The sequence below is a fragment of the Somniosus microcephalus genome, chromosome 4 (assembly GCF_052327205.1).
Source record: "Somniosus microcephalus isolate GS21.2 chromosome 4, FLI_Smic_1.0, whole genome shotgun sequence".
NCBI classification, from domain to species: Eukaryota; Metazoa; Chordata; class Chondrichthyes; order Squaliformes; family Somniosidae; genus Somniosus; species Somniosus microcephalus.
The window spans coordinates 9,432,395-9,544,718 of record NC_140990.1 but is presented as its reverse complement, the minus strand read 5'-3'; the positions used below and the strand labels follow the sequence as shown (position 1 = coordinate 9,544,718).

Genomic DNA, 112,324 nt, shown 5'->3' with positions numbered 1-112,324 from the left:
CAGACTGATTCCTGGGATGGGGGGATTGTCCTGTGAGGAGAGATTGAGGAGACTGGGCCTATATTCCCAGGAATTTTGAAGAATGAGAGGTGATGTCATTGAAACATCTACAATTCTTCCAGGGCTTGACAGGGTAGATGCTGGGAGACTGTTTCCCCTGGCTGGGGGGTCTAGAACCAGGGGTCACAGTCTCAGAATAAGGGGTCAGCCATTTAGGACTGAGATGAGGAGAAATTTCTTCACTCAGAGGGTGGTGAATCTTTGGAATTCTCTGCCCCAGAGGGCTGTGGAGGCTCAGTCATTGAGTATAATCAAGGCTGAGATCGATAGATTTTTGGACTCATGGGGAATCAAGGGATATGGGGATCGGGCGGGAAGGTGGAGATGAGGTAGAAGATCAGCCATGATCTTATTGAATGGTGGAACAGGCTCAAAGGGCCGAATGGCCTGCTCCTGCTCCTATTTCTTATGTTCTTAAGAAAGCTGTTTGCTATAGCCTGCTGCGCCATGACAAATACACAGAGGATTTCAGTTACGTGGAGAGACTGGAGAAGCTGGGATTGTTCTCCTTGGAGCAGAGAAGGTGCAGCGGAGATTTAATAGAGGTGTTCAAAACATGAAGGGTTTTGATAGAGTAAATAGGAGCATGGGAACAGGAGGAGGTCATTCAGCCCCTCCAGCCTGTTCCGCCATTCAGTGAGATCATGGCCGATCTGTGTCTCAACTCCACCCACATGCCTTGGCTCCATATCCCTTTGCTCCCTTGTCTAGCAAAAATCTATCGCTCTCAGATTTAAAATGATTAATTGAGCTGGCATCGACTGCTTTCTGTGGGAGAGGGTTCCACACTTCTACCACCCTTTGTGTGAAGAAGTGTTTCCCAACTTCTCTCCTGAATGGCCTGGCTCTGATTTTAAGGTGATGTCCGCTTGTCCTCAACTGCCCCACCGGCGGAAAAAGTTTCTCTCTATCTACTCTACCAATTCCTTTCAAAATCCTAAAATCCTCAATCACTCCTTAACCTTCTAGATTCCAGGGAACACAAGCCTAGTTTATGTAACCTCTCCCTCATAATCTAACCCTTGGAGCCCGGGTAACATTCTGGTGAATCTGTGCTGCACTCCTTCCAAGGCCAGTATATCCTTTCTGAGGTGCGGTGCCCAGAACTGTACGCAGTGCTCCAGGGAGTTAATGTGCGTAGGTCCCTGAAGGTGGCGGGACATATTGAGAGAGTGGTTAACAAAGCATGTGGGATCTTGGGCTTCATAAATAGAGGTATTGAGTACAAAAGTAGAGAAGTTATGCTGAACCTTTATAAAGCGCTGGTTAGGCCACAACTGGAGTATTGCGTCCAGTTCTGGTCACCACACTTTAGGAAGGATGTGAGGGCCCTTGAGAGGGTGCAGAGGAGATTTACCAGAATGGTTCTGGGGATGGGGGATCTTAGCTACAAGGACATGTTGGAGAAGCTGGATTTGTTTTCATTAGAGCAAAGGAGGTTGAGGGCTGATTTGATAGAGGTGTACAAGATTATGACGGGTTTGGATAGGCTAGACGGGGAAAGGCTGTTCGCACTAGTTGATGGTACAAGGACTAGGGGACACAGATTTAAGGTTTTGGGCAAGAGATACAGGGGGGATGTGAGGAAAAACTTTTTTACGCAGCGAGTGGTGAGGACCTGGAACTCGCTGCCGATGGAAGTGGTGGAAGCGGAGACACTCAATGTTTTCAAGGGGAGACTGGATAGGCACTTGAGGGAAATAAACTTGCAGGGCTACGGGGATAGAGCGGGGGAATGGGACTGACTGGATTGTATACAGAGAGCCGGCACGGACTCGATGGGCCGAATGGCCTCCTTCTGTGCCGTTATGACTCTGTGACTCTCTGGGGTTTAACCAGGGCTTTGTATAGCTGTAGCTTATAAGGAGAAACTGGTTCCAGTGGCAGGAGGGTCGGTAACCAGAGGACACAGATATAAGGTCATTGACAAAAGAACCAGAGGCGAGGTGAGGAGAATTTTATTGACGCAGTGAGTTGTTGTGATCTGGAATGCGCTGCCTGAAAGGGCGGTGGAAGCAGAGTCAATAATAACGTTCACTGGGGAATTGGATAAATACTTGAAGGGGAAAAACTTTCAGGGCTATGGGGACAGAGCAGGGGGAGTGGGACTAAATGGAGAGCTCTTTCAAAGAGCCGGCACAGGCACGATGGGCTGAATGGCCTCCTTCTGTGCTGTCTGATTCTATGAGCCACTCCTAGAGTGGAGTGGTGCCCGCAGGGATCGCTTGGCAGGAAATTGGGAGGAGGTGGTTCACACGCAGACTGCACCTGATTTCGAGACGCTGTCCTTTTAAAATTGGTCCTCCACAGGCAAGGAGGGACTCGGTCCCTTTAATGAAAATCACATTGAAAAGAAGTGTCCCTGTCCCTTTAAGAGCCCTCCACCCACCATTCCCACCTTTTTCGTAAAGTCTTTGAAATTAATAATAAAAGTTCATGCAGAAAAAATGTGAGTGTGTGTCTGACTGTATTTTAGTGAGTATCTGTGTCTGTGTGTCTGTCTGACTGTATGTGTGTGTGTCTGTGTAGAATAGCATCATAGAATGATACAGCACAGAAGGAGGCCATTCGGCCCATCGTGCCTGTGCCGGCTCTTTGAAAGAGCGATCCAATTAATCCCACTCCCCCTGCTCTTTCCCCAAAGCCCTGTAAATGTTTTCCCTTCAAGTATTTACCTCAATCTCTTTTGAATTATAATATCGAATCTGCTTCCACCGCCCTTTCAGGCAGCGCATTCCAGATCACAACAACTTGGTGTAAAAATCTGTTTCCTCATGTCACCTCTGGTTCTTTTGCCAATCGCCTTAAATCTGGTTTCTGTCCCTTCAGCCATTGGAAACGGTTTCTCCTTATTTACTCTCTCAAAATCCATCCTGATTTTGAACAACTATCAAATCTCCTCTTAATCTTCTTTGCTTAAGGAGAACAAGCCCAGCTTCTCCCGTCTCTCCACGTAACTCAAGTCCCTCATCCCTGGTCCCATTCTCGTAAATTTCTTCTGCACCCTCTCTTAGGCCTTGACATCCTTCCTAAAGTGTGGTGCCCAGCGGAAGCCTAGCCAGTGCTTAGCATAACCTGCTTGCTTTTGTACTCTATTCCTCTATTATTAAAGTCAAGGATCCTGTCTGCCTTTTTTAAACAGGCTTCTCAACTTGTCCTGCCACCTTCTAAGATTTGTGTACAGACACCCCGAGGCCTCTCTGTTCCTGCACCCTCTTTAAAACTGGACCATTTAGTTTATATTGCCTCTCCTCATTCTTCCTACCAAAATGAATCACTTCACACTTCTCTACATTAAATTTAATCTGCCACGTTTCTGCCCATTTCACCAGTCTGGCTACAGCCTCCTGAAGTCTGTTACTATCCTCATTGTTTGCTACATTTCTGAGTTTCGTGTCGTCTGTAAATTTTGAAATTTTGCCCTGGATCCCCAAGTCCAGGTCATTGATATATATCAAAAAAAGCAGTGGTCCGAATCAATGTTCACGTTAAGTTGCGCGGCCACGCAGCGGTCTGGAGGTCCCGCGCAGCCGGCTCACCGCCCTATAAATGGAATAAACGCGCATGTGCGGAAATTTGAATGGGCCGTGCAGCCCGTTAAAGGGGCCACGCACCTCAAAAAAAAGAGGGAACATTGATCCTAATACCGACCCCTGGGGAACATCACTGTTTACCTCCCTCCAGTCTGAAAAGCAACCGTTCACCACTACTCTCTGCTTTCTGTCAATTCAATTCAATTCGCTTTATTGGCATGTGGCATGACAAGGTACTTCTTATGTTGCCAAAGCATCGAAAAACATTCATGGTTGTACACAAAAATACAGATCTATCCATAGTGTATAAACAGATATATCCCTGAGTGTATAAATATACATTCATATAATTTGTATATACTCTTTTCTTATATTTAGTGGTTGTCCCTCTGTTTATGGCAAGCTGTAACATAGTGTGCCGCTAAGGTTACACAATTTCTCTCTTCCCCTAGTAGGTATGGGAGTTTGTGGTCGTCATTCAAATTTCTGAATTCCGGGCATATTTTTGTGAATTTTGGGTAGAAATTCTCCCTTATGTCCTGATATTTTCTACAAGCTGTGAGGAAGTGCATCTCTGTCTCCACCACTCCCTGACTGCAGTGAGAGCATATCCTGTCCTCTCTTGGTAGCCGGGTCTGCCTGTGTCTACCTTTTTCGATCGCCAGGCTATGTTCACTAAGTCTGTACATTGTCACGGTTTTTCTCAGTTTGCTATCCTTTACCATGGTCAGGTAATCAGCCATGTTGTATTGTCTGTTTAGGGCCAAGTAGCAATTGAGTTTGCTTTGGGTTTTTGTTGTTTCTGCCCAATATGACAGATATTTTTCCTTTTGCGGAGAATTGGGAGGGGGGCGAGTGCAAACAGCACCTGATTTCTTGCCAAGCACTCACGGGAGCAGGGGATTTGCTCTCATTTAAATGTCAGTCTCTTAAATATACATTATTATAAAAGGGGAGATGCTGTCCCTTTAAAATCGGTCATCCACGGGGACGCGGTCCCTTTAATGAAAATCTCATAGAAAAAGAGAGCGCCTGTCCCTTTAAGAGAAGCCCCATCACTCGCATATTTCTCTTAATAAAGTGCTTGAAATTAATAATTAAAAACGCAGAAAATTATTTAAAAAATTAATTCAGGGAGAAAAAATATTTTTACTCACATTTGCTCCACAGGGTTTCTTGTTTCTGTTCCATCAATTTAAAAACAAACTGCTTTTTTTATGATCAGCCATGATCGCATTGAATGGCGGAGCAGGCTCGAGGGGCCGAATGGCCTACTCCTGCTCCGATCTTCAATGTTTCTATGTTTAAAACAAGTATCTTCTGTAAAATAAAATTAGTTTGAGCTGTAAAAGGAACATAAAAAATAAACTTTCCCAGGATCACAGATTCTAACCAGGCCAAAATAACAACAGAGAATGCTGGAAAAACTCAGCATCCGTGGAGAAAAATTTACAAAATGGCGGCGGGCCGACCCCAGGTCCCGCCTCCTCCTTCGCCGCGATTGCTTGGAGGACCAAAGCCCCTCGGTCGGTCCTCCAGGCTCCGCCTCCCCTCGCTCATTGGTGGAGAGCTCAGTGTCTGTCGGTGCACGCCGGCGACGTCGTGACGTTGCAGGGTGGGCGGTTGGAGCAGTCGGGAAATTAAATTCATTTAAATTAAATCTCCCGTCAGCCTCCTCTGTCCCAATCAGCCGGCGCAAGTCCCGCCCCTCGGGCTCCCCGATTGGTTGGAGGACCCGCCGCCGGCTCGCTCCTTCAGTCCCGTCCCGCTCACTCCCTATTGGTCGGAAGCTCCCGTCAATCAGGCCCTGGGCCCGGGTCCTATCTTCAATGTACTTTCAGTGATGACTCTTATAAACTGGTTTTACAGGAAATTAGAAGAGGAGGGGAGAGATTTGAAGACACTCGGTCCCTTTGTGACTCTAAAGTTGCAGCTGGCCCCGCGCATGCGCTCCATAGCCCCGCCCTCTCCTGCTCCACAGGCGACCGGCCCACATCGCGCATGCTCAGCACCCCCCACCCTGTGCCCCTGTCAATCATTCTCCCCCTCTGAACAGGCCCCGCCCCCTCCCCCCTACTCCGCATGCGCCGCCGAGCCTCGCTCCCGAAGTTGAGCCGCTACCGCGCCTGCGCAGGGCCTCCGATTCTGGGGAAGGCCCGGGCAACCGCGAGAGTCCGGATCACCGGCGGAAAGTGAGTTTTATCCGGGTTTTTTTATGTTTTGCAGAGAGAAGCGCGGGCGGGGAGATAAATAAAAAGAAAATACAAACCGCAACGTCCCGGCACCGAGTGGAGTGGATTGAGCGGCCACAGCCCCTTGTCTTCTGCAGGGAGCCGGACTGGGGCACGTCATCAACTTAACGGCGGTGACTGACGGGAGCTCCGACCAATAGGGAGAGAGCGGGCGGAGCTAGGGGGACTGAGGTGGCGGCGGGTCCTCCAACCAATCGGTGTGTCCGAGGGGCGGGACTTCCGCCGCCCGCTTCTCCCGCTGCTGAGACAAATGGAATGCAGCAGAGGGCGCTCTTTTCAGTTTGGGGCTCAGGCCTGTTAGTGGAGCAGTGCAGAGGGAACTTTACTCTGCACTGGGCTTTACTCCCTCAGCACTGCACTGGAGGGGCAGCACAGAGTTTTAGACTCGAGTCTCTGGAGTGGGATTTCAACCCACAACCTTCTGACTCAGAGGAGAGAGTGCTGCCGCCGGAGCCACGGCTGACACTCTGTATCTAACCCGTGCTGTACCTGCACTGGGAGTGTTTGATGGGACAGTGTAGAGGGAGCTTTACTCTGTATCTAACCCGTGCTGTACCTGCACTGGGAGTGTTTGATGGGACAGTGTAGAGGGAGCTTTACTCTGTATCTAACCCGTGCTGTACCTGCCCTGGGAGTGTTTGATGGGACAGTGTAGAGGGAGCATTACTCTGTATCTAACCCGTGCTGTACCTGCCCTGGGAGTGTTTGATGGGACAGTGTAGAGGGAGCTTTACTCTGTATCTAATCCGTGCTGTACCTGCCCTGGGAGTGTTTGATACATAAGAACATAAGAAATAGGAGCAGGAGTAGGCCAATCGGCCCCTCGAGCCTGCTCCGCCATTCAATAAGATCATGGCTGATCTGATCCTAACCGCCAATCCACTATCACAGAACCATCTCCTGAATCGAACAGAATTAGACACACGAAATAGGAGCAGGATCAGGCTACACGGCCCCTGGGCCCGCTCCGCTACCCACAGGGCCATGACCGATTCGGACCTAGACTCATGTCCAAATTCCTGCCCGCTCCCCGTAACCCTTAATTCCCTTTACTTCCAGGAAACTGTCTATTTCTGTTTTAAATTTATGTAATGATGTAGCTTCTACAGCTTTTTGGGGCAGCATATTCCATGGACCTACCACCCTCTGAGTGAAGTAGTTCCTCCTCATCTCAGTTTTGAAAGAGCAGCCCCTTATTCTAAGACTATGCCCCCCAGTTCTAGTTTCACCCATCATCGGGAACATCCTCCCCGCGCATCCACCCGATCCAACCCCTTCACAATCTTATATGTTTCAATAAGATCGCCTCTCATTCTTCTGAACTCCAATGAGTAGAGTCCCAATCTACTCAACCTCTCCTCATATGTCCATCCCCTCATCCCCGGGATTAACCGAGTGAACCTTCTTTGTACTGACTCGAGAGCAAGCATGTCCTTTCTTAAGTATGGACACCAAAGCTGTACGCAGTATTCCAGGTGCGGTCTCACCAATACCTTGTACAACTGAAGCAATACCTCCCTATTTTTATATTCTATCCCCCTAGCAATGAAAGCCAACATTCCATTGGCCTTCTTAATCACTTGCTGCACCTGCATACTAACCTTTTGCGTTTTGTGCACCAGGACCCCCAGATCCTTTTGTACTTCAGTACTTTCCAGTTTCTTGCCATTAAGATAATAACTTGCTCTACGATTTTTCCTGCCAAAGTGCATAACCTCACACTTTCCAGTATTGTATTCCATCTGCCAAATCTCTGCCCACTTACTTAGCCTGTCTATGTCCCCTTGCAGGTTTTTTATGTCCTCCTCACTCACTACTTTCCCTCCCGTCTTAGTATCATCTGCAAACTTTGATATGTTACACTCGGTCCCCTCCTCCAAATCGTTAATATAGATTGTAAAGAGTTGGGGACCCAGCACTGACCCCTGCGGAACAACACTAGTTACTGATTGCCAGTCTGAGAATGAACCATTTATCCCAACTCTCTGCCTTCTGTTAGATAGCCAATCCTCTATCCATGCCAGAATATTACCCCCAATCCCGTAATTTTTTATCTTAAGCAATAATCTTTTGTGTGGCACCTTGTCAAATGCCTTTTGGAAGTCTAAATACACTACGTCCACTGGTTCCCCTTTATCCAACCTATATGTTACTTCCTCAAAGAACTCCAGCAAATTTGTCAAACATGACTTCCCCTTCATAAAACCATGCTGACTTTGTCCTATTAAATTATGATTATCCAAATGTCCTGTTACTGACTCCTTAATAATGGACTCCAAAATTTTACCTACCACAGATGTTAGGCTAACCGGTCTATAGTTTCCAGCCTTCTGTCTACTGCCCTTTTTAAATAAGGGTGTTACATTAGCAGTTTTCCAGTCTGCCGGGACCATTGCCAAGTCCAGGGAGTTTTGGAAAATGATTACCAATGCATCCACAATCCCTACCGCCACTTCCCTCAAGACCCTAGGATGTAAGCCATCAGGTCCAGGTGATTTATCCGCCTTGAGTCCCATTATTTTACCGAGTACCACTTCCTTAGTGATTTTGATCGTGTTTAGCTCCTCCCCCACTTTAGCCCCCTGTTTGTCCAGTGTTCGGATATTCTTAGTGTCTTCTACTGTAAAGACTGATACAAAATATTCATTCAGTGTTTTTGCCATCTCCATATTTCCCACCATTAATTTCCCGGTCTCATCCTCTAAGGGACCAACATTTACTTCAGCCACCCTTTTTCTTTTTATATAACTATAAAAACTCTTGCTATCTGTTTTTATATTTTTTGCTAATTTACTTTCATAATCTATCTTCCCTTTCTTAATCAATCTTTTTGTTATTTTTTGCTGTCTTTTAAAGTTTTCCCAATCCTCTATCCTCCCACTAGATTTGGCTACCTTATATGCCCTTGTTTTTAGTCGAATACCATCCTTAATTTCTTTACTTAGCCACGGATGGCTGTCTTTTCTTTTACACCCTTTTCTTCTCAGTGGAATATTTTTTGGAAGTTGTAAAATAACTCCTTAAATGTACACCACTGATCATGTATCGTCTTACCCTTTAATCTATTTTCCCAATCCACTCTACTCAATTCCGCTCTCACACCTTCATAGTCTCCTTTATTCAAGCTTAGCACGCTTGTTTGAGATCCAACCTTCTCACCCTCTAATTGAACATGGAATTCAACCATGTTATGGTCACTCATTCCAAGGGGATCCTTTACTAGGACATTTTTTATTAATCCTGTCTCGTTACACAGGACCAGATCTAAAGTTGCTTGCCCCCTGGTCGGTTCAGTTACATACTGATCTAGAAACCCATCCCTAATACACTCACTGAACTCATCCTCAAGGCAGCCCTGCCCAATTTGATTTGTCGAATTAATATGATAGTTAAAATCCCCCATAATTATAGATGTTCCCTTATTACAAGCCTCAACTATTTCCTGATTGATACTCCGTCCAACAGAGTTGCCACTGTTCGGAGGCCTATAGACTACGCCCACTAGTGTTTTTTTCCCCTTATTATTCCTTACCTCCACCCAAACTGTTTCATTATCCTGATCTTTTGACCCAATATCATTTCTCTGTATTACTGTGATTCCTTCCTTTATTAACATAGCCACCCCACCTCCCCTTCCTTCCTGCCTGTCCTTCCTGATCGTTAAATAACCTGGTATGTTTAATTCCCAGGCATTGTCACCGTGCAGCCATGTTTCTGTAATGGCAACAAGATCATACCCATATGTAGTTATTTGTGCCATTAACTCGTCTATTTTGTTACGAATGCTACGTGCATTCAGATAGAGAACTCTACAACAACAGTGTAGAGGGAGCTTTACTCTGTACCTAACCCGTGCTGCACCTGCCCTGGGAGTGTTTGATGGGACAGTGTAGAGGGAGCTTTACTCTGTATCTAACCCGTGCTATACCTGCCCTGGGAGTGTTTGATGGGACAGTGTAGAGGGAGCTTTACTCTGTATCTAACCCGTGCTGGACCTGCCCTGGGAGTGTTTGATGGGACAGTGCAGAGGGAGCTTTACTCTGTATCTAACCCGTGCTGTACCTGCCCTGGGGGTGTTTGATGGGACAGTGTAGAGGGAGCTTCACTCTGTATCTAACCATGCTGTACCTGCCCTGGGAGTGTTTGATGGGACAGTGTAGAGGGAGCTTTACTCTGTATCTAACCCGTGCTGTCCCTGCCCTGGGAGTGTTTGATGGGACAGTGTTGAGGGAGCTTTACTCTGTATCTAACCCGTGCTGTACCTGCCCTCATGAGCAAATTTGGCTAGGGTAAATAAAATCAGAGAGTTAAATGCGTGGCTCAAAGACTGGTGTGGGAGAAATGGGTTTTGATTCCTGGGACACTGGCACCAGTACTGGGACAGGAGAGAGCTGTTCCGTTGGGACGGACTTCACTTGGCCAGTGCTGGGATTAGAATCCTGGCGAATTGAATAACTAGCGCTGTAGAGAGGGCTTTAAACTAATTAGTGGGGGGAGGTTTCAAGACAGCGAAAAATTAAAATGTCTGCAGAGAAGGCAATAGAGCAAGATAGCAGTGGGGGAATTAAAAACCAGAGCGTGTCAGGAAGGGACAGAATATATAAAGATAAAGGTAAAGTAGTAAAGGGGGTAAAAGCAGGAATAAATTGTCACAAAACATATTTAAAAGTTCTTTATCTGAATGCACACAGCATTCGTAACAAAATAGACGAGTTGACGGTACAAATAATTACACATGGGTATGATCTGGTGGCCATTACGGAGACATGGCTGCAGGGTGACCATGACTGGGAACTAAACATCCAGGGGTATTTGACTATTTGGAAGGACAGACGAGAAGGAAAAGGAGATGGGGTGGCTGTGTTAATAAAGGATGGAATCACTGCAATAGTGGGAAATGATATTGGGTCAAAGGATCAGGATAGTTAAACAGTTTGGGTGGATATAGGAATAATAAGGGGAAAAAGTCACTCGTGGGCATAGTTTATAGGCCTCCTAACAGTTGCAACTTTATTGGTCGGAGTATAAATCAGGAAATAGTTGGGGCTTGTAATAAGGGAACAGCTATAATCATGGGAGATTTTAACTTTCATATTGACTGGACAAATCAAATTGGGCAGGGCAGCCTTGAGGAAGAGTTCATAGAGTGCATTAGGGACGGGCTCCTTGAGCAGTATGTTACTGAACCAACCAGGGGGCAGGCAATCTTAGATGTGGTCCTGTGTAATGAGACAAGATTAATAAAAAATGTCCTAGTAAAGGATCCCCTTGGAATGAGTGACCATAACATGGTTGAATTCCAAATTCAGTTGGAGGGTGAGAGAGTTGATTCTCAAACCAGCGTACTAAGCTTAAATAATGGAGACTATGAAGGTATGAGAGCAGAGTTGACTAAAGTGGACTGGGAAAATAGATTAAGGTGTAAGACGGTACATGAGCAGTGGTGTACATTCAAGGAGATATTTCACAACTTTCAAGAAAAATATATTCCACGAAAAATATATTCCACCGAGGAAAAAGGGGCGTAAAAGAAAAGACAGCCATCCATGGCTAAGTAAAGTAATAAAGGATAGTATCCGACTGAAAACAAGGGCATATAAAGTAGCCAAATCTAGTGGGAGGATAGAAGATTGGGAAGCATTTAAAAGCCAGCAAAGAATAACTAAAAGATTAATTAAGAAAGGGAAGATAGATTATGGAAGTAAACAAGGAAAAAATATAAAAACAGATAGCAAGACTTTCTACAGTTACATAAAAAGAAAAAGGGTGGCTAAAGTGAATGTTGGTCCCTTAGAGGATGAGACCGGGAAATTAATGGTGGAACATGGAGATTGCAAAAACGCTGAACAAATATTTTGTATCAGTCTTTACAGTAGAGGACACTAAAAATATCCCAACACTGGACAAACAGGGGGCTATAGGGGGGGAGGAGCTAAACACAATTAAAATCACTAAGGAGATGGTACTCGGTAAGATCATGGGACTTAAGGCGGATAAATCCCCTGGACCTGATGGCTTACATCCTAGGATCTTAAGAGAGGTAGTGGCTGGAATTGCGGATGCATTGGTGGTAATTTTCCAAAACTCCCTGGATTCAGGCAAGGTCCCAGCAGATTGGAAAACTGCTAATGTAACGCCCTTACTTAAAAAGGGAGGTAGACAAAAGGCTGGAAATATTGACCAGTTAGCCTAACATCTGTGGTTGGTAAAAAGTTGGAGTCCATTATTAAGGAAGCAGTAACAGGACATTTGGATAAGCATAATTTAATCGGACAGAGGTAGCGTGATTTTATGAAGGGGAAGTCATGTTTGACAAATTTGCTCGAATTCTTTGAGGATGTAACAAACAGGGTGGATAAAGGGGAACCAGTGGATGTGGTGTATTTGGACTTCCAAAAGGCATTTGACAAGGTGCCACACAAAAGATTACTGCACAAGATAAAAAATCACGGGATTGGGGGTAATACACTGGCATGGGTGGAAGTTTGGCTAGCTAACAGAAAACAGAGAGTTGGGATAAATGGTTCATTCTCGGGTTGGCAATCAGTAACTAGTGGTGTTCCGCAGGGGTCAGTGCTGGGACCCCAACTCTTTACAATCTATATTAACAATTTGGAGGAGGGGACCGAGTGCAACATATCCAAGTTTGCCAATGATATAAAGATGGGAGGGAAAGCAGTGAGTGAGGAGGACATAAAAAACCTGCAAAAGGACATAGACAGGCCAAGTGAGTGGACAGAAATTTGGCAGATGGAATATAATGTTGGAAAGTGTGAGGTTATGCACTTTGGCAGAAAAAATCAAAGAGCAAGTTATTATCTAAATGGAGAGAAACTGCAAAGTGCTACAGTACAAAGGGATCTGGGGGACCTGGTGCATGAAACACAGAAGGTTAGTATGCAGGTACAGCAGGTGATCAGGAAGGCCAATGGAATCTTGACTTTTATTGCAAGGGGGATGGAGTATAAAAACAGGGAAGTCTTGCTTCAGTTATACAGGGTACTGGTGAGGCCACACCTGGAATATTGCGTACAGTTTTGGTTTCCATATTTAAAAGATATACTTGCTCTCGAGGCAGTTCAGAGAAGGTTCACTCGGTTGATTCCGGAGATGAGGGGGTTGACTTATGAGGAAAGGTTGAGTAGGTTGGGCCTCTACTCATTGGAATTCAGAAGAATGAGAGGCGATCTTATCGAAACATATAAGATTGTGAGGGGGCTTGATCGGGTGGATGCGGGGAGAAAGTTTCCACTGATGGGTGAGACTAGAACTAGGGGGCATAATCATAAAATAAGGGGCTGCCGTTTCAAAACTGAGATGAGGAGAAACTTCTTCACTCAGAGGGTGGTAAATCTATGGAATTTGCTAGCTCAGATAGCTGTGGAAGCTGCGACATTAAATAAATTTAAAATGGAGATAGACAGTTTCCTAACTGATAAAGGAATTAGGGGTTACGGGGAGCGGGCAGGGAAGCGGACGTGAGTCTAGGTTCGGATCAGCCATGATCCTATTGAATGGCGGAGCAGGCCCGAGGGGCCATATGGCCTACTTCTGCTCCTACTTCTTATGTCCTTATGTTCTTTTTCTCTTCACATATCTATAAAAGCTTTTACAGTCAGTTTTTATGTTCCCTGAAAGCTTACTCTCATATTCTTTTTTCCCCTTCATAATTAATCCCTTTGTCCTCCTTTGTTGAATCCTAAACTGCTCCCAATCCTCAGGTTTACTGCTTTTTCTGGCCAATTTATATGCCCTCTCCTTGGATCTTATGCTATCCCTAATTTCCCTTGTAGCCACGGTTGAGTCACCTTTTTTGTTTTATTTTGATGCCAAACTGGGATGAACAAATTCTGTAGTTCATCCATGCGGTCTTTGAATGTTTGCCATTGCCTATCCACTGTCAACCCTTTGAGTGACATTCCCCAATCAATCCTACACAACTCGCTCCTCAGACCATCGTAGTTTCCTTTATTTAAATTTAGGACCCTAGTCTCAGAGTCAACAACTTCATTCTCCATCTTAATGAAGAATTCGATCATATTATGATCACTCCGACCTAACAGGCATCGTACAACAAGATTGCTAATTAATCCTCTCTCATTACATAATACCCAGTCTAAGATGGCCTGATCTCTGGTTAGTTCCTCGACATATTGGTCCAGGAAACCATCCCGTAAACACTCCAGGAATTCCTCCTCCACAGCAGAGGACATGAGAGGGAGGGAGTCCCTTCAAATGTGGAGGAGGTAGGTGTCCCTTTAAATGTGGAGGGGGTGGATGTCCCTTTAAATGTGGCGGCGGTGGGTGTCCCTTTAAATGTGGAGGGGCTGGGTGTCCCTTTAAATGTGGAGTGGTGGGTGTCCCTTTAAATGTGGAGGGGGTGGGTGTCCCTTTAAATGTGGACGGGGTGGGTGTCCCTTTAAATGTGGAGAGGCGGGGCCGCGCATGCTCATTTGGCCCCAACACAAAACGAGGCTGCCAGTGCGCCTGCGCGGGGCCTCCGGGCAGCAGGGGAAGGCCGGGCCCGGGGAAGAGGCGTATTCAGGCCGGGGTAAAGTAAAGTGTTGGAGAATCGATTTAAATCAAGGTGAGTTGGGGGAGCAGAGAGCGAGATTATAAAGTAAAAGACCAGAAAAACCAAACCTGAGAGTCGGGCGGGACCTCCGCGGACGCCGGACGGAGCGGATTGGTCTGCGCGGGGTGGCAGTGTGAGCCGGAGCAATGTGATTCTGACTGACGGGAGCGCTGACCAATAGGAAGAGGGCTGAGCTGGTAGAACTGAACTGGGCACCTGGTTCTCCAACCAATGGCGGCGCGGCAAGGGGGCGGGACCTTCCTCCGCCAGCGCTGAGTCTGGGGCCCGCTTGTGACGTCATCACAGGAAGAGGCCCAATCAGGGAAGGGGCTGCGGCCGCTCAATCCGCTCCGCTCGGTGCCGGGAGGGCGCTGGGACGGTGCGGTTTGTATTTTCTTTTTATTTATCTCCCCGCCCGCGCTTCTCTCCGCTATATAAAAAAAAAACCCTGCTAAAACTCACTTTCCGCTGGTGATCCGGACTCTCGCGGTTGCCCGGGCCGACCCAGAATCCGAAGCCCTGCGCAGGCGCGGTAGCAGCTCAACTTCGGGAGCGGGGCCCGGCGGCGCATGCGGAGGAGGGGGCGGGGCCTTTTCAGAGGGGGAGGATGATTGACAGGGGCCCAGGGGGTGTGCTGAGCATGCGCGGTGCGGGCCGGGCGCCTGTGGAGCAGGAGAGGGCGGGGCCATGGGGCGCATGCGCGGGGTCAGCTGCAACTTTAGAGTCACAAAGGGACCGAGTGTCTTCAAATCTCTCCCCGCCTCTTCTAATTTCCTGTAAAACCAGTTTATAAAAGTCATCACTGAAAGTACATAGAAGATAGAACCCGGGCCCAGGGCCTGATTGACGGAGCTTCCGACCAATAGGGAGCGAGCGGGGCGGGGCTGGAGGAGCGAGCCGGCGGCGGGTCCTCCAACCAATCGGGGAGCCCGAGGGGCGGGACTTGCGCCGGCTGATTGGGACAGAGGAGGCTGACGGGAGATTTAATTTAAATTAATTTAATTTCCCGCCTGCTCCAACCGTCCACCCTGCAACGTCACGGCGTCGCTGGCGTGCACCGACTGACACTGAGCACTCCACCAATGAGCGAGGGGAGGCGGAGCCTGGAGGACCGACCGAGGGGCTTTGGTCCTCCAACCAATCGCGGCGAAGGAGGAGGCGGGACCTGGGATCGGCCCACCGCCATTTTGTAAAGCGGCGTGGTCAGAATCTGTGATCCTGGGAAAGTTTATTTTTAATGTTCCTTTCACATTTTACAGCTCAAACTAATTTTATTTTACAGAAGATACTTGTTTTAAACATATAAACATTGAAGATAGGAGCAGGAGTCGGCCATTCGGCCCTTCGAGCCTGCTCCGCCATTCAATAAGATCATGGCTGATCTGATCCTAACCGCCAATCCACTATCACAGAACCATCTCCTGAATCTAACAGAATTAGACACACGAAATAGGAGTGGGATCAGGCTACACGGCCCCTGGGCCTGCTCCACTACCCACAGGGCCATGACCGATCCGAACCTAGACTCATGTCCAAACTCCTGCCCACTCCCCGTAACCCTTAATTCCCTTTACTTCTAGGAAACTGTCTATTTCTGTTTTTAATTTATGTAATGATGTAGCTTCTACAGCTTTTTGGGGCAGCATATTCCATGGACCTACCACCATCTGAGTGAAGTAGTTCCTCCTCATCTCAGTTTTGAAAGAGCAGCCCCTTATTCTAAGACTATGCCCCCTAGTTCTAGTTTCACCCATCATCGGGAACATCTTCCCCGCATCCACCCGATCCAAACCCTTCACAATCTTATATGTTTCAATAAGATCGCCTCTCATTCTTCTGAACTCCAATGAGTAGAGTCCCAATCTACTCAACCTCTCCTCATATGTCCATCCCCTCATCCCCGGGATTAACCGAGTGAACCTTCTTTGTACTGACTCGAGAGCAAGTATGTCCTTTCTTAAGTATGGACACCAAAACTGTACGCAGTATTCCAGGTGCGGTCTCACCAATACCTTGTACAACTGAAGCAATACCTCCCTATTTTTATATTCTATCCCCCTAGCAATGAAAGCCAACATTCCATTGGCCTTCTTAATCACTTGCTGCACCTGCATACTAACCTTTTGAGTTTCGTTCACCAGGACCCCTAGATCCCTTTGTACTTCAGTACTTTCCAGTTTCTTGCCATTAAGATAATAAGTTGCTCTACGATTTTTCCTGCCAAAGTGCATAACCTCACACTTTCCAGTATTGTATTCCATCTGCCAAATCTCTGCCCACTTACTTAGCCTGTCTATGTCCCCTTGCAGGTTTTTTATGTCCTCACTCACTACTTTCCCTCCCATCTTAGTATCATCTGCAAACTTTGATATGTTACACTCGGTCCCCTCCTCCAAATCGTTAATATAGATTGTGAAGAGTTGGGGACCCAGCACTGACCCCTGCAGAACACCACTAGTTACTGATTGCCAGTCTGAGAATGAACCATTTATCCCAACTCTCTGCCTTCTGTTCGATAGCCAATCCTCTATCCATGCCAGAATATTACCCCCAATCCCGTGATTTTTTATCTTAAGCAATAATCTTTTGTGTGGCACCTTGTCAAATGCCTTTTGGAAGTCTAAATACACTACGTCCACTGGTTCCCCTTTATCCACCCTGTATGTTACTTCCTCAAAGAACTCCAGCAAATTTGTCAAACATGACTTCCCCTTCATAAAACCATGCTGACTTTGTCCTATTAAATTATGATTATCCAAATGTCCTGTTACTGTCTCCTTAATAATGGACTCCAAAATTTTACCTACCACAGATGTTAGGCTAACCGGTCTATAGTTTCCAGCCTTCTGTCTACTGCCCTTTTTAAATAAGGGTGTTACATTAGCAGTTTTCCAGTCTGCCGGGACCTTTGCTGAGTCCAGGGAGTTTTGGAAAATGATTACCAATGCATCCACAATCCCTACCGCCACTTCCCTCAAGACCCTAGGATGTAAGCCATCAGGTCCAGGTGATTTATCCGCCTTGAGTCCCATTATTTTACCGAGTACCACTTCCTTAGTGATTTTGATCGTGTTTAGCTCCTCCCCCCCCCCTTTAGCCCCCTGTTTGTCCAGTGTTGGGATATTCTTAGTGTCTTCTACTGTAAAGACTGATATAAAATATTCATTCAATGTTTTTGCCATCTCCATATTTCCCACCATTAATTTCCTGGTCTCATCCTCTAAGGGACCAACATTTACTTCAGCCACCCTTTTTCTTTTTATATAACTATAAAAACTCTTGCTATCTGTTTTTATATTTTTTGCTAATTTACTTTCATAATCTATCTTCCCTTTCTTAATCAATCTTTTTGTTATTTTTTGCTGTCTTTTAAAGTTTTCCCAATCTTCTATCCTCCCACTAGATTTGGCTGCCTTATATGCCCTTGTTTTTAGTCGAATACTATCCTTAGTTTCTTCACTTAGCCACGGATGGCTGTCTTTTCTTTTACACCCTTTTCTTCTCAGTGGAATATATATTTTTTGGAAGTTGTAAAATAACTCCTTAAATGTACACCACTGATCATGTATCGTCTTACCCTTTAATCTATTTTCCCAATCCACTCTACTCAATTCCGCTCTCATACCTTCATAGTCTCCTTTATTCAAGCTTAGCACGCTTGTTTAAGATCCAACCTTCTCACCCTCTAATTGAATATGGAATTCAGCCATGTTATGGTCACTCATTCCAAGGGGATCCTTTACTAGGACATTTTTAATTAATCCTGTTAATGCGATCATGGCTAATCATAAAAAAAGCAGTTCGTTTTTAAATTGATGAAACAGAAACAAGAAACCCTGTGGAGCAAATGTGAGTAAAAATATTTTTTCTCCCGGAATTAATTATTTAATTATTAATTTTCTGCGTTTTTAATTATTAATTTCAAGCACTTTGAGAAATATGGGAGTGGTGGGGGTTCTCTTAAAGGGACAGGCGCTCTTTTTTTAGGAGATTTTCATTAAAGGGACCGCCTCCCCGTGGATGACCGATTTTAAAGGGACAGCGTCTCCCTTTTTATAATGTATATGTAAGAGACTGACATTTAAAGTAGGGCTAATCCCCTGCTCCCCTGAGTGCTTGGCGAGAAATCAGGTGCTGTTTGCTCTCGCCCCCCCTCCCAATTCTCTGCCAAGGGACAGAAAGCAGAGAGTAGTGGTGAACGGTTTCTTTTCAGACTGGAGGGAGGTAAACAGTGATGTTCCCCAGGGGTCGGTATTAGGATCAATGTTCCCTCTTTTTTTTTGAGATGCGTGGCCCCTTTAACGGGCTGCACGGCCCATTCAAATTTCCGCACATGCGCGTTTATTCCATTTATAGGGCGGTGAGCCGGCTGCGCGGGACCTCCAGACCGCTGCGTGGCCACACAACTTAACGTGAACATTGATTCGGACCACTGCTTTTTTTGATATATATTAATGACCTGGACTTGGGGATCCAGGGCAAAATTTCAAAATTTACAGATGACACGAAACTCGGAAATGTAGCAAACAATGAGGATAGTAACAGACTTCAGGAGGATGTAGCCAGACTGGTGAAATGGGCAGAAACATGGCAGATTAAATTTAATGTAGAGAAGTGTGAAGTGATTCATTTTGGTAGGAAGAATGAGGAGAGGCAATATAAACTAAATGGTCCAGTTTTAAAGAGGGTGCAGGAACAGAGAGGCCTCGGGGTGTATGTACACAAATCTTAGAAGGTGGCAGGACAAGTTGAGAAGGCTGTTAAAAAAGCATACAGGATCTTTGACTTTATTAATAGAGGAATAGAGTACAAAAGCAAGCAGGTTATGCTAAGCCTTTATAAAACACTGGCTAGGCTTCCGCTGGGCACCACACTTTAGGAAGGATGTCAAGGCCTAAGAGAGGGTGCAGAAGAAATTTATGAGAATGGGACCAGGGATGAGGGACTTGAGTTACGTGGAGAGACGGGAGAAGCTGGGGTTGTTCTCCTAAAGCAAAGAAGATTAAGAGGAGATTTGATAGAGTTGTTCTAAATCAGGATGGATTTTGAGAGAGTAAATAAGGAGAAACCGTTTCCAATGGCTGAAGGGACAGAAACCAGATTTAAGGCGATTGGCAAAAGAACCAGAGGTGACATGAGGAAACAGATTTTTACACCAAGTTGTTGTGATCTGGAATGCGCTGCCTGAAAGGGCGGTGGAAGCAGATTCGATATTATAATTCAAAAGAGATTGAGGTAAATAGTTGAAGGGAAAACATTTACAGGGCTTTGGGGAAAGAGCAGGGGGAGTGGGATTAATTGGATCGCTCTTTCAAAGAGCAGGCACGATGGGCCGAATGGCCTCCTTCTGTGCTGTATCATTCTATGATGCTATTCTACACAGACACACACACATACAGTCAGACAGACACACAGACACAGATACTCACTAAAATACAGTCAGACACACACTCACATTTTTTCTGCATGAACTTTTATTATTAATTTCAAAGACTTTACGAAAAAGGCGGGAGTGGTGGGCGGAGGGCTCTTAAAGGGACAGGGACACTTCTTTTCAATGTGATTTTCATTAAAGGGACCGAGTCCCTCCTTGCCTGTGGAGGACCAATTTTAAAAGGACAGCGTCTCGAAATCAGGTGCAGTCTGCGTGTGAACCACCTCCTCCCAATTTCCTGCCAAGCGATCCCTGCAGGCACCACTCCACTCTAGGAGTGGCTCCTAGAATCAGACAGCACAGAAGGAGGCCATTCAGCCCATCGTGCCTGTGCCGGCTCTTTGAAAGAGCTCTCCATTTAGTCCCACACCCCTGCTCTGTCCCCATAGCCCTGAAAATTTTTCCCCTTCAAGTATTTATCCAATTCCCCAGTGAACGTTATTATTGACTCTGCTTCCACCGCCCTTTCAGGCAGCGCATTCCAGATCACAACAACTCACTGCGTAAATAAAATTCTCCTCACCTCGCCTCTGGTTCTTTTGTCAATGACCTTATATCTGTGTCCTCTGGTTACCGACCCTCCTGCCACTGGAAACAGTTTCTCCTTATAAGCTCCAGCTATACAAAGCCCTGGTTAGACCCCAGAGAGTCACAGAGTCATAACGGCACAGAAAGAGGCCATTCGGCCCATCGAGTTCGTGCCGGCTCTCTGTATACAATCCAGTCAGTCCCATTCCCCCGCTCTATCCCCGTAGCCCTGCAAGTTTATTTCCCTCAAGTGCCTATCCCGTCTCCCCTTGAAAACATTGAGTGTCTCCGCTTCCACCACTTCCATCGGCAGCGAGTTCCAGGTCCTCACCACTCGCTGCGTAAAAAAGTTTTTCCTCACGTCCAACCTGTATCTCTTGCCCAAAACCTTAAATCTGTGTCCCCTAGTCCTTGTACTATCAACTCGTGGGCACAGCCTTTCCCCGTCTAGCCTATCCAAACCCGCCATAATCTTGTACACCTCTATCAAATCACCCCTCAACCTCCTTTGCTCTAATAAAAACAAATCCAGCTTCTCCAACCTGTCCTTGTAGCTAAGATCCCCCATCCCCAGAACCATTCTGGGAAATCTCTGCACCCTCTCAAGGGCCTTCACATCCTTCCTAAAGTGTGGTGACCAGAACTGGACGCAATACTCCAGTTGTGGCCTAACCAGCGCTTTATAAAGGTTCAGCATAACTTCTCTACTTTTGTACTCAATACCTCTATTTATGAAGCCCAAGATCCCATATGCTTTGTTAACCACTCTCTCAATATGTCCCGCCACCTTCAGGGACCTACGCACATTAACTCCCAGGAACTCCCTGGAGCACTGTGTACAGTTCTGGGCACCGCAGCTCAGAAAGGATATATTGGCCTTGGAAGGAGTGCAGCACAGATTGACCAGAATGTTACCCGGGCTCCAAGGGTTAGATTATGAGGAGAGATTACATAAACTAGGCTTGTGTTCCCTGGAATCTAGAAGGTTAAGGAGTGATTGAGGATTTTAGGATTTTGAAAGGAATTGGTAGAGTAGATAGAGAGAAACTTTTTCCGCCAGTGGGGCAGTTGAGGACAAGGGGACATCACCTTAAAATCAGAGCCAGGCCATTCAGGAGAGAAGTTGGGAAACACTTCTTCACACAAAGGGTGGTAGAAGTGTGGAACCCTCTCCCACAGAAAGCAGTCGATGCCAGCTCAATTAATCATTTTAAATCCCAGAGCGATAGATTTTTGTTAGACAAGGGAGCAAAGGGATATGGAGCCAAGGCAGGTGGGTGGAGTTAAGACACAGATCGGCCATGATCTCATTGAATGGCGGAACAGGCTGGAGAGGCTGAATGGCCTCCTCCTGTTCCCATGCTCCTATTTACTCTATCAAAACCCTTCATGTTTTGAACACCTCTGTTAAATCTCCGCTGCACCTTCTCTGCTCCAAGGAGAACAATCCCAGCTTCTCCAGTCTCTCCACGTAACTGAAATCCTCTGTGTATTTGTCGTGGTGCAGCAGGCTATAGCAAACAGCTTTCTTAAGAACATAAGAAATAGGAGCAGGAGCAGGCCATTCGGCCCTTCGAGCCTGCTCCGCCATTCAATAAGATCATGGCTGATCTTCTACCTCATCTCCACCTTCCCGCCCGATCCCCATATCCCTCGATTCCCCATGAGTCCCAAAATCTATCGATCTCAGCCTTGATTATACTCAATGACTGAGCCTCCACAGCCCTCTGGGGCAGAGAATTCCAAAGATTCACCTCCCTCTGAGTGAAGAAATTTCTCCTCAGCTCAGTCCTAAATGGCCGACCCCTTATTCTGAGACTGTGACCCCTGGTTCTAGACTCCCCAGCCAGGGGAAACAGTCTCCCAGCATCTACCCTGTCAAGCCCTGTAAGAATTTTGTATGTTTCAATGACATCAACTCTCATTCTTAAAAATTCCTGGGAATATAGGCCTAGACTCCTCAATCTCTCCTCATAGGACAATCCCCCCATCCCAGGAATCAGTCTGGTGAATCTTTGTTGCTCTCCCTCTAAGGCAAGTATATCCTTCCTTAGGTAAGGAGACCAAAACTGTACACAGTACTCCAGGTGTGGTCTCACCAAGGCCCTGTATAATTGCAGTAAGACTTTACTCTTATACTCCAATCCTTTTGTAATAAAGACTAACATACTGTTGGATCCGTGGTTCAGTGGATATGCTGTTATTAAATAATCACACGGATGCTGTACATTAACAATAAACAGGTCTTTACTGGAGGAGGGTAGTCTCAAGACTGGGGGTACAGAGGCATGCGCAAAGCTTATATACCGGTGTGGTCACTGCCGGTACTACAGTATACAGGAGCTGTAAAAGTAGTTCTGACTGAAAGGCACATACACTACAATTCCTCCCCTTTTAGATTAGTAGTACCCCTAATATTCAAATAACAATTAACATTTCAACATGTACATTAAACAACAAAAGTCCATTTATAGATTCAGTCTTTGGGGCGGCTTCCTGACCCTTTCGGGATAGAGCCTTTCCAGAGGTTCTTGTTCTTGGTGCAGAGGCAATTCTGACCCCTTTTCATCGGGTTCCACTGCTACTGGGTCTGAGGTAGATGCTACCGGTATGTCGGGTTCATCCCCAGGTACTCGAGACATGGGGTTGACGCGCTCCTGTGACGCTAAGATCTGATCGACGTGGCGTCTCACAATGTTCTCCCCGACATCCACTGTGTACATTAATGGCCCCTGCCTTGTACATATAGTTCCGGGTTGCCATTTCTCTGTTCGATAGTCACGGGCCAAGACTGGTTGCCCTACATTGAAGCTCCTTGTCGGCTTCTCATTGATGTGCTGGAATTGTTTGTCCTCAACATTTCTTCGCACATTTGGTCTGAGCAAGTCCAGACGAGATCTCAACCTTCGGTTAAAGAACATCATGGCCGGGGTCTGGTTGGTAACTGCATGTGTCACGTTTCGGTAGGCTAATAAGAAATTGTCCATCTTATGCTGTAGTGGAATTTCATCGTCGCACATGGCCTTTATCGCCTTCTTAAAGGTTTGTACGAACCTCTCAGCCAATCCATTTGTGGCTGGATGATACGGGGCGGATGTGTAATGCCTTACCCCATTCCTTCTCATAAATTTTTGGAACTCGTCGGACACAAACTGTGGTCCATTATCAGAGCAAATCTGCTCTGGCAAACCGTTTCTGGCAAATATGGTCCATAGGACTGCAATCGTTTTCTCTGTAGTGGTTGAAGACATTTGTATCACCTCAGGCCACTTTGAATGAGCATCCACTGCTATTAAGAACATTGAGACCATGAATGGACCAGCGAAATCAATATGCACCCGTTGCCATGGAGAGGAGGGCCACTCCCATGGGTGTAGAGGGGCATGTGGTGGTGCATTTTGGACCTTCTGGCATCCTAAGCAACTCTTAGTTAGGTCTTCGATTTGTTGATCGATTCCCGGCCACCACACAAGCCCTAGCAAGGCTTTTCATTTTCACTCCCCCCAGATGACCTTCATGTAGCTCATTTAGCACTCTCTCCCTTAACTTGGGTGGAATCACCACTCTGGATCCACACATCACTGTCCCCTGGCATACTGACAGCTGTTCTCTTCTGGATGAAAATGTTGGCAACAGTGAGTCGCCATGAGTTGGCCATCCCCTCACCGTCAATTCATATACCCGAGACAGCGTCGGATCATTGCGGGTCTCCATCTCTATATCCGCGTTCGTTACTGGCAATCGTTCAATTATTGATGAATAAAATATCTCGATAGGGTCCACTGTTGGTGCTTCCTCCACAGTAGGCAGTGGCAGGCGCGATAGCCCATCAGTGTTCCCATGCTGTTTCGTGCCTTTATATTCTATTTCATATTGATTCGCCCCTAGAAACAGGGACCATCTTTGTAACCGCTGTGCAGTCATCACTCGAATGCCCTTCTTAGGATTAAAGATGGAGACAAGTGGTTGGTGGTCAGTCAGCAAGGTGAACTTCTGCCCATGCAGATAGTGGTTGAATTTTTTTACTCCCCATACTAGGCTGAGGGCCTCCCTGTCAATCTGAACGTAGTTGCGCTCGGCTGAGGTTAGTGACCGAGACGCAAAGGCTACTGGCCTCTCCAACCTGTCAGGGAATTTGTGCGACAGCACCGCTCCAATACCGTAGGGTGATGCATCACATGCCAAACGAATTGGTAGTGCTGGGTTGAAATGGGCCAACACCTCTTTTGATGTGATCAATTCTTTACACTACTGGAAAGCTCATCTACGTTCGTCACCCCACTTCCATGGTACCCCTGTTTGCAGTAGGGTGTTCAGTGGGTGTAATACCGTAGACAAATTTGGTAAGAACTTATGGTAGTAGTTTACCAGCCCGAGGAACGACCTCAGTTGTGACACATTTTCCGGTGCTGGAGCCTTGACTACTGCCTCAATCTTGTCAGGGGACTTATGTAACCCCTCTTCATCGATGACGTGGCCACAATACGAGATCTGTTTCTGGAAAAACTCGCACTTGTGGCGATTAGCTCGTAGCCCATACTCCTTTAATCTGGTGAGCACCTTCTCCAAGTTGGCGAGGTGATCACCGTCATTTTTGCCCGTGACCAAGATGTCGTCCAAATAACCCTGGGTCCCTGGAATCCCTTGCAGGACCTGATCCATCGCCCTTTGCCAGATAGCCGGAGCCGAGGCTACTCCAAACACCAGCCGGTTGTATTGATAAAGACCCTTATGAGTGTTGATCGTAAGGTATTTCGAAGCTTCTTCTACCTCCATTTGCAAGTATGCCTGGGCTAGATCAATTTTGGTGAAGCGTTTACCTCCAGATAGCAAGGCGAAGATATCCTCAATTCGTGGAAACGGATATTGTACCGTGTGAAGGACTGGGTTCACTGTCACCTTAAAATCCCCACAGATGCGGACCTTCTTTGGTTCCCCAGGCGTATTACTCAACGACCTCTTCATTACAGGAACGATGGGTGTTGCCCACTCGCTCCAGTCCACTTTGGACAGTACCCCTGAATGTTCCAACCCTTCCAGCTCTGCTTCAACAGCTGGTCTGATCGCATAAGGCACTGGTTTGGCCTTCAGAAACTTTGGGCTTGCATTTTCCTCTATTTTAATCGTTGCTGTTATTCCTTTTAGTGTTCCTAGTCCCTCCTGGAACACTTCTTTTGTGTCAGTTAGCATTTTTGACAGTCGTCCAGGTGTGACGTCGTCATCCTTTTTGGCCTCAACCTTCAGTGCCTGCATGGAATGCCAATCTAATTGTATCTTCCGGATCCATTCACATCCTAGCAGTGGTGGTCCTCCATCTGGCAATACATATATATCCATTTTAGGTATTTCCTGGCCTTTATATGTCACTTTCACGCTTATTTTTCCTTTGGGGTAGACTTTTTGCCCCGTATACGTCTTCAAGACAATCTCTGTAGCTTTCAAGGGTATGTGTGAAAATAGCCGCTTGTAGTCTCTTTGATTTATGATTGTTAGCGCTGACCCTGTGTCCAATTCCATTTTCACTTGGACTCCGTCTATCTTGAGTGTAACCCAGATAGTCTGGTGATCCTCCATTTCTGTTACCTTATGTAGTTTCAGACAACCCAGCTCCTTGATTCCGGAGTCTGTGTCACTTTTCTGTTCGTCTGAACCACTGTCCATCACCTGGTGTACCTTTTTGTACTTCTCCTGTGGAGATTTCTTACTGTTGGTTTTCTTCCCAGACCTGCAGACTCTTGCTGTGTCCTGCTTTCCCACACTGTCTGCACACTTGGTCCTTGAACCAACAATCTTTCTGGTCATGTGTTGTTCTGCCGCAGCGATAGCATTTCCCTGTTCCATAGGACATTTCATTGGTGCCATATTCTTGCGGTCTCCGTTGTATCTCTGCAGCGCCTCTTGCGGCTGCTTCGTGTGATACTGCCATACTGAAAGCTTTGTCCAGCGTAAGGTCCTTTTCTGATAGAAGCCGTCTCTGGGTTCCTTCACTTTGTAGCCCACACACAAACTTGTCCCTTAACGTATCTGCTAGTCCCGCTCCAAACTGGCAGTGTTTCGATAGCTTGCGCAGTTCTGTTAGGTACTCAGCATTGCTTTCGTCTTTGTGTTGGTTCCTTTTATGGAACTTAAATCGTTCTGCTATCAGCAGCGGTGTGGGGTTTAAGTGGTCCTGTAGGATTTCTACTATGCTTTCAAAATTCTTGTTTACCGGCTTCTCTGGGGTTATTAGATTTCGTAGTAACCCATAAGTTTTTGCACCCATGGAATTTAACAGAACCAGTGCTTTATTAGCATCTGGCACTTCATTCGCCCTGCAGTACACCTCAATACGTTCCACATATGTCGCCCAATCTTCGACTTCATTGTCGAACGTAGAGATACTGCCATTCTTCGGCATCCTTGGGTGTGAGTTAACTGTCAAAAATGGCGCCTCCCGCGCTTCCCCTTCTTCTCCGCTGGCACAAAATGGCGTCTCCCGCGCTTTCCTTCCTTCCCGCGCTCGCCCTTCTTCTCCGCTGCGGCTTCTAAAAATGGCGTCTCCCGTGCGCTTTCTTCTTCTCCGCGGCTCAATGGCGCCCCCCGCGCTCCCCTTTCTTCGCCCCACGGACCCTGTTCAGCCCGTGAGCCCTGGCTGTGCTCTGCATGGTCTTTTTATATTTTTCGACGCCGCTCAATCTAGAACCCGGCTGTTTCTCTACCCTCTCTCTCTCCGGTTTGTTTTCTTTTTCTCGACGCTGCTCGGTGTTCAACCCCCGGCTGCGCCCAGCGCTCTTCACCCTCTGTCTTACCCCGTCGATGCTGCTCAGCTTTCTCTCTGCCGTCGGTCGGCTCCAGCTGCCGCTGCTCGGGAAGGGTCTGCGCTGGACCTGTCGTCGGTCTCTTGCTGCTCGTCATGGCTGGGGAACCAAGCCCGGCTCTCCACAGCCTCCCCTGTGAAGTTCAATCTCTGCATGACTGCTGGGCGGTTGCTCGTGGTCGACGCCCGTGTTCCTGGCCTCGACTTTTTTTTAATGTTGCAGGCAGATTCGAATCGCCACTCGTCGCCACTGTTGGATCCGTGGTTCAGTGGATATGCTGTTATTAAATAATCACACGGATGCCGTACATTAACAATAAACAGGTCTTTACTGGAGGAGGGTAGTCTCAAGACTGGGGGTACAGAGGCATACGCAAAGCTTATATACAGGTGTGGTCACTGCCGGTACTACTGTATACAGGAGCTGTAAAAGTAGTTCTGACTTAAAGGCACATACACTACAGAAAGGCTTTGGGGAGTCAGGAGGTGAGACACTCGCCGCAGAATTCCCAGCCTCTGGCCTGCTCTTGTAGCCACAGTATTTATATGGCTGGTCCAGTTCAGTTTCTGATCAATGGTAACCCCCAGGATGTTGATAGTGGGGGATTCAGTGATGGTAATGCCATTGAATGTCAAGGGGAGATGGTTAGAGTCTCGCTTGTTGGAGATGGTCATTGCCTGGCACTTGTGTGGTGCGAATGTTACTTGCCACTTGTCAGCCCAAGTCTGAATGTTGTCCAGGTCTTGCTGCATATGGACACGGACTGCGTCAGTATCTGACGAGTCTCAAATGGTGCTGAACAGTGTGCAATCATCAGCGAACATCCCCACTTCTGACCTTATGATGGAGGGAAGGTCATTGATGAAACAGCTGAAGATGGTTGGGCCTAGGACACTGCCCTGAGGAACTCCTGCAGTGATGTCATGTGATTGAGATGAATGACCTCCAACAACCACAGCCAACTTCCTTTGTGCTAGGTATGATTCCAACCAATGGAGAGTTTTCCCCTTGATTCCCATTGACTTCAGTTTTGCTAGGGCTCCTTGATGCCACACTCGATCAAATGCTGCCTTGATGTCAAGGGCAGTCACTCTCACCTCACCTCTTGAGTTCAGCTTTTTTGTCCATGTTTGGACCAAGGCTGTAATGAGGTCAGGAGCTGAGTGGCCCTGGCAGAACCCAAACTGGGCGTCAGTTAGCAGGTTATTGCTGAGTAAGTGCCGTTTGATAGCACTGTCGACGACACCTTCCATCACTTTGCTGATGATTGAGAGTAGACTGATGGGACGGTAATTGGCCGGGTCGGATTTGTCCTGCTTTTTGTGGACTGGACATACTTGGGCAATTTTCCACATTGCCGGGTAGATGCCAGTGTTGTAGCTGTACTGGAACAGCTTGGCTAGGGGCGCAGCTAGTTCTGGAGCACAAGTCTTCAGTACTATTGCCGGAATGTTGTCAGGGCCCATAGCCTTTGCAGTATCCAGTGTCTTCAGCCGTTTCTTGACATCACGTGGAGTGAATTGAATGGGCTGAAGACTGGCATCTGTGATGCTGGGGACCTCAGGAGGAGGCCGAGATGGATCATCCACTCAGCACTTCTGGCTGAAGATCGTTGCAAATGCTTCAGCCTTGTCTTTTGCACTCACGTGCTGGGCTCCACCATCATTGAGGATGGGGATATTTTTGGAGCCTCCTCCTCCTGTTAACTGTTTAATTGTCCACCACCACTCACGACTGGATGTGGCAGGACTGCAGAGCTTTGATTTGATCCGATGGTTGTGAGATCGCTTAGCTCTGTCTATCGCATGTTGCTTCCGTTGTTTGGCATGCAAGTAGTCCTGTGTTGTAGCCTCACCAGGTTGACACCTCATTTTTCGGCATGCCTGGTGCTGTTCCCGGCATGCTGTCCTGCATTCTTCGTTAAACCTGGGTTGATCTCCCAGCTTGATGGTAATGGTAGAGTGAGGGATATGCCGGGCCATGAGGTTACAGATTGTGGTTGAATACAATTCTGCTGCTGCTGATGGCCCACAGCGCCTCATGGATGCCCAGTTTTGAGTTGCCAGATCTGTTTGAAATCTGTCCCATTTAGCACGGTGGTAGTGCCACACAACACGGTGGAGGATATCCTCAACATGAAGACGGGACTTCGTCTCCACAAGGACTGTGCGGTAGTCACTTCCACCAATGCTGTCATGGACAGATGCATCTGCAACAGGTAGATTGGTGAGGACGAGATCAAGTAGGTTTTTCCCTCTTGTTGGTTCCCTCACCACCTGTCGCAGACCAAGTCTGGCAGCTATGTCCTTTAGGACTTGGCCAGCTCGGTCAGTTGTGGTGCTACCGAGCCACTCTTGGTGATGGACATTGAAGTCCCCCACCCAGAGGACATTTTGTGCCCTTGCTACTCTCAGTGCTTCTTCCAATTGGTGTTCAACATGAAGGAGTACTGATTCATCAGCTGAGGGAGGGCGGTAGGTGGTAATTAGCAGGAGGTTTCCTTGCCCATGTTTGACTTGATGCCATGAGACCTCATGGGGTCCTGAGTCAATGTTGAGGACTCCCAGGGCTACTCCCTCCCGACTGTATACCACGGTGCCACTGTGGTGTATGTAACCTGTTCCACCTTAAGAGAACTACCTTAAGAGATGTACTACTTTCTCTTGGCTGCTGTATACTGTAATACTGTAATACCGGTGGTGACCACACCGGTATATAAGTGTTGTGCAAGGATTTGCTGGGCAGTTCAGCCCTGACCTTCGAATAGTAAAGACCTGTTAAAAGTTATTCTTGTTGTCTGTGTCCAGTGATTGATCTTAAACCTAACTGGAACATACAGACTCAACAGTGGCGACGAGTCCGCTCTTACCCTGCGGCAAAATTACATCCAAGGCAGCTTCGTCCTCAAAACGGGCGTCGAGAAGAGGCATCCACCCTCATCATCCTGCTGAGCACCATCACACGGGAGGCATCGAGAACCCGGGTTAAAAAGAAAAAGAATTCTGACCACGAAGCCCTCCATCAGCGACAGGCAGTGTTCATCCCTTCTACCACGGTGGTGGGTAAGCCGATCAGCGACACGAGCAGAAAGTCAGCCGCGTTGGCTGTGGAGTAGGGGAAGGAAAACAGAGGAATAAGGGCGGAGATCTCGACCACGACCGGTAGAAAGGGCCGGGCTGCAATCGAGGCCGAGAGGCACAGCGACTGGAGAAGCTTAAGGCATGAGAGCCGCGGATAATTCAAACGCAGCCGGTGTAAAGGACCGGGCTGCAAGCGGGGCTGCAAGGCAAAGCAGCGTCGGGGAGTGAGAACCGCTGGGGAGGCGAGAACGGCAGCAGCAAGGCAATCGCCATTGCAGCCAGCGGGGGAAGAAGGCAAACGCGGGAATCCGCCATTGTAGTCGGCGGGGAAGAAGACGAGCGCGGGAAAGACCGCCAAGTGTGGGAAGCCGCCATTTTAGTAGGCGGGGGAAGAAGACAAGCGCGGGAAGCCGCCATTTAAAAAAAAACTTTAAAATTTTTTAAAACTTGCAAGGATGCCTAAACATGGGAGCATTAATACCTTTGATAGTGATGTCGAAGATTGGACCACGTATGTAGAACGCCTGGAAGTTTATTGTAAAGCAAATAAGGTACCAGATGAGGAGAAAGCATTAACCTTATTAAGCTCAATGGGGGCGAAGACATACGGGCTATTGAAGCACCTTCTATCACCAAATAAACCGGCGGATCAGACCTTCGCGAATATTGTTACTGTCCTGAAAAATCATTTAAACCCCGCGCCGCTGATGATAGCGGAACGATTTAAATTTTACAGAAGAACGCAGTTGAAAGACGAAAGCAACGCTGAATTTTTAATTGAACTACGTAAGCTATCGAAGTGCTGTCAGTTTGGGACAGGGCTAGCAGATGCGCTGAGAGATAAATTTGTGTGTGGATTGTTAAAAGAAGGAACACAAAAGCGACTGCTTGAAGAGAATGATCTTACGCTTGATAAAGCTGTCGCTATTGCAGCATCGCAAGAAGCCGCAGCCAGAGGCACTGTGGAAATGCAGCTACGGTCACCGGAACTCTGCACCAATCAAATGGTCTTGAGTACAGTAAAATGTTATCGTTGTGGAAAGACAACGCACGATCAGAACCAGTGCTGGTTCAAAAATCAGGAATGCAGAAAATGTGGCAGGCTTGGTCACATAGCTAAAGTATGCCGGTCAGGAAAGAAGACCAGCAACAAAAAGTCACCGCAGGAAAAGTACAAAAAGGTACACAAGGTGACAGAGAACAGTTCAAACGAACAGAAGTCAGATTCAGACGCCAGCAGTAATGAACTGGGTAGTCTAAGAGTACACAATGTTGGTAAGGAAGCAGACCTCCAAACAATTTGGGTCACACTTCAGATAGCAGGAGTCCAAGTGAAGATGGAATTGGACACTGGATCGGCATTGACGGTCATGAATAAGAAAGATTACAAAAGGTTATTCCCACATATTCCCCTACGGGATACGGAGATTGTATTGAAAACATACACGAGGCAAAGAGTATACCCCATCGGGAAGATAGAGGTAAAGGTGGTCCACAAGGGCAAAGAAAGCCGAGGAATGGACTTATATGTGCTACCTGAGGGAGGTCCACCACTACTGGGACGGGAGTGGATTAGGAAAATAAATATGGACTGGCATTCCTTAAAAGCACTAACGGTAGATTCCGGTACAAAAGATGTCAAACCTAAACGATTGTCCAGAATATTGGACAATGCTAAAGAGGTGTTCCAACAAGGACTGGGAACACTGAGAGGAATTATGGCAAACATCAAGATTGAAGAACATGCAAACCCGAAATTTTTCAAAGCCAGACCGGTACCTTATGCAATACGACCTGCTGTGGAAACTGAGCTGGAAGGGCTAGAACGTTCAGGAGTACTGTCTAAGGTAGACTGGAGTGAGTGGGCCACGCCCATTGTCCCAGTCATGAAGCGTTCATCGAGCAACAAGCCGGGGGAACCGGGGAAGGTTCGCATCTGTGGTGATTTCAAGATCACTGTTAATCCGGTGCTTCACACGGTGCAGTATCCGCTTCCACGGATTGAGGATATCTTCGCTTCATTGTCTGGCAGGAAACACTTCACCAAGATAGACCTGGCGCAGGCGTACTTACAGATGGAAGTTGAGGAAGAGTCACGCCAGTATCTCACGATCAACACGCATAGAGGCTTGTACCGGTATAATAGACTGGTTTTTGGAGTGGCATCGGCTCCAGCAATTTGGCAGAGGGCCATGGAGCAGGTATTACAGGGAATTCCAGGTACACAATGTTACCTGGACAATATTCTGATTACAGGAGATGATGACGAGGAACACCTTGCAAACTTGGAACTGGTGCTCACCAGATTGAAAGAATATGGTCTTCGAGTTAATCGCCAGAAATGTGAATTCTTTCAGAAGCGGATCTCGTACTGTGGTCATGTCATTGACCAAGAGGGGCTTCATAAGTCTCCTGACAAAATTGAAGCTGTTGTGAAGGCTCCCGCTCCGGATAATGTATCCCAATTGAGGTCGTTTCTAGGGTTGATTAACTATTACCATAAGTTTCTGCCAAATTTATCCACGGTGCTGCACCCGCTGAACGCTCTTTTGCAGAAGGGAGTACCATGGAAGTGGAGCGAGGACTGTAAGAGGGCCTTTTGCGAAAGCAAGGCATTGATCACCTCAGAGGAAGTGTTGGCTCACTTCAAACCAACGCTGCCTATTCGTTTGGCTTGTGATGCTTCTCCATATGGTATTGGGGCAGTACTCTCACACAAGTTGCCAAATGGCCAGGAGAGGCCAGTTGCGTTCGCATCCAGATCATTGACTTCCGCTGAGCGCAATTATGCTCAGATAGATAGGGAGGCTCTCAGCCTTGTGTGGGGAGTAAAGAAGTTTAATCATTACCTGCAGGGCCAAAAGTTTACACTTCTGACAGACCACCAGCCGTTGGTATCCATTTTTAACCCTAAGAAGGGTGTTTCGGTGATGACAGCACAGAGACTCCAGAGATGGTCCCTTTTCCTAGGGGCACATCAATATCAGATAGAATTCAAAGGTACAAAGCAGCATGGTAATGCTGATGGGCTGTCGCGCCTGCCACTACCTACAGAGGAGGAGGCACCGACGGTTGACCCTGTTGAGTTATTTCACTCGACCATCATCGAATGTTTACCAGTCACCAATGCAAGTATTGAAAGAGAAACCAGGAACGACCCGACACTGTCCAGGGTCTACGAAGTGACAGTGAAGGGATGGCCAGCACATGGTGATCCACTGTTACCGGCATTCTCAGCAAGACGAGAACAGCTGTCCGTCTGTCAAGGAACATTGATGTATGGAACAAGGGTGATTATTCTTCCTAAGTTAAGAGAGAGAGTTCTAAAGGAACTGCATGAAGGTCATCTGGGGGGAGTCAAGATGAAAAGCCTTGCTAGGGCTTATGTGTGGTGGCTGGGTATCGACCAACAGATAGAGGATCTGACGAAAAGCTGCTCAGGGTGCCAAAAAGTGCAAAATGCACCTCCGATTGCACCGCTGCATCCATGGGAATGGCCTTCAACCCCATGGCAACGTGTACATATTGACTTTGCTGGTCCTTTCATGGACTCCATGTTTTTAATTGCGGTGGACGCACATTCTAAATGGCCAGAAGTGATTAAGATGACTACCACTACCTCGGAAAAGACGATCGCGGTGTTGAGAACGATATTTGCGAGAAATGGATTGCCAGAACAAATATGTTCAGACAACGGACCGCAGTTCGTGTCAGAAGAATTCCAGGGATTCATGAAGAAGAATGGGGTGAAACATTATACCTCTGCCCCATATCATCCGGCTACAAACGGGTTGGCAGAGAGGTTTGTACAAACGTTTAAAAAAGCAATAAAGGCCATGAGCAAAGATCAGATTCCACTACAACACAAGGTGGACAAATTCCTACTGGCATATCGAAACGCCACTCATGCAGTGACAAACCAAAGTCCTGCCATGATGTTCTACAACAGGAGGTTGCGGTCCAGGTTGGACTTGTTAAAACCAAATGTGCGGAGGGAAGTTGAAAACAAACAGTTCCAGCATATAAATAACAAGACCACTCGGAGTTTCGAAATAGGACAACCAGTGTTAGCCCGGGACTATAAAAATGAGAAATGGCAATCTGGAACAATTCGGGCCAGACAAGGACCCCTGATGTACACGGTAGATATTGGTGAAAATGTAATACGGCGTCATGCTGACCAACTGGTAGAATCGAGAACAAGGGTCGAACCCATGGTTACGGCAGAGACAACCGTGAAAGAAGTTAGTGAACCTGAAGCATCTACCTCAGAAGTGAATGTACCTGATGATGATGTCCAATCCATAAGAGACCAACTAGATGAGTCACCCCAGCAACGAGAATCAGAGACCCCTGAAAGGCGTTATCCAACTCGAATCAGGAGGCCTCCTCAGAGACTGAATCTTTAAACTGTTTTGCATGAAGTTGTATGTTATTATGTTATGTTAAATGGGGATATAACTGTTAAGCTAAAAAGGAAGGATTGTGGTGTATGTAACCTGTTCCACCTTAAGAGAACTACCTTAAGAGATGTACTACTTTCTCTTGGCTGCTGTATACTGTAATACCGGTGGTGACCACACCGGTATATAAGTGTTGTGCAAGGATTTGCTGGGCAGTTCAGCCCTGACCTTCGAATAGTAAAGACCTGTTAAAAGTTATTCTTGTTGTCTGTGTCCAGTGATTGATCTTAAACCTAACTGGAACATACAGACTCAACAGCCACCACCTCTGGTGGGTCTGTCCTGCCGGTGGGACAGGACATACCCAGGGATGGTGATGGTGGTGTCTGGGACATTGGTTGTAAGGTATGATTCGGTAATTATGACTATGTCAGGCTGTTGCTTGACTAGTCTGTGGGACAGCTCTCCCAATTTTGGTACAAGCCCCCAGATGTTGGTAAGGAGGACTTTGCAGGGTCGACAGGGCTGGGTTTGCCGTTGTCGTTTCCGGTTCCGAGGTCGATGCCGGGTGGTCCGTCCGGTTTTATTCTTATTGTTTTTCGTAGCGGTTGTTTACAACTGAGTGGCTTGCTGGGCCATTTCAGAGGGCGGGTTGTCTTATGAGGAAAGGTTGGACAGGCGAGGCTTGTATCCGCTGGAGTTTAGAAGAGTAAGAGGTGACTTGATTGAAACATATAAGATCCTGAGGGGTCTGGACAGGGTGGATGTGGAGAGGATGTTTCCTCTTGTGGGAGAATCTAGAACTAGGGGTCACTGTTTAAAAATAAGGGGTCGCCCATTTTAGACAGAGATGAGGAGAAATTTTTTCTCACAGAGGGTCGTGAGTCTTTGGAACTCTCTTCCTCAGAGGGCGGTGGAAGCAGATTCTTTGAATATTTTTAAGGCAGAGGTAGATAGATTCTTGGTAAGCAAGGGGGTGAAAAGTTATCGGGGGTAGGTGGGAATGTGGAGTAATCAGATCAGCCATGATCTTATTGAATGGCGGAGCAGGCTCGAGGGGCCGAGTGGCCGACTCCTGCTGCTAATTTGTATGTGACCTATGCCCATTAACTCCCAGGTCCCTCTGTCCCTGCACACTGTTTAAAACTGTGCCATTAAGTGTATATTGCCTCTCCCTGTTCCTTCTGCCAAAATGCATCACCACACACTTCGATTGGGTCGATTGGGCTTATACTCGCTGGAGTTTAGAAGAATGAGAGGGGATCTCATTGAAACTTATAAAATTCTAACAGGACTAGACAGACTTGATGCAGGAAGGATGTTCCCGATGGTCGGGGTGTCCAGAACCAGGGGTCACAGTCTAAGGATAAGGGGTAAGCCATTTAGGACTGAGATGAGGAGGAATTTCTTCACCCAGAGAGTGGTGAACCTGTGGAATTCTCTACCACAGAAGACAGTTGAGGCCAATTCATTAAATATATTCAGGAAAGAGTTGGATATATTTCTTCAGGCTAAAGGGATCAAGGGATATGGGGAGAAAGCAGGGACCGGGTACTGAATTTGGATGATCAGCCATGATCTCATTGAATGGCGGAGCGGGCTCGAGGGGCCGAATGGCCGACTCCTGCTCCTATCTTCTATGTTTCTCTGTATTAAATTCCCTCTGCCACCTGTCTGCCCATTCTGCTCACCTTTCTATGTCCTGTTGCAGTCGATTAGTATCACCCTCATTGTCTGCCCATTCTGCTAGCCTTTCCATGTCCTGTTGCAGTCGATTAGTATCACCCTCACTGTCTGCCCATTCGGCTAGCCTTTCCATGTCCTGTTGCAGCCGATTGGTATCACCCTCGCTGTCTGCCCATTCGGCTAGCCTTTCCATGTCCTGTTGCAGTCGATTGGTATCACCCTCACTGTCTGCCCATTCTGCTCGCCTTTCCATGTCCTGTTGCAGTCGATTGGTATCACCCTCACTGTCTGCCCATTCTGCTCACCTTTCCATGTCCTGTTGCAGTCGATTGGTATCACCCTCACTGTCTGCCCATTCTGCTCACCTTTCCATGTCCTGTTGCAGTCGATTAGTATCACCCTCACTGTTTGCCACACTCCCAAGTTTGGTGTCATCGGCTAATTTAGAAATTCTACACTGCACTGCAATATCCAGGTCATTTATATATGTATGTATGTATGGAGATGAGATGAGCAGGCTCGAAGGGCCGAATGGCCGACTCCTGCTCCTATTTCTTATGTTCTTATAAATGCAAGTCTTTCTTGAACCCACAACCTTCTGACTCTGCTATCCACTGAGCCACAGCTGACTCCAGTCTTTTACACAGTTTCATCATAACTTCCTTGCTTTTGCACTCTACGCCTCTCCTAAAGCAGGGGAGTTATGATGAATTGTTAAACAGTTGTTTTTGCAGAGTGACCAAGGCTGTCTGTAGGAAACAATTGTGCATTTGAAAGCAGCTTGTATTGTGAAGTTTGTGCCCCTTTGCCAGGCCCGCTGCCTGCGGCCCCTCTCCCAGATTCCAGCCCCAGCTCTGTGCTGACTGAGCTGCTCTCACCTGGGGACAGCGCGTCACAATCGGCCCCAGCGCACCTGAGCTGGAGAGGAGGCCCCGCCCCCTAGCCGCGCCGCCATTGGTTGGAGGACCAGGCCGCCCAGTTCAGTCCTCCCAGCCCAGCCCTGTTCCTATTGGTCAGCGCTCCCGTCAGTCAGAATCACATTGCTCCGGCTCACTCCGCCGCCCCCGCGTGGCTCAATCCGCTCCGTTCGGCGTCCGCGGAGGTCCCGCCCGCCCGACTCTCAGGTTTGTTTTTTCTCGTATTTTACTTTATAATCTCGCTCTCCGCTCACCCCTCACCTCGATTTAAAACATCAACTCAAATTTCTCTCCACGGATGTTGCCTGACCTGCTGAGTTTTTCCAGCATTTTCTGTTGTTATTTCGGATTTCCAACATCTGCAGCATTTTGCTATCGTTTCTTGACTTTACCCCGGCCGCTGATTCCGCCTCTTCCCCTGGCAGTCTGGTTTTGTGGTGGGCCCGAATGAGCATGCGCGGCCCCGCCTCTCCACATTTAAAGGGACACCCACCCCCTCCACATTCAAAGGGACTCCCTCCCCCCTCCACATTTAAAGGGACTCCCTCCCCCCTCCACATTTAAAGGGACACCCACCCCCTCCATATTTAAAGGGACTCCCTCCCCCCTCTCGTGTGTTCTTCTGATTAAAGGGTCTGTGACAATTCCCCCGGCCACCGCACTTTAGCAAGGATGTGAAAGACCTTGAGACCCAGCCAGTGGCTCAGTTGAGAGCACCCTCGTCTCTCAGTCAGAAAGTTGTGGGTTGAAGGTCCCCACTCCAGGGACTCGAGCACATAAACCTAGGCTGATGGTCTGGGGCAGTGCCGAAGGAGCGCCGCCCTGTCGGAGGGTCAGTACTGAGGGAGCGCCGCACTGTGGGAGGGTCAGTACTGAGGGAGCGCCGCACTGTCAGAGGGACAGTACTGAGGGAGCTCCGCACTGTCAGAGGGACAGTACTGAGGGAGCTCCGCACTGTCGGGGCAGTACTGAGGGAGCACCGCACTGTCGGAGGGGCAATACTGAGGGAGCGCTGCACTGTCAGTGCAGCGCTCCCTCAGTACTCTCCCTCTGACAGTGCAGCGCTCCCTCAGTACTCTCCCTCTGTCAGAGGGAAAGTACTGAGGGAGCGCTGCACTGTCGGAGGGGCTGTACTGAGGGAGCGCTGCACTGTCAGAGGGAGAGTACTGAGGGAGCGCTGCACAGTCAGAGGGAAAGTACTGAGGGAGCGCTGCACTGTCGGAGGGGCAGTACTGAGGGAGTGCTGCACTGTCGGAGGGGCTGTACTGAGGGAGCGCCACACTTTCGGAGGGGCAGTACTGAGGGAGCGCCACACTGTCGGAGGGCTGTCTTTCGGATGAGACATTCAGGTGGACATAAACGATCACACTATTTCGAAGAAGGGCAGGAGAGTTATCCCTGGTGTCCTGGCTATTATTTATCATGCAAATTGGCTGCAGTGTTTCCCACATTACAACAGTGACTACTCTTGAAAAAGTACTTCATTGGCTGTAAAACTGTTGGTCGTGAAAGGCGCTGTATAAAGGCCAGTCTTTCTTTATTTTCTCTCCTGTATTTACATTAATTACTTATATAAATCTCTTTTACCGTCTCTTGCAAGGGGAGGAATTGCAGACGGGCAGCTTAACGCAAACTTCACACGAAGATCTGACAGAGTCACTCGATTCATTAGGACCTGAATATCATCGACATATGGAAGTGGAAAGCAGCAATCAGAGTGCGGGCAAACTGCACACGTGTCTTGTGTGTGGACGTGGATTCAACCAAAGGTGCAGCCTGTGGAGACACGAGTGTAACCAAAGCGAGGAGAATCCGTGCAAATGTCGGGAATGCGGGAAGGGATTCAGTTGCCTTTCCGAGCTGGAGACTCATCAATGCAGTCACTCTGTGAAATGGCCGTTCACCTGCTCCGTGTGTGGGAAGGGATTCACTCAACAACCCGCCCTGCTGAGACACCGGCGAGTTCACACCGGGGAGAAGCCATTCGCCTGCTCTCACTGTGAAAAGAGGTTTAACCAGTCTTGCCACCTGTTGATAAATGAGCATGTTCACACCAATGAGAGACCTTTTCAGTGCTCCGACTGCGAGAAGGGCTTCAGAAGATCCAGCGAAGTGATACAGCACCAGCGAGTTCACACCGGGGAGAGGCCGTTCACCTGCTCCGTGTGTGGGAAGGGATTCACTCTCTCCTCCACCCTGCTGAGACACCAGCTGGTTCACACTGACGAGAGGCCGTTTACCTGCTCAGAGTGCGGGAAAGGATTCACTTGTCCCTCCTCTCTGCGGGAACACCAGCGAGTTCACACTGACGAGTGGCCGTTCACCTGCTCCGAGTGCGGGAAAGGTTTTACTCGTCCCTCCGCTGTGCTGATACACCAGCTGGTTCACACTGACGAGAGGCCGTTCTCCTGCTCCAAGTGCGGGAAAGGATTCACTCATCCCTCCAGTCTGCGGGAACACCAGCTGGTTCACACTGACGAGAGGCCGTTTAAATGTTCCGAATGCGACAAGAGTTTCAAATGCTCCAACGGCCTGGAGAACCATCGACACATCCACACCGGGGAGAGGCCGTTCAGCTGCTCTCATTGCGGGAAGAGGTTTACGCACTCATCCAATCTTCGGAAACACCAGTTCAACCACACCGGGAAGAGGCCGTTCCCCTGCTCAGTGTGTGAAAAGGGATTCACCAGTCCATCTCACCTGCTGAGACACCAGCGCACTCACACTGGGGAGAGGCCGTTCCCCTGCTCAGTGTGTGAAAAGGGATTCACCAGTCCATCTCACCTGCTGAGACACCAGCGCACTCACACTGGGGAGAGGCCGTTCCCCTGCCCAGTGTGTGAAAAGGGATTCACCAGTCCATCCGATCTTCTGAAACACCAGTTCACCCACAGCGGGGAGCGGCTGTTCAGCTGCTCTCACTGCGGGAAGAGGTTTACGCACTCATCCACTCTTCGGATACACCAGCGCACTCACACTGGAAAGATGCCGTTCCCCTGCTCAGTGTGTGAAAAGGGATTCACCACTTCAACTCACCTGCTGAGACACCAGCGAGTTCACACCTGAGCGCACTGGTCCCATTCTGCTGTCAATCACATGAAGGACTGTTCTGTGTTAATAATGGCAATTACGGGGTTGTCGGGGGGGGGCGGTTTGAAGACGCTGATAACCCCAGTAACTAGGCTAGAGTTTAAGAGGGGTCAGCCTCGGCTCAGTGGGCGACACTCTCACCTCTGGAGTCAGAAGGTCGTGGGTTTGAGTCCCACTCTGGAGACTTGAGCACGTAATCTAGGCTGACACTCCAGGGCAGTACTAAGGGAGAGCTGCTCTGTCAGAGGTGCCATCTTTCGGATGTGACATTAAACCACTGCCCCGTCTGCCCTCTCAGGTGGGTGTAAAAGATCCCGTGGCCGCTATTTTGAAAAACGGAAGGGAGAAAGGATCTCAACTTGGAAGATCAGGAAGTAGATGTGAAACTGTAATGTCGCTTGAGATGATTGTAAGACTGAATTTAACTGTGACTGTAATAATCGTGTTTTGTAGGTAACAGAGCGTGGGAAAAACCAGTCCGAATCCAGTATGAGGTGATTTTGGTGGTGCCTCCTGTGTCACTACCACCACAACTACCATGCTTTACGGGTCTAACAGGACCTGTCCCATCAACCAACACGTTTTTAAGTACGAGCTGCACAGTTATGTGGCACAATTCAGACCCGACATTTCCCTATTGTTTGAGGGTTTCACTGAGCTCATGATACAACTGAACTCCTCCCTAAAGCATTTTTTATGTTTTGGAGCAAGACAACTGGAGAATCGATATTGAAATTGAAAGCAGAAGGGACAACACACACTGGTGGGATATTGGGCTTAATACATCAGCATGCCCTTAGGCTCGTATTATTTCACACGCTCTGGTTGTTCTCCAACTTGTAATGATTTTGTATTTGAGATATGTAACCCATGTAGTAAAACTTTGAACTATGTAAGATCAGAAGTTTGTTTGAGATCTACCCAGTTAAACACAAATGTCACAAGGTAGGGAGTCAAAAATTGTTAGGACTAATAAGACAACATAGGGACAAACATGGAAATTCCTCATTGGATTAGGATAATTTCCCATGTACTGGTCATATCCCAACTTGTAGTAATGATGTGCTTACTATTCTACACCTGCTACCTGAAACACCTAAAGTCCAATGCCCAATCACATTTAAATATGATCACAGCCCAGAACATGTTAGAGTTACATAAACGGAAGAAAAATAATCCATATGTAAGATTTTAGTTTTGAGGGGTCGGCAAATGCCTCGCCCTCAAGGTAGGGATATGTAGGATAGGGTGTACCTGTAGGATTTAGTAAACATTATTAAGATTCGATAACCATTCTAATATAACTATAATATGTGAAATTGTATGTTAAGATCCTAAAAGCCTGTATAAAATGGAGAATGGCTGAGAGCAAAGCAGGATGGGATTATGCCAACCTGACTAAAAAGCTCTGTTTAAAATTACAGAAGTAATGGAATGTTGTGCTAAGTTTATGGAGACGAGGACTTCAGCAATATTATGCTTAAAGAGATAAAAACTAGAGAGATAGATAAGAGTTGGACACGTCCTTCATTGCTCCAGCTATCGGATGGACAGACTGTTTTGTCAACATTCTAGGAAGTGTTCTGTGAAAAGTCAAGATCTGAGATAAGGGTAGTTTGTAATGTAGGGAGAAAAAGTCAGAAGGATCAAACAAGGTCATAAGATGGGTAACGAGGGAAGCAAGACTTTTTACCAGGTGTTAGAGGATTAATTACTGCCACGTAGGCAAAAAGAGAGGGAAAAGGGTATAAAGATACAGGTTTTGAACATCAAAAGCAGCGCACCGTGTAACCAGAGATTGATAGGAGCTTCGGTCAACAGAACACAGCAAGATCCCAAGGAAGCGCGCATGGGTCAACGGAACAGAGCAAGATACATCAGGAGACTTGCGCCGTGCTCACTCGGAAGGAACGCCGGGGTTTGAACGAACAGACCGTGACTATCTTCTTGTTAAGGACTACTTCTTTGTACCGGATGTTTAATGCTTAATAAACCTGTTTTACTGATACACAATATACCTGTACCCAGAGAGGTTTGTGTCGTCATGGACTGTTTTACTGATACACAATATACCTGTACCCAGAGCGGTTTGTGTCGTCATGGACTGTTTTACTGATACACAATATACCTGTACCCAGAGTGGTTTGTGTAGTCACGGACTGTTTTACTGATACACAATATACCTGGACCCAGAGTGGTTTGTGTAGTCACAGACACATTATTGTAAGAGCTTTTGAAAGCCACATCAGTCATCGGGAAAATGCTGGAATCCATTGTTAAGGAAGTGGTATTAAGTCACTTAGAAAATCATAACATGATTAGGCAGAGTCAACATGGTTTGATGAAAAGGAAATCGTGTTTGACAAATTTATTAGAGTTTTTTGAGGATGTAACTAGCAGGGTAGATAGAAGGGAACCAGTGGATGTAGTATATTTGGATTTCCAAAAGGCATTTAATAAGGTGCCACATAAAAGGTTATTGCACAAGATTAGGGCTCATGGGGTTGGGGGTAATATAGTAGCATAGATAGAGGATTGGTTAAGGGACTGAAAACAGAGAGCAGGGATAAACAGATCTTTCTCAGGTTGGCAGGCTGTATCTAGTGGGGTGCGGCGTGGATCAGTGTTGGGGTCTCAGCTATTTACAATCTATACTAATGACCTGGATGAAGGGACCGAGTGTAATGTATCCACGTTTGCTGATGATACAAAGCTAGGTGGGACAGTAAGCTGTGAGGAGCCTTTGGACCTTCTGACAATCACCTTGAATCTGTGTCCTCTGGTTCTTGAGCCTTTCGCCAATGGGAACAGTTTCCCTCATTCTACTCTGTCCAGACCCCCCTCACGATTTTGAACCCCTCCATCAAATCTCCCCTTAACCATCTCTGCTCTAAGGAGAACAACCCCAGCTTCTCCAGCCTCTCCAGATAACTGAAGTCCCTCATCCCTGGTACCATTCTGGTCAATCTCCCCTTAACCTTCTCTGCTCTAAGGAGATCAATCCCAGCTTCTCCAGTCTCTCCACATAACTGAAGTCTCTCATTCCTGGCACCATTCTGGTAAATCTCCCCTTAACCATCTCTGCTCTAAGGAGAACAACCCCAGCTTCTCCAGTCTCTCCAGATAACTGAAGTCCCTCATCCCTGGTACCATTCTGGTTAATCTCCCCTTAACCTTCTCTGCTCTAAGGAGAACAACCCCAGCTTCTCCAGTCTCTCCACATAACTGAAGTCCCTCATTCCTGGCACCATTCTGGTCCGTCTCCCCTCAACCTTCTCTGCTCTAATGAGAACAACCCCAGCTTCTCCAGTCTCTCCACATAACTGAAGTCCCACATTCCTGGTACCATTCTGGTAAATCTTTTCTGCAGCCTCTCTAAGGTCTTCACATCCTTCCTAAAGTGCGGTGCCCAGAATTGGACACAATAAGAAAGATAGAAATAGTAGATGCATTCCTGATCATCTTCCAACATTCGATGGAATGTGGAACAGTTCCCATGGATTGGAGGGTAGCTAATGTTACCCCACTATTCAAAAAAGGTGGTAGAGAGAAAACGGGGAATTACAGACCAGTAAGCCTGACATTGGTAGTGGGGAAAATGCTAGAGTCCATTATAAAAGATGTAATAGCAGAGCACTTGGAAAACAATGACTGGATCGGACAAAGTCAACCTGGATTTATTCCAATGTTGGGAGGACTCGTAAAAATCAACATTTCATTGTGCAGTACACACGTCTGCTGCATATATGACAAATAAAATTGAATTGAATTGAAAATTGAATTGAATTGATTTACAAAAGGTAAATCGTGCTTGACTGATCTACTGGATTTTTTGAGGATGGAACTGGTAAAATAGATAAGGGAGAACCAGTGGATGTGATGTATTTGAACTTTCAGAAGGCTTTTGATAAGGTCCCACATAAGAGATTAGTGTGTAATGTTAAGGCACATGGGATTGGCGGCAAGGTATTGACTTGGATAGAGAACTGGTTGGCAGACAGAAAGCAAAGAGTTGGAATAAACGGGTCTTTTTCCGAGTGGCAGGCCGTGACTAGTGGGGTACCGCAGGGATCGGTCCTTGGACCCCAGCTATTCACAATATATATTAATGATCTAGACAAGGGAACTAGATGTAATATCTCCAAATTTGCAGACGACACAAAGCTGGGTGGGCGTGTGTGCTGTGAGGAGGATGCCGAGAAACTCCAGGATGATTTGGACAGGTTGGGTGATTGGGCAAAAGCATGGCAGATGCAATATAACGTGGATAAATGCGAGGTTATCCACTTTGGTGTCAAAAACAGGAAGGCAGATTAATTTTTGAATGGCAATAGATTGGGAGAAGGGGAAGTGCAAAGAGGCCTGGGTGTCCTTGTGCACCAGTCGCTGAAGGTAAGCATGCAGGTGCAGCAGGCGGTTAAGAAGGCAAATGGTATGTTGGCCTTCGTAGCGAGAGGGTTTGAGTACAGGAACAAGGATGTCTTGCTGCAATTGTACAGGGCTTTGGTGAGACCACATCTTGAGTATTGTGTGCAGTTTTGGTCGCCTTATCTGAGGAATGATGTTCTTGCCATGGAAGGAGTTCAGCAAAGATTCACCAGGCTGATACCTGGGATGGCAGGAATGACATATGAAGAGTGATTGGGACGATTGGGCTTGTACTCGCTGGAGTTTAGAAGAATGAGAGGGAATCTCATTGAAACTTTTAAAATTCTGACAGGACTGGACAGACTAGATGCAGAAAGGATGCTCCCGATGGTCGGGGAGTCCAGAACCAGGGGTCACAGTCTAAGGATAAGGGGTAAGCCATTTAAGACAGAGATGAGGAGGAATTTCTTCACCCAGAGAGTGGTGAACCTGTGGAATTCTCTACCACAGAAGGCAGTAGAGGCCAATTCATTAAATATATTCAAGAAGGATTTGGATATATTTCTTAAGGCTAAAGGAATCAAGGGATATGGGGAGAAGGCAGGGACAGGGTACTGAATTTGGATGATCAGCCATGATCTCATTGAATGGCAGAGCAGGCTCGAAGGGCCGAATGGCCGACTCCTGCGCCTATCTTCTATATTTCTATGTTTCTATACAGTGCAGGAGGAGGCCATTCAGTCCCTCAAGCTTGCTCCGCCATTCAATGAGATCATGGCTGGTCTGCAGCCTCACTCCATATACCCGCCAATCACAGCTTCTCCAGTCTCTCCACATAACTGAAGTTCCTTGTTCCTGGAACCATTCTGGTAAATCTTTTCTGCAGCCTCTCTAAGACCTTCACATCCTTCCTAAAGTGAGGTGCCCAGAATTGGACACAATAAGAAAGAAAGACTTATATTTATAAGAACATAAGAAATAGGAGCAGGAGTCGGCCATTCGGCCCTTCGAGCCTGCTCCGCCATTCAATGAGATCATGGCTGATCTTCTACCTCAACTCCATTCACCTGCCCCATCCCCATATCCGTTGATGCCCTTACTAGTCAGAAATCTATCAACTTCTGTTTTGAATATACCCAATGACTGAGCCTCCACCGCCCTCTCGGGTAGAGAATTCCAAAGATTCACCACCCTCTGTGTGAAGAAATTTCTTCTCATCTCAGTCCTGAATGGCCTACCCTTTAGCCTGAGGCTGTGGGCCCTGGTTCTAGACTCCCCAGCCAAGGGAAACATTCTCCCAGCATCCACCCTATCAAGCCCTGTAATAATTGTGTATGCTTCAATGAGATTCCTTCTCATTCTTCTGAATTCAAGAGAATACAGGTCTAGTTTACTCAATCCCTTGTCATACGACAGTCCCGCCATCCCAGGAATCAATCTCGTGAACCTTTGTTGCACTCCCTCTATGGCAAGTATATCCTTTCTTAGGTAAGGAGACCAAAATTGTACACAGTACTCCAGGTGTGGTCTCACCAAGGCCCTATGTAATTGGAGGCAGCGTTGGTGCTACCTCTCCAGTGATTTGAGGTGCACTGGAGAGGTACCACCAACGCTGCCTCCGCAAGATCCTGCAAATTAATTGGCAGGATAGACGCACCAACGTCAGTGTTCTCGCTCAGGCCAACATCCCCAGCATCGAAGCTTTGACCATGCTCGATCAGCTCCGATGGATGGGTCACATTGTCCGCATGCCCGATACGAGACTCCCAAAACAAGCGCTCAACTCGGAGCTCCGGCAAGGCAAGAGAGTCCCAGGTGGACAGAGGAAATGCTTCAAGGACACCCTCAAAGCCTCCTTGAAAAAGTGCAACATCCCCACTGATAGCTGGGAATCTCTGGCCCAAGACCGCACAAAGTGGCGGAGAAGCATCTGGGAAGACGTCGAACAACTTGAGTCTCTTCGCCAGGAGTAAGCAGAAGCCAAGCGCAAAGAGCGTACGTCAACCCAAACACCCCACTCACCCGCCCCTTCAACCACCGTCTGCCCCACCTGTGTGGACTCATCAGTCACCTGCGAACTCATTGTTAATGTGTAAGCAAGTCATCCTTGCTTCCGAGGGACTGACTAAGAAGAAAATATAACTGGAGTAAGACTTCTTTACTCCTATACTCAAATCCTCTTGTAATGAAGGCCAGCATACCATTTCCCTTCTTAACCGCCTTTCACGACCACCGGACATCACAAAGCGCTTTACAGCCAATGAAGTACTTTTGAAGTGTAGTCACTGTTGTAATGGGGGAAACGCAGCAGCCAATTTGCGCACAGCAAGCTCCCACAAACAGCAATGTGATAATGACCAGGTAATTTGTTTTTTCGTCATGTTGATTGAGGGATAAATATTGGGCTCAAAACACCAGGGATAACTTCTTCAAAATAGCACCACGGGATCTTTTACGTCCACCTGAGGGGGCAGACGGGGGCCTCGGTTTAACATCTCATGCGTAAGACAGCACCTCCGACACTTCAGCGCTCCTTCATTACTGCCCCTCCGACAATGCAGCACTCCCACAGCATTGCTCCCCCCAACAGTACAGCGCTCCCGCAGTACTGCCCCTCCGAGAGGGCCGTGCCCCCTAAGCACCGCCCCTCGGACAGTGCAGCACTCCTTCAGTACTGCCCCTCCGACAGTGCGGCGCTCCCTCAGTACTGCCCCTCCGACAGTGCGGCGCTCCCTCAGTACTGCCCCTCCGACAGTGCCGCACTCCCTCAGTACTGCCCATCCAACAGGGCAGCGCTCCCTCAGTACTGCCCCTCCGACATTGCAGCGCACCCTCAGTACTGCCCCTCCGACAGTGCCACGCTCCCTCAATACTGCCCCTCCAACAGGGCAGCGCTCCCTCAGTACTGCCCCTCTGACCGTGCAGCACTCACTGAGCACTGCCCCTCCGTCAATTCGGCGCTCCCTCAGTACTGCCCCTCCGACAGTGCGGAACTCCCTCAGTACTGCCCCTCCAACAGTGCGGCAATCCCTCAGTACTGCCCCGCCGACAGTGCGGCGCTCCCTCAGCACTGCCCTTCCGACAGTGCGGTGCTCCCTCAGTACTGCACTGGAGTGTCAACCTTGCTTTATGTGCTCAAGTCCTTGGAGCGGGATTTGAACCCACAACCTTCTGACTCTGCTATCCACTGAGCCACAGCTGACTCCAGTCTTTCACAGTTTCAATATAACTTCCTTGCTTTTGCACTCTACGCCTCTCCAAAAGCAAGGGAGTTATGATGAATATTTAAACAGTTTTTTTGCAGAGTGACCAAGGCTGTCTGTAGGAAAAAAATTTGCATTTCAAAGAAGCTTGTATTGTAAAGCTTGGATTTATAAATAGGGCCCAGTGCACAGAGCAAAGAGGCAATGATAAACTTGTAATAACAGAAAATGATGGAAACACTCAGGCAACATTTAATCTGATATAAGCTAATAGAATGTTATTGTTTATTGCGAGGGGAATTGAATACAAAAGTAGGGAGGTTATGCTTCAGTTATACAGGGCATTGGTGAGACCACATCTGGAGCACTGTGTACAGTATTGGTCTCCTTATTTAAGGAAGGATGTAAATGCGTTGGAAGCAGTTCAGAGAAGGTTTACTAGATTAATACCTGGAATGGGTGGGTTGTCTTATGAGGAAAGGTTGGACAGGCTAGGCTTGTATCGCTGGAGTTTAGAAGAGTAAGAGGTGACTTGATTGAAACATATAAGCTCCTGAGGGGTCTGGACAGGGTGGATGTGGAGAGGATGTTTCCTCTTGTGGGAGAATCTAGAACTAGGGGTCACTGTTTAAAAATAAGGGGTCGCCCATTTAAGACAGAGATGAGGAGAAATTTTTTCTCTCAGAGGGTCGTGAGTTTTTGGAACTCTCTTCCTCAGAGGGCGGTGGAAGCAGATTCTTTGAATATTTTTAAGGCAGAGGTAGATAGATTCTTGGTAAGCAAGGGGGTGAAAAGTTATCGGGGGTAGGTGGGAATGTGGAGTAATCAGATCAGCCATGATCTTATTGAATGGCGGAGCAGGCTCGAGGGGCCGAGTGGCCGACTCCTGCTGCTAATTTGTATGTGACCGATGCCCATTAACTCCCAGATCCCTCTGTCCCTGCACACTGTTTAAAACTGTGCCATTAAGTGTATATTGCCTCTCCCTGTTCCTTCTGCCAAAATGCATCACCGCACACTTCGATTGGATCGATTGGGCTTATACTCGCTGGAGTTTAGAAGAATGAGAGGGGATCTCATTGAAACTTACAAAATTCTAACAGGACGAGACAGACTAGATGCAGGAAGGATGTTCCCGGTGGTTGGGGAGTCCAGAACCAGGGGTCACAGTCTAAGGATAAGTGGTAAGCCATTTAGGACAGAGATGAGGAGGAATTTCTTCACCCAGAGAGTGGTGAACCTATGGCATTCTCTACCACAGAAGGCAGTTGAGGCCAATTCATTAAATATATTCAAGAAAGAGTTGGATATATTTCTTAAGGCTAAAGGGATCAAGGGATATGGGGAGAAAGTAGGGACAGGGTATTGAGTTTGGATGATCAGCAATGAGCTCAATGAATGGCGGAGCAGGCTCGAGGGGCCGAATGGCCGACTCCTGCTCCTATCTTCAATGTTTCTCTGTATTAAATTCCCTCTGCCACCTGTCTGCCCATTCTGCTCACCTTTCCATGTCCTGTTACAGCCGATTGGTATCACCCTCACTGTCTGCCCATTCTGCTTGCCTTTCCATGTCCTGTTACAGCCGATTGGTATCACCCTCACTGTCTGCCCATTCTGCTCACCTTTCCATGTCCTGTTACGGTCGATTGGTATCACCCTCACTGTCTGCCCAGTCTGCTCGCCTTTCCATGTCCTGTTGCAGTCGATTGGTATCACCCTCACTGTTTGCCCATTCTGCTAGCCTTTCCATGTCCTGTTGCAGTCGATTGGTATCACCCTCACTGTCTGCCCATTCTGCTAGCCTTTCCATGTCCTGTTGCAGTCGATTGGTATCACCCTCACTGTCTGCCCATTCTGCTAGCCTTTCCATGTCCTGTTGCAGTCGATTGGTATCACCCTCACTGTCTGCCCATTCTGCTAGCCTTTCCATGTCCTGTTGCAGCCGATTGGTATCACCCTCACTGTTTGCCCATTCTGCTAGCCTTTCCATGTCCTGTTGTAGTCGATTGGTATCACCCTCACTGTCTGCCCATTCTGCTAGCCTTTCCATGTCCTGTTGCAGTCGATTGGTACCACCCTCACTGTCTGCCCATTCTGCTAGCCTTTCCATGTCCTGTTGCAGTCGATTGGTACCACCCTCACTGTCTGCCCATTCTGCTAGCCTTTCCATGTCCTGTTGCAGTCGATTGGTATCACCCTCACTGTCTGCCCATTCTGCTAGCCTTTCCATGTCCTGTTGCAGCCGATTGGTATCACCCTCACTGTTTGCCACACTCCCAAGTTTGGTGTCATCGGCAAATTTAGAAATTCTATGATGTGGAGATGCCGGTGTTGGACTGGGGTGGACAAATGTAAGAAGTCACACAACACCAGGTTATAGTAAAATGGCTTTATTTGAAATCACAAGCTTTCGGAGCACTGCGCCTTCGTCAGGTGAAGTGAAGAGTTGCATATAAGCACAGCATATATAGTCAGAGAATACTGCCAGATGTTTACAGGTAATCTTTCTAACTGCCCTTTATCACACCTCGGCAGAGAGATAATCACAGCAATCACAGGTGTGAATGGTGTCCAAACAGGTCAGTCGAAAAACATTACATCAAAGAACAATGAGGTGGAGTCACAAGGGGTCAAATGTTGCAGATGCTGGGGTCTGTATGAAAAGCAAAAAACAAACAAAAAACTATTTTTTTGCTGGAAATCACAGCAGGTCCAGCCGCATCTGTGTAGAGAGAACAAGCCAACGACGACTCGAGTCTGGATGACTCTATGTCAGGTGGTGTTACATGTAGCGTGACATGAACCCAAGATCCCGGTTGAGGCCATCCTCATGAGTGCGGAACTTAGCTATCAGTTTCTGCTCGATGATTTTGCGTTGTCGTGTGTCTCGAAGGCTGCCTTGGAGAATGCTTACCCGATGATCCACTTTGAGCCGGCAGTTTTTGGTGTCGATAGTAGCCATGATGTGGAGAGGCCGGTGTTGAACTGGGGTGGACAAATGTAACTTCGAAGAAGTTATCCCCGGTGTTTTGAGCCCAATATTTATCCCTCAATCAACATGATGAAAAAACAGATTATCTGGTCATTATCACATTGCTGTTTGTTTCCCACATTACAACAGTGACTACACTTCAAAAGTACTTAATTGGCTGTAAAGCGCTTTGGGACATCTGGTGGTCATGAAAGGCGGTTAAGGCGGCAAATGGTATGCTGGCCTTCATTACAAGAGGATTTGAGTACAGGAGTAAAGAAGTCTTACTCCAATTATATCTTCTTAGGCAGTCCCTCGGAACAGAGGATGACTTGCTTACATGTTAAAAATGAGTTCTCAGGTGACTGATGAGTCCACACAGGTGGGGCAGGTGGTGGTTGAAGGGGCGGGTGGGTGGGGTGCTTGGGTTGACGTACGCTCTTTGCGCTTGGCTTCCGCTTACTCCCGGTGAAGAGACTCGAGGTGTTCGGTGCCTTCCCGGATGCTTCTCCTCCTCTTTGTATGGTCTTGGGCCAGGGATTCCCAGGTGTCGGTGGGGATGTTGCACCTTTTCACGGAGGCTTTGAGGGTGTCCTTGAAGCGTTTCCTCGGCCCACCTCGGGCTCTCTTGCCGTGCCGGAGCTCCGAGTAGAGCGGTTGTTTTGGGAGTCTTGTATCGGGCATGCGGACAATGTGACCCGTCCATCGGAGCTGATCGAGCGTGGTCAAAGCTTCAACGCTGGGGATGTTGGCCTGAGCGAGAACACTGGAGAAGCTGGGATTGTTCTGCTTAAAGCAGGGAAGGTTAAGGGGAGATTGACCAGAATAGTACCAGGGATGAGGGACTTCAGTTACATGGAGAGACTGGAGAAGCTGGGATTGTTCTCCTTAGAGCAGAGAAGGTTGAGAGGAGATTTGATGGAGGTGTTCAAAATCGTGAGGGGGGTCTGGACAGAGTAGGAGGGAAACTGCTCCCATTGGCAGAAGGCTCGAGAAGCAGAGGGCACAGATTTAAGGTGATTGTCAAAAGGTCCAAAGGCTCCTCACAGCTTACTGTCCCACCTAGCTTTGTATCATCAGCAAACTTGGATACATTACACTCGGTTCCTTCATCTAGGTCATTAATATAGATTGTAAATAGCTGAGGCCCCAACACTGATCCACACGGCCCCCCACTAGATACAGCCTGCCAACCTGAAAAAGATCTGTTTATCCCTGCTCTGTTTTCAGTCCGTTAACCAATCCTCTATCCATGCTACTATATTACCCCAACTACATGAGCCCTAATCTTGTGTAATAACCTTTTATGTGGCACCTTATTAAATGCCTTTTGGAAATCCAAATATACTACATCCACTGGTTCCCCTCTATCTGCCCTGCTAGTTACATCCTCAAAAAACTCTAATAAATTTGTCAAACACGATTTCCTTTTCATCAAACCATGTTGACTCTGCCTAATCATGTTATGATTTTCTAAGTGACTTGATACCACTTCCTTAACAATGGATTTCAGCATTTTCCCGATGGCTTTCAAAAGCTGTTATAATAATGTGTCCATGATTACACAAACCTCTCTGGGTACAGGTATATTGTGTATCAGTAAAACAGGTTTATTAAACATTAAACATCCGGTACAAAGAAGTAGTACTGAAGAAGATAGTCACAGTCTGTTCGTTCAAACCCCGGCGTTCCTTCCGAGTGTCCACAGCGCAAGTCTCCTGATGTATCTTGCTGTGTTCCGTTGACCCATGCGCGCTTTCTTGGGATCTTGCTGTGTTCTGTTGACCGAAGCTCCTATCAATCTCTGGTTACACGGTGCACTGCTTTCGATGTTCAAAACCTGTATCTTTATACCCCTTTTCCCTCTCGTTTTGCCTACGTGGCAGTAATTAACCCTCTAACACCTAGTAAAAAGTCTTGCTCCATCGTTAGCCAGCTTATGACCTTGTCTGATCCTTCTGACTTTTTCTCTCTGCATTACAAAGTACCCTTATCTCAGATCTTCACTTTTCACAGAACACTTCCTAGAATGTTGACAAAACAGTCTGTCCATCCGATAGCTGGACCAATGAAGAATGTCTCCAACTCTTATCTATCTCTGTAGTTTTTATCTCTAAGCATAATATTGCTGAATTCCTCGTCTCCATAAACTTAGCACAACATTCCATTACTTCAGTAATTTTAAACAGGTTTTTAGTCAGGTTGGCATAATCCCATCCTGCTTTGCTCTCAGCCATTCTCCATTTTTCCAGGCTTTTAGCATCTTAACATACAATTTCACATATTATAGTTATATTAGAATGGTTATCGAATCTTAATAATGTTTACTAAATCCTACAGGTACACCCTATCCTACATATCCCTACCTTGAGGGCGAGGCATTTGCCGACCCCTCAAAACTAAAATCTTACATATGGATTATTTTTCTTCCGTTTATGTAACTCTAACATGTTCTGGGCTGTGATCATATTTAAATGTGATTGGGCATTGGACTTTAGGTGTTTCAGGTATAGAATAGTAAGCACATCATTACTACAAGTTGGGATATGACCAGTACATGGGAAGTTATCCTAATCCAATGAGGAATTTCCATGTTTGTCCCTATGTTGTCTTATTAGTCCTAACAGTTTTTGACTCCCTATCTTGTGACATTTGTGTTTAACTGGGTAGATCTCAAACAAACTTCTGATCTTACATAGTTCAAAGTTTTACTACATGGGTTACATATCTCAAATACAAAATGATTACAAGTTGGAGAACAACCAGAGCGTGTGAAATAATAGGAGCCTAAGGGCATGCTGATGTATTAAGCCCAATATCCCACCAGTGTGTGTTGTCCCTTATGCTTTCAATTTCAATATCGATTCTCCAGTTGTCTTGCTCCAAAACATAAAAAATGCTTTAGGGAGGAATTCAGTCGTATCATGAGCTCACTGAAACCCTCAAACAATAGGGGAATGTCGGGTCTGAATTGTGCCACATAACTGTGCAGCTCGTACTTAAAAACGTGTTGGTTGATGGGACAGGTCCTGTTAGACCCATAAAGCAAGGTAGTTGTGGTGGTAGTGACACAGGAGGCACCACCAAAATCACCTCATACTGGATTCGTACTGGTGTTTCCCACGCTCTGTTACCTACAAAACACAATTACAGGTAGACTACCTTTTATCCGAACTTCCGAAAACCGAAACCCTCTAAAAACCGAAGGTTTTTTCGTTCAGCGTAAGTCGTGCGCACGACCTGACCAGAGTGGCGCATGACTTACGCTGAGCAGAGGGTCAGTGTAAGTTGTGCGCACGACCCCGACCCCCGCCGACGACCCCGACCCCCGCCGACCCCCCCGCGGACCACCCCGGACCCCCGCCGACCACTACCCCCGACCCCCCCCGCCGACCCCTACCCCCGATCCCCCCGCCGACCCCCACCCCCGACCCCCCCCGCTGACCCCCCCCGCGGACCCCCGCCGACCCCCACCCGACCCCCCCCGCGGACCCCCACCCGACCCCCCGCCGACCCCCCAAGGACCCCCGCCAACCCACCCCCGACAAATTTCCCAGTCTTATAAAATACCTTCTGAAATCCGAATTTTTCCTAAAACCAAAACACGGCTGGTCCCGAGGTTTTCGGATAAAGGTTAGTCTACCTGTATTACAGTCACAGTTAAATTCAGTCTCACAATCATTTCAAGCGACATTACAGTTTCACATCTACTTCCTGATCTTCCAAGTCGAGATCCTTTCTCCCTTCCGTTTTTCAAAATAGCGGCCACGGGATCTTTTACACCAAGCTGAGAGGGCAGACGGGGCAGCGGTTTAATGTCGCATCCGAAAGATGGCACCTCTGACAGAGCAGCTCTCCCTCAGTACTGCCCTGGAGTGTCAGCCTAGATTACGTGCTCAAGTCTCCAGAGTGGGACTCAAACCCACAACCTTCTGACTCTAGAGGTGAGAGGGTCGCCCACTGAGCCGAGGCTGACCCCTCTTAAACTCCAGCCTAGTTACTGGGGTTATCAGCATCTTCAAACCGCTCCCCGCACCCCCCCCTAATTGCCATTATTAACACAGAACAGTCCTTCATGTGATTAACAGCAGAATGGGACCAGTGTGCTCAGGTGTGAACTCGCTGGTGTCTCAGCAGGTGAGATGAACTGGTGAATCCCTTTTCACACACTGAGCAGGGAAACGGCTTCTTCCCGGTGTGGGTGCGCTGGTGTTTCAGAAGATCAGATGAGCGCGTAAACCTCTTCCCGCAGTGAGAGCAGCTGAACGGCCTCTCCCCGGTGTGGTTGCGTCGATGCATCTCCAGGATCTTGGAGCATTTGAAACTCTTGTCGCAGTTGGAACATTTAAACGGCCTCTCGTCAGTGTGAGCCAGCTGGTGTTCCCGCAGAGAGTCGGAACGTGTGAATCCTTTCCCGCACTCTGAGGAGGAGAACGGCCTCTCATCAGTGTGAACTCGCTGGTGTCGCAGCAGGTGAGTTGAAGTGGTGAATCCCTTTTCACACACTGAGCAGGGGAATGGCCTTTCCCCAGTGTGAGTGCGCTGGTGTATCCAAAGAGTGGATGAGTGCGCAAACCTCTTCCCGCAGTGAGAGCAACTGAACGGCCACTCCCCGGTGTGGGTGACCTGGTGTATCCGAAGAGTGGATGAGTGCTTAAACCTCTTCCCGCAGTGAGAGCAACTGAACGGCCACTCCCCGGTGTGGGTGAACTGGTGTATGCGAAGAGTGGATGAGTGCTTAAACCTCTTCCCGCAGTGAGAGCAGCTGAACGGCCTCTCCCCGGTGTGGGTGAACTGGTGTTTCAGAAGATCGGATGGACTGGTGAATCCCTTTTCATACACTGAGCAGGGGAACGGCCTCTCCCCAGTGTGAGTGCGCTGGTGTTTCCGAAGATTGAATGAGTGCGTAAACCTCTTCTCGCAGTGAGAGCAGCTGAACGGCCTCTCCCCAGTGTGGATGCGTCGATGCTTCTCCAGGGCCTTGGAGCATTTGAAACTCTTGTCGCATTCGGAACATTTAAACGGCCTTTCGGCAGTGTGAACCAGCTGGTGTTCCCGCAGATAGGTGAGACGAGTGAATCCTTTCCCGCACTCGGAGCAGGAGAACGGCCATTTCACAGAGTGACTGCGTTGATGAGTCTCCAGCTCGGAAAGGCAACTGAATCCCTTCCCACATTCCCGACATTTGCACGGACTCTCCTCGCTTTGGTTACACTTGTGCCTCCCCAAGCTGAACCTTCAGTTGAATCCACGTCCACACACAAGACACGAGTGCAGTTTGTCCGCACTCTGATTGCTGCTTTCCGCTTCCATATGTCGATGATATTCAGGTCCTGATGAATCGAGTGACTCTGTCAGATCTTCGTGTGAAGTTTGCGTTAAGCTGCCCGTCTGCAATTCCTCCCCTTGCAAGAGACAGTAAAACAGGTTTATATAAATAATTAATGTAAATACAGGAGAGAAAATAAAGAAAGACTGGCCTTTATACAGCGCCTTTCACGACCAATGGTTTTACAAACAAGGAAGTACTTTTTGAAGTGTAGTCGCTGTTGTAATGTGGGAAGCACTGCAGCCAATTTGCATCATAAATAATGGCCAGGACACCGGGGATAACTCTCCTGCCGTTCTTCGAAATAGTGGGATCTTTTATGTCCACCTGAACGTCTCTTCCGAAAGACAGCCCTCCGACAGTGCGGCGCTCCCTCAGTACTGCCTCTCCGACAGTGCGGCGCTCCCTCAGTACTGACCCTCCCACAGTGCGGCGCTCCCTCAGTACTGCCCCTCCGACAGGGCACCGCCCCTCCGACACTGCCCCGGAGCGTCAGCCTAGGTTTATGTGCTCGAGTCCCTGGAGTGGGGACCTTCAACCCACAACTTTCTGACTGAGAGACGAGGGTGCTCCCAACTGAGCCACTGGCTGGCTCTCGAGGTCTTTCACATCCTTGCTAAAGTGCGGTGGCTAGGGGATTTGTCAGTCCCTTTAATCAGAAGAAAACACGAGAGGGGGGCGGGAGTCCCTTCAAATATGGAGGGGGTGGGTGACCCTTTAAATGTGGAGGGGTGGGTGTCCCTTTAAATGTGGAGAGGCGGGGCCGCGCATGCTCATTTGGCCCCACCACAAAACCAGACTGCCAGTGCGCCTGCGCGGGGCATCTGAGGAGCAGACGGAAGGCCGTGCCCGGGGAAGAGGCGGAATCAGCGGCCGGGGTAAAGTCAAGTATTGGGGAATCGATTTAAATTTCTGTTTTAAAAGCAACTTTTTTTTTGCTGGAAATGTAGATTTGAAAAGAAACACGCTGAAAGTGGGAAAAAGAAATGAACAGTTTGGAATCAAGATGGCGGCCACTCACCTGATTTCAGAACGATAAGGCCCGCCCACAACCGTCAGGTCACTGAAGTGTAGGATTGGTCAATCGTCCTGTCACTCGACTCTAGGATGGCCCGCCTGCACGCGCTACGAACCCGCCCCCGCGACACAGCGATTGGTTGACCGTCGGGCCGCTCAACTGTACGATTGGTCCACCTTGATGTCACTCAATGCTAATGAGCGGATAATGAGCGGAATTTTGAACGTTTTTTGGATACCGTGGGCACAATTTTTGTCTCACCTAAACGTAAATACGCTTATGACCGTTCTGGAATCGTAAGCTTTCTTTTGATGTAACGCACGTGTAGGTACGCTCTATAACTTGAGAGTGTATAGCCAGACAGACAGACAGGGACGTGGGTTGAAATCCCACTCCAGGGACTTGAGCACATAAAGCGAGGCTGACACTCCAGTGCGGTGCTGAGGGAGCGGCACACTGTCGGAGGGGCAGTGCCGCACTGTCGGAGGGGCAGTACTGAGGGAGCACCGCACTGTCGGAGGGGCAATACTGAGGGAGCGCCGCACTGTCGGAGGGGCAGTACTGAGGGAGCACCGCACTGTTGGAGGGGCAGTGCTGAGGGAGAGCCACACTGTCGGAGGGGCAGTACTGAGGGAGCACCGCACTGTCGGAGGGGCAATACTGAGGGAGCACAGTACTGAGGGAGCACTGCACTGTTGGAGGGGCAGTGCTGAGCACTGCTCCATCGGAGGGGCAGTACTGCAGGAGCGCCGCACTCTCGGGGGAAGCAATGCTGTGGGAGAGCCACATTGTCGGAGGGGCAGTAATGAAGGAGCGCTGCAGTGTCGGAGCGGCCGTCCTATGGATGAGACGTTAAACCAAGGTCCCCATCTGCCCCCTCAGGTGGACGTAAAGGATCCCGTGGTGCTATTTCAAAGGCGTTATCCCCGGTGTTTTGAGCCCAATATTTATCCCTCAATCAACAGGATGAAAAAACATTATCTGGCCATTTTCACATTGCTGTTTCTGGGAGCTTGCTGTGCATAAATTGGCTGCCACGTTTCCCATATTACAGCAGTGACTGCACTTCAAAAGTACTTCATTGGCTGCAAAGCGCTTTGGGACGTCCGGTGGTCGTGAAAGGCGGTTAAGACGGCAAATGGTATGCTGGCCTTCATTACAAGAGGATTTGAGTACAGGAGTAAAGAAGTCTTACTCCAATTATATCTTCTTAGGCAGTCCCTCGGAACCGAGGATGACTTGCTTACAACTTAAAAATGAGTTCTCAGGTTACTGATGAGTCCACACAGGCGGGGCAGATGGTGGTTGAAGGGGCGGGTGGGTGGGGTGCTTGGGTTGATGTGCACTCCTTGCGCTGCCTGCGCTTGGCTTCCGCTTGCTCCGGGCGAAGAGACTCGAGGTGTTCGGCGCCTTCTTGGATGCTTCTTCTCCACTTTGTGCGGTCTTGGGCCAGAGATTCCCAGCTATCAGTGGGGATGTTGCACTTTTTCAAGGAGGCTTTGAGGGTGTCCTTGAAGCATTTCCTCTGTCCACCTGGGACTCTCTTGCCTTGCCGGAGCTCTGAGTAGAGCGCTTGTTTTGGGAGTCTCGTATCGGGCATGCGGACAATGTGACCCATCCATCGGAGCTGATCGAGCGTGGTCAAAGCTTCGATGCTGGGGATGTTGGCCTGAGCGAGAACACTGACATTGGTGCGTCTATCCTGCCAATGAATGTGCAGGATCTTGCGGAGGCAGCGTTGGTGGTACCTCGTCAGTGCACCTCAAAGCACTGGAGAGTTACCACCAACGCTGCCTCCAATTATATAGGGCCTTGGTGAGACCACACCTGGAGTACTGTGTTCAATTTTGGTCTCCTTACCTAAGGAAGGATATACTTGCCATAGAGGGAGTGCAACAAAGGTTCACGAGATTGATTCCTGGGATGGCGGGACTGTCGTATTAGAAGAGATTGAGTAAACTAGACCTGTATTCTCTTGAATTCAGAAGAATGAGAGGAGATCTCATTGAAGCATACAAAATTATACATTAGTAACAATATTGTGGAGGAGGAATTCCTGGAGTGTTTACGGGATGGTTTCCTGGACCAATATGTCGAGGAACCAACCAGAGATCAGGCCATCTTAGACTGGGTATTATGTAACGAAAAAGGATTAATTAACAGTCTTGTTGTATGAGGCCCCTTGGGTCAGAGCGATCATAATATGATAGAATTCTTCATTAAGATGGAGAATTAAGTTGTTGAATCAGAGACTACATACTGAATTTAAATAAAGGAAACTACGATGGTCTGAGGCGCGAGTTGTGTAGGATTGATTGGGGAATGTCACTCAAAGGGTTGACGGTGGATAGGCAATGGCAAACATTCAAAGACTGCATGGATGAACTACAGAATTTGTTCATCCCAGTTTGGCATAAAAACAAAAAAGGTGACTCAACCATGGCGAACAAGGGAAATTAGGGATAGCATAAGATCCAAGGAGAGGACATATAAATTGGCCAGAAAAAGCAGTAATCCAATGGATTGGGAGCAGTTTAGGATTCAACAAAGGAGGACAAAGCGATTAATTAAGAAAGGGAAAATAGAATATGAGAGTAAGCTAGCAGCGAACATAAAAATTGACTGTAAAAGCTTTTATAGATATGTGAAGAGAAAAGGATTGGTGAAGTCAAGCGTAGGTCCCTTGCAGTCAGAATGAGGGGAATTTATAATGGGGAACAAAGAAATGGCAGACCAACTAAATGCATACTTTGATTCTGTCTTCACAAAGGAGGACACAAATAACCTCCCAGAGATGCTGGTGAACATAGGGTCTGATGAAAGGGAGGAACTGAAAGAAATCAGTATCTGTAGGGAAATGGTGTTAGGGAAATTGATGGGATTGAAGGCCGATAAATCCCCAGGGCCTGATAATCTACATCCTAGGGTACTTAAGGAAGTGGCCCTAGAAATAGTAGATGCATTGCTGATCATCTTCCAACATTCGATGGAATCTGGAGCAGTACCCATGGATTGGAGGGTAGCTAATGTTACCCCACTATTCAAAAAAAGTGGTAGAGAGAAAACGGGGAATTACAGACCGGTAAGCCTGACATCGGTAGTGGGGAAAATGCTAGAGTCCATTATAAAAGATGTAATAGCAGAGCACTTGGAAAACAGTGACAGGATCGGACAAAGTCAACATAGATTCACAAAAGGTAAATCGTGCTTGACTAATCTACTGGAATTTTTTCAGAATGTAACTGGTAAAATAGATAAGGGAGAACCAGTGCATGTGGTGTATCTGGATTTCAGAAGGCCCTCGATAAGGTCCCGCATAAGAGATTAGCGTGTAAAGTTAAGGCACATGGGATTAGGGGCAAGCTATTGACTTGGATAGAGAACTGGTTGGCAGACAGAAAGCAAAGAGTTGGAATAAACGGGTCCTTTTCCGAGTGGCAGGCAGTGACTAGTGGGGTACCGCAGAGATCGGTCCTTGGACCCCAGCTATTCACAATATATATTAATGATCTAGACAAGGGAACTAGATGTAATATCTCCAAATTTGCAGACGACACAAAGCTGGGTGGGCGTGTGTGCTGTGAGGAGGATGTCGAGAAACTCCAGGATGATTTGGACATGTTGGGTGATTGGGCAGAAGCATGGCAGATGCAATATAATGTGGATAAATGTGAGGTTGTCCACTTTGGTGGCAAAAACAGGAAGGCAGATTATCTAAATGGCAATAGATTGGGAGAAGGGGAAGTGCAACGAGACCTGGGTGTCCTTGTGCACCAGTCACTGAAGGTGAGCATGCAGGTGCAGCAGGCGGTTAAGAAGGCAAATGGTATGTTGGCCTTCGTAGCGAGAGGGTTTGAGTACAGGAACAAGGATGTCTTGCTGCAGTTGTACAGGCCTTGGTGAGACCACATCTTGAGTATTGTGTACAGTTTTGGTCACCTTATCTGAGGAAGGATATTCTTGCCATGGAAGGAGTTCAGCAAAGATTCACCAGGCTGATACCTGGGATGGCAGGAATGACGTATGAGGAGAGATTGGGTCGATTGGGCTTATACTCGCTGGAGTTTAGAAGAATGAGAGGGGATCTCATTGAAACTTATAAAATTCTGGCAGGACTGGACAGACAAGATGCAGGGAGGTTGTTCCCGATGGTCGGGGAGTCCAGAACCAGGGGTCACAGTCTAAGGATAAGGGGTAGGCCTTTTAGGACAGAAATGAGAAGGCAGGGACAGGGTACTGAACTTGGATGATCAGCACTGATCGCATTGATAGGCGGAGCAGGCTCGAGGGGCCGAATGGCCTACTCCTGCTCCTATCTTCTATGTTTCTATCTCTTATGCGGGACCTTATCGAAAGCCTTTTGAAAGTCCAAATACACCACATCCACTGGTTCTCCTTTATCTATTTTACCAGTTACATCCTCAAAAAATTCCAGTAGATTAGTCAAGCATGATTTACCTTTTGTAAATCCATGTTGACTTTGTCCGATCCGGTCACTGTTTACCAAGTGCTCTGCTATTACATCTAGCATTTTCCCCACTACCGATGTCAGGCTTACCGGTGTATAATTTCCGGTTTTCTCTCTACCACCTATTTTGAACAGTGGGGTAACAGTAGCTACCCGCCAATCCATGGGTACTGTTCCAGAGTCTATCGAATTTTGGAAGATGACCAGCAATGCATCTACTATTTCTAGGGCCACTTCCTTAAGTACCCTAGGATGTAGATTATCTTCTATGTTTCTATGTATTCAATCTTTCCTTATAGCTGAAATTCTCTAGTCCTCGCAACATCACTGGCATCTACCCGGCAATGTGGAAAATTGCCCAAGTATGTCCTGTCTACAAAATTCAGGACAAATCCGACCCGGCCAATTACCGTCCCATCAGTCTACTCTCAATCATCAGCAAAGTGATGGAAGGTGTCGTCGACAGTGTTATCAAGCCGCACTTACTCAGCAATAACCTGCTAACTGACGCCCAGTTTGGGTTCCACCAGGGCCGCTCAGCTCCTGACCTCATTACAGCCTTGGTCCAAACATTCAAGCATAAACTCCCTGCTCTTACATGATACAGAGAAAGAGAGAGGCACTGACGTATGAGGAGAGATTGGGTCGATTGGGCTTATACTCGCTGGAGTTTAGAAGAATGAGAGGGGATCTCATTGAAACTTATAAAATTCTAACAGGACTAGACAGACTAGATGCAGGAAGGATGTGCCCGATGGCGGGGGAGTCCAGAAGCAGGGGTCACAGTCTAAGGATAAGGGGTAGGCCATTTAGGACAGAGATGAGGAGGAATTTCTTCCCCCAGAGAGTGGTGAACCTGTGGAATTCTCTACCACAGAAGGCAGTAGAGGCCAATTCATTAAATATATTCAAGAAGGAATTAGATATATTTCTTAATGCTAAAGGGATCAAGGGATATGGGGAGAAAGCAGGGACAGGGTACTGAATTTGGATGATCAGCCATGATCTCATTAAATTACGGAGCAGGCTCGAGGGGCCGAATGGCCTACTCCTGCTCCTATCTTCTATGTTTCTATGTATTCAATCTTTCCATGCAGCTGAAATTCTCTAGTCCTGGCAACATCCTCGTAAGTCTCCCATCTCGAGCAGTCACAACTTTCCTGCAATGGGGCGAGCAGAACTGCACGCAGCACTCTAGCCGGTGGCCTAACTGGTGTTTTGTACAGTTCAAGCAGAACCTCCCTGCTCTTACACGATACAGAAAGAAAGAGGCACTGCCCCTTTAAATACCTGGGGGGCACCCATTCCCCTTTAAATGGCCAAGCTATAATTTTTATTGTTGAAAAGGGGCCGCAGTCCCCTTTGACTCACCCCCCCTCTCACCCACCACAAATACTCACAAGAGAGAGAGAGAGAGGAGGAAGAATGCTGGTCTTTGTCCCTTTAAAAGTGGCTGCCCACCAAAATGTTCACAGCACCAGGGCTCTTTGTTCTGGATAAAAGTCGAAAAGAGAAAAGGTTCACTTATTTTTAAATGAATGCAGTTGATGAACAGCCTTGCAATAAAGGTAATGCAAAGGAATAAACACTCACAAGCTGGGGGGTTTTCCGCCCCCTCCTCCCCTTCCCTTTAACAGCTCCTGCAGACAATGAAAGCAGGAAAGCGGCCTGCAGCCCACCCAGGTCCCGCCCCCTTCCCTCCCGCACCGCCATTGGTTGGAGGACCGTCAGACCGCCCGGTCCTCCCAGCGTTTTCCGCACTCCTGATTGGCGGGCCCCTCGCGTCAATCACCCCCCTGCGATTACGCGCTGACGCCAGCACGCAATGCCCAGGGGTTGGTTGGATCGGTGCACGCCACCGCAAGGTAAAAAAAAGACACCCCACACAAATGAGGAAAAACAAGAATAATAATGTAAGAAATCACACAACACCAGGTTATAGTCCAACAGCTTTATTTGAAATCACAAGCTTTCGGAGCGCTGCTCCTTCTTCAGGTGAAGTGGAGAAATGCATGTCTTTATGTCTTCGAAATAGCACCACGGGATCTTTTACATCCACCTGAAGGGGCAGACGGCGGCCTCGGTTTAACGTCTCATCCGTAGAACGGCACCTCCGACACTGCAGCGCTCCCTCAGTACTGCCCCTCCGACAGTGCAGCGCTCCCTCAGTACTGCCCCTCCGACAGTGCAGCGCTCCCTCAGTACTGCCCCTCCGACAGTGCGGCTCTCCCTCAGTACTGCCCCTCCGACAGTGCGGAGCTCCCTCAGTACTGCCCCTCCGACAGTGCGGAGCTCCCTCAGTACTGCCCCTCCGACAGTGCGGCGCTCCCTCAGTACTGCCCCTCCGACAGTGCGGCGCTCCCTCAGTACTGCCCCTCCGACAGTGCGGCTCTCCCTCAGTACTGCCCCTCCGACAGTGCGGAGCTCCCTCAGTACTGCCTCTCTGACAGTGCGGCTCTCCCTCAGTATTGCCTCTCTGACAGTGCGGCGCTCCCTCAGTACTGCCCCTCCGACAGTGCGGCGCTCCCTCGGCACCACACTGGAGTTTTAGCCTCGCTTTATGTGCTCAAGTCCCTGGAGCGGCCCCTTTTTTGCAGAGTGACCAAGGCTGTGTGTAGGAAACAATTGTGCATTTGAAAGAAGCTTGTATTGTGAAGCTTGTGCCCCTTTGCCAGGCCCGCTGCCTGCGGCCCCTCTCCCAGATTCCAGCCCCAGCTCTGTGCTGACTGAGCTGCTCTCACCTGGGGACAGCGCACCTGAGCTGGAGAGGAGGCCCCGCCCCCTTGCCGCGCCGCCATTGGTTGGAGGACCCGTCACCAGTTGGCTCCACCCGCGCTCTTCCTATTGTTCAGCGCTCCCATCAGTCACATGCCCCGCAATCACGTGCTGCAGTTCACTCCACCCTCTTGCAAAACTCACTGATTGTGGCTCTTCACCAACACCGACTTTACAATGAAAGCCCCGTGCGGCAGCCTGGAGCTCAGGGGCCCAGCACGCAGGCACAGAGGAGGATGATTGACAGGGGCCCAGGGTGTGTGCTGAGCATGCGCGGTGCGGGTCGGGCGCCTGTGGAGCACGAGAGGGCGGGGCCATGGGGCGCACGCGCGGGGTCAGCCACAACTCAGCACGGCGGCTGGAGTGCTTTCTGGAGCGCGGGGGCTTGTGGGGATTGCAGCCGCCATTACTGCTGATCCTTTCAACCAACCTGTGCAGCAGCTGGGGCCTGAAAATCAGCTTCACTGCCCCTGGGCTGGGAAAGGGGGACATGAGACAACATTCTCCCTCTTACCCCTTTCTACACTCCTTTTACAGTTTTAGAAGTGGAGCATTTACAGACAGGAAGCTCAGACCAAACATCACGTCAGGATCAGACATAGTCACTCCATTCATCAGGACCTGAATATCATCGGCCTTTGCACATGGAAGGAGAGAGCAGCAATCACAGCGCGGACAAACCGTTCACGTGTTCCGTGTGTGGAAAGGGATTCAGCCGATCGCCTGACCTGGCAAGACACGTGAACTGTCACACCGGGAAACAAATGGGTAAAGGTGGGGACGGCAGGAAGGGATTCTGTTCCCCGTCTGCATTGAAAGTTCACCGGCGCAGTCACACCCGGGACAGTCCGATCACCTGCTCCGTGTGTGGGAAGAGATTCACTCAGACATCTCACTTGCTGACACACCAGCAAGTTCACACTGGGGAGAGACCCTTTACGTGTTCTGATTGTGGGAAGAGCTTTAAAAGCTCCGGGAATCTGACGAATCACCAGCGTGCTCACACTGGGGAGAGGCCATTCACCTGCTCCGTGTGTGGGAAGCGATTCACTCGGTCCTCCAACCTGTTCGCACACCAGCGAGATCACACTGGAGAGAGGCCTTTCACCTGCTCAGTGTGTGGGAAGGGATTCACTCGGTCTTCAGATCTGCTGACACACCAGCGAGTTCACACTGGGGAGAGGCCGTTCACCTGCTCCGTGTGTGGGAAGGGTTTCGCTCAGTCCTCCACCCTGCTGACACACCAGCGAGTTCACACTGGAGAGAGGCCCTTTAAATGTTCTGACTGTGGGAAGAGCTTTAAAAACTCCAATAATTTGCTCAGACACCAGCGGGTTCACGCTGTTCTGTAGCGCAGAGCCCTGCAGACAGTGAGGGCAACATGAACATGGAATGGATGAATGTTTTATAAATTCTTGTACTGCTGTTTAATCTTTAAGACTGTTGTGCTGATGATTCCCTTGATTTGACTGTTCATGGTGTTACATAGAATGTACAGCACAGAAACAGGCCATTCAGCCCAACTGGTCTATGCCGGGGTTTGTGCTCCACACGAGCCTCCTCCAACATATTCTCCTATTCCTTTCTCCCTCATGTGTTTATCTTGCTTCCCCTTAATTGCATCTGTGCTTTTAGCCTCAACTACTCCCTGTGGTAGCGAGTTCCACATTCTCACAACTCTGGGTAAAGAAGTTTCTCCTGAATTCCCTCCTGGATTTATTAGTGACTTTTATATTTATAGCCACATAAATGTGATGAGATTCTGTTAAGCTGACCAGTATGTTGTTGTACTTTGTCTTTTTCTGATGAATGAAACATTACTGAGCCCCTGTACCCGTGTTATGGGATGAAGTGCTGGACAAGTAAAGACACAACGTCTGGGTGTGAATCTGATAATAACCTCATGGACCATATAGGTGTGATAACCAGACGGGCTTGTGGTTATAGTCTGGTCACAGATGGACTAAATTCCCTGAATTAGCAGGAGTTCAGGAGGCGGTCAACAGACGGGTCCAAACAATCCCATTTCCTGAGCGGTAACCAAGCTTGTGTATAAGAACAAGCCACTTAAGCCGTTGTCAGTTGGAACAGACTCGAGAAGATTGTGCGTGAATTCACTGTACTTCTATTCTCCAGATTGAGGGAATTATCACCCGACCTGTGTTATGCAATGCTCTTAATAAAGTCTGGAGAGACAATTTGTGTTCTTGTGAGCTTGATTATCTGGTATCCGAAACCCTGGGACTGCCGATCATTAGAGTCAACCTCAGTGTGTGGAAAGGGATTCCCTGGTGTATCCCACCCGCTGACACACCAGAGTGTCCACATTGTGTCTCAATTTCTCTGCTCCCCTCACTCACTCCAATCTCCCTCCCTCTGAGCTTGCAGTATCCCGTTCTCTCTGATCCAACCCTAACATTGTCATTAAACCTGACAAGGGTGGTGCTGCTGTTGTTTGGTGAACCAATCTCTACTGTGCGGAGGCTGAACACCAACTCTCTGACACCTCCTCCTACCTCCCCCTGGACCATGACCCCACTACCACATCAAGGCATTGTTTCCAGGACTGTCACTGACCTCGTCTCCTCTGGAGACCTTCCCTCCATGGCTGTTAATCTCATAGACCCGCAACCCCGCACAGCCCGCTTCTACCCCCTTCCCAAGATCCACAAACAGGGCTGCCCTGGTAGACCCATCGATTCAGCCTGTTCTTGCCCCACAGAATTGATTTCTTCCTATCTCGACTCTATTTTTTTCTCCCCTTGTCCAGTCTCTTCCCAACTACATCCACGACTCTTCTGCCACTTTGACAGTTTCCAATTTCCCAGCCCCAACCGTTTCCTTTTCACTGTGGACGTCTCATCCCTCTACACCTCCATCCCCCACCAGGACGGCCTGAGGGCACTCCGCTTCTTCCTTGAACAGAGGCCCAACCAGTCCCCCTCCACCACCACCCTCCTCCGCCTGGCTGAACTTGTTCTCACATTGAACAACTTCTCCTTTGACTCCACTCACTTCCTCCAAATTAAAGGTGTTGCTATGGGAACCGCATGGGCCCGAGTTATGCCTGCCTTTTCGTGGGATATGTGGATCATTCTTCAAGAACATAAGAGCAGGAGTCGGCCATACGGCCCTTCGAGCCTGCTCCGCCATTCATGGCTGATCATCGACCTCAACTCCACTTTCCCCCCCGATCTCCATATCCCTTGATTCCCCTAGAGTCCAACAATCTATCGATCTCAGCCTTGAATATACTCAAAGACTCAGCACTCACAGCCCTCTGGGGCAGAGAATTCCAAAGATTCACAACCCTCTGAGTGAAGAAATTCCTCATCTCGGTCTTAAATGGCCGACCCCTTATCCTGAGACTATGCCCCCTAGTTCTAGACACTCCAGCCAGGGGAAACAACCTCTCAGCATCTACCCTGTCAATCCCCTTCAGAATCTTGTATGTTTCAATGAGATCACCTCTCATTCTTCTAAACTCCAGAGAGTATCGGCCCATTCTACACAATCTCTCATCATAGGACAGCTCTCTCATCCCAGGAATCAATCTGGTGAACCTTCGTTGCACCGCCTCCAAGGCAAGTATATCCTTCCTTAGGTAAGGAGACCAAAATTGTACACAGTACTCCAGGTGTGGTCTCACCAAGGCCCTATATAATTGGAGTAAGACTTCTTTACTCCTGTACTCAAATCCTCTTGTAGTGAAGGCCAGCATACCATTTGCCTTCCGAATGGTTTGCTGCACCTGCACATGCACTTTCAGTGACTCATGTACAAGGACACCCAGGCCCCTTTGAGCATCTGCATTCCCCAATCTTTCACCATTTTGGAAATACTTTGCCTGTCTGTTTTTTCTACCAAAGTAGATAACATCACATTTATCCACATTATAATCCATCTGCCATGTTCTCGCCCACTCACTGAGCCTGTCGAGATCTCCTTGAAGCCTCTTCACATCCTCTTCACAACTGACACTGCCACCTAGCTTTGTGTCATCAGCAAATTTGGAAATGTTACATTTAGTCCCCTCATCCAAATCATTTATATAGATTGTGAATAGCTGGGGCCCAAGCACCGATCCCCGTGGTACCCCACTAGTCACAGCCGGTCATCCTGAAAAAGACCCGTTTATCCCTACTCTTTGTTTTCTGTCTGTTAACTAATTCTCAATCCATGCTTGTATTTTACCCCCAATTCCATGTGCCCTAATTTTGTTCACCAACCTCTTGTGTGGGACCTTATCGAAGGCCTTCTGAAAATACAAATATAACACATCTACCAGTTCCCCTTTGTCTACTCCACTAGTTACATCCTCAAAGAACTCCAATAAGTTTGTCAAACAGGACTTCCCTTTCATAAATCCATGTTGATTCTGCCCAATCTTACTATTAGTTTCTAAGTGCCCAGTTATTGCATCCTTTACAATAGATTCCAGTATTTTCCCAACTACTGATGTGAAGCTAACAGGTCTGTAGTTCCCCATTTTCTCTCTCCTTTCTTAAATAGCGGGGTTACATTTGCTATCCTCCAATCTGCAGGAACCGTTCCAGAATCTATAGAATTTTGGAAGATGACAACCAATGTGTCCACTATCCCAATGGCCACCTCTTTCAAAACCCTAGGATGTAGGTCATCTGGTCCTTGAGATTTATCAACTTTTAGTCCCATTAATTTAGCTAGTACTGTTTTTTTACTAATAATAATTTCTTTAAGTTCCTCATTCTCGCCACACCCTTGGTGTTCTAGTTCAGGGCAAGGGCAGGAAATGGCACCAATACAGTCATCAATATACCGGAAAAAAAGGTGAGGGAGGGGACCTGAGTAGGGCTGGAAAAAAGCTAGCATGCAGGTACAGCTAGCAATAGGAAGGCAAATGGCATGTTGGCCTTTATTTCAAAGGGGTTGGACTATAAGAGTAAGGAAGTCTTGTTACAATTGTACAGGGCCTTGTTGAGACCTCACCTGGAGGACTGTGCTCAGTTTTGATAGAAGTCGATAGATTTCTGACTAGTAAGGGCATCAAGGGATATGGCGATAGGGCTGGTGAATGGAGTTGAGGCAGAAGATCAGCCATGAGCTCATTGAATGGCAGAGCAGGCTCAAAGGGCCGAAGGGCTGAATGGCCTACTCCTGCTCCTAATTCTTATGTTCTTATTCACTTTGCTTCCAATTTCCACCCTTCCCTCACCTTCACATGGTCCATCTCTGATTCTTCCCTTCCCTTCCTCGACTTCTCTGTCTCCATTTCTGGGGTTAGGCTGTTGACCAACATCTACTATAAGCCCACTGCCTCCCACAGCTACCTGGACTACACTTCCTCCCACCCCGCTTCCTGTAAGGACTCTATTCCATTCTCCCAGTTTCTCCATCTCCGCCGCATCTGTTCTGACGATGCCACCTTCCATACTAGTGCTTCTGACATGTCTTCCTTTTTCCTCAACCGAGGATTCCCCTCTACCATGGTTGGCAGGGCCCTTGACCGTGTCCATTCCATTTCCCGCACTTCTGCTTGTGGTAAACCACTTTTATCGTTCACTATCGTTACACTATAGTTATCACTGTTATATCGTTATCACTGTTCACACTGTTGTATCACTATACGAGGTCGCCTCTTGTCACGCTGTTATACCTGGGCTGACCACTGCTGACTCCGCCCATGGCTCCACCTACCTGCCCAGGTATAAAGGTGGTCGACTGGCTGGTATTCCTCCTTGTTGGATCCGATCACCCACGAGGGTGGGCTCTGTTATTTAGCCAATAAAAACCTATAGTTACTTTCTTAACTCGTCGCTTTTCATTGGATGAATTGATAGGTATGTCAATTTTATTGGCTAAATTTTAAAATGTCGACACCTGGACAGTCAAACGACCAGCCAAGCGACCAGCCAGACGCCCAGCTACAACAGCCACAGCAGCCTGCCTGGCTGCGAGCCCTCAGACCACCGTACCTGGATCTAAATCCACAGGCAGCAAACTCAGCCCTCGACTTTGAACACTGGCTGAGCTGCTTCGAAGCCTACCTGGGAGAATCCGGCGTGCCTCAGAAATCCATGCTAAGAGTTCTGAATGCCCAAGTGAGCCCTAAAGTATTCGCACTCATCCGGGACCTCAAAACATACGAGGACGCCATCAACCGGCTGAAAAGACAGTACCAAACCCCGGTAAATTCCATGTATGCCAGACACCTCCTAAGATCCCACCCGCAACAGCCAGGAGAGCCCGTGGAGGAATTTTTACGGGTGCTACAAGCACTCGGCAGAGACTGTAACTTTAAAGCGGTAACGGCGGCAGAAAATACTGAAGACAATGTCCGCGATGCCTTCATGAAAGGCCTGCGGTCCGACTACTCACGGCAAAGACTACTGGAAGCAAGGGACCTCGACCTGGACAAAGCTGCAGCCCTCGCTCTCTCTCTAGAAGTGGCCCATCGGGACCTCGAGGCCTACTCAAGGTACTGTAACTCGCGACCCTGGGACTTGGGACCGACCCCGACCATGATACCCCCCGCAGCACCCCCCCTGGGACCTACCTCAGCGTCGGCGTCCCGGACCCGATCGAGACCGCCACCCCCGGTACCGGCTCCGACATCGGACCCCCGCAATCGGGCCGCCGGCTGCTTCTTCTGTGGCCAGGCGAAACACCCGAGGTCGCGCTGCCCAGCCAGGAACTCTACCTGCTCAAACTGTATGAAGAAAGGCCACTTCGCTAAGGCCTGCAGAGGTGGATCATCAGAGGCCAGCAGTGCCTCATGCGAGCTGTGGGGGCGGCCATCTTCCTTCAAGGCAACAGAGTCCAGCATCCCCACATGTGAGTCATGGGGTGGCCATCTTTGATACAGGCAACCGACACCAGCAGTGCCTCATGTGAGTTACGGGGGCAGCCATCTTCTCCGCCATTTTGTCCAACCTCATGGGAGACGCCATTTTACCCACCACGCTCGACCGCCACCGTGCCTCTAGACCCGACTACCACCTCACCCGCAGACTACAACGACTCGCTCAGCTATACACTAGCCTCCGTCTCACTGGACCAAGCCCACCCGCATCACCTGTCCAAGTCAATGATGGACATCAGAGTAAACGGCCACGCCACGACCTGCCTGTTCGACAGCGGAAGCACGGAGAGTTTCATCCACCCAGACACGGTGAGCCACTACTCCCTCCCTGTCCTGCCAACGCGCAACCGGATCTCGATGGCATCGAGATCCCATGCCACAGACATCAGCGGCTACTGTGTTGTGACCCTATCGGTTAAGGGTACGGAGTATAAAAATTTTAAACTCCTCGTCCTTCCCCAGCTATGCGCCGCCATCCTACTAGGGCTAGACTTCCAATCTCACCTCCAAAGCGTCACGCTAGCATACGGCGGACCCCTCCCCCCACTCACAGTCGACAACCAACAGATTTTAAACCGCCCACCGCGTAACACCTGCGGCCTATCCACCCTCAAGGTCCCGCCACCTTCCCTGTTCGCTAACCTCACCCCCGACTGCAAACCCGTCGCGACCAAGAGCAGGCGGTACAGTGCCGGGGACAGAGCTTTCATTAGCTCTGAGGTGCAGCGTCTCCTGAAGGAGGGCATCATCGAGGGGAGCACCAGCCCCCAGCGTGCCCAGGTCGTGGTCGTTAAGACCGGCAATAAAAACCGCCTGGTCATCGACTACAGCCAGACCATAAACAGGTACACCCAGCTGGACGCATACCCCCTTCCCCGCATATCTGATATGGTCAATCAGATTGCGCAGTACCGGGTATTCTCCACCATCGACCTTAAGTCGGCCTATCACCAACTCCCTATCCGCCCTGAGGACCGCCAGTATACAGCCTTCGAGGCGAACGGCCGCCTCTACCACTTCCTTAGGGTTCCCTTCGGCGTCACCAACGGGGTTTCGGTCTTCCAAAGGGAGATGGACCGGATGGTTGACCAGAACGGGCTGCACGCCACGTTCCCCTACCTAGATAACGTCACCATCTGCGGCCGCGACCGGCAGGACCATGACGTTAATCTGGAGAGATTCCTCCGTACGGCCCAACGGCTGAACCTCACCTACAATAAGGAGAAATGTGTGTTTAACACCTCGCGCCTTGCCATCCTCGGCTGTGTAGTAGAGAACGGAGTCATCGGCCCCGACCCCGAAAGAATGCGTCCCCTCATGGAGCTACCCCTCCCCCACTGTCCAAAGGCTCTGAAGAGAACCCTGGGGCTCTTCGCCTACTATGCCCAATGGGTGCCCAATTATGCAGACAAAGCCAGACCCCTCATGAAGTCCACATCCTTCCCCCTTACAGAGGAAGCGTGCGCAGCCTTCTCCCTCATTAAGGGAGACATCGCCAAGGCCACAATGCACGCAGTGGACGAGTCCATCCCCTTCCAAGTGGAGAGCAATGCATCCGACTTCGCCCTAGCCGCTACCCTTAACCAGGAGGGGAGACCACTGGCCTTCTTCTCAAGGACCCTACAGGGCCCTGAGATCCGACACTCGTCGGTCGAGAAGGAGGCCCAAGCGATTGTGGAGGCGGTACGACGCTGAAGGCATTACCTGGCAGGCAAATGATTTACCCTCCTCACCGACCAGCGTTCGGTCGCTTTTATGTTTAATAACAAGCTGAGGGGCAAAATCAAGAATGACAAGATATTGAGGTGGAGAATCGAACTATCCACCTATGATTATGATATCTTGTACCGGCCAGGTAAGCTGAACGATCCCCCTGATGCTCTGTCACGAATTACATGCGCCAGCGCGCAAAGTGATAGACTTCAGACCCTCCACAACGACCTCTGCCACCCCGGGGTCACCAGACTTTACCACTTCATTAAGGCCCGCAACCTGCCATACTCCATCGAGGAGGTCAGGACCATGACCAGGAACTGCCAGACCTGTGCCGAGTGCAAACCGCACTTCTTTAGGCCGGACAGAGCAAGCCTGATCAAGGCCACCCGCCCCTTCGAGCGCCTGAGCATTGACTTTAAGGGGCCCCTCCCGTCCTCTGACCGTAATGTGTACTTCCTCAACATCGTTGATGAGTACTCCCGTTTCCCCTTTGCCTTCCCCTGCCCAGACATGACCAGTACCACGGTCATCAAATGCCTGAACGACCTCTTCGCCTTGTTCGGGTTCCCAAACTATATACATAGTGACCGGGGCTCCTCCTTCATGAGCGAGGAACTCCGTCAGTTCCTACTAGCGAGAGGTATTGCTGCAAGCAGGACCACCAGCTACAACCCCTGAGGGAACGGCCAGGTAGAAAGAGAGAACGCGACGGTATGGAAGGCCGTCCTCTTAGCCTTAAAGTCTAAGGGCCTCCCAACCTCCCGCTGGCAGGAAGTCCTCCCGGCAGCCCTGCACTCCATCCGGTCACTACTTTGCACTGCCATTAACGCCACCCCCCATGAACGAATGTTTGTTTTCCCCAGGAAGTCGACTACGGGAACCACACTACCAACCTGGCTGACCTCCCCGGGGCCCGTCCTGCTGCGAAAGCACGTGAGGACCCATAAAACGGACCCCCTGGTCGAGAAGGTGAACCTCCTGCACGCCAACCCCCAGTACGCCTATGTGGCTTACCCGGACGGGCGGGAGGACACAGTCTCCTTGCCCTCGGGCATTCCGGAGACACCACCTTTACCCCCCCCACCCCCCCCCCCAATTCCAGCTCAGGTAGACGGCATGCCGGAACCCCATGAGCCTTCGCCGACCACGCAGACACCAGCATCAACACCGGAGAATGCAACACCGCCGCTGCGACGATCAGAAAGGCTTACGAGGCCTCCGGACAGACTGACTTACCAGAACTGGTAGTACACTTCACCCCGCCGGACTCAAATCTAAACAAGGGGTGAATGTGGTAAACCACTTTTATCGTTCACTATCGTTACACTATAGTTATCACTGTTATATCGTTATCACTGTTCACACTGTTGTATCACTATACGAGGTCGCCTCTTGTCACGCTGTTATACCTGGGCTGACCACTGCTGACTCCGCCCATGGCTCCACCTACCTGCCCAGGTATAAAGGTGATCGACTGGCTGGTATTCCTCCTTGTTGGATCCGATCACCCACGAGGGTGGGCTCTGTTATTTAGCCAATAAAAACCTATAGTTACTTTCTTAACTCGTCGCTTTTCATTGGATGAATTGATAGGTATATCAATGCTCTCACCCCTTTCCTTCCCTCCCAGAACCACGAGAGGGGTCCCCTTGTCCTCACCTTTCAACCCACCAGCCTCCACATTTAGCGGATCATCCTCCGCCATTTCTGCCACCTCCAGCGTGATCCCACCACCAAACACATCTTCCCCTCACCTCCCCTTTTAGCATTCCGAAGGGACCACTCCCTCCGCGACACCCTGGTCCACTCCTCTATCACCCCCAACACCCCTTCCCCTTCGCCCGGCACCTTCCCTTGCAAGCGCAGGAGATGCAACACCTGCACTTTTACCTCCCCCCTTCCCACTGTCCAGGGCCCCAAACACCCCTTCCAGGTGAAACAGTGATTTACTTGTACTTCTTGCAATCTAGTAAACTGTATTCACTGCTCACGATGTGGTCTCCTCTACACTGGGGAGACCAAATGCAGATTGGGTGACTGCCTTGAGGAACACCTCCATTCAGTCCGTAAGGGTGACCCCGAGCTTCCGGTCACCTGTCACTTTAATTCTCCGCTCCACTCGCACTCTGACCTCTCTGTCCTTGGCCTCTTACACTGTTCCAACGAAGCTCAACGTAAGCTCGAGGAACAGCACCTCATCTTTCGATTAGGCACTTTACAGCCTGCCGGACTCAACATCGAGTTCAACAATTTCAGACTATAACCTGTATTTCTTTATATATTTTAATATTTTTCTCTCGTTTTCTCACATGGTAGCTGTTAATGTTGCTACCATCATCATTCTCACCACATCTAGAGCCATCTTTTGTTTCTTAACTTGTCCCATTACCTCTCCTTTTGCCTCGCACCATCATCCCTTTTTGTCAGTCAATCTCTCCTGCCTTCCATCCTATCACAGACCTTCCCTTTGTTCTTCCATCCTATCACAGACCTTCCCTTTGTTCTTCCATCCTATCACAGACCTTCCCTTTGTTCGTTCCTCCCCTCCTCCCTGCCTCTGCTTAAAAATCTCTCTTCTCGAACCTTTTCCAGTTCTGACGAAGGGTCCTCGACCCGAAACATTGACTCTATTTCTCTCTCCTCGATGCTGCCGGACCTGCTGAGTGTTTCCAGCATTTTCTGTTGTTATTTCTATCTTGATACTATTTGACTGCCTGGGGCTGCACGTAGGCCTCTCTGTTCTTATCCACCAGTCATTGATCATCCCATCCCCAGGCTGACTCTGTGTTAACACCTCAGGCGAGCCTCAACCTGTTTTCCCGGTTACAGAACCAGTTTGTCTCTCTCAGGAATGCCCAAGGCGCTGTTGTCTGGGCACCAACTCACTCGTGACCTCACATGTTGCAACAAGTCTACTGCCTGAGCAGTTTGCAGTGTTATTAGGTCTGTGGGTCTCTTAGCAACCACCTCCCTTATCTAGGCAAAGGGCTCATCTCCTGACTTTGGGTGTTATCATTCCAAACTTCAGCATTCTCTGTCTGTTAGCTTCAATCTGTCTGTGTCCACCCAGTGACAACACTGAGCTCCTCCCTCCAACCACTGACACTCACCCTCTTGCTGAGAAAGAAAGACTTGCATTTATATAGCGCCTTTCACAACCTCAGGACATCCCAGAGCGCTTTACAGCCAATGAAGTACTTCTGAAGTGTAGTCACTGTTGCAATGTAGGAAACGTGGCAGCCAATTGGCGCACAGCAAGCTCCCACAAACAGCAATGTGACAATGACCAGATAACCTATTTCAGTGATGTTGATTGAGGGATAAATATTGGCCCCAGGACACCGGGGAGAACTCCCCTGCTCTTCTTCAATGTAGTGCCATGAGATCTTTTACATCCACCTGAAAGAGCAGACGGGGGCCTCGGTTTAACATCTCATCCGAAAGGCGGCACCTCTGCCAGTGCAGCACTCTTTCAGTACTGGAGTGTCAGCCTAGATTTTTATGCTCAAGTCTCTGGACTGGGACTTGAACCCACGACCTTCTGACTCAGAGGTGAGAGTGCTGCCCACTGAGCTAAAGTGCCTGGAGCTAAGCCAGCTGGGATACTTGACATAGGATTACATCGGATATACGGCACAGAAACAGGCCATTCGGCCCAACCAGTCCATGCCGGTGTTTATGCTCCACTCGAGCCTCCTCCCGTCTTTCCTCATCTAAATCTATCAGCATAACCCTCGATTCCCTTCTCCCTCATATGCTTGTCTAGCCTCCCCTTAAATACATCGATACTATTCGCTTCAACCACTCCCTGTGGCAGCGAGTTCCACATTCTCACCTCTCTCTGGGTAAAGAAGTTTCTTCTGAATTCCCTATTGGATTTCTTGGTGACTATCTTATATTGAGGCCTCTAGTTATGCTCTTCCCCACAAGTGGAAACATTCTCTCTGTATCCACTCTATCAACATTTTTCATAATTTTAAAGACCTCTATTAGGTCACCACTCAGCCTTCTGTTTTCAATAGTAAAGAGACCCAGCCTGTTCATCCTTTCCTGATATGTATACCCTCACATTTCTGGTATCATCCTTGTAAATCTTCTCTGCACCCTCTCCAGTGCCTCTATATCCTTTTTATAATATGGCGACCAGAACTGTACGCAGTACTCTAAGTGTGGTCTAACCAAGGTTCGATACAGGTTTAGCATAACTTCACTACTTTTCAATTCTATCCCTCTAGAAATAAACCCTAGTGCTTGGTTTGCTTTTTTATGGCCTTGCTAACCTGTGTCGCAACTTTTAGTGATTTGTGTATTTGTACTCCGAGATCCCTTTGTTCCTCTACCCCACCTAGACTCGCACCCTCCAAGTGATAAGTGACCTCCCCATTCTTCCTACCAAAATGTAATATCTCACATTTATCTGTTCAGCCTTGGTCACTCTGCAAAAACTCTGAAATGTTTAATAATGAAATCAGGGAGTCAAAAAGCTCAGGTGAGGCAGTTTAAAAAGACAGTCCCTGACCAGAGATTGCTGGATGCTGACACTCAGTGCTCACGAGGATAGAATGTCCCATTCCCCAGGCACGGACATCCAGCACCTCGATCACAGCAACAATTCACAAAACAATGGCAATATAACTTGGAGCAGAGACGGTTAAGTGGAGCTGTGATCGAGGTGCTCAAAATTATGAGGGGTTTTGATCGAGCAAACAAGGAGAAGCTGTTGTCACTGGCAGTAGGGTCGGTAATGAGAGGACACAGATTTCAGATCATTGGCAAAAGAATCGGGAAAGGAAATGAGGAGACTTTTTTTACACAGCAAATTGTGATGATCTGGAATGCACTGCCTGAATGGGAGGTGGAAGCAGATTCAATAGTAACTTTCAAAAGGGAATTGGATATATACTAAAGGCAGAAATTTGCAGGGCTGTGGGGAAAGAGCAGGGCAGTGGGACTAATTGCATCGCTCTTTCAGAGAGCTGGCACCAGCACGATGGGCCGAAAGGCATCCCACTGTGCTCTATGATTCTATAACATCAGCTTCTCTCTGCACACGGGTACTGAGAGAACAGGGAAGAATCATTAAATCCAGCCCAGTTATTGGGGGCTCTTAACATTAACAAGCCCCCATTGCCTGAATTAACATGGTTCAGTCCTGGATGTGATTAAAGGCATCGGAAACAGTGGAATTGACCCACCGCAGTCACACTGTGGACACACTGGTGTGTCAGCGGGTGGGATACACCAGGGAAACCCTTTCCACACACTGAGGTTGACTCTAATGATCAGGGGTCCTAGGGTTTTGGATACCAGACAATCAAGCTCACAAGAACACAAATGGTCTCTCCAGGCTTTATTAAGAGCGCTGCATAACACAGATCAGGTGATAATTCCCTCAATCTGGAGAATAGAAGTACAGTGGATTCACGCGCGATCTTCTTGAGTCTGTTCCAACTGACAACGGCTTAAGTGGCCTGTTCTTATACACAAGCTTGGTTACCGCTCAGGAAATGGGATTGTTTGGACCCATCTGTTGACCGCCTCCTGAACTCCTGCTAATTCAGGGAATTTATTCCATCTGTGACCAGACTATAACCACAAGCCTGTCTGGTTATCACACCTATACAGTCCGTGAGGTTATTATTAGATTCACACCCAGACGTTGTGCCTTTACTTGTCTGGCACTTCATCCCATAACACGGGTACAGGGGCTCAGTAATGTTTCATTCATCAGAAAAAGACAATGTACAACAACCTTATCTGAGGAAGGATGTTCTTGCCATGGAGGGAGTGCAGCGAAGATTCACCAGACTGATACCTGGGATGGCAGGAATGACGTATGAGGAGAGATTGGGTCGATTGGGCTTATACTCGCTGGAGTTTAGAAGAATGAGAGGGGATCTCATTGAAACTTATAAAATTCTAACAGGACTAGACACACTAGATGCAGGAAGGATGTTCCCGATGGCCTGGGAGTCCAGAACCAGGGGTCACAGTCTAAGGATAAGGGGTAAGCCATTTAGGACAGAGATGAGGAGGAATTTCTTCACCCAGAGTGGTGAACCTGTGGAATTCTGTACCACAGAAGGCAGTGGAGGCCAATTCATTAAACATATTCAAGAAGGAGTTGGATATATTTCTTAAGGCTAAAGAGATCAAGTGATATGGGCAGAAGGCAGGGACAGAGTACTGAATTTGGATGATCAGCCATGATCTCATTGAATGGCGGAGCAGGCTCGAGGGGCCGAATGGCCTACTCCTGCTCCTATCTTCTATGTTTCTATGTAACATACTTGTCAGCTTAACAGAATCTCATCATATTTATGTGGCTATAAATATAAAAGTCACTAATAAATCCAGGAGGGAATTCAGGAGAAATATTTTTACCCAGAGAATGGTGAGAATGGGGAACTCGCTACCACAGGGAGTAGTTGAGGTGAACAGCATAGATGGATTTATGAGGAAGCCACACAAGGGAGAAGGGAATGGGAGGTGATGTTGATCAGGTTAATTGAAGTAGGGTGGGTGTGGGGCATAAACACTGGCATGGACCAGTTGGGCCGAATGGCCTGTTTCTATGCTGTACATTCTATGTGACACCATGAACTGTCAAAAGAAGGCAATCATCAGCACAACAGTCTTAAAGATTAAACAGCAGTACAAGAATTTATAAAACATTCATCCATTCCATGTTCATGTAACCCCAGCTGTCTGCAGGGCCCTGTGCTACAGAACAATGTGAACTCGCTGGTGTCTCAGTAGGTCTGATGACCGAGTGAATCCTTTGCCACACAAAGAGCAGGTGAACAGTCTCTTTCCTTTTTTCTCCAGCTGGTGTCTCTTCAGGTCCTTCGAATATTTAAAGCGCTTACTACATTCAGAACATTTAAATGGTCTCGCATCAGTGTGAACTCGCTGGTGTGTCAGCAGGCTTGATGACTGAGTGAATCCCTTCCCACACACGGCACAGGTGAATGGCCTCTCCCCAGTGTGAACTCGCTGGTGTCTGTTCAGAATCCCAGCGCTTTTAAAGCTCATCTCACAGACAGAACATGTAAATGGTCTCTCATCGGTGTGAACTCGCTGGTGTCTCAACAGGTGGGATGACCGAGTGAATCCCTTCCCACACACGGAGCAGGTGAACTGCCTCTCCCCAGTGTGAAGTCGCTGGTGTTGCTTCAGATCCCCAGAGGTTTTAAAGCTCATCCCACAAACAGAACATGTAAACGGTCTCTCATCGGTGTGAACTTGCTGGTGTTGCTTCAGATCCCCAGAGGTTTTAAAGCTCTTCCCACAGTCAGAACATGTAAATGGTCTCTCATTGGTGTGAACTTGCTGGTGTTGCTTCAGATCCCCAGAGGTTTTAAAGCTCTTCCCACAGTCAGAACATTTAAACGGTCTCTCATCAGTGTGATATTGCTGGTGTCTCAACAGGTGGGATGACTGAGTGAATCCCTCCCCACACACGGAGCAGGTGAACGGCCTCTCCCCAGTGTGAACTCGCTGGTGTGTCAGTAGGTGAGATGACTGAGTGAATCCCTTCCCACACACGGAACAGGTGAACGGTCTCTCATCAGTGTGATATCGCTGGTGTGTCAGTAGGTTGGATGACTGAGTAAATCCCTTTCCACACACGGAGCAGGTGAACGGTCTCTCCCCAGTGTGAACTCGCTGGTGTGTCAGTAGGTGGGATGACCGAGTGAATCCCTTCCCACACACGCAGCAGGTGAATGGCCTCTTTCCTGCTCTCTCCAGCTGGTGTCCCTTCAGTTCCTGGGACATTTGAAAGCTTTTCCCACAGTTGGAATGTTTCACCGGCCTCTCCCCAGTGTGAACTCGCTGGTGTGCCAGCAGATTCGAGGACCGAGTGAATCCCTTCCCACACACGGAGCAGGTGAACAGAATCTCTCCTGCTCTCCCCAGCTGGTGTCTCTTCAGATCCTGGGACCTTTTAAATCTCTTCCCACAGTCAGAACATTTAATCGCTCTCTCATCACTGTGAACAAGCTGGTATCTCAGGAGGGTGGCAGAATGAGAGATTCACTTCAAAAACACGGAGCAGGTCAACGGTCTCTCATCGGTGTGGACAAGCTGGTGTCTCAGCAGCACGGAGGGTGCAATTAATCCCTTCCCACACACGGAGTGGGTTAAAGGTCCCTCCCTTGTGTGAATTTGCTGGTGTATCATCAGAGCGGATGGCTGAGTGAATCCCTTCCCACACACAGGGCCCGGGTTTCCCCCAGTGTGTGGCCACTGGTGTCGCTTCAGGTATTTGTAGATTTTGAAGCTCTCAGAACATTTAAAAGTTCTCTCCCTAGTGTGAACTCATGGGTGTGCCAGCAGATTGGAGGAGCGATTGAATCAGGTCCCGAGGAATCACGTAACTCTGTCAGATCGTGACGTGATGTTTGGTTTGAGCTTCCTGTCTGTAAATGCTCCACATCTAAAACCCTGTAAAAGGTGTGTACAAAGGGTAAGGGGGGGAAGCAGGGTTTTTTTGGGCTAGTTTTGGCTGAAAGTACAAACATGGTAGAGCCGGTCCCACTGGTGTCCAGCCGTGCCCACAATAACCAGTGGGTCAGAAACAGCCCAATCCACCTCACTGACTTGGCCCTGAAGTCAAATGACAAAGGTAAACTATCTCTCCTTGTCCTTCCTGACTTGTCTGTAGTCTTTGACACAGTTGACCACTCCATCCTTCTCCAACGCCTCTCCACTGTCGTCCAGCTGGGTGGGACTGCACTCGCCTGGTTCCATTCTTATCTATCTAATCGTAGCCACAGAATCACCTGCAACGGCTTCTCTTCCCACTCCCGCATCGTTACCTCTGGTGTCCCCCAAGGATCTATCCTTGGGCCCCTCCTATTTCTCATCTAAATGCTGCCCCTTGGTGACATCATCCGAAAACACAGCTTCAGTTTCCACATGTCGCTGACGACACCCAGCTCTACCTCACCACCACTTCTCTTGACCCCGCCACGATCTCTAATCCAGTTCTGGGTGAGCAGAAATTTTCTCCAATTAAATATTAGGAAGACTAAAGCAATTGTTTTCAGTCCCTGCCACATACTCCGTTCCCTAGCCACTGACTCCATCCCTCTCCCTAACATCTCTCTGAGGCTGAACCACACTGTTCACAACCTTGGTGTCATATTTGACCCTGAAATGAGCTTCCGAACGCATATCCGCAGCATAACAAAGACCGCCTACTTCCACCTCGGGAACATCGCCCGTCTCCGCCCCGCCTCAGCTCATCTGCTGCTGAAACCCTCACCCGGGCCTTTGTTACCTCTAGACTTGACTATTCCAACGCACTCCTGGCTGGCCTCCCACATTCTACCCTATGTAAACTTGAGGTGATCCAAAACTACCCGTGTCGTAACTCAACGCCAAGTCCCGTTCACCCATCACCCCTGTACTCACTGACCTACATTGTCTCCCGGTTAAGCAATGCTTCGATTTCAAAATTCTCATCCTTGTTTTCAAATCCCTCCATGGCCTCGCCCCTCCCTATCTTAGTTATTCCCTTCAGCCTCACAACCACCTGCCCCCCGCGATAGAATCACAGAAAAATAATGACACAGAAGGAGGCCATTCAGCCCATCTTCTCCATGCCGGCCAATTAAGTGCTATCCACACTAATCCCACTTTCCAGCACTTGGTCCGTAGCCTTGTAGGTTACGGCACTTCAAGTGCATATCCAAGTACTTTTTAAATGTGATGAGAGTTTCTGCCTCTACCACCCTGTCAGGCAGTGAGTTCCAGACTCCCACCACCCACTGGGTGAAAACATTTCTCCTCAACTCCCCTCTAAAGCTCTGACCAATTACTTTAAATCTACGCCCCCTGGTTGTGGGCCCCTCTGCCAAGGGAAATAGGTCCTATCCTATCTCGGCCCCTCAGAATTTTATACACCTCAATCAGGTCTCCCCTCAGCCTCCTCGGTTCCAAAGAAAACAACCTCCTCCCCCCCAAGACACCTGCGTTCCTCCAATTCTGCCCTCTTGAGCATCCCTGATTATAATCGCTGCACCATCAGTGGTCGTGCCTTCTGTTGCCTCGGCCCTAAGCTCTGGAAGTCCCTCCCTGAACCTCTCCGCCTCTCTTTCATAGAAAATAGGAGCAGGAGTCGGCCATTCGGCCCCTCGAGCCTGCTCCGCCCTTCAATGAGATCATGGCTGATCAAAACCCACCTCTGTGACCAAGCTTTTGGCCATCTGCCCGAATTTCTCCTTCTGTGGCTCGGGGTCACATTTTTCAATGTCTTACAATACTCCTGTGCAGCACCTTGGGACGTTTTCCTACGTTAAAGGCGCTATAGAAATACAGGTTGTTGTTGTTCCCATTGTTGGAGGTGAGCTCTGAACAGGCCCCGCCCCCTCCCCTACTCCGCATGTGCCGCTCCAAGGTGAGCGCGGGCTCTCAACAGGCCCCGCCCCCTCCCCCTAATCCGCATGCGCCGCTCCAAGGTGACCGCGGGCTCTGAACAGGCCCCGCACCCTCCCCCTACTCCGCATGAGCCGCTCCAAGGTGAGCGCGGGCTCTGAACAGGCCCCGCCCCCTCCCCCTACTCCACATGCACCGCTCCCAGGTGAGCGCGGGCTCTGAACAGGCCCCGCCCCCTCCCCCTACTCCGCATGCGCCTCTCCAAAGTGAGCGCGGGCTCTGAACAGGCCCCGCCCCTCCCCCTACACTGCATGCGCCGCTCCAAGGTGAGTGCAGGCTCTGAACAGGCCCCGCCCCCACCCGTACTCCGCATGCGCCGCTCCAAGCTGAGCGCAGGTTTTGAACAGGCCCCGCCCCCACCCCTACTCCGCATGCACCGCTCCAAGGTGAGCGCGGGCTCTGAACAGGCCCCGCCCCCTCCCCCTACGCTGCTCCAAGGTGAGCGTGGGCTCTGAACAGGCACCGCCCCCTCCCCCTACTCTGCATACGTCATTCCAAAGTGAGCGCGGGCTCTGAACAGGCCCTGCCCCCTCCCCCTACTCCGCACGCGACGCTCCAAGGTGAGCTCGGGCTCTGAACATGCCCCGCCCCCTCCCCCTACTCCGCATGCGCCGCTCCAAGGTGAGCGCGGGCTCTGAACAGGCCCCGCCCACTCCCCCTACTCCGCATGCACCGCTCCAAGGTGAGCGTGGGCTCTGAACAGGCCCCGCCCCCTCTCCCTACTTTGCATGGGCCACCGGGCCCCGCTCCCGAGGATGAGCCGCTACCGCGCCTGCGCAGGGCCTCGCATTCTGGGGAAGGCCCGGGCAACCGCGAGAGTCCGGATCACCGGCGGAAAGTGAGATTTATCAGGGTTTTTTTATATATAGCGGAGAGAAGCGCAGGCGGGGAGATAAATGAAAAGAAAATACAAACCGGACCGTCCCAGCGCCCTCCCGGCACCGAGCGGAACGGATTGAGCGGCCGCAGCCCCTTGTCTTCTGCAGGGAGCCGGACTGGGGCACGTCATCAACTCCACGGCGGTGACTGACGAGAGCTCCAACCAATAGGGGGAGAGAGGGCGGAGCTCGGAGGACTGAGGTGGCGGCAGGTCCTCCAACCAATCGGGGTGTCCGAGGGGCGGGACTTCCGCCGCCTACTTCTCCCGCTGCTGAGACAACTGGAATGCAGCAGAGGGCGCTCTTCTGAGTTTGGGGCTCAGGCCTGTTAGTGGAGCAGTGCAGAGGGAACTTTACTCTGCACTGGGCTTTACTCCCTCAGCACTGCACTGGAGGGGCAGCACAGAGTTTTAGACTCGAGTCTCTGGAGTGGGACTTCAACCCACAACCTTCTGACTCAGAGGAGAGAGTGCTGCCGCCTGAGCCACGGCTGACACTCTGTATCTAACCCGTGCTGTACCTGCCCTGGTAGTGTTTGAAGGGACAGTGTAGAGGGAGCTTTACTCTGTATCTAACCCGTGCTGTACCTGCCCTGGGAGTGTGTGATGGGACAGTGTAGAGGGAGTTTTACTCTGTATCTAACCCGTGCTGTACCTGCCCTGGGAGTGTTTGATGGGACAGTGTAGAGGGAGCTTTACTCTGTATCTAACCCGTGCTGTACCTGCCCTGGGAGTGTTTGATGGGACAGTGTAGAGGGAGCTTTACTCTGTATCTAACCCGTGCTGTACCTGCCCTGGGAGTGTGTGATTGGAGAGTGTAGAGGGAGCTTTACTCTGTATCTAACCCGTGCTGTTCCTGCCCTGGGAGTGTCTGATGGGGACAGTGTAGAGGGAGCTTTACTCTGTATCTAACCCGTGCTGTACCTGCCCTGGGAGTGTTTGACGGGACAGTGTAGAGGGAGCTTTACTCTGCATCAAACCCGTGCTGTACCTGCCCTGGGAGTGTTTGATGGGACAGTGTAGAGGGAACTTTACTCTGTATCTAACCCGTGCTGTACCTGCCCTGGGAGTGTTTGATGGGGCAGTGTAGAGGGAGCTTTACTCTGTATCAAACCCATGCTGTACCTGCCCTGGGAGTGTTTGATGGGACAGTGTAGAGCGAGCTTTACTCTGTATCTAACCCGTGCTGTACCTGCATTGGGAGCGTTTGATGGGACAGTGTACAAGAAGCTTTACTCTGTATCTAACCCGTGCTGTACCTGCCCTGGGAGTGTTTGATGGGACAGTGTAGAGGGAGCTTTACTCTGTATCTAACCCGTGCTCTACCTGCCCTCATGAGCAAATTTGGCTCGGGTAAATAAAATCAGAGAGTTAAATGCGTGGCTCAAAGACTGGTGTGGGAGAAATGGGTTTTGCTTCTTGGGACACTGGCAGCAGTACTGGGACAGGAGAGAGCTGTTCCGTTGGGACGGAGTTCACTTGGCCAGTGCTGGGACTAGAATCCTGGCGAATCGAATAACTAGGGCTGTAGAGAGGGCTTTAAACTAATTAGTGGGGGGGAGGTTTCAAGTGAGCGAAAAATAAAAATGTCAGCGGAGAAGGCAATAGAGCAAGGTAGCAGTGGAGGAATTAAAAACCAGAGCGTGTCAGGAAGGGACAGAATATATAAAGATAAAGGTAAAGGGGGTAAAAGCAGGAATAAATTGTCACGAAACATATTTAAAAGTTCTTTATCTGAATGCACACAGCATTCGTAACAAAACAGACGCGTTGACGGTACAAATAACTACACATGGGTATGATCTGGTGGCCATTACGGGGACATGGCTGCAGGGTGACCATGACTGGGAACTAAACACGAGGGGTATTTGACTATTAGGAAGGACAGCCAGGAAGGAAAAGGAGGTGGGGTGGCTGTGTTAATAAAGGATGGAATCAGTGCAATAGTGAGAAATGATCTTGGGTCAAAGGATCAGGATAGTGAAACGGTTTGGGTGGAAATAAGGAATAATAAGGGGAAAAAGTCACTAGTGGGCGTAGTCTATAGGCCTCCTAACAGTTCCAACTCTATTGGTCGGAGTATAAATCAGGAAATAGTTGGGGCTTGTAATAAGGGAACAGCTATAATCATGGGAGATTTTAACTTTCATATTGACTGGACAAAACAAATTGGGCAGGGCAGCCTTGAGGAAGAGTTCATAGAGTGCATTAGGGACGGGTTCCTTGAGCAGTATGTTACTGAACCAACCAGGCTCTCTTGAAACCTCCCTGCCACTAATTAGTTTAAAGCCCTCTCTACAGCCCTAGTTATTCGATTCACCAGGATTCTAGTCCCAGCACTGGCCAAGTGAACTCCGTCCCAACGGATCAGCTCTCTCCTGTCCCAATACTGGTGCCAGTGTCCCAAGAAGCAAAACCCATTTCTCCCACACCAGTCTTTGAGCCACGCATTTAACTCTCTGATTTTATTTACCCTAGCCAAATTTGCTCATGAGGGCAGGTAGAGCACGGGTTAGATACAGAGTAAAGCTCCCTCTACACTGTCCCAGGCAATCTTTGATCTGGTCCTGTGTAATGAGACAGGATTAATAAAAAATGTCCTAGTAAAGGATCCCCTTGGAATGAGTGACCATAACATGGTTGAATTCCAAATTCAGTTGGAGGGTGAGAGAGCTGGATCTCAAACCAGCGTACTAAGCTTAAATAAAGGAGACTATGAAGGTATGAGAGCAGAGTTGACTAAAGTGGACTGGGAAAATAGATTAAGGTGTAAGACGGTAAATGAGCAGTGGTGTACATTCAAGGAGATATTTCACAACTTTCAAGAATAATATATTCCACTGAGGAAAAAGGGGCGTAAAAGAAAAGACAGCCATCCGTGACTAATAAAGTAATAAAGGATAGTATCCGACTGAAAACAAGGGCATATAAAGTAGCCAAATCTAGTGGGAGGATAGAAGATTGGGAGCATTTAAACGCCAGCAAAGAATAACTAAAACATTAATTAAGAAAGGGAAGATGGATTATGAAAGTAAACTAGCAAAAAATATAAAAACAGATAGCAAGAGTTTCTACAGTTATATAAAAAGAAAAAGGGTGGCTAAAGTGAATGTTGATCCCTTAGAGGATGAGACTGGGAAGTTAGTAGTGGGGAACATGGAGATGGCAAAAACGCTGAACAAATATTTTGTATCAGTCTTTACAGTAGAGGACACTAAAAATATCGCAACACTGGAGAAACAGGGGGCTATGGGGGAGGAGGAGCTAAACACGATTAAAATCACTAAGGCGATGGTACTCGGTAAGATAATGGGACTTAAGGCGGAAAAACCCCTGGACCTGATGGCTTACATCCTAGGGTCTTGAGAGAGGTAGCGGTGGGGATTGCGGATGCATTGGTGGTAATTTTCCAAAACTCCCTAGATTCAGGCAAGGTCCCAGCAGATTGGAAAACTGCTAATGTAACGCCCTTATTTAAAAAGGGAGGTAGACAAAAGGTTGGAAACTATTGACCAGTTAGCCTAACATCTGTGGTTGGCAAAATGTTGGAGTCCAATATTAAGGAAGCAGTAACAGGACATTTGGATAAGCATAATTTAATCGGACAGAGTCAGCATGGTTTTATAAAGGGGAAGTCATGTTTGACAAATTTGCTCGAATTCTTTGAGGATTTAACAAACAGGGTGGATAAAGGGGAACCAGTGGATGTGGTGTATTTGGACTTCCAAAAGGCATTTGACAAGGTGCCACACAAAAGATTACTACACAAGATAAAAAATCATGGGATTGGGGGTAATATACTGGCATGGGTGGAAGATTGGCTATCTAACAGAAAACAGAGTTGGGATAAATGGTTAATTCTCGGGTTGGCAATCAGTAACTAGTGGTGTTCCGCAGGGGACAGTGCTGGGACCCCAACTCTTTACAATCTATATTAACGATTTGGAGGAGGGGACCGAGTGCAACATATCCAAGTTTGCCGATGATACAAAGATGGGAGGGAAAGCAGTGAGTGAGGAGGACATAAAAAACCTGCAAACGGACATAGACAGGCTAAGCGAGTGGGCAGAAATTTGGAAGATGGAATATAATGTTGGAAAGTGTGAGGTGATGCACTTTGGCAGAAAAAATCAAAGAGCAAGTTATTATCTAAATGGAGAGAAGCTGCAAAGTGCTACAGTACAAAGGGATCTGGGGGTCCTGGTGCATGAAACACAGAAGGTTAGTATGCAGGTGCAGCAGGTGATCAGGAAGGCCAATGGAATCTTGGCTTTTATTGTAAGGGGGGTGGAGTATAAAAGCAGGGAAGTGTTGCTTCAGTTATACAGGGTATTGGTGAGGCCACACCTGGAATATTTCGTACAGTTTTGGTTTCCATATTTAAGAAAAGATATACTTGCTCTCGAGGCAGTTCAGAGAAGGTTCACTCGGTTGATTCCGGAGATGAGGGGGTTGACTTATGAGGAAAGGTTGAATAGGTTGGGCCTCTACTCATTGGAATTCAGAAGAGAGGCGATCTTATCGAAACATATAATATTGTGAGGGGGCTTGATCGGGTGGATGCGGGGAGAAAGTTTCCACTGATGGGTGAGACTAGAACTAGGGGGCTTAATCTTAGAATAAGGGGCTGCCGTTTCAAAACTGAGATGAGGAGAAACTTCTTCACTCAGAGGGTGGTAAATCTATGGAATTTGCTACCTCAGATAGCTGTGGAAGCTGCGACATTAAATAAATTTAAAACGGAGATAGACAGTTTCCTAACTGATAGGGGAATTATGGGTTGCGGGGAGCGGGCAGGGAAGTGGACGTGAGTCTAGGTTCGGATCAGCCATGATCCTATTGAATGGCGGAGCAGGCCCGAGGGGCCGTATGGCCTACTTCTGCTCCTACTTCTTATGTTCTTTTTCTCTTCACATATCTATAAAAGCTTTTACAGTCAGTTTTTATGTTCCCTGAAAGCTTACTCTCATATTCTATTTTCCCCTTCTTAATTAATCCCTTTGTCCTCCTTTGTTGAATCCTAAACTGCTCCCAATCCTCAGGTTTACTGCTTTTTCTGGCCAATTTATATGTCCTCTCCTTGGACCTTATGCTATCCCTAATTTCCCTTGTTAGTCACGGTTGAGTCACCTTTTTTGTTTTATTTTTATGCCAAACTGGGATGAACAAATTCTGTAGTTCATCCATGCGGTCTTTGAATGTTTGCCATTGCCTATCCACCGTCAACCCTTTGAGTGACATTCCCCAATCAATCCTACCCAACTTGCTCCTCAGACCATCGTAGTTTACTTTATTTAAATTTAGGACCCGAGTCGCTGAGTCAACAACTTCATTCTCCATCTTAATGAAGAATTCGATCATATTATGATCACTCCGACCCAAGGGGCCTCGTAGAACAAGATTGCTAATTAATCCTTTCTCTTTACATAATACCCAGTCTAAGATGGCCTGAACTCTGGTTGTTTCCTCAACATATTGGTCCAGGAAACCATCCCGTAAACACTCAAGGAATTCCTCCTACACAGTAGAGGACATGAGAGGGGGGGAGGGAGTCCCTTTAAATGTGGAGGAGGTGAGTGTCCCTTTAAATGTGGCGGGGTGGATGTCCCTTTAAATGTGGAGGCGGTGGGTGTCCCTTTAAATGTGGAGGGGGTCTGTGTCCCTTTAAATGTGGAGGGGGTGGTGTCCCTTTAAATGTGGACAGGGTGGGTATCCCTTTAAATGTGGAGAGGCGGGGCCGCGCATGCTTATTCGGACCCACCGCAAAACGAGGCTGCCAGTGCGGGGCCTCTGGGGAGAAGATGGAAGTCAGCCCGGGAAAGAGGCGAAATCAGCGGCCGGGTAAAGTCAAGTGTTGGGGAATCGATTTAAATCGAGGTGAGGGGGGAGCGGAGAGCGAGATTATAAAGTAAAATACCAGAAAAACCAAACCTGAGAGTCGGTCGGGCGGGACCTCCGCGGACGCCGAACGGAGCGGATTGAGCCGCGCGGGGTGGCGGAGTGAGCCGGAGCAATGTGATTCTGACTGACGGGAGCGCGGACCAATAGGAAGAGGGCTGAGCTGGGAGGACTGAACTGGGCGGCCTGGTCCTCCAACCAATGGCGGCGTGGCTGGGGCCCGATTGTGACGCCATCACAGGAAGAGGCCATTCAGATGACGTGCCCCAGTCCAGCTCTCTCCAGAAGACAAGGGGCTGCGGCCGCTCAATCCACTCCGCTCGGTGCTGGGAGGGTGCGGTTTGTATTTTCTTTTTATTTATCTCCCCGCCCGCGCTTCTCTCCGCTATATATAAAAAAAAAACTGTGATAAAACTCACTTTCCGCCGGTGATCTGGACTCTCGCGGTTGACCGGGCCTTCTCCAGAATGCGAGGCCCTGCGCAGGCGCGGTAGCGGCTCAACTTCGGGAACGGGGCCTGGCGGCGCATGCGGAGTAAGGGGAGGGGGCGGGGCATGTTCAGAGGGGGAGGATGATTGACAGCGGCCCAGGGTGTGTGCTGAGCATGCGCGGTGCGGGCCGGGCGCCTGTGGAGCAGGAGAGGGCGGGGCCATGGGGCGCATGCGCGGGGTCAGCTGCAACAAAGGGACCGAGTGTCTTCAAATCTCTCTCCTCCTCTTCTAATTTCCTGTAAAACCAGTTTATAAAAGTCATCACTGAAAGTACATAGAAGATAGGACCCGGGCCCAGGGCCTGATTGACGGGAGCTTCCGACCAATAGGGAGCGAGCGGGGCGGGGCTGGAGGAGCGAGCCGGCGGCGGGTCCTCCAACCAATCGGGGAGCCCGAGGGGCGGGACTTGCGCCGGCTGATTGGGACAGAGGAGGCTGACGGGAGATTTAATTTAAATGAATTTAATTTCCCGCCTGCTCCAACCGCCCTCCCTGCAACGTCATGACGTCGCCGGCGTGCACTGACTGACACTGAGCTCTCCACCAATGAGCGAGGGGAGGCGGAGCCTGGCGGACCGACCGAGGGGCTTTGGTCCTCCAAGCAATCGCGGCGAAGGAGGAGGCGGGACCTGGGATCGGCCCGCCGCCATTTTGTAAAGCGGCCATTGTCAGAATCTGTGATCCTGGGAAAGTTTATTTTTAATGTTCCTTTCCCATTTTACAGCTCAAACTAATTTTATTTTACAGAAGATACTTGTTTTAAACATAGAAACATAGAAGATAGGAGCAGGAGTTGGCCATTCGGCCCTTCGAGCCTGCTCCGCCATTCAATGTGATCATGGCTGATCATACAAAAAGCAGTTTGTTTTTAAATTGATGAAACAGAAACAAGAAACCCTGGGGAGCAAATGTGAGTAAAAATATTTTTTCTCCCTGAATTAATTTTTAAAATATTAATTTTCTGCGTTTTTAATTATTAATTTCAAACACTTTAAGAGAAATATGGGAGTGGTGGGGGTTCTCTTAAAGGGACAGGCACTCTCTTTTTCTGAGATTTTCATTAAAGGGACCACGTCCCCGTGGATGACTGATTTTAAAGGGACAGCGCCTCCCTTTTTATAATGTTTATGTAAGAGACTGACATTTAAAGTAGGGCAAATCCCCTGCTCCCGTGAGTGCTTGGCGAGAAATCAGGTGCTATTTGCTCTCGCCCCCTCCCAATTTTCTGCCAAGGGACAGAAAGCAGAGAGTAGTGGTGAACGGTTCCTTTTCAGACTGGAGGGAGGTAAACAGTGATGTTCCCCAGTGGTCGGTATTAGGATCAATGTTCCCTCTTTTTTTTTGAGGTGCGTGGCGCCTTTAACGTGCTGCACGGCCCATTCAAATTTCCGCGCATGCGCGTTTATTCCAATTATAGGGCGGTGAGCCGGCTGCGCGGGACCTCCAGACCACTGCGTGGCCGCGCAACTTAACGTGAACATTGATTCAGACCACTGCTTTTTTTGATATATATTAATGACCTGGACTTGGGGATCCGGGGCAAAATTTCAAAATTTACAGATGACACGAAACTCGGAAATGTAGCAAACAATGAGGATAGTAACAGACTTCAGGAGGATGTAGCCAGACTGGTGAAATGGGCAGAAACGTGGCAGATTAAATTTAATGTAGAGAAGTGTGAAGTGATTCATTTTGGTAAGAAGAATGAGGAGAGGCAATATAAACTAAATGGTCCAGTTTTAAAGAGGGTGCAGGAACAGAGAGGCCTCGGGGTGTATGTACACAAATCTTAGAAGGTGGCAGGACAAGTTGAGAAGGCTGTTTTTAAAAAAAAAAAAAAAAAAAAGCAGCATACAGGATCCTTGACTTTATTAATAGAGGAATAGAGTACAAAAGCAAGCAGGCTATGCTAAGCCTTTATAAAACACTGGCTAGGCTTCCGCTGGGCACCACACTTTAGGAAGGATGTCAAGGCCTAAGAGAGGGTGCAGAAGAAATTTACGAGAATGGGACCAGGGATGAGGGATTGAGTTACGTGGAGAGACAGGAGAAGCTGGGGTTGTTCTTGTAAAGTATCAAATCAAATCAAAATCAAATCAACTTTTATTGTCATTGTTAGTGCACAAGTGCAGTACAACGAAATATAGGCTTGCGGCTCCCGAGAGTGTACAATTTGGATTAGGACACTTAAACATTCAACATACATTTAAACATTTGGCTTGCAGTATATTAGCATAATAAATATGACCATAATAAAGTGCATTGGCAGATGTGCAGGCTTTAGTGTTTATTTGTGGAGTTCAGTAGGATGACAGCCCTGGGAAAGAAGCTGTTCCTAAATCTGGTCGTACGGGTGCGAATGCATCTGTAGCGTCTTCCAGATGGTAGGAGGGCGAACTGACTGTGGCTGGGGTGGGTAGGGTCTTTGATGATGGACCGTGCCCTCCGTAGGCAGCGTTTCTGATATATATGCTCTATGGTTGGTAGCCGGGTGCCGGTAATGCGTTGGGCAGTTTTGACTACCCGCTGCGGGGCTTTCCGGTCATGGGAGCTACAGCTGCCATACCATACCGTGATACAGCTTGTCAGTCAAGTATGTGTCTATACTTAATTCAATAATGAAGAGACAGCTTGGAAGATTCAACGTAGGTCTTTACTTAATACCAACAGGCGGGAACTGAGGGGAAATCAGTACCCACAGTACTATTTATACCCCTATGGCCAGGGGTGGTACTACGGTATCACTGCGCCCTACAAAGTAGTGCTGCCCTGGCCATAGGTCTAAAGCTACATACATATTACATACACAACAGTTCTCCTTAAGCAAAGAAGATTAAGAGGAGATTTGATAGAGTTGTTCAAAATCAGGATGGATTTTGAGAGAGTAAATAAGGAGAAACCGTTTCCAATGGCTGAAGGGACAGAAACCAGATTTAAGGCGATTGGCAAAAGAACCAGAGGTGACATGAGGAAACAAATTTTTACACCAAGTTGTTGTGATCTGGAATGCGCTGCCTGAAAGGGCGGTGGAAGCAGATTCAATATTATAATTCAAAAGAGATTGAGATGAATACTTGAAGGGAAAACATTTACAGGGCTTTGGGGAAAGAGCAGGGGGAGTGGGATTAATTGGATCGCTCTTTCAAAGAGCCAGCACAGGCATGATGGGCCGAATGGCCTCCTTCTGTGCTGTATCATTCTATGATGCTATTCTACACAGACACACACACACATACAGTCAGACAGACACACAGACTCACTAAAATACAGTCAGACACACATTTTTTCTGCATGAACTTTTATTATTAATTTCAAAGACTTTACGAAAAAGGTGTGAGTGGTGGGCGGAGGGCTCTTAAAGGGACAGGGACTCTCCTTTTCAATGTGATTTTCATTAAAGGGACCGAGTCACTCCTTGCCTGTGGAGGAGCAATTTTAAAAGGACAGCGTCTCGAAATCGGGTGCTGTCTGCGTGTGAACCACCTCCTCCCAATTTCCTGCCAAGCGATCCCTGCGGGCACCACTCCACTCTAGGAGTGGCTCCTAGAATCATACAGCACAGAAGGAAGCCATTCAGCCCATCGTGCCTGTGCCGGCTCTTTGAAAGAGCTCTCCATTTAGTCCCACTCCCCTGCTCTTTCCCCATAGCCCTGAAAATTTTTCCCCTTCAAGTATTTATCCAATTCCCCAGTGAACGTTATTATTGAATCTGCTTCCACCGCCCTTTCAGGCAGCGCATTCCAGATCACAACAACTCGCTGCGTCAATAAAATTCTCCTCACCTCGCCTCTGGTTCTTTTGTCAATGACCTTATATCTGTGTCCTCTGGTTACCGACCCTCCTGCCACTGGAAACAGTTTCTCCTTATAAGCTACAGCTATACAAAGCCCTGGTTAGACCCCAGAGAGTCATAACGGCACAGAAGGAGGCCATTCGGCCCATCGAGTCCGTGCCAGCTCTCTGTATACAATCCAGTCAGTCCCATTCCCCCACTCTGTCCCCGTAGCCCTGCAAGTTTATTTCCCTCAAGTGCCTATCCAGTCTCCCCTTGAAAACATTGAGTGTCTCCGCTTCCACCACTTCCATCAGCAGCGAGTTCCAGGTCATCACCACTCACTGCGTAAAAAAGTTTTTCCTCACGTCCAACCTGTATCTCTTGCCCAAAACCTTTAATCTGTGTCCCCGAGTCCTTGTACCATCAACTAGTGGGCACAGCCTTTCCCCGTCTAGCCTATCCAAACCCGTCATAATCTTGTACACTTCTATCAAATCAGCCCTCAACCTCCTTTGCTCTAATGAAAACAAATCCAGCTTCTCCAACATGTCCTTGTAGCTAAGATCCCCCATCCCCAGAACCATTCTGGTAAATCTCCTCTGCACCCTCTCAAGGGCCTTCACATCCTTCCTAAAGTGTGGTGACCAGAACTGGACGCAATACTCCAGTTGTGGCCTAACCAGCGCTTTATAAAGGTTCAGCATAACTTCTCTACTTTTGTACTCAATACCTCTATTTATGAAGCCCAAGATCCCATATGCTTTGTTAACCACTCTCTCAATATGTCCCGCCACCTTCAGGGACCTACGCACATTAACTCCCAGGAACTCCCTGGAGCACTGTGTACAGTTCTGGGCAGCGCACCTCAGAAAGGATATACTGGCCTTGGAAGGAGTGCAGCACAGATTCACCAGAATGTTACCCGGGCTCCAAGGGTTAGATTATGAGGGAGAGATTACATAAACTAGGCTTGTGTTCCCTGGAATCTAGAAGGTTAAGGAGTGATTGAGGATTTTAGGATTTTGAAAGGAATTGGTAGAGTAGATAGAGAGAAACTTTTTCTGCCGGTGGGGCAGTCGAGGACGAGGGGACATCACATTAAAATCAGAGCCAGGCCATTCAGGAGAGAAGTTGGGAAACACTTCTTCACACAAAGGGTGGTAGAAGTGTGGAGCCCTCTCCCACAGAAAGCAGTCGATGCCAGCTCAATTAATCATTTTAAATCCCAGAGCGATAGATTTTTGTTAGACAAGGGAGCAAAGGGATATGGAGCCAAGGCAGGTGGGTGGAGTTAAGACACAGATCGGCCATGATCTCATTGAATGGCGGAACAGGCTGGAGGGGCTGAATGACCTCCTGCTGTTCCCGTGCTCCTATTTACTCTATCAAAACCCTTCCTGTTTTGAACACCTCTATTAAATCTCTGCTGCACCTTCTCTGCTCCAAGGAGAACAATCCCAGCTTCTCCAGTCTCTCCACGTAACTGAAATCCTCTGTATTTGTCGTGGTGCAGCAGGCTATAGCAAACAGCTTTCTTAAGAACATAAGAAATAGGAGCAGGAGCAGGCCATTCGGCCCTTTGAGCCTGTTCCACCATTCAGTAAGATCATTGCTGATCTTCTACCTCATCCCCACCTTCCCGCCCGATCCCCATATCCCTCGATTCCCCATGAGTCCAAAAATCTATCGATCTCAGCCTTGATTATACTCAATGACTGAGCCTCCACAGCCCTCTGGGGCAGAGAATTCCAAAGATTCACCACCCTCTGAGTGAAGACATTTCTCCTCATCTCAGTCCTAAATGGCCGACCCCTTATTCTGAGACTCTGACCCCTGGTTCTAGACTCCCCAGCCAGGGGAAACAGTCTCCCAGCATCTACCCTGTCGAGCCCTGTAAGAATTTTAGATGTTTCAATGACATCACCTCTCATTCTTCAAAATTCCTGGGAATATAGGCCTAGACACTTCAATCTCTCCTCATAGGACAACCCCCCCATCCCAGGAATCAGTCTGGTGAACCTTCGTTGCACTCCCTCTAAGGCAAGTATATCCGTCCTTAGGTAAGGAGACCAAAACTGTACACAATACCCCACAAGGGTGTGTGCTGAGCCCCCTCCTCTACTCCCTCTTCACCCACGACTGTGTGGCTGTTCATGGTTCCAACACCATCAAGGGCAGCACGGTGGCATAGTGGTTAGCACTGTTGCCTCACAGCGCCAGAGACCCGGGTTCGAATCTGGCCTCGGGTGACTGTCTGTGTGGAGTTTGCACATTCTCCCCGTGTTTGCGTGGGTTTCCTCCGGGCGCTCCGGTTTCCTCCCACAGTCCAAAGATGTGCGGGTTAGGTTGATTGGCTATGATAAATTGACCCTTAGTGTTAGGGGGATTAAATGCGTGGGGTTATGGGGATAGAGTGGGATATGGGTTATGGGGATCGGGTGGGATATGTGTCGGTGCAGGCTCGATGGGCCGAAATGGCCTCTATCTGTTCTGGGGTTTCTGTGATTTCTGTGAAGTTTGCGGATGATACCACGGTAGTAGGCCAGATCACCAACAACAATGAGTCAGCCTACAGGGAGGAGGTCCAGCATCTCGTGAAGTGGTGCGCCGATAACAACCTGGCCCTTAACATCAAGAAAACCAAAGAAATCGTTGTGGACTTCAGGAAGTCTAAAGGCGGAAGTCACACCCCCATCCACATCCATGGGGCTGTGGTGGAAAGGGTGGACAGCTTTAAGTTCCTCGGAGTCCACATCACGGAAGACCTCTGGTCCCTCAATACCTCCTCTCTGGTGAAGAAGGCCCAGCAGCACCTATATTTCCTAAGGAGGCTGAAGGGATGTAACCTGTCACCCCTGATCCTCTCTAACTTTTACCGCTGCACAATAGAGAGCATCCTGACAAACTGTATCACAGTATAGTATGGCAGCTGTAGCTACTATGACCGGAAAGCCCTGCAGCGGGTAGTCAAAACTGCCCAACGCATTACCGGCACCCGGCTACCGACCATAGAGCACATATACCAGAAACGCTGTTTACGGAGGTCACTGTCCATCATCAAAGACCCTACACACCCCAGCCACAGTCTGTTTGCCCTCCTGCCATCTGGGAGATGCTACAGATGCATTCGCACCTGAACGACCAGATTTAGGAACAGCTTCTTTCCCAGGGCTGTCATCCTACTGAACTCCACAAATAAAATCGAAAGCTTGCACATCTGCCAATGCACTTTATTATGGTTATGTTTATGTTAATGTATTACAAGCCAAATGAATGTTGAATGTTTAAATGTCTTAATCTAAATGTACACTCTCGGGAGCCGCAAGCCTACATTTCGTTGTACTGCACTTGTGCACTAACAATGACAATAAAGGTGATTATTATTATTATTATTATTAGGTGTGGTCTCACCAAGGCTCTGTATATTTGCAGTAAGACTTCTTTACTCTTATACGCCAATCATAAGAACATAAGAAGTAGGAGCAGAAGTAGGCCATACGGCCCCTCGGGCCTGCTCCGCCATTCAATAGGATCATGGCTGATCTGAATCTAGACTCGTGTCCACTTCCCTGCCCTCTCCCCGTAACCCCTAATTCCCTTATCTGCTAGGAAACTGTCTATCTCCATTTTAAATGTATTTAATGTTGCAGCTTCCACAGCTCTCTGGGGTAGCAAATTCCATAGATTTACTACCCTCTGAGTGAAGAAGTTTCTCCTCATCTCAGTTTTGAAAGGGCAGCCCCTTATTCTTAGATTATGCCCCCTAGTTCTACTCTCACCCATCAGTGGAAACATCCTCCCCGCATCCACCCGATCAAGCCCCCTCACAATCTTATATGTTTCGATAAGATCGCCTCTCATTCTTCTGAACTCCAATGAGTAGAGTCCCAACCTACTCAACCTTTCCTCATACGTCAACCCCCTCATCTCCGGAATCAACCGAGTGAACCTTCTCTGAACCACCTCGAGAGCAAGTATATCTTTTCTTAAATATGGAAACCAAAACTGCACGCAGTATTCCAGGTGTGGCCTCACCAATACCCTGTATAACTGCAGCAAGACTTCCCTGTTTTTATACTCCATCCCCCTTGCAATAAAAGCCAAGATTCCATTGGCTTTCCTGATCACCTGCTGCACCTGCATACTAACTTTTTGTGTTTCATGCACCAGGACCCCCAGATCCCTTTGTACTGTAGCACTTTGCAGTTTCTCTCCATTTAGATAATAACTTGCTCTTTGATTTTTTTCTGCCAAAGTGCATAACCTCACACTTTCCAACATTATATTGCATCTGCCAAATCTCTGCCCACTCACTTAGCCTGTCTATGTCCTTTTGCAGGTTTTTTATCTCATCCTCACTCATTGCTTTCCCTCCCATCTTTGTATTGTCGGCAAACTTGGATATGTTGCACTCAGTCCCTTCCTCCAAATCGTTAATATAGATTGTAAAGAGTTGGGGTCTCAGCACTGACCCCTGTGGAACACCACTAGTTACTGATTGCCAGCCCGAGAATGAACCATTTATCCCAACTCTTTGTTTTCTGTTAGATAGCCAATCTTCCACCCATGCCAGTATATTACCCCCAATCCCGTGATTTCTTATCTTGATCAGTAATCTTTTGTGTGGCACCTTGTCAAATGCCTTTTGGAAGTCCAAATACACCACATCCACTGGTTCCCCTTTATCCACCCTGTATGTTACATCCTCAAAGAATTCGAGCAAATTTGTCAAACATGACTTCCCCTTCATAAAACCATGCTGACTCTGTCCTATTAAATTATGTTTATCCAAATGCTCTGTTACTGTTTCCTTAATAATGGACTCCAACATTTTGCCAACCACAGATGTTAGGCGAACTGGTCTATAGTTTCCAGCTTTTTGTCTACTTCCCTTCTTAAATAAGGGTGTTACATTAGCAGTTTTCCAATCTGCCGGGACCTTTCCTGAGTCCAGGGAGTTCTGGAAAATAATCACCAATGCATCCACAATCCCTACCGCCACTTCTCTCAAGACCCTAGGATGTAGGCCATCAGGTCCGGGGGATTTATCCGCCTTAAGTCCCTACAATCCTTTTGTAATAAAGACTAACGCACCATTTGCTTTCCTAATTGCTTGCTGCACCAACATGTTAAGATGAGAAATGATAAAGGCAAGAAGTCACTTGTGGGAGTGGTGTACAGGCCCCCTAACAGTAACCGCATGGTAGGATGGAGTATAAAGGAAGAAATAATGGGAGCTTGTCAGAAAGGTATGGCAATAATCATGGGGGATTTTAATCTGCATATAAACAGGAAAAATCAGATGGGCAAAGGTAGCCTAGATGAGGAGTTCATAGTATGTTTCTTAGAACAGAACGTTCTGGAACCAACCAGAGAGCAGGCTATACTAGACCTGGTATTGTGCAGTGAGATAGGATTAATGAATGACCTCATAGTGAAGGCACCCCTAGGTAGCAGCGATCATAATATGATTGAATTTTACATTCAGTTTGAGGGAGAGAAGAATGGGTCCAAGACTAGTATTTGAAACTTAAATAAGGGCAATTATGAGGGCATGAAAGCAGAGCTAGCTAAAGTGAACAGGCAAATTAGGTTAAGGGAGAGGTCAATAGAGTTGCAGTGGCAGACATTTAAGGGGATATTTCAGAATACACAGAATATATACATTCCAACGAGAAACAAAATTTCCAAGGGGAGGACCCACCATCCGTGGTTAACTAAAAAAGTTAATGATAGTATCAAACTTAAAGAAAAAGCATATCATTGTGCAAAGATGGCTGGCAGGTCAGAAGATTGGACAGAATATAAAAAACAGCAAAGAATGACTAAAAGATTAATAAGGAGAGAAAAATTAGAGTACCAGAGAAAGCTAGCTAGAAATATAAACACAGTTAATAAGAGTTTCTATAGATATTTAAAAAAGAAAAGAGTTAACAAAGTGAGCGTTGGTCCTATAGAAAGTGAGTCTGGGGAATTAATAATGGAAAATCAGGAGATGGCAGTTGAATTGAACAGGTATTTTGCATCAGTCTTCACTGTAGAGGATTCAAGTAACATCCCAGAAATAGCTGTAAATCAGGAAATGGAAGGGAGGGAGGAACTCCAGAAAATTACAATCACCAGGGAAGTGGTACTGAGCAAATTGTTGGAGCTGTGGGCTGACAAGTGCCCGGGGCCTGATGGACTTCATCCTAGGGTCTTAAAAGAAGTGGCTAGTGAGATAGTTGATGCGTTGGTTTAAATTTTCCAAAATTCCCTAGATTTGGGGATGGTTCCATTAGGTTGGAAAATAGCGAATGTAACTCCTTTATTCAAAAAGGGAGGGAGACAGAAAGCAGGAAACTACAGGCCAGTTAGCTTAACATCTGTCATCGGGAAGATGTTGGAAGCTATTATTAAAGATGTTATAGCAGGGCACTTGGAAAAGTTCAAGGTAATCAGGCAGAGTCAACATGGTTTTGTGAAAGGGAAATCATGTTTAACCAATTTATTGGAGTTCTTTGAGGAAGTAACATATGCTGTGGATAAAGGGGAACTGGTGGATGTACTGTACTTAGATTTCCAGAAGGCATTTGATAAGGTGCCACATCAAAGACTATTGCGGAAAATAAAAGCTCATGTTGTACGGGGTAACATGTTGGCATGGATAGAAGATTGGCTAGCTAATAGGAAACAGAGAGTAGGCATAAATGGGTCATTTTCTGGTTGGCAAGATGTAACGAGTGGTGTGCCACAGGGATCAGTGCTGGGGCCTCAACTTTTTACAATTTATATAAATGACTTGGATGAAGGGACCGAAGGCATGGTTGCTAAATTTGCTGATGACACAAAGATAGGTAGGAAAGTAAATTGTGTAGAGGACATGAGGAGGCTACAAAGGGATATAGATAAGTTAAGTGAGTGGGTAAAGATCTGTCAAATGGAGTATAATGTGGGAAAATGTGAAGTTGTCCATTTTGGCAGGAAGAATAAAAAAGAAGCATATTATCTAAATGGTGAGAGATTGCAGAGCTCTGAGATGCAGAGGGATCTGGGTGCCCTAATGCATGAATCGCAAAAGGTTAGTATTCAGGTACAACAAGTAATCAGGAAAGCTAATAGAATGTTATTGTTTATTGCGAGGGAAACTGAATACAAAAGTAGGGAGGTTATGCTTCAGTTATACAGGGCATTGGTGAGACCACATCTGGAGTACTGTGTACAGTATTGGTCTCCTTATTTAAGAAAGGATGTAAATGCATTGGAAGCAGTTCAGAGAAGGTTTACTAGACTAATACCTGGAATGGGTGGGTTGTCTGACGAGGAAAGGTTGGACAGGCTAGGCTTGTATCCGCTGGAGTTTAGAAGAGTAAGAGGTGACTTGATTGAAACATATAAGATCCTGAGGGGTCTGGACAGGGTGGATGTGGAGAGGATGTTTCCTCTTGTGGGAGAATCTAGAACTAGGGGTCACGGTTTAAAAATAAGGGGTCGCCCATTTAAGACAGAGATGAGGAGAAATCTTTTCTCACACAGGGTCGTGAGACTTTGGAACTCTCTTCCTCAGAGGGCGGTGGAAGCAGAGTCTTTGAATATTTTTAAGGCAGAGGTAGATAGATTCTTGATAAGCAAGGGGGTGAAAGGTTATCGGGGGTAGGTGGGAATGTGGAGTGATCAGATCAGCCATGATCTTATTGAATGGCGGAGCAGGCTCGAGGGGCCGAGTGGCCGACTCCTGCTCCTAATTCGTATGTTCGTATGTAACCTGTGCAGCAGCTGGGGCCTGAAAATCAGCTTCACTGCCCCTGGGCTGGGAAAGGGCGACATGAGGCAATATTCTCCCTCTTACCCATTTCTACACTCCTTTTACAGGGTTTTAGAAGTGGAGCATTTACAGACAGGAAGCTCAGACCAAACATCACTTCAAGATCAGACAGTCACTCGATTCATCAGGACCTGATTCAGTCGCTCCTCCAATCTGCTGGCACACCAGCTTGTTCACACTAATGAGAGACCTTTTAAATGTTCTGAGTGTGGGAAGAGATTTAAAAGGTCCCAGGACCTGAACAGGCACCAGCTGGAGAGAGCAAGAGAGATTATGTTCACCTGCTCAGTGTGTGGGAAGGAATTCACTCGGTCCTCGAATCTGCTGGCACACCAGCGAGTTCACACTGGGGAGAGACTGGTGAAACATTCTGACTGTGGGAAAAGCTTTAAAATCTCCCAGGAGCTGAAGGGACACCAGCTGGAGAGAGCAGGAAAGAGGGCATTCACCTGCTGCGTGTGTGGGAAGGGATTCACTCAGTCATTCAATCTGCTGAGACACCAGCAAGTTCACACTGATGAGAGACTATTTAAATGTTCTGACTGTGGGAAGAGCTTTAAACGCTCTGGACATTTGACGGCACACCAGCGAGTTCACACTAGGGAGCGGCTGTTCACCTGCTGCGTGTGTGGGCAGGGATTCACTCGGTCCTCAACACTGCTGGAACACCAACAAGTTCACACCGGGGAGCGGCCGTTCACCTGCTCGGTGTGTGGGAAGGGATTCACTCAGTCATCCCACCTGCTGACACACCAGCGAGTTCACACTGGGGAGAGGCCTTTCACCTGCTCTGTGTGTGGGAAGGGATTCACTCAGTCATCCCACCTGCTGACACACCAGCGAGTTCACACTGGGGAGAGGCCGTTCACCTGCTCTGTATGTGGGAAGGGATTCACTCAGTCATCCCACCTGCTGAGACACCAGCGAGGTCACACTAATGAAAGGCCTTTCAACTGCTCTGTGTGTGGGAAGGGATTCACTCAGTCATCCCACCTGCTGACACACCAGCGAGTTCACACTGGGGAGAGGCCGTTCACCTGCTCTGTGTGTGGGAAGGGATTCACTCAGTTATCCAACCTGCTGAAACACCAACGAGTTCACACTGTTCTGTAGCTGGGGCGACATGAACATGGAATGGATGAATGTTTTAGAAATTCTTGGACTGCTGTTTAATCTTTAAGACTGTTGTGCTGATGATTCCCTTTGTTTGACTGTTCATGGTGTTACATAGAATGTACAGCACAGAAACAGGCCATTCGGCCCAACTGGTCCATGCCAGTGTTTATGCTCCACACCCACCCTACTTCAATTAACCCGATCAACACATCCTCCCATTCCTTTCTCCCTTGTGTGGCTTCCCCATAAATCCATCTGTGCTGTTCACCTCAACTACTCCCTGGGGTAGCGAGTTCCCCATTCTCACCACTCTCTAGGTAAAGACATTTCTCCTGAATTCCCTACTTGATCTGTCAGAGACTATTTTATATTGATGGCCCCTTAAATATGATGAGATTCTGTTAAGCTGACCAGTATGTTGTTGTACTTTGTCTTTTTCTGATGGATGAAACATTACTGAGCCCGTGTACCCGTGTTATGGGATGAAGTACCAGACAAGTGAAGGCACAACGTCTGGGTTTGAATCTAATAATAACCTCACGGACCGTATAGTTGTGATAACCCGACGGTCTTGTGGTTATAGTCTGGTCACAGATGGACTAAATTCCCTGAATTAGCAGGAGTTCAGGAGGCAGTCAACAGACGGGTCCAAACAATCTCATTTCCTGAGCGGTAACCAAGCTTGTGTATAAGAACAGGCCACTTAAGCCATTGTCAGTTGGAACAGACTCGAGAAGGTCCTAGTAAAGGACCTAGAAAATGTCCTAGTAAAGGATCCCCTTGGAATGAGTGACCATAACATGGTTGAATTCCATATTCAATTAGAGGGTGAGAAGGTTGGATCTCAAACAAGCGTGCTAAGCTTGAATAAAGGAGACTATGAAGGTATGAGTGCGGGATTGAGTAGAGTGGATTGGGAAAATAGATTAAAGGGTAAGACGGTACATGATCAGTGGTGTACATTCAAGGAGTTATTTTACAACTTCCAAAAAATATATATTCCACTGAGAAGAAAAGGGTGTAAAAGAAAAGACAGCCATCCGTGGATAAGTAAAGAAATTAAGGATAATATTCGACTAAAAACAAGGGCATATAAGGTAGCCAAATCTAGTGGGAGGATCGAGGAGTGAGAAAACTTTAAAAGACAGCAAAAAATAACAAAAAGATTGATTAAGAAAGGGAAGATAGATTATGAAAGTAAATTAGCAAAAAATATAAAAACAGATAGTAAGAGTTTTTATAGTTATATAAAAAGAAAAAGGGTGGCTAAAGTAAATGTTGGTCCCTTAAAGGATGAGACCGGGAAATTAATGGTGGGAAATATGGAGATGGCAAAAACACTGAATGAATATTTTGTATCAGTCTTTACAGCAGAAGACACTAAGAATATCCCAACACTGGACAAACAGGGGGCTCTAGAGGGGGGAGGAGCTAAACACGATCAAAATCACTAAGGAAGTGGTACTCAGTAAAATAATGGGACTCAAGGCGGATAAATCACCTGGACCTGATGGCTTACATCCTAGGGTCTTGAGGGAAGTGGCGGTAGGGATTGTGGATGCATTGGTAATAATTTTCCAAAACTCCCTGGACTCCGCAAAGGTCCCGGCAGACTGGAAAACTGCTAATGTAACGCCCTTATTTAAAAAGGGCAGTAGACGGAAGGCTGGAAACTATAGCCTAACATCTGTGGTAAGTAAAATATTGGAGTCCATTATTAAGGAGACAGTAACAGGAGATTTGGATAATCATAATTTAATAGGACAAAGTCAGCATGGTTTTATGAAGGGGATGTCATGTTTGACAAATTTGCTGGAGTTCTTTGAGGAAGTAACATATAGGGTGGATAAAGGGGAACCAGTGGACGTAGTGTATTTAGACTTCCAAAAGGCATTTGACAAGGTGCCACACAAAAGATTATTGCTTAAGATAAAAAATCACGGGATTGGGGGTAATATTCTGGCATGGATAGAGGATTGGCTATCTAACAGAAGGCAGAGAGTTGGGATAAATGGTTCATTCTCAGACTGGCAATCAGTAACTAGTGGTGTTCCGCAGGGGTCAGTGCTGGGTCCCCAACTCTTTACAATCTATATTAACGATTTGGAGGAGGGGACCGAGTGTAACATATCAAAGTTTGCAGATGATACTAAGATGGGAGGGAAAGTAGTGAGTGAGGAGGACATAAAAAACCTGCAAGGGGACATAGACAGGCTAAGTAAGTGGGCAGAGATTTGGCAGATGGAATACAATACTGGAAAGTGTGAGGTTATGCACTTTGGCAGGAAAAATCGTAGAGCAAGTTATTATCTTAATGGCAAGAAACTGGAAAGTACTGTAGTACAAAGGGATCTGGGGGTCCTGGTGCACGAAACTCAAAAGGTTAGTATGCAGGTGCAGCAAGTGATTAAGAAGGCCAATGGAATGTTGGCTTTCATTGCTAGGGGGATAGAAAGAGAGCTTGGACCTGTGGGAGAGCAGCAGCGCGACCGGCGGCACTTAAAACCGGCGGATTCAGCAGAGGCGTACCAAAAAGACAAAGACGGCCCGGAAATAAGGGTTCTAAATTGGGGGAAGGCCGATTTTAATATGATAAGGCAGGATCTGGCCAAAGTGGACTGGGAGCAGCTGCTTATAGGAAAATCCACATCAAAACAGTGGGAGACTTTCAGAAGGGAAATAGAGAGAGTACAACGCCAACATGTTCCTGTAAAGGTCAAGGGTGGGACCAACAAGCAAAGGGAACCTTGGATGACAAGGGATATACAAAAATGCATTAGAAATAAAAGGGGGGCTTTTGGCAGTTACAAAAGACTAAAGACAGAAGAAGCCCTAGAGGAGTATAAAAAGAGCAGGGGCATACTTAAAAAAGAAATTAGGAGGGCGAGGAGGGGCCATGAAATAACACTGGCGAGCAAAATAAAGGAAAATCCTAAGATGTTTTATAAGTATATTAAGGGCAAGAGGATAACCAGGGAAAGGGTGGGGCCCATTAGGGACCAAAGTGGCAATCTGTGTGTAGAGCCAGAGGATGTAGGCGGGGTTTTAAATGAATTTTTTGCATCTGTGTTCACTATGGAGAAAGACGATGCAGACATAGAAATCGGGCAAGGGGACTGTGACATACTCGAACATATTAGCATCGAGAGGGAGGAGGTGCTAGCGGTTTTAGCGGGCCAAAAAGTGGATAAATCCCCAGGCCCGGACGAGATGTATCCCAGGCTGCTGTGGGAGGCAAGGGAGGAGATTGCAGGGGCTCTGACACTAATTTTCAGAACCTCTCTGGCCACAGGGGATGTACCAGAGGACTGGAGAACAGCTAACGTAGTACCATTATTCAAGAAGGGTAGCAGGGATAAACCAGGGAATTACAGGCCAGTGAGTCTAACATCTGTGGTGGGGAAATTATTGGAAAAAATTCTGAGAGACAAAATTAATCTCCACTTGGAGAGGCAAGGATTAATCGGGGATAGTCAGCATGGCTTTGTCAAGGGTAAATCATGTCTAACAAATCTGATCGAATTTTTCGAGGGGGTGACTAGTGGGGTGGATGAGGGAAATGCTGTGGATGTGGTTTACATGGACTTCAGTAAAGCTTTTGACAAAGTCCCGCATAGGAGACTGGTCAAGAAGGTAAGAGCCCATGGGATCCAGGGTGCCTTGGCGCGTTGGATCCTAAACTGGCTGAGTGGCAGGAGGCAGAGGGTGATGGTCGAAGGTTGCTTTTGTGACTGGAAGCCTGTGTCCAGTGGGGTACCTCAGGGATCGGTGCTGGGTCCCTTATTGTTTGTGATCTACATAAATGATTTGGATGAGAATGTAAAAGGTATGATCAGTAAGTTCGCAGATGACACGAAAATTGGTGGGGTGGTAAATTGCGAGGAGGAAAGCCTCCAGCTACAGGACGATATAAACGGGTTGGTCAGATGGGCGGAAAAGTGGCAAATGGAATTTAACCCTGAAAAGTGCGCGGTGATGCATTTTGGACGGACAAATAAGGCAAGGGCATACACAATGAGTGGTAGGACCCTAGGAAGTACAGAGGGTCAGAGGGACCTTGGTGTACATGTACATAGATCCCTGAAGGCAGCGGAGCAGGTAGATAAGGTGGTTAAAAAGGCATATGGGATACTTGCCTTCATTAGCCGAGGCATAGAATATAAGAGCAGGGAGGTTATGATGGAACTGTACAAAACGCTGGTGAGGCCACAGCTGGAGTACTGTGTGCAGTTCTGGTCGCCTCACTATAGGAAGGATGTGATTGCTTTGGAGAGGGTGCAGAGAAGATTCACCAGGATGTTACCTGGGATGGAGCGCCTCAGCTATGAAGAGAGGCTGGACAGGCTGGAGTTGTTTTCCTTGGAGCAGAGAAGGCTGAGGGGGGACCTGATTGAGGTGTACAAAATAATGAGGGGCATAGATAGGGTAGATAAAGAGGAACTTTTCCCCTTAGTGGGGGGGTCAATAACAAGGGGGCATAGATTCAGGGTAAGGGGCAGGAGATTTAGAGGGGATTTGAGGAGGAACTTTTTCACCCAGAGGGTGGTTGGAATGTGGAACTCAATGCCTGAAAGGGTGGTGGAGGCAGGAACCCTCACAACATTCAAGAAGCATTTGGATGAGCACTTGAAATGCCATTGCATACAAGGCTATGGACCAAATGCTGGAAAATGGGATTAGACTGGACAGGGATGGATGGGCGGCGCAGACATGATGGGCCGAAGGGCCTCTTTCTGTGCTGTAAAACTCTATGACTCTATGAAATCAACAGCAGAGGAGAGAGGTAAAAAGTAATCGGAGTGTGACGTCACCAGGGAGCAGGTAAGTGATTGGTTGGTGAGTATTTCTCTTTTTTAAACTTTAACTCTGTAGTTCATAGTTACTAGGGTCTTTTCTGGTGTAGCAGGGACTGTTGGTAGACTATACAAGCGCCTTAGAGATATTTTTAATTGGTGATAGTAAATTAATTTAAATTAATTAAAGGGAAGGTCATACCAGGTGAGCCCAGCCCCGTGATATGCTCCTCTTGCCCTATGTGGCAATTCAGGGACCCCGGTGCCCCTGATGACCACGTGTGCCAGAGATGCATCCATCTGCAGCTACTAGCAGACCGCATTGAGGCGCTGGAGCTGCGGGTGGATGGGTTGTTGAGCATTCACGATGCTGAGAGGGTCGTGGATAGCACGTTTAGTGAGTTGGTCACACCGCAGGGAAGGGCTGCACAGGAAGACAGGAAATGGCTGACCACCAGGCGGAGCAATAGAAGCAGGCAGGTAGTGCAGGAGACCCCTGTGACCATTCCCCTCTCAAACAAGTATACCGCTTTGGATACTGTTGAGGGGGATGACTCACCAGGGGAAGGCAGCAGCAGCCAACTTCCTGGCACTGGGGGTGCTCCTGCTGCCCAGGAAGGGGGGAGAAAGAGTGGGAGAGCAATAGTGGTAGGGGATTCTATAGTAAGGGGAACAGATAGGCGTTTCTGTGGCCGTAGACGTGAATCCAGGATGGTTTGTTGCCTCCCTGGTGCCAGGGTCAAGGATATCACTGAGCGGCTGCAGGGCATTCTGGAGGGGGAGGGAGAACAGCCAGAGGTCGTGGCCCACATTCGTACCAACGACTTAGGTAAAAAGAGGGATGAGGTCCTGCAGCAAGAATTTAGGGAGCTAGGTGAAGGATTAAAGAGCAGGACCTCAAAGGTTGTAATCTCTGGATTACTCCCGGTGCCACGTGCTAGTGGGTATAGGAATAGGAAGATAGAACAGATGACTGCGTGGCTAAAGGGATGGTGCAGGGGGGAGGGCTTTAGTTTCCTGGACCACTGGGTCTGCTTCTGGGAAAGGTGGGACTTGTACAAGTCGGACGGTTTACACCTGAACCAGAGGGGAACCAATATCCTTGCGGGGAGGTTTGCTCGCACTGCTGGGGGGGGTTTAAACTAACTTGGCAGGGGGATGGGGTACAGAGTGGAGCTATAGTAGGGGGTGATTTACAGCCAAATACAGAGGAAAAAACAAGTCAGCTGGGAAGGCAGAGCAAATATGTGAAGGCAAAAGGGAATATGGCAGGGCTGGAAGGCATTTATTTTAATGCAAGGAGTCTTGCAAATAAGGTGGATGAACTGAAGTTGTTGAACACATGGGAGTACAATATTGTTGCTATCACGGAGACATGGTTGAGGGAGGGTCAGGACTAGCAGCTCAATATTCTGGGGTATAGAATCTTCAGGCGAGACAGAGGGGGTTGTAAAAGGGGAGGGGGTGTTGCAATATTAATTAAGGAGTCAATTACTGCTGTAAGGAGGGATGATATATTAGCGGGTTCCTCTAATGAGGCCATATGGGTAGAACTTAAAAACAAAAAGGGGGCAAGCACTTTGGGAGTGTACTATAGGCCCCCAAACAGTCAGGGGGAGATAGAGGAACAGATATGTAGGCAAATCTCAGAGAAGTGTGAAAATAATAGGGTAATAATAGTGGGGGATTTCAACTTCCCCAATATTAATTGGGATAGTCAGAGTGTGAAAGGCTTAGAGGGTGCAGAATTCTTAAAGTGCATCCAGGAGAGCTTTTTGAGCCAACATGTAGAAAGTCCTACAAGAGAGGGGGCGGTACTGGACCTAATTCTGGGGAATGTAGCCGGGCAAGTGGTGGAAGTGTCAGTAGGAGAGCATTTTGGCGACAGTGACCATAATTCGGTGAGATTTAAGGTGGTCATGGAAAAAGACAAAGACGGCCCAGAAATAAGGGTTCTAAATTGGGGGAAGGCCGATTTTAATATGATAAGGCAGGATCTGGCCAAAGTGGACTGGGAGCAGCTACTTATAGGAAAATCCACATCAAAACAGTGGGAGACTTTCAGAAGGGAAATAGAGAGAGTACAATGCCAACATGTTCCTGGAAAGGTCAAGGGTGGGACCAACAAGCAAAGGGAACCTTGGATGACAAGGGATATACAAAAATGTATTAGAAATAAAAGGGGGGCTTTTGGCAGTTACAAAAGACTAAAAACGGAAGAAGCCCTAGAGGAGTATAAAAAGTGCAGGGGCATACTTAAAAAAGAAATTAGGAGGGCGAGGAGGGGCCATGAAATAACACTGGTGAGCAAAATAAAGGAAAATCCTAAGATGTTTTATAAGTATATTAAGGGCAAGAGGATAACCAGGGAAAGGGTAGGGCCCATTAGGGACCAAAGTGGCAATCTGTGTGTAGAGCCAGATGATGTAGGCGGGGTTTTAAATGAATTTTTTGCATCTGTGTTCACTATGGAGAAAGACGATGCAGACATAGAAATCGGGCAAGGGGACTGTGACATACTTGAACATATTAGCATCGAGAGGGAGGAGGTGCTAGCGGTTTTAGCAGGCCAAAAAGTGGATAAATCCCCAGGCCTGGATGAGATGTATCCCAGGCTGCTGTGGGAGGCAAAGGAGGAGATTGCAGGGGCTCTGACACAAATTTTCAGATCCTCTCTGGCCACAGGGGATGTACCAGAGGACTGGAGAACAGCTAATGTAGTACCATTATACAAGAAGAGTAGCAGGGATAAACCAGGGAATTACAGACCAGTGAGCCTAACATCTGTGGTAGGGAAATTATTGGAAAAAATTCTGAGGGACAAAATTAGTCTCCACTTGGAGAGGCAAGGATTAATCGGGGATAGTCAGCATGGCTTTGTCAAGGGTAAATCATGTCTGACAAATCTGATTGAATTTTTTGAGGGGGTGACTAGTGGGGTGGTTGAGGGAAATGCTGTGGATGTGGTTTACATGGACTTCAGTAAAGCTTTTGACAAAGTCCCGCATAGGAGACTGGTCAAGAAGGTAAGAGCCCATGGGATCCAGGGTGCCTTGGCGCGTTGGATCCTAAACTGGCTGAGTGGCAGGAGGCAGAGGGTGATGGTCGAAGGTTGCTTTTGTGACTGGAAGCCTGTGTCCAGTGGGGTACCTCAGGGATCGGTGCTGGGTCCCTTGTTGTTTGTGATCTACATAAATGATTTGGATGAAAATGTAAAAGGTATGATCAGTAAGTTCGCAGATGACATGAAAATTGGTGGGGTGGTAAATTGCGAGGAGGAAAGCCTCAGGCTACAGGACGATATAAACGGGTTGGTCAGATGGGCGGAAAAGTGGCAAATGGAATTTAACCCTGAAAAGTGCGAGGTGATGCATTTTGGATGGACAAATAAGGCAAGGGAATACACAATGAGTGGTAGGACCCTAGGAAGTACAGAGGGTCAGAGGGACCTTGGTGTACATGTACATAGATCCCTGAAGGCAGCAGAACAGGTAGATAAGGTGGTTAAAAAGGCATATGGGATACTTGCCTTCATTAGCCGAGGCATAGAATATAAGAGCAGGGAGGTTATGATGGAGCTGTACAAAACGCTGGTGAGGCCACAGCTGGAGTACTGTGTGCAGTTCTGGTCACCTCACTAAAGGAAGGATGTGATTGCTTTGGAGAGGGTGCAGAGAAGATTCACCAGGATGTTACCTGGGATGGAGCGCCTCAGCTATGAAGAAAGACTAAACAGGCTGGGTTGTTTTCCTTGGAGCAAAGAAGGCTGAGGGGGGGACCTGATTGAGGTGTACAAAATGATGAGGGGCATAGATAGGGTAGACAAAGAGGAACTTCTCCCCTTAGTAGGGGGGTCAATAACAAGGGGGCATAGATTCAGGGTAAGGGGCAGGAGATTTAGAGGGGATTTGAGGAGGAACTTTTTCACCCAGAGGGTGGTTGGAATGTGGAACTCAATGCCTGAAAGGGTGGTGGAGGCAGGAACCCTCACAACATTCAAGAAGCATTTGGATGAGCACTTGAAATGCCATTGCATACAAGGCTATGGACCAAATGCTGGAAAATGGGATTAGACTGGACAGGG

At 48.2% G+C, this 112,324-nt stretch overlaps 5 protein-coding genes across 5 annotated transcripts in view; 3 read left to right on the top strand and 2 right to left on the bottom strand.

The window, feature by feature from the left end:
• The first annotated feature begins 14,314 nt into the window (after positions 1-14,314).
• LOC147118261 (uncharacterized) lies at positions 14,315-42,370 on the top strand. The gene is made up of 2 exons (XM_085984346.1): positions 14,315-14,432; positions 38,866-42,370. The coding sequence occupies exon 2, from the start codon at positions 38,958-38,960 to the stop codon at positions 40,329-40,331; it is 1,374 nt and encodes a 457-aa protein (XP_085840472.1). The 5' UTR covers positions 14,315-14,432; positions 38,866-38,957; the 3' UTR covers positions 40,332-42,370.
• Positions 42,371-54,445: 12,075 nt separating this feature from the next.
• Positions 54,446-64,573, bottom strand: LOC147118260 (uncharacterized). The gene is made up of 2 exons (XM_085983693.1): positions 64,530-64,573; positions 54,446-56,133 (listed from the first exon to the last, which is right to left on the bottom strand). The coding sequence occupies exons 1-2, from the start codon at positions 64,571-64,573 to the stop codon at positions 55,005-55,007; spliced, it is 1,173 nt and encodes a 390-aa protein (XP_085839819.1). The 3' UTR covers positions 54,446-55,004.
• Positions 64,574-65,030: 457 nt separating this feature from the next.
• On the top strand, positions 65,031-66,327 carry LOC147118259 (uncharacterized). The gene has a single exon (XM_085984348.1). The coding sequence runs from the start codon at positions 65,132-65,134 to the stop codon at positions 65,837-65,839; it is 708 nt and encodes a 235-aa protein (XP_085840474.1). The 5' UTR covers positions 65,031-65,131; the 3' UTR covers positions 65,840-66,327.
• Positions 66,328-78,464: 12,137 nt separating this feature from the next.
• Positions 78,465-81,072, bottom strand: LOC147118258 (uncharacterized; the record flags this gene model as incomplete). Its single annotated transcript, XM_085983692.1, has 1 exon — positions 78,465-81,072. A coding segment is annotated over one exon (1,305 nt), but the record flags the coding sequence as incomplete, so codon positions are not given.
• A 9,368-nt stretch (positions 81,073-90,440) lies between these two features.
• Positions 90,441-112,324, top strand: part of LOC147118255 (uncharacterized) — a 180,944-nt gene continuing 159,060 nt past the window's right edge. The window contains exons 1-3 of the mRNA XM_085983691.1: positions 90,441-90,596; positions 91,500-91,662; positions 102,379-103,440. Coding sequence (XP_085839817.1) covers positions 102,605-103,440 — 836 coding nt within the window. The 5' untranslated portion in view covers positions 90,441-90,596; positions 91,500-91,662; positions 102,379-102,604. The remainder of the gene's footprint in view (positions 90,597-91,499; positions 91,663-102,378; positions 103,441-112,324) is intronic.

Bases quoted from the DNA above. Each gene is read 5' to 3' on its own strand.
- LOC147118261 (XM_085984346.1), top strand. From the start codon at position 38,958: ATGGAAGTGGAAAGCAGCAATCAGAGTGCGGGCAAACTGCACACGTGT.
- LOC147118260 (XM_085983693.1), bottom strand. From the start codon at position 64,573: ATGGGAGCGCTGAACAATAGGAAGAGCGCGGGTGGAGCCAACTG. The intron at 56,134-64,529 runs GTGACGGGTCCT...ATTCAACTGAAG, and splicing joins AGCGCGGGTGGAGCCAACTG to GTTCAGCTTGGGGAGGCACA.
- LOC147118259 (XM_085984348.1), top strand. From the start codon at position 65,132: ATGGAAGGAGAGAGCAGCAATCACAGCGCGGACAAACCGTTCACGTGT.